The sequence below is a fragment of the Schistocerca serialis genome, chromosome 12 (genome assembly GCF_023864345.2).
Source record: "Schistocerca serialis cubense isolate TAMUIC-IGC-003099 chromosome 12, iqSchSeri2.2, whole genome shotgun sequence".
Classification (NCBI taxonomy): domain Eukaryota; kingdom Metazoa; phylum Arthropoda; class Insecta; order Orthoptera; family Acrididae; genus Schistocerca; species Schistocerca serialis.
Genome location: NC_064649.1, coordinates 120,355,747 through 120,499,925, shown reverse-complemented (window position 1 = coordinate 120,499,925; position 144,179 = coordinate 120,355,747). Strand labels below are relative to the sequence as shown.

General features: G+C 41.3%; 1 protein-coding gene across 1 annotated transcript; it reads right to left on the bottom strand.

The window, feature by feature from the left end:
* Positions 1–73,136: 73,136 nt before the first annotated feature.
* LOC126428244 (probable cytochrome P450 304a1) lies at positions 73,137–107,735 on the bottom strand. The gene is made up of 9 exons (XM_050090159.1): positions 107,567–107,735; positions 94,903–95,151; positions 92,288–92,451; positions 86,870–87,163; positions 84,568–84,679; positions 81,269–81,449; positions 79,646–79,763; positions 75,584–75,725; positions 73,137–73,588 (listed from the first exon to the last, which is right to left on the bottom strand). Exons 1-9 carry the CDS (start codon positions 107,664–107,666, stop codon positions 73,413–73,415), a joined length of 1,536 nt encoding a protein of 511 aa, XP_049946116.1. The 5' UTR covers positions 107,667–107,735; the 3' UTR covers positions 73,137–73,412.
* Between the last annotated feature and the right edge of the window lie 36,444 nt (positions 107,736–144,179).

The following is a 144,179-nucleotide window of genomic DNA, read 5'->3' as shown; positions in this document are numbered from 1 at the left end:
AATTCGTCAATGTGAGGGTGCGAGTGATACAGTAAAGAATAAATAGTTCATCGGATAGCAGATACAGGAACCCAATAGAAAATCCTGTCGTCGCCGTCGAAACGTTCCTAGAATGGGAAAGAGAAGGCATGGAAAACAGAGTATTTCATTGTGACGCAATTTCTGTGTTAATTCTTTAATGTGAGGGTGCGAGTGATACAGTAAAGAAGAAATAGTCCATCGGAAAGGAGATACTCATCCCTAAATTAAAATCCTGTCGTTGCTACGGAAGCGTTCCGAGTTTGGGAAAGAGAAGGCATGGAACCAACACTATTTCGTTGGGACGCAATTTCTGTATTAATTCGTCAATGTGAGGGTGCGAGTGATACAGTAAAGAAGAAATAGTGCATCGGAAAGGAGATACAGAACCCCAATAGAATATCCTGTCGTCGCCGTAGAAACGTTCCTAGATTGGGAAAGAGAAGTCATGGTACCCAGGGTATTTCATTATGAAGCAATTTCTGTGTTAATTCGTCAATGTAAGGGTGCGAGTGATACAGTAAAGAAGAAATAGTGCATCGGAAAGGAGATACTCATCCATAAAAGAATCCTGTCGTTGCCATAGAACTGTCCCTAGATTGGGAAAGAGAAGGCATGGAACCCAGAGTATTTCGTTGCGACGCAATTTCTGTATTAATTCGTCAATATGAGGGTGCGAGTGATACAGTAAAGAAGAAATATTGCATCGGAAAGCAGATACAGGACCCCAATAGAAAATCCTGTCATTGCCGTAGAAACGTGCCTCGATTGTTAAAGAGAAGGCATGGAACCCAGAGTATTTTATTGTGATGCAATATCTGTGATAATTCGTCAATGTGAGGGTGCGAGTGATACAGTAAAGAAGAAATCGTTCAACGGAAAGCAGATACGGGTCCGCAATAGAAAATCCTGTCGTTGCTGTAGAAACGTTCCTAGATTGGGAAAGAGAAGGCATAAAACCCAGAGTATTTCATTGTGACGCAATTTCTGTGTTAATTCGTCTATGTGAGGGTGCGAGTGATACAGTAAAGAAGAAATAGTCCATCGGAAAGGAGATACTCATGCCTAAAAGAAAATCCTGTCATTGCCATAGAAACGCTCCTAGATTGGGAAAGAGAAGGAATGGAACCCAGAGTATTTCATTGCGACGCAATTTCTGTATTAAATCGTCAATGTGAGGGTGCGAGTGATACAGTAAAGATAAAATAGTGCATCGGAAAGGAGATAGTCATCCCTAAAAGAAAATCCTATCGTTGCCATAGAAGCGTTCCTAGATTGGGAAAGAGAAGGCATGGAACACAGAGTATTTCGTTGCGACGCAATTTCTGTATTAATTCGTCAGTGTGAGGGTGCGAGTGATACAGTAAACAAAAATTAGTGCATCGGAAAGGATATACTCATCCCTAAAAGAAAATCCTGTCGTTGCCATAGAAACGTTCCTAGATCGGGAAAGAGAAGGCATGGAACCCAGAATATTTCATTGTAACTCATATTCTGTGTTAATTCGTCAATGGGGGGGGGGGGGTTAGAGTGATACAGTAACGAAGAAATAGTTCATCGGAATGCAGATACAGGACCCCAATAGAAAATCCTGCCGTTGCCATAGAAACGTTAGTAGATTGGGAAAGAGAAGGCATGGAACCCAGGGTATTTCTTTGTGACGCAATTTCTGTGTTAATTCGTCAATGTGAGGGTGCGAGTGATACAGTAAAGAAGAAATATTGCATCGGAAAGCAGATACAGGACCCCAATGGAAAATCCTGTCATTGCCGTAGAAACGTGCCTCGATTGTTAAAGAGAAGGCATGGAACCCAGAGTATTTTATTGTGATGCAATATCTGTGATAATTCGTCAATGTGAGGGTGCGAGTGATACAGTAAAGAAGAAATCGTTCAACGGAAAGCAGATACGGGTCCGCAATAGAAAATCCTGTCGTTGCTGTAGAAACGTTCGTATATTGGGTTAGAGAAGGCATGAAACCCAGAGTATTTCATTGTGACGCAATTTCTGTGTTAATTCGTCTATGTGAGGGTGCGAGTGATACAGTAAAGAAGAAATAGTCCATCGGAAAGGAGATACTCATGCCTAAAAGAAAATCCTGTCATTGCCATAGAAACGTTCCTAGATTGGGAAAGAGAAGGAATGGAACCCAGAGTATTTCATTGCGACGCAATTTCTGTATTAAATCGTCAATGTGAGGGTGCGAGTGATACAGTAAAGATAAAATAGTGCATCGGAAAGGAGATAGTCATCCCTAAAAGAAAATCCTGTCGTTGCCATAGAAGCGTTCCTAGATTGGGAAAGAGAAGGCATGGAACACAGAGTATTTCGTTGCGACGCAATTTCTGTATTAATTCGTCAGTGTGAGGGTGCGAGTGATACAGTAAACAAAAATTAGTGCATCGGAAAGGATATACTCATCCCTAAAAGAAAATCCTGTCGTTGCCATAGAAACGTTCCTAGATCGGGAAAGAGAAGGCATGGAACCCAGAATATTTCATTGTAACTCATATTCTGTGTTAATTCGTCAATGGGGGGGGGGGGGGGGGGTGAGAGTGATACAGTAACGAAGAAATAGTTCATCGGAATGCAGATACAGGACCCCAATAGAAAATCCTGCCGTTGCCATAGAAACGTTAGTAGATTGGGAAAGAGAAGGCATGGAACCCAGGGTATTTCTTTGTGACGCAATTTCTGTGTTAATTCGTCAATGTGAGGGTGCGAGTGATACAGTAAAGAAGAAATAGGTCATCGGAGAGGAGATACTCATCCCTAAAAGAAAATCGTGTCTTTGCCATAGAATCGTTCCTAGATTGTGAAGGAGAAGGCATGGAACCCAGAGTATCTCATTGCGACGCAATTTCTGTGTTAATTATTCAATGTGAGTGTGCGAGTGATACAGTAGAGAAGAAATAGTTCATCGGACAGGAGATACACATCCCAAAAAGAAAATCCTGTTGTTGCCATAGAAACGTTAGTAGATTGGGAAAGAGAAGGCATGGAACCCAGGGTATTTCTTTGTGACGCAATTTCTGTGTTAATTCGTCAATGTGAGGGTGCGAGTGATACGGTAAAGAAGAAATAGTGCATCGGAAAGGAGATAGAGAACCCCAATAGAAAATCCTGTCATTGCCGTAGAAACGCTAGTAGATTGGGAAAGAGAAGGAATGGAACCCAGAGAATTTCGTTGTGTCGCAAATTCTGTGTTAATTCGTCAATGTGAGAGTGCGAGGGATACAGTAAAGAACAAGTAGTGCATCGGAAAGGAGATACTCATCCCTAAAAGAAAATCTTGTCGTTGTCATAGAAACGTTCCTAGATTTGGCAGGAGAAGGCATGGAACCCAGAGTATTTCATTGTGACGCAATTTCTGTGTTAATTCGCCAATGTGAGGGTGCGAGTGATACAGTAACGAAGAAATAGTTCATCGGAGAGGAGATACTCATCCCTAAAACAAAATCGTGTCGTTGCCATAGAAACGATCCTAGATCGGGAAAGAGAAGGCATGGAAAACAGAGTATTACAATGTAACGCAAATTCTGTGTTGATTCGTCAATGTGTGGGTGAGAGTGATACAGTAACGAAGAAATAGTTCATCGGAATGCAGATACACGACCCCAATAGAAAATCCTGTCGTTGCCATAGAATCGTTATTAGATTGGGAAAGAGAAGGCATGGGACCCCGAGTATTTCATTGTGATGCAATTTCTGTGTTAAATCGTCAATGTGAGGGTGCGAGTGATACAGTAAAAATGAAATAGTTCATCGGAGAGGAGATACTCATCCCTAAAAGAAAATCGTGTCGTAGCCATAGAAACGTTCCTAGATTGTGAAAGAGAAGGAATGGAACCCAGAGTATCTCATTGCGACGCAATTTCTGTGTTAATTCGTCAATGTGAGGGTGCGAGTGATACAGTAAAGAATAAATAGTTCATTGGATAGCAGATACAGGAACCCAATAGAAAATCCTGTCGTCGCCGTCGAAACGTTCCTAGAATGGGAAAGAGAAGGCATGGAACACAGAGTATTTCACTGTGACGCAATTTCTGTGTTAATTCTTTAATGTGAGGGTGCGAGTGATACAGTAAAGAAGAAATAGTCCATCGGAAAGGAGATACTCATCCCTAAATTAAAATCCTGTCGTTGCTACGGAAACGTTCCGAGTTTGGGAAAGAGAAGGCATGGAACCAACACTATTTCGTTGGGACGCAATTTCTGTATTAATTCGTCAATGTGAGGGTGCGAGTGATACAATAAAGAAGAAATAGTGCATCGGAAAGGAGATACAGAACCCCAATAGAATATCCTGTCGTCGCCGTAGAAAGGGTCCTAGATTGGGAAAGAGAAGTCATGGAACCCAGGGTATTTCATTGTGAAGCAATTTCTGTGTTAATTCGTCAATGTAAGGGTGCGAGTGATACAGTAAAGAAGAAATAGTGCATCGGAAAGGAGATACTCATCCATAAAAGAATCCTGTCGTTGCCATAGAACTGTCCCTAGATCGGGAAAGAGAAGTCATGGAACACAGAGAATTTCGTTGCGACGCAGTTTCTGTATTAATTCGTCAATGTGAGCATGCTAGTCATACAGTAAGGAAGAAATAATGCATGGGAAAGGAGATACTCATCGCTAAAAGAAAATCCTGTAGTTGTCATAGAAGCGTACCTAGATTGGGAAAGAGAAGGCATGGAACCCAGAGTATTTCGTTGCGACGCAATTTCTGTATTAATTCGTCAATGTGAGGGTGCGAGTGATACAGTAAAGAAGAAATATTGCATCGGAAAGCAGATACAGGACCCCAATAGAAAATCCTGTCATTGCCGTAGAAACGTGCCTCGATTGTTAAAGAGAAGGCATGGAACCCAGAGTATTTCGTTGCGTCGCAATTTCTGTATTAATTCGTCAATGTGTGTGTGCGAGTGATACAGTAAAGAAGAAATAGTGCATCGGAAAGGAGATACAGGGCCCCAAAAGAAAATCCAGTCGTTGCCGTAGATACGTTCCTAGATTGGGAAAGAGAAATCATGGAACCCAGGGTATTTCATTGTGAAGCAATTTCTGTGTTAATTCGTCAATGTATAGGTGCGAGTGATACAGTAAAGAAGAAATAATTTATCGCAAAGGAGATACTCATCCCTAAAAGAATATCCTGTCGTTGCCATAGAACTGTCCCTAGATTGGGAAAGAGAAGGCATGGTACACAGAGAATTTCGTTGCGACGCAGTTTCTGTATTAATTCGTTAATGCGAGGGTGCGAGTCATACAGTAAAGAAGAAATAATGCATCGGAAAGGAGATACTCATCCCTAAAAGAAAATCCTGTCGTTGCCATAGAAGTGTTCCTAGATTGGGAAAGAGAAGGCATGGAACCCAGAGTATTTCGTTGCGACGCAATTTCTGTATTAATTCGTCAATGTGAGGGTGCGAGTGATACAGTAAAGAAGAAATATTGCATCGGAAAGGAGATACAGGACCCCAATAGAAAATCCTGTCATTGCCGTAGAAACGTTCCTCTAGTGTTAAAGAGTAGGCATGGAACCCAGAGTATTTCGTTGCGACGCAATTTCTGTATTAATTCGTCACTGTGTGTGTGCGAGTGATACAGTAAAGAAGAAATAGTGCATCGGAAAGGAGATACAGAACCCCAATAGAATATCCTGTCGTCGCCGTAGTAACGTTCCTAGATTGGGAAAGTGAAGTCATGGAACCCAGGGTATTTCATTGTTACGCAATTTCTGTGTTAATTCGTCAATGTAAGGGTGCGAGTGATACAGTAAAGATGAAATAATACATCGCAATGGAGATACTCATCCCTAAAAGAATATCCAGTCGTTGCCATAGAACTGTCCCTAGATCGGGAAAGAGAATGCATGGAACACAGAGAATTTCGTTGCGACGCAGTTTCTGTATTAATTCGTCAATGTGAAGGTGCGAGTCATACAGTAAAGAAGAAATAACGCATCGGAAAGAAGATACTCATCGCTAAAAGAAAATCCTGTAGTTGTCATAGAAGCGTACCTAGATTCGGAAAGAGAAGTCATGGAACCCAGAGTATTTCGTTGCGACGCAATTTCTGTATTAATTCGTCAATGTGAGGGTGCGAGTGATACAGTAAAGAAGAAATAGTGCATCGCAAAGGAGATACAGGACCCCAATAGAAAATCCTGTCGTTGCCGTAGAAACGTTCCTCGATTGTTAAAGAGAAGGAATGGAATCCAGAGTATTTCGTTGGGACGCAATTGCTGTATTAATTCGTCAATGTGTGTGTGCGAGTGATACAGTAAAGAAGAAATAGTGCATTGGAAAGGAGATACAGGGCCCCAAAAAAAAATCCAGTCGTTGCCGTAGATACGTTCCTAGATTGGGAAAGAGAAGTCATGGAACCCAGGGTATTTCATTGTGAAGCAATTTCTGTGTTAATTCGTCAATGTAAGGGTGCGAGTGATACAGTAAAGATGAAATAATACATCGCAAAGGAGATACTCATCCCTAAAAGAATATCCAGTCGTTGCCATAGAACTGTCCCTAGATCGGGAAAGAGAAGGCATGGAACACAGAGAATTTCGTTGCGACGCAGTTTCTGTATTAATTCGACAATGTGAGGGTGCGAGTCATACAGTAAAGAAGAAATAATGCATCGGAAAGAAGATACTCATCCCTAAAAGAAAATCCTGTCGTTGTCATAGATGCGTTCCTAGATTGGGAAAGAGAAGGCATGGAACCCAGAGTATTTCGTTGCTACGCAATTTCTGTATTAATTCGTCAATGTGAGGGTGCGAGTGATACAGTAAAGAAGAAATATTGCATCGGAAAGGAGATACAGGACCCCAATAGAAAATCCTGTCGTTGCCGTAGAAAGGTTCCTCGATTGTTAAAGAGAAGGCATGGAACCCAGGGTATTTCGTTGCGACGCAATTTCTGTATAAATTCGTCAATGTGTGTGTGCGAGTGATACAGTAAAGAAGAAATAGTGCATCGGAAAGGAGATACAGGGCCCCAAAGGAAAATCCAGTCGTTGCCGTAGATACGTTCCTAGATTGGGAAAGAGAAGTCATGGAACCCAGGGTATTTCATTGTGAAGCAATTTCTGTGTTAATTCGTCAATGTAAGGGTGCGAAGGATACAGTAAAGACGAAATAGTCCATCAGAAAGGAGATACAGGACCCCAAATAAAATCCAGTCGTTGCCGTAGAAACGTTCCTAGATTGGGAAAGAGAAGGCATGCACCTAGAGTACTTAATTGCGACGCCGTTTCTGTGTTAATTCGTCAATGTGAGTGTGCGAGTGATACAGTAAAGAAGAAATAGTGCATCAGAAAGGAAATATAGGACCCCAAAAGAAAATTCTGACGTTGCCGTGGAAACGTTCCAAGATTGGGAAAGAGAAGGCATGGAATACAGAGTATTTCGCTGCGACGCAATTTCTGTATTAATTCGTCAATGTGAGGGTGCGAGTGATACAGTAAAGAAGAAATATTGCATTGGAAAGGAGATACAGGACCCCAATAGAAAATCCTGTCATTGCCGTAGAAACGTTCCTCTAGTGTTAAAGAGTAGGCATGGAACCCAGAGTATTTCGTTGCGACGCAATTTCTGTATTAATTCGTCAATGTGAGGGTGCGAGTGATACAGTAAAGAAGAAATATTGCATCGGAAAGGAGATACAGGAACCCAATAGAAAATCCTGTCGTTGCCGTAGAAACGTTCCTCGATTGTTAAAGAGAAGGCATGGAACCCAGAGTATTTCGTTGGGACGCAATTGCTGTATTAATTCGTCAATGTGTGTGTGCGAGTGATACAGTAAAGAAGAAATAGTGCATCGGAAAGGAAATACAGGGCCCCAAAAGAAAATCCAGTCGTTGCCGTAGATACGTTCCTAGATTGGGAAAGAGAAGTCATGGAACCCAGGGTATTTCATTGTGAAGCAATTTCTGTGTTAATTCGTCAATGTAAGGGTGCGAGTGATACAGTAAAGATGAAATAATTCATCGCAAAGGAGATACTCATCCCTAAAAGAATATCCAGTCGTTGCCATAGAACTGTCCCTAGATCGGGAAAGAGAAGGCATGGAACACAGAGAATTTCGTTGCGACGCAGTTTCTGTATTAATTCCTCAATGTGAGGGTGCGAGTCATACAGTAAAGAAGAAATAATGCATCGGAAAGGAGATACTCATCCCTAAAAGAAAATCCTGTCGTTGTCATAGATGCGTTCCTAGATTGGGAAAGAGAAGGCATGGGACCCAGGGTATTTCGTTGCGACGCAATTTCTGTATAAATTCGTCAATGTGTGTGTGCGAGTGATACAGTAAAGAAGAAATAGTGCATCGGAAAGGAGATACAGGGCCCCAAAGGAAAATCCAGTCGTTGCCGTAGATACGTTCCTAGATTGGGAAAGAGAAATCATGGAACCCAGGGTATTTCATTGTGAAGCAATTTCTGTGTTAATTCGTCACTGTAAGGGTGCGAAGGATACAGTAAAGACGAAATAATCCATCAGAAAGGAGATACAGGACCCCAAATAAAATCCAGTCATTGCCGTAGAAACGTTCCTAGATTGGGAAAGAGAAGGCATGGAACACAGAATAGTCCATTGCGACGCTATTTCTGTGTCATTTCGTCAATGTGAGGGTGCAAGTGAAACAGTAAAGAAGAAATAGTGCATCGGAAATGAGATACAGGGCCCCAAAAGAAAATCCTGTCGTTGCCGTAGATACGTTCCTAGATTGGGAAAGAGAAGTCATGGAACCCAGGGTATTTCATTGCGAAGCAATTTCTGTATTCATTCGTCAATGCAATGGTGCGAGTGATACAGTAAAGAAGAAATAGTGCTTCAGAAAGGAGATACAGGACCCCAAATAAAATCCAGTCTTTGCCGTAGAAACGTTCCTAGATTGGGAAGGAGATAGCATTTAACACAGAGTATTTCATTGCGACGCAATTTCTGTGTTAATACGTCAATGTGAGGGTGCGAGTGATACAGTAAAGAAGAAATAGTGCATCGGAAAGGAAATACAGGTCCCAAATAAAATCCTGTTGTTACCGTGGAAACGTTCCTAGATTGGGAAAGAGAAGGCGTGGAACCCAGAGTACTAAATTGCGTTGCAATTTCTGTATTAATTCGTCAATATGAGGGTGCGAGTGATACAGTAAGGAAGAAATAGAGCATCGGAAAGGAGATACAGGACCCCAATAAAAAATCCTCTCGTTGCCGCGGAAACGTTCCTAGATTGGGAAAGAGAAGGCATGGAACCCAGAGTGTTTCATTGCAACGCAATTTCTGTGTTATTTCCTCAACGCAAAGGTGTGAGTGATACAGTAAAGAAGAAATAGTGCATAGGAATGGAAACACAGGACCTCAAATCAAATCCTGTCGGTGCCGTAGAAGCGTTCCTAGATAGGGAAAGAGTAGGCATGGAACCCAGAGTACTTCGTTGCGCCGCAATTTCTGTCTTAATTCGTCAATGTGAGGGTGCGAGTGATACAGTAATGAAGAAATAGTGCATCGCAAAGGAGATATGGGACCCCAATAGAAAATCCTGTCTTTTCCGTAGGAATGTACCTACATTGGGAGAGAGAAGGCATGGAACCCAGAGTATTTCATTGCGATGCAATTTCTGTGTTTATTCGTCTCCGTGAGTGTGCGGGTGATACTGTAAAGAAGAAATGGTGCTTCAGAAAGGAGATACAGAAAACCAAATAACATCCTGTCGTTGCCGTAGAAACGTTCCTAGGTAGGGGAAGAGAAGACATGGAACCCAGAATATTTCTTTGCGATGCAATTACTGCGTTAATTCGTCAATGTGAGGGTGCGAGTAATCTAGTAAAAGACAGATAGTGCATCGGAAAGGAGATACAGGAACCCAAAAGAAAATGCTGTCATTGCCGTAGAAACGTACCTAGATTGGGAAAGAGAAGGCATGCACCTAGAGTATTTAATTGCGACGCCGTTTCTGTGTTAATTCGTCAATGTGGGGGTGCGAGTGATACAGTAAAGAAGAAATAGTGCATCGGAAAGGAAATACAGGACCCCAAAAGAAAATCCTGACGTTGCCGTGGAAACGTTCCAAGATTGGGAAAGAGAAGGCATGGAACACAGAGTATTTCATTGCGATGCAATTTCTGTGTTAATTCGTCAATGTGAGGGTGCGAGTGATACAGTAGAGAAGAAATAAAGCATCGGAAAGGAGATACAGGACCCCAAATAAAATACTGTTCTTGCCGTAGAAACGTTCATAGATTGGGAAAGAGTAGGCATGGAACCCCGAGTATTTCATTGTGTCGCAACTTCTGTGTTAATTCGTCAATGTGAGTGTACGAGTGATACAGTAATGAAGAAATAGCACATCAGAAAGGAGATACAGGACCCAGAATAAAATCCTGTCGTTGCCGTAGAAACGTTCCTAAATTGGGAAAGAGGGGGAATGCAACACAGAGTATTTCATTGCCACGCAATTTCAGTGTTAATTCGTCAATGTGAGGTCGCGAGTGATTCAGTAAAGAAGAAATGGTGGTCAAAAAGTAAATACAGGACCCAATAGAGATTCCTGTCTTTGCCGTAGAAACGTTCCTAGATTGGGAAAGAGTGGGCATGGAACCCAGTGTACTTCATAGCGACGCAATTTCTGTATTAATTTGTCAATGTGAGGGTGTGAGTGATACAGTAAAGAAGAAAGAGTGAATCGGGAAGGAGATACAGGACCCCAAAAGAAAATCCTGTTGTTGCCGTAGAAACGTTTCTATATAGGGAAAGAGAAGGCATGCAACACAGAGTATTTCGTTGCGACGCAATTTCAGTAATAATTCGTCAATGTGAGTTTGCGAGTGCTACAGTAAAGAAAAATAGTGCATCGGAATGGAGATACAGGACACCAATAGAAAGTCCTGTCGGTGCCGTAGAAACGTTCCTAGGTTGGGAAAGAGAAGGCATGTAACCCAGAGTATTTCATTGCAACGCAATTTCTGTTTTAATTCGTCAATGCGAGCGTGCGAGTGATACAGTAAGAAGAAATGGTGCATCTGAAGGGAGATACAGGAGCCCAAAAGAAAATCCTGTCGTTGCCGCAGAAACGTTCCTAGATCGGGAAAGAGAAGGCATGGAACCCAGAGTACTCCATTGCAACGCAATTTCTGTGATAATTTGTCAATGTGAGGGTGCGAGTGATACAGTAAAGAAGAAATAGTGCATCGGAAAGGAGATACAGGACCCCAAAAGGAAGTCCTAACATTGCCGTAGCAACGTTCCTAGATTGGGAAAGAAAGGCATGGAACCCACAGTATTTCACTGCGACGCAATTTCTGTGTTAATGCGTCAATGTGAGAGTGCGAGGGATACAGTAAAGAAGAAACAGTGCATCGGAGAGGAGATACAGGACCTTAAAGGAAAATCCTGTCGCCACAGAAACGTTCCTAGATTGGGTAAGAGAAGGCATGGAACACAGAGTACTTCATTGAGACGCAATTTCTGTGTTGATTCGTCAAAGTGAGGGTGCGAGGGATACAGTAAAAAATCAATAGTGCATCGGAAAGGAGATACAGGACCCCAAATAAAATCCTGTCGTTGCTGTAGAAACGTTCCTAGATAGGGAAGGAGAAGGCATATAACCAAGAGTATTTCATTGCGCCGCTATTTCTGTGTTAATTCGTCAATGTGAGGGTGCGAGTGATACAGTATAGAAGAAATAGTGCATTGGAAAGGACATACAGGACCCCAAATAAAATCCTGTCGTTTCCGTAGAAACGTTCCTAGATAGGGAAGGAGAAGGCATGGAACCAAGAGTATTTCATTGCGCCGCTATTTCTGTGTTAACTGGTCAATGTGAGGGTGTGAGTGATACAGTAAAGAAGAAATAGCGCATCGGAAAGGATATACTCGAACCCCAAAAGAAAATCAAGTCGTTGCCGGTGAAACGTTCCTCTACTGGGAAAGAGAAGGCCTCGAACCCAAGGTACTTCATTGTGACGCAATTTCTGTAATAATTCGTCAATGTGAGGGCGCGAGTGATACAGTATTCAAGATATAGTGTATCGGAAAGGAGATAAACTACCCTAAAATAAAATCCTTTCGTTGCCGTAGAAACGTTCCTAGATTGGGAAAGAGAAGCCATGGAACACAGAGTACTTCATTGCGACGCAATTTCTGTGTTAATTCGTCAATGTGAGGGTCTGAATGGTACAGAAAAGAAGAAATAGTGCATCGGAAAGGAGTTACTCAACCTCAAAAGAAAATCCTGTCGTTGCCATAGAAACGTTCCTATACTGGAAGAGAGAACGCCTGGAACCCAGAGTACTTCATTGCGATGCAATTTCTGTGTTAATTCGTCAATGCGATGGTGCGAGTGATAGAGTAAAGAAGAAATAGTGCTTCTGAAAGGAGGTACAGGACCCCAAAAGAAAATCTTGTCGTTGCCGTGGAGTCGTTCATAAATTGGGAAAGAGAAGGCATGGACCCCAGAGTATTTCATTGCGACGCAATTTCTATGTTAATTCGTCGTTGTGAGGGTGCGAGGGATACAGTAAAGAAGAAATAGTGCATCAGAAAGGAGATACACGTCCGAAAATAAATTCCTGTCGTTGCCGTAGAAACGTTCCTAGATTGGGAAAGAAAAGGCATGGAACCCAGAGTATTCATTGCGATTCCATTTCTGTGTTAATTCGGCAATGTGACGGTGTTAGAGATACGGTAAAGAAGAAATAGTGCATCGGAAAGGAGATACAGGACCCCAAATAAAATCCTGTCATTGCCGTAGAAACGTTCCTAGATAGGTAAGGAGAAGGCATGGAACCAAAGAATTTCATTGCGCCGCTATTTCTGAGTTAATTCGTCAATGTGAGGGTGCGAGTGATACAGTAAAGAAGAAATAGTGCATCGGAAAGGAGATACAGGACCCCAAATAAAATACTGTTGTTGCCGTAGAAACGTTCCTAGATAGGTAAGGAGAAGGCATGGAACCAGAGTATTTCATTGCGCCGCTATTTCTGTGTTAATTCGTCAATGTGAGGGTGCGAGTGATACAGTAAAGAAGAAACTGTGCATCGGAAAGGAGATACAGGACCTTAAAAGAAAATCCTGTCGCAGTAGAAACGTTCCTAGATTGGGTAAAAGAAGGCATGGAACACAGAGTACTTCATTGAGACGCAATTTCTGTGTTGATTCGTCAATGTGAGGTTGCCAGGGATACAGTAAAGAATCAATAGTGCATGGGAAAGGAGATACAGGACTCCAAAAGAAAATCCTGTCGTCGCCGTAGAAACGTTCCTAGATTGGGAAAGAGAAGGCATGGAACCCAGAGTATTTCATTTCGACGCAATTTCTGTGTTTATTCGTCAACGTCAGTGTGCGAGTGATACAGTAAAGAAGAAATAGTGCATCGGAAAGGAGATACAGGACCCCAAATAAAATACTGTCGTTGCCGTAGAAACGTTCCTAGATAGGGAAAGAGATGGCATGGAACCCAGAGTATTTCATTGCGCCGCAATTTCTGTGTTAATTCGTCAATGTGAGGGTGCGAGTGATACAGTAAAGAAGAAATAGTTCATCGGAAAAGAGATCCAGGACGCCTAAAGAAAGTCCTGTCGTTGCCGTAGAAACTTTCCTAGATTGGGAAAGAAAGGCATGGAACCCAGAGTATTTCATTGCGACGCAATATCTGTGTTAATTCGTCAATGTGAGGATGCGAGTGATTTAGTAAATAAGATATAGTGCATCGGAAAGGAGATACAGGACGCCAAAAGAAAGTACTGTCGTTGCCGTAGAAACGTTCCTAGATTGGGAAAGAGAGGGCATGGAACCCAGAGTATTTCATTGTGACGCAATTTCTATGTTAATTCGTCAATGTGAGGGTGCGAGTGATACAGTAAAGAGGAAATAGTGCATCGGAAAGGAGATAATCAACCCCAAAATACAATCCTGTCGTTGCCGTTGAAACGTTCCTAGCTTGGGAAAGGGAATGCATGGAACCCAGAGTACTTCATTGCGCCGCAATTTCTGTTTTGATTCGTCAATGTGAGGGTGCGAGTGATACAGTATAGAAGAAATAGTGCATTGGAAAGGAGATACTCAACCCCAATTGAAAATGTTGTCGTTGACGTAGAAACGTTCCTAGATTGGGAAAGAGAAGGCACGATCCCAGAGTATTTCATTGCGATGCAATTTCTGTTTTAATTCGTCAATGTGAGGGTGCGTGTGATACAGTAAAGAAGAAATAGTGCATCGGAAAGTAGATACAGGACCCCAAATGAAAATCCTGTCGTTGCTGTAGAAACGTTCCTAGATTGGGAAAGAGAAGGCCTGGAACTAAGAGTATTTCATTCTGACGCAATTTCTGTAATAATTCGTCAATGAGAGGGTGCGAGTGATACAGTAAAGAAGAAATAGTGCATCGGAAAGGAGATACAGGACCCCAAAAGAAAATCCTGTCGTTGCCGTAGAAACGTTCCTCGATTGGGATAGAGAAGGCATTCTAGCGTTAAAAGTTTTTTCGCATTTCTCATTTAACCAAACATAACATTGATGATGATAATTTATGGCAATGTTTGCCGACAAGAATGCACCCTTTAACACTAGATTGCGTACTCTCCCCAGTTCTCCTTGGCCGTTTTTTTTTGTACGTCTTGGAAAGAGAGAAAAATTAATGAATGATCGCCGATGCGTCGGCTCTCAATTGTGTTCGGGAGACGTTCAGATTGATTGCGCGAAAATAGTTTCTCAAATGACTTCCTAACCCGGATTGCTTTCACGCAGTCACACTCTTGAATGAAATTACCTAAGGGACCTATTTGAATAATAAAAAAAAAAAAATGCAAAAGAGTGAAATTTTGTAAAAAAACTTGTCAGTTCGGAAACTGAACACATTAATGGTCTCCCAAATACAATCGAGACACCGCGATAAAGAGCGAACCTGTATCAAAGTTCATATAAATATAAACATTATTTGTGGTTAATTTAAGGAAAAGAATAGGCAAACATTTTCTGTGCAGTGAAGCATCAATATATTCTCAAAGAACAAAGGCGTTAAACGATAAACATTAATAAATTTACAATGAATACAAAACTTACATTTTTATGTTTTTCTCATACATGGAGCAGTCCAACAATCGCTGTTTTTGTGTGTGTGATATTTTGAAAAAATTAAATGTCCTGGCGTGCGCGCAAGTATTTTTTATCGTCACAAGGTCTACAAAAGAGTTTTCTTTCTTGATGATAACGTGGTTTTTCACACTAAATGAAATATAACTTGTAGCAGTGCTACGCAACACGTCTTAACAAGTCGGCGACCAAACATCAAAGGTAATGAAGTACATGTTAACATATCGGCGACCAGAAGTACAACTAACTATAAAGACTCTAGAATTTTCCTAACAAATGATAAATTGTTCTTTCTTCTGTTTCGCAGCTTCTTGCTATCCTGCGCTGCGGCAATGATTTTAAATATCTGCGCCCAGCGGGTCATAGTGTTTAAAAGTACCTTTTAAACGCTGGCCGCGCGTCTTGGTATAGGCGCACGTTATAAACAGATTTCGTTTCTTTACTCTCGCGTTGTCATGCTTAGTATCATTACAAAATACAGCTCGGTGGCTGTCCTTTTCTCATATGCAAAATGTGTGAAATCCAATAATATCACATTGCTTCCCGCGTGAAGAGCGATGACTCTGTCAGGATCATCGCGACTCACGCGTCGTCGTGATATTATTGCTTTCGTGAAGCAAGTTAGTATTACTTGCAAAAATGCTTTACAATAGATTTTACACACTACATCAGGCAATGTGGTTAACATACAGAGTATCAGGTAAGTATATTCGTACGACTGAAATTGATAGTAATTTGTCCATAGGGTAACTACACGACAATTGAACTGTGCTCTTTCTAATGTATTGTACAAGGATAACAAATGTTCATTTCTCGGTAAAAGATAATGAAATTAAGATGAAGATACACATACATAGATACATTATACATGGCATAATAAAATTAAAAAATAACAAAGAAATAAATTACTTGACTTCGCAGGAAGTCTGGGTGCTGTGTGCACTCGTGGTAAAAATATGTTACAAAAAAATTGACATATTACAGGAATATTTTTGTCGTTTTTTCGTCGAAGATATTTGCAGTAAATACGTAGCACTTTACTTATTTCTGGCTTTCATGACCTGCAAAAAAAATGTTTCACTACACTTGGGTAGGTATGAGTTGCACTGGGAGTGGTAGAACTTCGGGTATAAATAATAGCACTACACTTGAGTAGGGAAATTGTTTACACTTTCACAGTGGATGAAAAGTAGGGCATCACTTTCACTGTGAAAGTTGGAGTAGTTGTCGGGGTGTGATGTTACGATGGAAATACGTCGTGAGTCAGGAACTGGAAGATTGGTTCTGCAACATGTTGAGCCGTATGGTGGCGGTCTCTATTTCACTTGACACATGTCCGTGCTTCCATTTATGTTTTCGTACATGAAAAATACGGAAAAAAAATCTCTATTAGAATGTGCTTACTTACTAATAACTTAGTCTATAAGAAAATTGGATTAGGTAAGGATAACAATTGTTTATGTACATAAGGTCTCATTCTCTTAGGAATGCTTAATTCTCACATTTATCTATTTTTCTGGTTTTATTTGGTTCGACACGTTTCCGTCATTACTCGGCCTGGTCAGTAACTTGGGTAGCAATTGTCAAATTTGAGCTTAAGACTCTTCCGATTAGTGTCTTTATAATTTCACAAGGTACATGAGTGCTTAATTCATTGCTATATCATATTTTATTTTGAATGCATTTCAAACACATTTGGCATCCGCGCTCGTTGTGCAAAGAAAAATTGATTGTTGAGTGCTCGGCGTACACAGTGTTACGTGCGTTGGTCACACAACGCTAGCAGCAGTATTCTGCGAGAAGCAGAGCGTTTGGTGTCTACTAGCCGTGGTGTGAGTTTTTACACAGTTTTTCATCGACTCTGGATTACGGAAGCAGCCAGATGCGGCGACTGCCGCAGCTGTTTCGAAGAATGTGTCCGTGGAAAGGCGTACAGTACCGTTTGTGGTAAGTACAACACTTATTCACTTTCACTCTTCGGCTTTCTACATCGCGGTTTCGTGGTACAAGTACTTATAACTTTACTTCACACGCGGTATTTCACACGTGTCCTTGGAGTTATCACCTTTTCAGTTCACACGTTATTGTTAATTCGTGTTCGTGTGTATTTGGTCGTCATGTTAAGGTTCACACGCACCACTTTTATACGTGTCCATTAATTACTTGTCTATAGTCGGTTCACACGCAGCAGCATATACGTGTCCATTTATTACTGACTGCATTATTACTACAAAGTACAGTTAACATTTAGTATATATACCATGTCTAAAAATTATTTACAAAGAAATATTTAGTCTGTGTGACTACAAGGCCTGACGAAAAGCGTGTCTCTTGTTCGTAGTTTGTGCTTCCTAGGCACTTTAGGTTTACACTTTGTTCGAAATCTTGTTATTCTTTTCTTTTTAGAATAGTTACTCTTTTCTCAAGTTCAGCTCTTTTATTTTCTCTCTATTACGTCGTTAGTTTGAAGACATAGTCAATGTGGCTTCGTTTAGGTGATGAACAGTTCGTGTTCAAACTACCGTTAGGGAAATTGGGAAGCTTGGTGTTCCCTGTCGTGCAATTGCACGTAACAAATCTTAATTGAACTAGCAATTTGCGGAGAATAAGCATAGCCCGTCGACAACCAATGTGTCACGACTATCCATTCTTATAGCCTGTATGTACCAATCATGCAACCAGCCCGTAAAATTCACTTCTCTACTGGATAAGGTAGGATGGTAAGGATACTGGTTAGAGGAAAACACAAAAGACTTTTATGGAGTGAAGAGATTTGAAGACACAGTGTTAATGACGTATGATATGATGATCTTAACAGAAATTATTATCACCTTAGTTTTTCATAACAAATAGTATAATTAAATCGATACAGTAGTTTCAGTGTCATCTGATCCAGCTCTCTAAACAATTTTCTATGCATGTCTAAAATTACTTAAACCAAGCATTAGCAGTGAACTGTGTCTGTTAACTATCTTCTGTTCCATGTATCGTAAAATTGGTTTTCTAAAAAAAATAAAAAATCATCGTATCTCGAGGACCTGAAATAGATATTTCTAGTACTAAATTAGTTTATTTATAAATGATCTTTGTAGGTATTTCAGCTGCACAGTGCCGTAGAATTGTTATGAGCGTATACGGTTTTCTCCGTATTATAATAAAATAATTGAGTTGCGCGCTTCTTTCCTGCTACCTGGATCTTTATTGACTTACTTGATTCTTATATGCTAAGCTGCTGCTTTTTGCCTGCTGCGTTTCATAGGTGCTCTCATAAAATTTGTTGTCACACACTCCTTATGCATAACATAGCATTTACCTCATTAGAGTAAGCGACCTTGATAATTTTTTTTTATTTTTATTTTTTTTTACCTACGAGCAATCATTCTGGTCTGAATGATCATTTTAATGTATTTCATTCAAGAGGAGAGAGCTTTGCTATACTTAAAACTAGTGGTAGCAGGTGGCACTTAGCACGTCCCTACTATAATATTTATTTGTCAGCTCTTTCGGCTGTGGCCGTTCATGGCTCAATTAACTTAAAACTAACTTACATCTAAGGCAAATCTTGCTCTCCTACAATAAATGTGTTTTACTTAAGGTGCTCGTATAAATTACTTATCTTGCTGTGGCAGGTCAACAGGGTGTTAGTCCTGTGCATTACTCTTACATACGTTGGTACTTTACACGTAGTATGACAACTTCTAGTGTGTGTATATTTTATTTTAGCAGCTTAACTTAACAGATATTTTCAATGGTTGACTCTGTATTTCTTCAAGTCTGCGTGATGAAACAATCCTTTTATACGTCCAGATACAGGGTCAGCTAATAGATAGCAACCAATGTGCGGCTTTCTTAATATAATATATGGTCCTTCATACAAGTGCTGCCACTTGCGATTCTTATGATGAATCAAAGATGGTTTGAAGTGGGTCTTTAATAGCACTCGTTCATTTATACGATACGATAAGACTTTGCTAATGTGTTTGTCATGCGCCTTTTTTCTTCGGTTGGCATGAGTGGTTAAAGATATGAGAGCTTGTCTTAACTTGTCGTACCGTAAGTCTCTGTCGTCTTCGTATCTAATTACGTTGATATGTCTTTTAATGAAGCTGCCCCCCATTGGTTCCGCAGCTTCCCCGTGGAGGCTTAAAGAAGCTGCTAATGGTTTTCCGACTGGGGTGGAGCTGAAATGTCAGTTATTTTTACTTGACTCGTATTTTGCGACATACCAGGTCGAAAATATGCGTTCCTATCCCATACGACTTGTGCATCTCTTAATTGCGTGTTATTTGACATCGCGTTTGGTGCTTGGTTCGCCTGTGTGTAGAACATGGTCAGATTTCCTTGGCTATTATGACCGGCGGTATCAGGAAAAGCATGCGACGAATTGTCTTGACTATTGTTCCTGAACTGTTGGTTGGGTTGGTGAGAAAATGTCGCATTTTTCGGCTGTGAAAAATTTATTTGCTGAGAGGGAGTGAAGTGACTCGGCTGACTGTACTGTTGTGGTCTGTTATAATTGTTCCATTTCTTTCCCTTGTGACGATTTCCATTATTCGTCTTGTTGTTCTGGTACTGGTAATTACCGTTGTGATTTATCGGTGAATTACCGTATTGTTGCTGTGTGTTTTGATAAATCGGATTGTATCTATTCTGCTGTGGATATTTGTTATATGGTTTTCCATTACAGCGGTTGAAACTGTTATGATTGCGGTAAGGCTGAGCGTTTAGTTGTCCCGTGTTATGTTGGTATGACATTCCATTGACGCAATTTGTTATGTGCTGCTGCGGAGCGGGCGGTCCATTATTATACACTCCTGGAAATTCAAATAATAACACCGTGAATTCATTGTCCCAGGAAGGGGAAACTTTATTGACACATTCCTGGGGTCAGATACATCACATGATCACACTGACAGAACCACAGGCACATAGACACAGGCAACAGAGCATGCACAATGTCGGCACTAGTACAGTGTATATCCACCTGTTGCAGCAATGCAGGCTGCTATTCTCCCATGGAGACGATCGTAGAGATGCTGGATGTAGTCCTGTGGAATGGCTTGCCATGCCATTTCCACCTGGCGCCTCAGTTGGACCAGCATTCGTGCTGGACGTGCAGACCGCGTGAGACGACGCTTCATCCAGTCCCAAACATGCGCAATGGGGGACAGATCCGGAGATCTTGCTGGCCAGGGTAGTTGACTTACACCTTCTAGAGCACGTTGGGTGGCACGGGATACATGCGGACATGCATTGTCCTGTTGGAACAGCAAGTTCCCTTGCCGGTCTAGGAATGGTAGAACGATGGGTTCGATGACGGTTTGGATGTACCGTGGACTATTCAGTGTCCCCTCGACGATCACCAGTGGTGTACGGCCAGTGTAGGAGATCGCTCCCCACACCATGATGCCGGGTGTTGGCCCTGTGTGCCTCGGTCGTATGCAGTCCTGATTGTGGCGCTCACCTGCACGGCGCCAAACACGCATACGACCATCATTGGCACCAAGGCAGAAGCGACTCTCATCGCTGAAGACGACACGTCTCCATTCGTCCCTCCATTCACGCCTGTCACGACACCACTGGAGGCGGGCTGCACGATGTTGGGGCGTGAGCGGAAGACGGCCTAACGGTGTGCGGGACCGTAGCCCAGCTTCATGGAGACGGTTGCGAGTGGTCCTCGCCGAAACACCAGGAGCAACAGTGTCCCTAATTTGCTGGGAAGTGGCGGTTCGGTCCCCTACAGCACTGCGTAGGATCCTACGGTCTTGGCGTGCATCCGTGCGTCGCTGCGGTCCGGTCCCAGGTCGACGGGCACGTGCACCTTCCGCCGACCACTGGCGACAACATCGATGTATTGTGAAGACCTCACGCCCCACGTGTTGAGCAATTCGGCGGTACGTCCACCCGGCCTCCCGCATGCCCACTATACGCCCTCGCTCAAAGTCCGTCAACTGCACATACGGTTCACGTCCACGCTGTCGCGGCATGATACCAGTGTTAAAGACTGCGATGGAGCTCCGTATGCCACGGCAAACTGGCTGACACTGACGGCGGCGGTGCACAAATGCTGCGCAGCTAGCGCCATTCGACGGCCAACACCGTGGTTCCTGGTGTGTCCGCTGTGCCGTGCGTGTGATCATTGCTTGTGCAGCCCTCTCGCAGTGTCCAGAGCAAGTATGGTGGGTCTGACACACCGGTGTCAATGTGTTCTTTTTTCCATTTCCAGGAGTGTAATTATTCCGCGCGCTCGCACGCACATCCTCATAGATCATATCCAAATTGTCAAGAACAGAAAGAAAGACTTCTAGGTCTTTTTCACTCACATTAACTAGTTTTTCTCTTATTGACACAGGAAGTTTTGACTTTAAGATCATGATTACATCTTTGGTTGAAATGGGCGTGTCCCAATACTGAATTTTACGTAGATATTTTTCAAAATAACGTCTCAAACCTCCCCCTTTAGTGTTGAAAGGTTCGGCGTTGTAAACCTCCTTTCGGAGTCTTTGTTGTATACCTGAAATCCAGAATTTATTCAAAAAATGCATTTCAAAATCTGCATAGGTGTGACATTTGTCTATAATTTCTGTACCCCAAATTGATCCTTCACCGTGTACATAGCCTAAGATGAACTGTATCCGCTGCCTGTCGTTCCATGATTCCGGAAAAGCACCTGTGAATGATTTTAGAAATACCGTGGGATGTATATTTCGTTTTTGAGGTACAAAAGGCTGAAAAACTCTGTGTTTTAGCACACTATCGTCTCGCATTAGTTCAACGAGTGTTAGTTGATCGGCATGACTACGTGACGTAGAAGTTTCGTCACGCGTATTATTTACTGTTGGTGAGAATTGTACCTGACACTCGGGATATTGACGATTATCGTGTTCTGGCGGTAGCGAATACTCACTTTGATTGTCACCTTGCAATTCCGTAACTTGTCGTCTCAGTTGATCTATATCATTGCTTAGCTGACGTTTCCATTCCGGAAGATCGTGGCTAAATGCTCGTCTGATTTCGCCTAATTCACTGGTTAAAGTGTCACCAGAAGTACCGGGAGCGGTTAAGATTTCGGCTGTAGCAGATTTAACCGTACCCTTTAGTTCAGCGTGTACCTTGCTGACAATGTACTGTTCTTTGGATTGCATCCACTCTTCAAATTCCCTATTAAGTGTATTGCTTATACCGGTGTTGACATCCGCGATCTTTTTGTCAATATTGACATCGGATATTTGCTGAGCAAGGTCTTCAACTCGCTCGCCAACGTGGTTGACACTTTCTGTCAATTGGCTTCCTCCCTTTGAAACATCACTGTAATGTTTCAAACAGTCAGTCGTAGTTGATTTACACACATCTATTTGGGCCTGCATATCTATGAACTTGCTACCAATATTGGTCTCGGCGGATTCCACCATCGAAAGAACACTATCAATTTTTGAGTGTACGCTTGCGTTTAGCTCGCTTGCGTAAGCAGTGGTAATGGCTTTAATTTTTTTCTCCATGGTGTCATTCGAATTTTTGATTTGTGCTTGGATGTCGGTAATAACAGAATTTATATTGTTCATTGGCACTTGAGTGTCCTCTATCCTTGATTCTAAACTGTTGAACCTGCTGTCACTTTGATTTGCTAACTGACTGATTTGCATTTCAATATTGTCACTTTGGTTTGTTAACTGTGCCATTCGAGTGTCAAGATTACCCATGTGAGCTGCAATGTTATGACTCTTGTTTGTAAGCTGTGCCATGTTTGCTTCAAAGCTGGTTTTCATATCAGCAAACAATTTTAGTATATCTGACAGCGAGCATTCACGTGACTGTGACGCGGTCTGTGGCGCCGACAGCTCACGTGTCGCTTCGTCCTCTGTTGTTCCCCCACTACGAGATTCAGGTTTGTTTACACCCGCGCGCGGTCTAAGTTGCCTTGGTTGCTCATCAGCCATCGTAAATTTAAAGTAGTTACACTGCACGAGCTAGAAAAGATAATTTTTTTTTAAATTATGATTTTCACTTGTCAGGTGCGTCAAGGATTTCGCATCCTGATTTCTCAGATATTACTTGCGCGTTATAAACAATTGAAACTCTGACACACGAAAATGCCAATATGGCAACGGGGGTGATAAAATAAAAGAAAAACACTTACAGAGCACTGAAACTGGCACAGATAGCGGCCATTGTGATTCACTAAAATGCGCAACAATGGAAATTCTTGCTAACTACTTCTAACTATTATAAGCGAAATGATGTGATAAAGGCGGATCTAATAGCAAAAGGAGACAGATATTTTGAAATAAAATTGCTTGAGGAAAAAAAAAAAGCGTAAAGAGTGAATGTCACGAGTCGACTGAATGCTCGGTACGCAAAGCTTCAAGCGTAATGAAAAATCGTACTCACATAAGTTGTCTTACGCGCTGCTATTTATTGCTGTTGTGGATTCTTACTGCGAATCAGTGCGTATGCGTCCTTTTTTTTATCACTGGCTTTGGCTTCCAATTTTCTGCAGATGGTAGCATGAAAATAAAAAAAAAGAATAAATTAGTTTTTTAGTCAAGTCCCTGTTCGGGCGCCACAACTAGCGTTAAAAGGTTTTTCGCTTTTCTCATTTAACCAAACATAACATTGATGATGATAATTTATGGCAATGTTTGCCGACAAGAATGCACCCTTTAACACTATATTACGTACTCACCACAGTTCTCCTTGGCCGTTTTTTTTTTTGTACGACTTGGAAAGAGAGAAAAATTAATGAATGATCGCCGATGCGTCGGCTCTCGATTGTGTTCAGGAGACGTACAGATTGATTGCGCGAAAATAGTTTCTCAAATGACCTTTTAACCCGGATTGCTTTCACGCAATCACACTCTTGAATGAAATTACCTGAGGGACCTATTTGAATAATAAAAAAAAATGCAAAACAGTGAAATTTTGTAAATAAACTTGTCAGATCGGAAATTGAACACATTAATGGTCTCCCAAATACAATCGAGACACCGCGATAAAGAGTGAACCTGTAACAAAGTTCATTTAAACATAAACATTATTTGTGGTTAACTTAAAGAAAAGAATAAGCATAGATTTTCTGTACAGTGAAGCATCAATATATTCTCAAAGAACAAAGGCGTTAAACTATAAACATTAACAAATTTACAATGAATAGAAAACTTACATTTTTGTGTTTTTCTCATACATGAGCAGTCCAACAATCGCTGCTTTTGTGCGTGTGATATTTTGTAAAAATTAAATGTACTGGCGTGCGCGCAAGTATTTTTTATCGTCACAAGGTTTACAAAAGCGTTTTCTTTCTTGATGATAACGTGGTTTTTAACACTAAATGAAATATAACTTGTAGCGGTGCTACACAACACGTCTTAACAAGTCGGCGACCAAACATCAAAGGTAATGAAGTACATGTTAACATATCGGCGACCAGAAGTACAACTAACTATAAAGACTCTAGAATTTTCCTAACAAATGATAAATTGTTCTTTCTTCTGTTTCGCAGCTTCTTGCTACCCAGCGCTGCGGCAATGATTTTAAATATCTGCGCCCAGGGTGTCATAGAATTAAAAGTACCTTTTAAACGCTGATGGCGCGTCTTGGTATAGCCGCACGTTATAAACAGATTTCGTTTCTTTACTCTCGCGTTGTCAAGCTTAGTATCATTACAAACTACAGCTCGTTGGCTGTCCTTTCCTCATATGCAAAATGTCTGAAATTCAATGATATCACAGCATGGAACCCAGAGTATTTAGTTGGACGCAATTTCTGTGTTAATTCATCAATGTGAGGGTGCAAGGGATACAGTGAAGAAGAAATAGTGACACGGAAAGGAGATACAGGACCCCAAAAGAAAATCCTGTCCCCGTAGAAACGTTCCTAGCTTGGGAAAGAGAAGGCCTGGACCCCAGAGTATTTCATTGCGCCGCAATTTCTGTTTTGATTCGTCAATGTCAGGGTGCGAGTGATACAGTAAATAAGAAATAGTGCATCGGAAAGGAATTACAAGACCCAAAAGAAAAGCCTGTGGTTGCCGTAGAAATGTTCCTAGATAGGGAAAGAGAAGGCATGGAACCCAGAGTACTTCATTGCGACGCAATTTCTGTGTTAATTCTCAATGTGAGGGTGCGAGTGATACAGTAAAGAAGAAATGGTGCATCGGAAAGGAGATACAGGACCCCAAAAGAAAATCCTGTCCTTGCTGTAGAAACGTTCCTACATTGGGAAAGAAAAGGCATGGAACCCAGGGTATTTCACTGCGACGCAATTTCTGTGTTAATTCGTCAATGTGAGGGTGCGAGTGATACAGTAAAGACGAAATAGTGCATCGGAAAAGAGATACTCAACCCCAAAAGAAAATCCTATCGTTGCCGTAGAAAGGTTCCTAGATTGGGGAAGGGAGGGCATGGAACCCAGAGTACTTCTATGCGACGCAATTTCTGTGTTAATTCGTCAATGTGAGGGTGCGAGTGATACAGTAAAGAAAATACAGTGCATTGGAAAGGAGATACTCAACCCCAAAAGAAAATCCTGTCGTTGCCGCAGAAACGTTCCTAGATTGGGAAAGAGAAGGCATGGAACCCAGAGTACTTCATAGCGACGCAATTTCTGTGTTAATTCGTCAATGTCAGGGTGCGAAGGATACAGTAAAGAAGAAATATTTCATTGGAAAGCAGATACAGGACCCCAATAGAAAATCCTGTCGTTGCCGTAGAAACGTTCCTAGATTGGGAAAAAGAGGGCATGGAATCCAGAGTATTTCATTGCGACGCAATTTCTGTGTTAATTCGTCAATGTGAGGGTGCGAGGGATACAGAGAAGAAGAAATATTGCATCGGAAAAGAGATACTCAACCCCAAAAGAAAATCCTATCGTTGCCGTAGAAAGGTTCCTAGATTGGGGAAGGGAGGGCATGGAACCCAGAGTACTTCTATGCGACGCAATTTCTGTGTTAATTCGTCAATGTGAGGGTGCGAGGGATACAGAGAAGAAGAAATATTGCATCGGAAAAGAGATACTCGACCACAATAGAAAATCCTGTCTTGCTGTAGAAACGTTCCTAGATTGGGAAAGAGAAGCCGTGGAACACAGAGTACTTCATTGCGACGCAATTTCTGTTTTGATTCGTCAATGTGAGGGTGCGAGTGATACAGTATAGAAGAAATAGTGCATTGGAAACGAATTACAGGAACCCAAAAGAAAGTCCTGTCATTGCCGTAGAAACGTTCCTAGATTGCTAAAGAGAAGGCATGGAACACAGAGTATTTCATTGCGCCGCTCTTTCTGTTTTGATTCGTCAATGTGAGGGTGCGAGTCATACAGTAAATAAGAAATAGTGCATCGGAAAGGAATTACAAGAACCCAAAAGAAAATTCTGTCGTTGCCGTAGAAATGTTCCTGGATGGGGAAAGAGAAGGCATGGAACCCAGAGTACTTCATTGCGACGCAATTTCTGTGTTAATTCTCAATGTGAGGGTGCGAGTGATACAGTAAATAAGAAATAGTGCATCGAAAAGCAATTACAGAACCCCAAAAGAAAATCCTGTCGTTGCCGTAGAAATGTTCCTATTTTGGGAAAGAGAAGGGATGGAATCCAGAGTATTTCATTGCGACGCAATTTCTGTGTTATTCGTCAATGTGAGGGTGCGAGTGATAAAGTAAAGAAGAAATAGTGCATCGGAAAGGAGATACTCAACCCAAAAGGAAAATCCTGTCGTTGCCATAGAAACGTTCCTAGATTGGGTAAGGGAAGGCATGGAACGCAGAGATCTTCATTGCGACGCAATTTCTGTGTTAATTCGACAATGTGAGGGTGCGAGTGATACAGTAAAGAAGATACAGTGCATCGGAAAGGACATACTCAACCCAAAAAGAAAATTCTGCCGTTGCCGTAGAAACATTCCTGGATTGGGAAAGAGATGTCATGGAACACAGAGTATTTCATTGCGATGCAATTTCTGTGTTAATTAGTCAATGTGAGGGTGCAAGTGATACAGTAAAGATAAAATGGTGCATCGGAAAGGAGATACAGGACCCCAAAAGAAAATCCTGTCCTTGCCGTAGAAACGTTCCTAGATTGGGAAAGAAAAGGCATGGAACCCAGAGTATTTCAGTGCGACGCAATTTCTGTCTTTATTCGTCAATGAGAGGGTGCGAGGGATACAGAAAAGAAGAAATACTCAATCGGAAAGGAGAGACAGGACCCCAAAAGAAAATCCTGTCGCCGTAGAAACGTTTCTAGATTGGGAAAGAGAAGGCATATAAACCAGAGTACTTAATTGCGCAGCAATTTCTGTTTTGATTCGTCAATGTGAGGGTGCGAGTGATACAGTATAGAAGAAATAGTCCATTGGAAAGGAGATAGTCAACCCCAATAGAACATCCTGTCGTTGCCGGTGAAACGTTCCTATTTTAGGAAAGGTAAGGCATGGAACGCAGAGTATTTCATTGCGACGCCAATTCTGTGTTAATTCGTCAATGTGCGGGTGCGAGTGATACAGTAAAGAAGAAAATGTGCATCGGAAAAGAGATACTCAACCCCAAAAGAAAGTCCTGTCGTAGCCGTAGAAACGTTCCTAGATTGGGAAAGAGAAGGCCTGGAACCCAGAGTACTTCATTGCGACGCAATTTCTGTGGTAATTCGTCAATGTGAGGGTGCGAGTGATACAGTAAAGAAGATATAATGCATCGGAAAGGAGATACAGGAACCCAAAGAAAACAATGTCGTTGCCGTAGAAACGTTCCTAGATTGGGAATGAGAAGGCATGGAACCCGGAGTATTTCATTGCGACGCAATTTCTGTGTTAATTCGTCAATGTGAGGGTGCGAGTGATAGAGTGCAGAAGAAACAGTGCATCGGAACGGAGATACAGGTACCCAAAAGAAAATCCTGTCATTGCCGTTGAAATGTTCCTACGTTGGGAAAGAGAAGTCACCGAACCCATAGTTTTTCATTGCGACGCAATTTCTGTGTTTAATTCGTAAATGTGAGGGTGCGAGTGATACAGTAAAGAAGATATAGTGCATAAGAAAGGAAATACAGGACCCCAAAAGAAAATCATGTCGTTGGCGTAGATACTTTCCTAGATTGGGAGTGAGAAGGCATGGAAAACAGAGTATTTCGTTGAGACGCAATTTCTGTGTAAATTTGTCAATATGCGGGTGCAAGTGATACAGTAAAGAAGAAACAGTGCATCGGAAAGTAGCTACAGGACCCCAAAAAAAAATCCTGTCGTTGCCGTAGAAACGTTCCTATTTTGGGAAAGAGAAGGCATGTAACAAAGTGTGTTTCATTGTGACGTAAATTCTGTGATAACTCGTCAATTTAAGGGTGTTAGGGGTACAGTAAACAAAAAATATTGCATCGGAAAGGAGATACTCAATCCCAAAAGAAAATCCTATCGTAGCTGTAGAAACGTTCCTAGATTGGGAAAGAGAGGGCATGGAACCCAGAGTATTTCATTGCGACGCAATTTCTGCGTTAAATCGTCAATGTTAGGGTGCGAGGGATACAGCAAAGAAGAAATAGTGCATCGGAAAGGAGATACTCGACCCAAATGGAAAATCCTGTCATTGCTGTAGAAACGTTCCTAGATTGGGAAAGAGAAGGCATGGAACCCAGAGTACTTCTTCATTGCGATGCAATTTCTGTGTTCATTCGTCAATGTGAGGGTGCGAAGGATACGGTAAAGAGGAAATAGTGCATCGGAAAGTAGATCCTCCACCCCAAAAGAAAATCCTGTCGTTGCCATAGAATCGTTCCTATGTTGGAAAAGAGAAGGCATGTAAAACAGTGTATTTCATTGTGACGTAAATTCTGTGATAACTCGTCAATGTGTGGTTGCGTGGGATACACTAAAGAAGAAAAAGTGCATCTGAAAGGAGATACTCGACTCCAAAAGAAAATCCTGTCGATGCCGTAGAAACGTTCCTAGATTGGGAAAGAGAAGGCATGTAACACAGTCTATTTCATTGCGACGTAATATCTGTGCAAACTCGTCAATGTGAGGGTGCGAGGGATACAGTAAACACGAAACAGTGCATCAAAAAGGAGATACTAGACCCCAAAATAATATCCTATCGTTGCCGTAGAAACGTTCCTAGATTGGGAAAGAGAAGGCATGGAACACAGTGTATTTCATTGCGACGCAATTTCTGTGTTAATTCGCTTATGTGCGGGTGTGGGGGATACAGAAAAGAAGAAATAGTGCATCGGAAAGGAGATACTCGACCCCAGAAGAAAATCCTGTCATTGCCCTAGAAATGTTCCGAGATTGGGAAAGAGAAGGCATGGAACCCAGAGTATTTCATTGCGACGCAATTTCTGTGTTTATTCGTCAACTTCATATGCGAGGGACCAAGTGAACATGGAGCAGTGCATCAGAAAAGAGATACGCGACTCCTACGAGACAATCGTGTCGTTGACGTGGAAACGTTACATTATTATGAAGGAGAAGGCATGGAATCCATAGATTTTCATTGCGACGCAATTTCTGTGTTCATTCGCCAATATGAGGGTGCGAGCAATACAGTAAAGACGTAACAGTGCATCGGAAAGGAGATACTCGAACCTCAAAAGATAATACTGTCGTTGCCGTAGAAACGTTCCTAGATTGGGAAAGAGAACGCATGGAACCCATAGCATTTCTTGCGACGTAATTTCTGTGTTAATTCGTCCATGTGAGGTTGCGAGGGATACAGTAAACAAGATATCTTGCATCGGAAAGGAGATACTCGATTCCAAAAGAAAATCCTATTGTTGCGGTAGAAACGTTCCTAGGTTGGTAAAGAGGGGGCATGGAACCCAAAGTACTTCATTGCGACGCAATTTCTGAGTTAATTCGTCAGTTTGAGGGTGCGAGGGATACAGTAAAGAAGAAATAGTCCATCGGAAAGGGGTTACTCGACCCCAAAAGAAAATCCTGTCGATGCTGTAGAAACGTTCCTAGATTGGGAAAGAGAAGGCATCTAACACAGTGTACTTCATTGCGACGATATTTCTGTGTTAATTCGTCAATGTAAGGATGCGAAGGATCAGCAAAGGAGAAATAGTGCATCGTAAAGGAGATACTCGACCCTAATAGAAAATCCTGTCCTTGCCGTAGAAACGTACCTAGATAGGGAGAGAGAGGCATGGAACAAAGACTATTTCTTTGCGACGCAATTTCTGTGTTAATTCGTCAATGTGAGAGTACGGGGGATACAGTTAAGAAGAGATAGTGCATCGGAAAGGAGACACTCGGCCTGAGATATTCGCTATTTTTGACTTCATTAAAACAGCAAATACGAGTAGTTAATACTTTCAGCCAGAAGGCAAATACTTGTTTGTAAATAATGATTAATGTATAATGAGGCGTCGCATAGCGACGGTGGAATTTTCTAGTGATGTAATTTGTCGTCTTTGGGCGGCAATAAAAACAGAAAAATACGGATAGTTATACGATCCTTCACTATTTTGTTCGCTGGAGAACAAATGAAGCCTTGAGCGCTAAAAAAAGACTTGTACTGTTTTTCTCGAGTAAGACGGACGCAGATTTGTGGCGGTCTGATCTAATTTTTACTAAATGTATAAAAACGTGTATGTCTGAGTTGAGTGAAGTGTAAAGAACTGAAGAACTGTTATAACTTACCGTGACGACGCACGAGCGACTCAAAGAAGACAATGGCTATATAAAAGAGCGCTAAATGGACATGATACGGACATAAAAATCTACCGTCATTGTAGTATTAAGCTTAAGGTACGATATATGTTTTAGTTATAATAAATATTTGTTCTGGGAATACTGAATCATTTAGCAGTGCTCATTTCTATTATCTCCTCAGTATTATTTTCATTTTAATTATGCATTTTGCTAATATTACAGACTCCAAGATCAGCAGTCCAATGTGCGTGTTACCTTGATAAAAAGAAAACTGTTTTATCGTCTTCTTGCATCAGCTTTAATATTGAATTTCTCTTTTGTGTGATGTTACAGTTGTTTTTGCGCCCTTAAGAACTTTCTGGTCCCTTAGGAAATTTTTTTGTCATAACAATAACTTCACAACCGGGTATGATCGTATCTACGATCATGAAGTAATTAGAAAGACGATAATGCAACTTCTTAATCAATAGCACGCTAGTTGTGACTGCCTCAAGCCACGTGAAACCGCAAGTAAAAACTATTCACATCTCATAATGCAATATTTTATGACAATGGTCAATCTATGATTCTTACGCCAATTGTGATTGATAAAACAGTTAGTTAAATCTCAATTTCCAACTTTCCATTGAATAGCAACATCACTTCTATTTTGTAACATCACACTTGGCGCCCGAACAGGGACTTGACCAAAAATTAGTTCAAATTCTTGGAAAATTTTCTATGTGCTTGTGTTAATAAATGTTCTGTCGTTTCATGTACACATCGTCTCTCTGTGAGAATAACGGTCAATAATGCAGTTTAATTACCGCGAGAAAAGAAAAGAAAAGAGACGTGAATTTGCTGAGACAACATAGCGGTATTCAAGCCATCAAAAAGTAAGTCAGAACTTTGCATACGCAGTGTAGTGCTTCAGTAGCAACGTTGCTTTTCCAAGTCGATCCACATCCTTTCTATCTCCTTCCCGCTATAGAAAATCTGCTTTATTTTATCTTTCAAAGTAAAATTCTTCGTAGTCTGATAATAGAAATTATTTCTCCCCATTGTTAGTATACCTGTATTACATTTTCAACATGGAGGATAGTGTGTGCAATTTGCAGTGAAGAGCATCTTCATTCATTTGTCTGAAACGTTTAGGTTCCATCTTGTCTTCTCGCCAGATAGAATTTCATTTGTTGCTCACGCGAGAGTGGTGCTCTTAGCGGACTCACCACGTCACTGACAAACGACGAAAGCCTTGCGTAGCACCTGATTTACTGACGAAAATGGCAGATAGTAAACAGAGACAGGTGACAACAGGAGACGGGAGTGAAGACGTTAATAGTATTCCATACCCTTTACGATCGCGAACGGTAGGTTCCCGTGTGGAAACTGAACTAACCATGTCTGTAACAGGGGAAAGTGACCCTGAAGTCCAAACTCGTCCCGCTGCAGCTACAAATGACCTCGGTGCGTTAATGGAAATGCTGAAACAACAGTTTGACGCAGTAAATGAGAATATAAAAACACAAAATGAGACTATAAAAACACAAAATGAGACTATAAAAACACAAAATGAGACTGTTAACGCCCGACTAGATGCTATAAGCGAATCATTAAAAACAGAGCTAGGCACAATCAAAACAGATCTGCATAAAGAAATTACGGCTGAATTAAATACCCATTTGGGTGAGGTGCAAACTAAGATCAGTGATCAAATTCAGAAAATGCAGAAACAGGTGAAAACTGAAATAGCTGAAGTATCTGGAACATTAAACACAAAAATTCAGGCAGCTACCAAAGAAATAAACTCAGTTAGAAATGCAGTATCTGACATTGAAGGTGTAGTAGAGGATCTGTCGAGGCAGATAGACTCAATCAATATCGAAGAACAGGTTAAGAGCACCGTGAAAGCACACGCGGAAGCATTGTCGGAACACTACAGTGAATGGATAAAGGGTAAAGATATTTTTATCGAAAAGAAGGTCAGGGAGGAGCTTAGGGAGACTGTCAAGGATGTAACTTATGAAATCTTAGCTGCTCCTGGTAAGTCTGGAGACACAGTGGTTTCTGAATTGGGACAGATTCGGAGGACACTTACACGGGATCTTCCCGAGTGGAAGCAGCAAGTAGTGGACGAAGTCAGAATGCTGAGAAACTGGGTAGAAAATCCGCACACACATACGCAAACTATAGGGAACAACTCTTTAGACGGTGACGAATGTCAGTCAACTCCTTATCGTTCACCGCCTGATTACATGCAAAACAACAGTCCTGTTGAGTCCCGAGTAGGGAAACTAAATGATCCGCCCACAATTGTGAGTTTAATGCAAGAGGAAAGTGTGATTAAGCATCGCACTTTTCCTGTTTTTCATCCGCAGAAGCGAGAAATACACCCCATCGTGTTCCTAAAGAATTTTTCCGGCATATTTCCCAGGAGCTGGACAGACAGACAGCGTATTCAGTTCGTCACTGGCTTTATTTCTGGTGATGCAGCATTATGGGGAACGGAAATGGTAGACACGTGTAGGAATTATGAAGAGTTTGAGAAAATGTTCTTGGCAAAATTTTGGAGTAATGGGGTACAGCAAAGATTAAGGAAGGAGGTGTATGGTGCGGAAATTTTCAATGAGAAGCATGGAAGTCTCCGGCGATACTTTGAGAAGTATCTAGCAAAAATTAAATTCTGGGATTCTCCGATTTCTTCCAAGGACGTAATTATGATTCTCAAAAGCAAACTCCCTGTGTCTATTAGAGAGAAACTAGTAAATGTGTCCGAAGAAGACACGGATGTATTCCTTTCTGTGCTGGATTCCTTAGATTTAATTAGCGAGGATGTGCGCTCCAAGGTTGGCAGCGGCAAATTCTTCCCTGGCAGCCAGCAGAATGCATCGCACGCGGACAACAATGCGCCCAAGGAGAGAGCGAGCCACTGCGACCGCTGTTACCAACCTGCCAGCGGTTATCAAAACGCAAATGGCAATAACTTTAAATGGAAGCAGAAAACCAATTACAGTAATCAGCAGAGATACCACCCAATTTACAACCACCAGGAACAACATCAGTACGGAAACCCACCCTTTAATTCTGCGCCTGAGCAGTATGGAAATTCTCCACAAACGATTGGTAATTTTTCAAATGGGCCAGTGTACAATCAAAGTTATAGGTCGAAATATAGCAAGTGGCATGGGCAAGGCGGAGGCCACCCAGCACAACATAAGAACAACTATTCACAGGATAGAGGACCACGGAACAATTTTCAAACGGTACCAAATGCGAACTTTCCTTCACAAGGAAATGGTTTTGTCGGCAACCAAAAGATCGGGCGACAGCAGCCGTCTCAAGTATTCTATTCACAAGTGAATGCACCCAGTGGATTTGACCCTTTTACACCGGCATTTGTACCACATAACCAGCACCAATATGAAACGGAACAAACACTTAAGGCCATGAATGACAAACAGGTTAAACATCCTGCGGAAAATTAGAGGCAGCGCCTTTCAGCCTCCAAGAGGTCGCTGCGGATTTTGAGTGGGGGCACTAACGAATACTGTGATTCTGAGTATGTTAATGCGATACGGTACGACCATGAGACCGACTTACGAGATGACCTTGCACCTGACCTAGAAGCTCAAGACATTAATGACATTTATGATGAACAGGTTCAGGCTTCGATTAAGATTTCTATTGCCAACATTCCTTTCACAGCCATTGTTGATACAGGAGCAAACATCAATGTCATGTCACCATGTCTCTTCAGATAGGTGTCTTCTGTTTCAAAAGTTTTATCATTGCCGATTCAGGGTTGCTCCATATCGGGAGCGACTGGTCCATTGAAACAAAGAGTTAGTTTACAGACACAGCCTCAACTGCAGATAGAATCTCTTGCGTACTGGAAATTCCCTTGTGTGAACTGTTAATGATAAGTATTGTGTTGAACAGCGCACTGACTACATGGTAACGGCTACTACATGTCATCTTTAAGTATTAAATGCTATGTATGGAAAAATTGTTTATAGTGATGGACATGAACTGATATTTCTTCAACAAGCTGAAGCAGGAAATAGGGGTTGCACCAAGAATTTCAATTTAATTTTAAGTTAGTATTAAAAAAAAAAAAAAAAAGTGCTTGCGAGGTGATTGCCCGGAGCTAAATAAAATATGTAAAGGTGAGAAATGGAGAAGGATGCGTAAATAAGCACTTCTCTCAAGGTACAAGAAGATTTATAGATTTATTTTTAGTAATGTAAGTACTTGAAGTTCTGTAGTAAAAGCCCAAATTACCTGCTTTAAAAAAAGGGGTACATGTTCAAACAGTCCAGACAGTGGACAGGAGTAGAAGAAATAGCTTAATGTTCAGTTAAAGCGTGCTGTTAAATGGAAAAACAAGTGGTAACCCACATGTGTTCACGCAAGGAGACAATAAGGTGTAGTAAACTAAGTTAGGTGAAATACAGTACAAATAGAGGCAAACCATGAAGCATCAATAATGTAGCGTAAGTACTCCACGAGGCCACTAATTGCTATGAAAGTAAACTATTTCCCTGTGATCTGAGCCCAATGTAAAGAGTATATGAGGAATGTTAGCTGACGAATTGATTTCAGCAGAATAAAAGTACTAAATAACCACACAGCAAGCCCCCTGTATCATAAATAAGTCCAAGTAAAGATCTTCAGAAGATCTGTAGTGTAATCTAGCGACCATTCAATACCCTAATTGAAGGCTAATCTAAAGAACAAGCAATGCAGTGATATTTAAACTTAATATTGACTATAACCTGAGTAAGATGTAGAAGTAGCAAAGCATGCTGTAAGGAAGGAGGTTGAAGTTTATATATGTGCCTATGTTTATTAAGATAATTTTATTTACATGCAGATTTTATTGCAAAAATGTCTCCTAAGACACTCCTCTTATGAAATCCATTTTCCTTGTGCCCGTTCCTTTTGATCCTGGTTCATTAACCCAGACCAAGGGTCGACTTGTAAAAGGCACGTGTGCTTCGAGGCAAAGCAGTGCTTATGAGAAATGAGACACGTTGCGTGATGAACTTCGCTAGCTTTGGTAATGTTTGTTATGGACCGGTTGCGTAAACCCAGTAAACTGTCGGTAATTCCATTCATGCGAAAAATAGTAGACACGCGTTACCCTATTTTTTTTTAACAGAGAACGATTGCTGAGTACATGAAGCGAAGAGGGAGAACTATTGTTATCCAGTCTGCCCTCAAATATAAAAAAAATTTGGCAAGCACAAAGGAAAGCACAAAAAGAAAAAAAAAGATTCAGCGTTAAATGCGTATTCGTTAAGTAGTAGATATGCTGCGTGGCAGTAGAAAATGATCTTGGGTGCACTAAAGAATAAATGCAACGAGTGTTGCGAAACCTGTAGTTTTCATAATGAGGAGATGAGCACTTAAAAGAAAGTTTGAAAGAATATTTTTAGGTTCACTAGTGAAAGCAAATCTTGAGATATAAAGAGTCCATTCATAAAGCAGTTGTTCACTGGACTTAACAAAAGGAGTGACCATAAATTGTAAATATTAGCTCGTAAGTGATATTTTGTAAATAGTAGAATATAAGTCTTTCTATACCAGTGGAGGAAACGTGCAAAATTGATTGTTTTGTAAATGAACTCCATCGGCGAAGGAACTAAGCACGAATGCTGTGTGAAGATGCACACTAAAGTGCGACGTGCATAATAAAAGTAACTGTTCACTGTATATTAGTGGTAGTGTTGTACTGCAAGTGTAAAAAAGGAAGTCAAGGCTACGACAACAGGTGCAACGCAAAGTTCAGTGTTGTTCTAAGTGCAGCGACAGCTAAAACATTCGTCGTCACTTACCTGTGAGCCTCATGGGAGGCAGTTGACAGAAGTATGGAGGCAACTTCAGTGTCCGGCTCCTCCGATGGGAAACGCGCGCGAGGTGTTTGTATCGATGCACTCGTGTGATACGAAGTTCACAAAAAAAAAAAAAAAAGGGAGCAATCGACGACCAGCAGCTCTGTTACAGCCTGAGCGCGAACGGATACTAAGTATTGGAGCTCACGCAACACTGTGCAGCCGCTGTGAGTGGCTGACGTGTGGGTGACGAAACAATCCAAACTTTAAACTGCTAACCGCCATGACTTCAATCGTACATACTGGAGGAAAGACATTTGTACACTTGTGTGACTACATTTTCATATGTAAATTAAGCAATTTTCTTGAGTTGAAGTTAAGATGAGTGAGAAGTAGATTGTTAGATTACTCAGGCCTTAAAGCCATTAATACCGGCACTCCTGAACACTGCTAAAATGAATTATAATCCTGTCTCTTGATGGACAAAGAAAATGAATGTGCACTATAGGAAGACCCTAAACTCCAGACCAGTCCCGATCCTTAACAAATGTATCCAGTAGCTTGTAAGTCATACTAATAATTTTCCACTTCTTCTGTTTCATATTGTAAATAAAAACCCGGGAAGCCACTTGAATTCCTAGCACCACAGTGGAAAGGACAGATGTACTGCATGATGAACGCCGTAGACAGCTAACACAGAAAGTGAAAGCATCACGAAGTGTAGTGCTACGTTATTCAACTGTAATTGAACCACAAGGAGTCAACAGATGCTCGAACATTGTCCACTCTAGTTTAGTGAAAATAAGCACTCACTGTACTCATGTATTAGTTGTTAAGCTCAAGAGAAAGTAATTTCTGAATTCTATCCCCTGAAGAGCGAAATGAACGTTCACTTATTGTTATAAGCAAATATGGACCAAACTTAAATATGCACATAAATGTTAATCTTGGTATTATGGAATGAAGTGACTGATGAACAAAGAATGAAAAACTTTATTTTGAAAAATGATAAATATCTGATATATGTTTATAAATGTGATTTCAATTTATGTACTTTGTACGCCAGTAACGTTATGTAAATGTCACACCAAAAATCACGAATATCTCATGAGGACATGAGGATCGAGGTAATCCTTCGGCATTCCCTCTCTCCTCATGGGAGGCAATGAGATATTCGCTATTTTTGACTTCATTAAAACAGCAAATACGAGTAGTTAATACTTTCAGCCAGAAGGCAAATACTTGTTTGTAAATAATGATTAATGTATAATGAGGCGTCGCATAGCGACGGTGGAATTTTCTAGTGATGTAATTTGTCGTCTTTGGGCGGCAATAAAAACAGAAAAATACGGATAGTTATACGATCCTTCACTATTTTGTTCGCTGGAGAACAAATGAAGCCTTGAGCGCTAAAAAAAGACTTGTACTGTTTTTCTCGAGTAAGACGGACGCAGATTTGTGGCGGTCTGATCTAATTTTTACTAAATGTATAAAAACGTGTATGTCTGAGTTGAGTGAAGTGTAAAGAACTGAAGAACTGTTATAACTTACCGTGACGACGCACGAGCGACTCAAAGAAGACAATGGCTATATAAAAGAGCGCTAAATGGACATGATACGGACATAAAAATCTACCGTCATTGTAGTATTAAGCTTAAGGTACGATATATGTTTTAGTTATAATAAATATTTGTTCTGGGAATACTGAATCATTTAGCAGTGCTCATTTCTATTATCTCCTCAGTATTATTTTCATTTTAATTATGCATTTTGCTAATATTACAGACTCCAAGATCAGCAGTCCAATGTGCGTGTTACCTTGATAAAAAGAAAACTGTTTTATCGTCTTCTTGCATCAGCTTTAATATTGAATTTCTCTTTTGTGTGATGTTACAGTTGTTTTTGCGCCCTTAAGAACTTTCTGGTCCCTTAGGAAATTTTTTTGTCATAACAATAACTTCACAACCGGGTATGATCGTATCTACGATCATGAAGTAATTAGAAAGACGATAATGCAACTTCTTAATCAATAGCACGCTAGTTGTGACTGCCTCAAGCCACGTGAAACCGCAAGTAAAAACTATTCACATCTCATAATGCAATATTTTATGACAATGGTCAATCTATGATTCTTACGCCAATTGTGATTGATAAAACAGTTAGTTAAATCTCAATTTCCAACTTTCCATTGAATAGCAACATCACTTCTATTTTGTAACATCACAGGCCCCAAAAGAAATTCCTGTCGTTGCGTTAGAAACGGTTTTGGTTTGGGAAAGAGAAGTCATGAAACCCAGAGTATTTCTTTGCGAGGCAATGTCTGTGTTAATTCGTCAATGTGAGGGTGCGAGGGATACAGTAAAGAAGAAATAGTGCAGCGGAAAGGAGATACTCGACCCCACAAGAAAATCCTGTCGTTGCCCTAGGAATGTTCCTAGATTGGGAAAGAGAAGGCATAGAACCCAGAGTATTTGATTTCGACGCTATTTCTGTGTTAATTCGTCAATGTGAGGTGCGAGGGATACAGTAAAGAAGAAATAGTGCATCGGAAAGGAGATACTCGACCCCAAAAGAAAATCCTATCGTTGCCGTAGAAACTTTCCGAGATTGGGAAAGAGAGGGCATGGAACCCAGAGTATTTCATTGCGACGCAATTTCTGAGTTAAATCGTCAATGTGAGAATGCGAGGGATACAGCAAAGAAGAAATAGTGCATCGGAAAGGAGATACTCGACTCCAAAAGAAAATCCTGTCGATGCCGTAGAAACGTTCCTAGATTGGGAAAGAGAATGCATTGAACACAGTGTATTTCATTGCGACGCAATTTCTGAGTTAAATCGTCAATGTGAGGGTGCGAGGGATACAGTAAAGAAGAAATAGTGCATCGGAAAGGAGATACTCGAACCCAAAAAGAAAATACTGTCGTTGCTGTAGAACTTTCTTAGACAGGGACCGAGAAGGCATGGAGCACAGAGTATTTCATTGCGACGCAATTTCTGTGTTAATTCGTCAATCTGTGGGTGCGAGGTATACTGTAAACATGAAATAGTGCATCATAAAGGAGATACTGGACCCCATATGAAAATCCTATCATTGCGATAGAAACGCTCCTAGATTGGGAAAGAGACGGCATGGAACCCAGAGTATTGCATTGCGACGCAGTTTCCGTGTTTATTCGTCAACTTCATACACGAGGGACCAAGTGAACATGGAGCAGTGCATCAGAAAAGGGATACGCAACTCCTTCGAGACAATCGTGTCGTTGACGTGGAAACGTTACATTATTATGAAGGAGAATGCATCGAATCCATAGATTTTCATTGCGTCGCTATTTCTGTGTTCATTCGCCAATGTGAGGGTGCGAGGGATACAGTAAAGACGTAACAGTGCATCGGAAAGGAGATACTCGAACCCCAAAAGAAAATACTGTCGTTGCTGTAGAAACGTTCCTAGATTGGGAAAGAGAACGCATGGAAACCATAGTATATCTTGCGACGTAATTTCTGTGTTAATTCGTCCATGTGAGGTTGCGTGGGATACACTAAAGAAGAAAAAGTGCATCGGTAAGAAGATACTCTACCCCAAAAGAAAATCCTGTCATTGCCGTAGAAACGTTCCTAGATTGGGAAAGAGAAGGCATGTATCACAGTGTATTTCATTGTGACATAAATTCTGTGATAACTGGTCAATGTGGGGAAGCGAGGGATACAGTAAACAAGAGATATTGCATTGGAAAGGAGATACTCGATCCCAAAAGAAAATCCTATCATTGCCGTAGAAACGTTCCTAGATTGGGAAAGAGAAGGCATGGAACCCAGAGTACTTCATTGCGACGCAATTTCTGTATTAATTCGTCAATGTGAGGTGCGAGGGATACAGTAAAGAAGAAATAGTGCATCGGAAAGGAGATACTCGACCCCAAAAGAAAATCCTGTCATTGCCCTAGAAACGTTCCGAGATTGGGAAAGAGAATGCATGAAACCCAGAGTATTTCATTGCGACGCAATTTCTTTGTTAATTCGTCAATGTGAGGGTGTGAGGCATACAGTAAAGAAGAAGTAGTGCATCGGAAAGGAGATACTCGACCCGAAAAGAAAATCATGTCGTTGCCTTAGAAACAGTCCTAGATTGGGAAAGATCAGGCATGGAACCCAGAGTATTTCAGTCCGACGCAATTACTGGTTTAATTCGTTAATTTGAAACCGCGAGGGACACAGTAAACATGGAGAAGTGCATAGGAAAAAAGATACTCGACAGCTAGGACATAATCCGGTCATTACTGTGGATACGTTGCTCTATTATGAAAGAGAAGGCATGGAATCCATAGCATTACATTGCGCCGCAGTTTCTGTGTTAATTCATCAATGTGAGGGTGCGAGGGATACAGCAAAGAAAAAATAGTGCGTCGGGAAGGAGATACTCGATCCCAAAAGATAATCCTGTCGTTGCCGTAGAAACGTTCCTAGTTTGGGAAAGAGAAGGCATGGAACCCAGAGTATTTCATTGCGACGCAATCTCTATGTTCATTCCTCAATGTGAGGGTGCAAACGATACAGTAAGGACGTAACAGTGCATCGGAAAGGAGATACTCGAACCCCGAAAGAAAATACTGTCGTTGCCGTAGAAACGTTCCTAGATTGGGAAAGAGAACGCATGGAACCCATAGTATTTCTTGCGACGTAATTTCTGTGTTAATTCGTCCATGTGAGGTTGCGTGGGATACACTAAAGAAGAAAAAGTGTATCGGTAAGAAGATACTCTGCCCCAAAAGAAAATCATGTCATTGCCGTAGAAACGTTCCTAGATTTGGAAAGAGTAGGAATGGAACCCTGACAATTTTATTGCGACGCAATTTCTGTCGTAAATCGTCAATTTGAGGGTATGAGGGATACAAAAAAGAAGAAATAGTGCATCGTAAAGGAGATACTCGACCCCAAAAGATAGTCTTGTCGTTGCCATGGAAACGTCCATAGATTGGGAAAGAGAAGGCATGGAACACAGAGCAATTCATTGCGACGCAATTTCTGTGTTAATTCGTCAATGTGAGAGGGCGAGGGATTCAGTAAAGAAGGAATTCTGCATCGGAAAGGAGATACTTGACCCCAAGAGAAAATCCTGTCGATGCCGTAGGAATGTTCCTATGTTGGGAAGGAGAAGGCATGGAACCCAGAGTAATTCATTGCGACGTAATTTCTGTGTTAATTCGTCAATGTGAGGGTACGAGGGATACAGTAAAGAAGAAACAGCGCATCGGAAAAGAGATACTCGAACCCAGGGGAAAATCCTGTCGTTGCCGTAGAAACGTTCCTAGATTGGGAAAGAGAAGGCGTGGAACCCAGAGTATTTCATTGCGACGCAATGTCTGTGTTAATTCGTCAATGCGAGGGTGCGTGGGATACAGTAAAGAAGAAATAGTGTTTCGTAAAGGAGATACAAGAGCCCAAAGAAAATCCTGTCGTTGCCATAAAAACATTGCTAGATTGGGACAGAGAACGCATGGAACCCAGCGTATTTCATTGCGACGCTCTTTATCTGTTAATTCGTCAATGTGAATGTGCGAAGGATACAGTAAAGAAGATACGGTGCATCGGAAAGGAGATACTGGAACCCAATAGAAAATCCTGTCGTTGCCGTAGTAACGTTCCTAGATTGGGAAAGAGAAGGCTAGGAACCAAGACTATTTGGTTGCGACGAAATTTCTGTGTTAATTCGTGAATGTGTGGTGCGAGGGTTACAGTAAAGAAGAACTAGTGCATTGGAAAGGAGATACTTGACCTCAAAGGAAAATCCTGTCGTTGAAGCAGAAACGTTCCTAGATTGGGAAAGATTACGCGTGGAAAACAGTGTATTTCATTGCGACGCAATTTCCGTGTTAAATCGTCAAAGTGAGGTTGCGAGGGATAGAGTAAATATGAAATAGTGCATCGGAAAGGAGATATTCTACCCCAAAGGAAAATCATTTCGTTGCCATAGAAACGTTTCTAGGTTGTGAAGGAGAAGGCATGGAACCCAGAGTAGTTCTCTGTGACACAATTTCTTTGTTAATTCGTCAATGTGAGGTGCGAGGGATACAGTCAAGAAGAAATAGTGCTTGAGAAAGGAGATACTCACCCTAAAAGAAAATCCTGTCGTTGCCATAGAAACGTTCAGAGATTGGGAAAGAGACAGCATGGAACCCATAGTAATTCATTGTCACCCAATTTCTGTGTTAATTCGTCAATGTGATGGTGCGAGGGATACAGTAAAGAAGAAATAGTACATTAGAAATCTGATAATCGACCCCAAAAGAAAATCCTGTAGTTGCAGTAGAAACGTTCCTAGATTGGGAAAGAGAAGGCGTGGAACCCAGAGTATTTCATTGCGACGCAATTTCTGTGTTAATTCGTCAATGTGAGGGTGCGAGAGATACAGTAAATAAGAAATATTGAATTGGAAAGTCGATACTCGACCCCAAAACATAATTCTGTCGTTGCCGTAGAAACGTTACTCGATTGGGAAGGAGAAGGCATGGAACACAGAGTATTTCATTGCGACGCAATTTCTGTGTTAATTCGTCAATGCGAGGGTGTGTGGGATACAGTAAAGAAGAAATAGTGCATCGTAAAGAAGATACAAGACCCCAAAGAAAATCCTGTCGTTGCCATAAAAACATTGCTAGATTGGGACAGAGAACGCATGGAACCCAGCATATTTCATTGCGACGCTATTTATCTGTTAATTCGTCAATATGAAGGTGCGAAGGATAGAGTAAGGAAGAAACAGTGCATCGGAGGGGAGATACTCGAACCGAAAAGAAAATCCTGTCCTTACCGTAGAAATGTTCCTATATGGGGAAAGAGAAGGTATGATACCCAGAGTATTTCACTGCGACACAATTTCTGTGTTAATTCGTAGATATGATGTGTGAGGGGTACAGTTAAGTAGAAATAGTTCATCCGAAAAGAGGCACTCGACCCCTAAAAGAAAATCCTCTCGTTGCCTTAGAAACGTTCCTAGATGGGGAAAGAGAACGAATGGAACACACTCGTTGCGACGCAATTTCTGTGTTAATTCGCCAATGTGAGAGTGCAAGGGTTGCAGTAAAGAATAAATAGTGCATCGGAAGGAGATAGTCGACCCCAATAGAAAATCCTGTCGTTGTCATAGAAACGTTCCTAGATTGGGAAAGAGACGGCATGGAACCCTGAGTATTTCATTGCGACGCAATTTCTGTGTTAATTCGTTACTGTGAGGGTGCGAGGGATACAGTAAAGAAGAAATAGTGCGTCGGAGAGGAGGTACTGGACCCGAAAAGAAAATCCGGTCGTTGCCGTAGAAACGATCGTAGATTCTGAAGGAGAAGGCATGGAAGCCAGAGTTTTTCATCGCGACGCAATTTCTGTGTTAATTCGTCGATGTGAGGGTGCGAGGGATACAGTAAAGAATAAATAGTGCATCGTAAAGGAGATACACGGCCCCAAAAGAAAAACCTGTCGTTGTCATACAAACGTTCCTAGATTGGGAAAGAGAAAGCATGGAACGCAGAGTATTTCATTGCGACGCAGTTTCTGTGTTAATTCGTCAATGTGAGTGTGCGAGGGATACAGTGAAGAAGAAATAGTACATTGGAAAGGATATACTCGACCCCAAAAGAATATCCTGTCGTTGCCGTCGAAACGTTCCTAGATTGGGAAAGAGAAGGCATGGAAGCCAGACTATTTCATTGCCACGCATTTTAAATGCTAATTCGACAATGTGAGGGTACGAGGGATGCAGTTAAGAGGATATAGTGCTTCAGAAAGGAGTTACTCGACCCCAAAAGAAAATTCTGTCGTTGCCATAGATACGTTCCTAGATTGGGAAAGAGAATGCATGGAACCCAGAGTATTTCCTTGCGACGCAATTTCTGTTTTATTTAGTCAATATGAGAGTATGAGGGATACAGTAAAGAAGAAATAGTGCATCAGAAAGGAGATACTCGACCCCAAAAGAAAAACCTGTCGTTGCCGTAGAAACGTTTCTAGATTGGGAAAGAGCAGGCATGGAACACAGAGTATTCCGTTTCGATGAAATTTCTGTGTTAATTCGTCAATGCGTGGGTGCGAGGGATACAGTAAAGAAGAAATAGTGCATCGGAAAGGAGATACACGACCCCAAAAGGGAATCCGCCCGTTGCCGTAGGAACGTTACGCGATTGGGAAGGAGAAGGCATGGAACACAGAGTATTTCATTGCGACGCAATTTCTGTGTTATTTCGTCAATGTGATAGTGTGAGGGTTACGGTAAAGAAGAAATAGTGCATTGGAAAAGAGGTACTCGACCCCAATAGAAAGTCCTGTCGTTGCTGTAGTAACGTTCCTAGATTGGGAAAGAGAAGGCGTGGACCCAGAGTATTTCATTGCGGCGCAATATCTGTGTTAATTCTCGCCAATGTGAGGGTGCGAGGGATACAGTAAAGAAGAAATAGTGCTTAGGAAAGGAGATGCTCGACATCAAAAGAAAGTCCTGTCGTTGCTGTAGAAACGTTACTCGATTGGGGAGGAGAAAGCATGGAAACCAGAGTATTTCATTGCGACCCAATTTCTGTGTTAATTTGTCAATGTGAGGGTGCGAGGGATACAGTACAGAAGAAATAGTGCATCGGAAAGGTGATACTCGACCCCAAAAGAAAATCCTGTCGTTGCTGTAGAAACGTTTGGGAAGGAGAAAGCATGGAACCCAGGGTATTTGATTGCGATGCAATTTCAGTGTTAATTCGTCAATGTTAGGGTGCGAGCGACACAGTAAAGAACAAATAGTGCATTGGAAAGGAGCTACTCGACCCCAAAAGAAAATTCTGTCGTTGCCGTAGGAATGTTACTCAATTGGGAACGAGTAGGCATTGTAGTGTTTTCTTTTATTATCTTCTCCTCATTAGCTATTGAAACAACATCGCTTTGTTATGTAATTTTAATTTTCATCAAAAGCACATTCAACACATCACGGAAAAATACACGTCTTTCGTATCAAGACAAGAGAGAGAGACATCCATTAGTTCTTAAAAAAAAAAACTACGCAAAAGTAAAAAAAAAGAACAAAATTATTTATAAAATCGGTCGCTGGCGCAGCGCTCTTCTGCGTGCGCGATCGTAAATTATAACTTTGAGGAAGTCAAAGTACCATTACAATGCCTCCTCTACTGACACGCTCCGCAAGCGAGCGTGGCAGTATAGTAAATTTACATAGATACGTACATAAATGAGAAAATAAGAAATTTACATATTACAAAAAAATATTTCTGAGCATAATGCTCTTTGCATATCAGTCTTTGTATACAGTCTTTTTGGTGTGTATCTTCTTTAGGATTCGCAACATTAATGTTTTTGAATTGCAGCGTATTATCGTTGCTTAGCACAGCGTTTGAATTCAGTTCACATGATTCGTGTTTACAATTGAATTAATTCGAACAATAAATGTTTCTATTATATTGCTCCAATGTCTTTAAACGAAGTATCGGATTCTGTGTGTGTGTGTGTACTGCCTGGATCTCTTGCGTGTGACTTGAAGAAAATCCAAAGTTTGTTCAATGTGTCAACACGAATTGTGATCTCCAGCAGTCGAATTTTGGTGGCGTCTACCTGGGTATAAATGGTCAATGAGGGCACAGGAAACACCTCACTGCCTACGACAGGTGATGAGCTTGTCTTTTACACCAACCTGAAGACCTGCCGGCTTCCACAACACCATACACTTCAAAGCATATTGACACTACGTAAATATTGCTTGACCAGTGTTCCATCTTCTTTGCATTTTCAGTTCCATTTATATGAATCATGTGCTACATGCACAAGTCCTTTGCAGCTCGTTAACATCTCCTTAAAATACATTTCTTGATATAGTAAGTACATAAATATACAATTATTTACAATTAATCATTACATGAGATAGTTACATTGTTGTCATTTACTACATATACAGAATTAAATGAAAAATGTAGTAAATTTTTTACGTTACATTCAATATCATTGTGCTGACATGTGAATTACATTACATTCAGATTGAAATATACATTTTATTTATTTTATTTGTTAGCTCTCTCTCTCTCTCTCTCTCTCTCTCTCTCTCTCTCTCTCTCTCTTTTTTCCCCCGTTACACTTGCAACATTTGAAGATAATTGTGGCAACTCGCTAGAATATTCAACTTAAAATTCATCTTGCACCCTGGAATAAAATTTACACATATTTCAAGCCTCAAGACAGCCCTCTGTAGGAGGATAGGTTCATGGGATGGTTGCTAACTACTTCATAAATACTGGTAAAGTCATCCCCTGCAGTGGACTACACAAAATAAAATACATGTTAACTTAATATAACGTAAAAGTTCCTATACCTAATACTGTTTCTAAGTGTGGTGTCCCCACTATTGCTGTTTCTAAGAGTGGTACCCCTCTATTACCGTTTCTAAGAGTGGTGCCCCTCTAAATATCTTAGGATCCTACAAGTATGTACATCAGTGTGGTATGTGTGTAGTTCAAGTCAATCATGTTCCTATAAAGTTTGTATAGTTCATCTCCTTCCTTTCATGAGTATCAAACAATATAAATAAATGTTTTACTTAATAAATAAATAAATAAATCTTCTTAGATAATTGCTGCTGCGTTCCATGCTGTATATCCATTCTGTACTTACCTTGTGGTACCTGTAAAATTCTATTCATAAATAAATATGTGTGTATGTCTCTCCATACTGTCAGATAATCACGAATTATATAATGTCAAATATTTCATCAACATGTATAAATTTTTCTAAGGAAGGGATGAGAGTATGAACCGCAACAGAGGACTGACGTTTTGTTTTCTCCTTATTCTCCTTTCTATTTAATGGCGCATTAGTTCAGTACAGTAGATGATTTTTAATTATGTCATTAGATGACTGCTAAATATGTTCTCTTAAATAATTCCTCCAATATGAAGTGTCAAGCCTACATAACTCCAAAAATTTCATTACAAGTTCCCATTAGATTAGTGTTAAAGTGTTATAGATTTAAATCTTCTGGTATATTTCCAACAGTGGCTGCTGTAACTAATTCTTTCCACATAAATCTATACTTTCACCTTTAGTTATAAGAATATATAAGACACCACATAAGTTATTATCTCAGGCATACCAATCTTTCAATAAATAATATTCTTTCCACTACTTTCATTCTGTATTCCATGAGTACATGTGATATAGCGTTCAAATCTAGTTTCTCTCCTCTCAACATATTCTCAGTTACTCATAACATTCTCACCTATCCATTATTCATTCTTCACAAAATTACATACACTTATTCCTCAGCATTATATATATATTTTCCTCTTATTCATCACCACTTACTTTTTACTTCAACAACAACAACAATAATAATAATAATAATAATACCATTTTCTCAGCTTATATACCATTTACCTCTCTCCGTATTACTATTTGTCCTCTTATTAAACTAAAATTACATTCACTCATCTCATTCAGTCACTCACATCACTCATATCAACATTACTATTATCACATGCCTCCTAAAGAAAATAATTCTGTTTAGTTCTCTACCTCCTCTAATGTGTATATGCCTCCTCTAATGTGTATATGCCTCAATAGCAACTCCTCTTATAACCAAATATCTTATTAGCTATTGGATGGTTCACATTGCTTTCTAGACTTACCTGCATTCATTAGATTGTAAGTATCTGTATAACTTAAATGTAGGCTCATCATAACTGTATTTCATATTAATTATCTTCTTCTCATTAGCTAACATTTTACTGTATGTATTTTTTCAAATGTATGTGTGGATGTAGACCTCTGGGTTTATGTGTTAATGGATATTCTAATGAATAACAGCCAGGGTGTGGAATATTTGCAATTTGGTATGGTCCAGAGTATAAGATCTGCCATTTCCTGTTTAAATGTTTCAGGTTTGTGGGTTTAGGATGTGTTCTTAGTAAAACTAACTCATCAACTTGAAATGTTTGTGCTTTCCTGACACCTCTGTCATATTTCTGCTTTCTCTCCTTAGCTTTGTCACATAATGTTGTGTAAGCTTGTCTTACCTTTTCTTAAAAACTAACGTGATTTGTTGTTGCTGTAAATTTAGGTAGAGGGTCTGTCCATTCATTTCTTTCTGTTTTATCCATAATTAATTCAGTTGGTGTGTATCCAGTAGAAATGTGAGTTAAATTGTTCACTATTTGTTCAAATGGTGCTATGTATTCTACCCATTTTGTGTGCTTCTCTGGTGTGTGTGTTCTCATAAACTGTCCAAATTCTCGAAATGTTCTTTCTACTGGGTTTCCTGGTGCGTGAAATCTTGAAATTAAAATATGTTTAACATTCTGTTCTTCAATAAATGTCTTCCATTTTAAACTGGTAAAATATCCTGCATTATCCGTGATCATAACTTCAGGTTTTCCTATTCTTACAAAATAATCTGTTAATAGACGTCTGGTAATAGCAGTGGTAGAAACTGAACGTAAAGCATATAATTTTAAATACTTTGTGAAAACATCTAACACAGCAAGGATGTATTTCATTCCTCCACGTGCTTGTGGATAGGGTCCTGCAATATCTAAAGAAATTAGCTGTAATGGTCTCTTAGGTATGATTGGGTGCAATTCATTCATGCTTGTGCGATTAGAATATTTGGCTTCCTGACATATGATGCATTTCCTAATATTACTCAATACTCTTCGCCTTAAATTTGGAAAATAGCAATATTGTATAATCTTATCTGTACATTTGGTTACACCATAGTGTCCCCAAGTTCTGTGTGTAAATAAAATAAAATCATCAACATGAGCTTCAGGTAAGCAAACACACCAATGCTGTGATTCAGGGTTTCGTCGGTGAAATAATACATCTTTGTGTAACGTGTAATATTTTTCAAGATGTGGGTCTGTTCCTGCACGTAATTTATTCTTTATCTGGATCCACCTGGGATCATTGTCCTGCAATATGGCTAACTTCCTGCACATGTTTTTGTAGTAAGGTGCAAATGTACCATCATACATGAGTAAAATTTTGAAATCTGATGTTTGTTCTGTCACATCTGAAAATTCTTGTAGGCCTTGTGGCAAACGAGATAGAGCATCAGCTATAATGTTGGATTCTCCTTTTATATATATAATATCAAAATCATATTCTTGTAGTGATGCACACCAGCGTGCAAGACGTGGATGTAATAACTTGCATGATAGCAGGAAAGAAAGAGCTTGAAGATCAGTATAAAGCTTAGTACGTTTTCCCCATAGAAAGTAGCGAAACTTGCGAAATGCCCATACTATGGCAAGTGTTTCGCGCTCGGTCACTGAATATGACTTTTCGCATTCAGTGAGCGTGCGGCTAGCAAAACTTATAGGTTTGATGACTGTTTGTTCATCTTCTACATGAATCTGGAATAAAAATGCTCCGAGCCCATAGGAACTTGCATCTGTTACTAGGCAAAAGTCTGACGTCATGTCAGGATGACATAACAACGGTGCATTAACTAAAGCATTCTTAATCGCTTCAAAATCTGTCTGACAGAACTCTGTCCATTTCCAAATATTATTTCTTTTGAGTAAAGATAGAAGATTTGGACTGTTAAGAAGGTGGTAGGGTACAAATTTCCTGAAGAATGAAAATAGACCAAGAAAGGCTTTGAGTTGTTTACGATTCTGTGGGGATGGAAAATTCTTTATTGCATCAATTTTTCTTGAGTCTGGATAAATGCCTTCAGTTGATATGATGTGACCAAGGAATTTGATTTCTCTTCTCCCTAATTTCGTCTTTGATAAATTGATAGTGACACCTGCGTCACAAAATTTAGTCAGAAGTTGCTTCAAAAGATTTACATGTTCTTCCCAAGTAGTGGTTGCAATGGCAATGTCGTCAACATAAACTGTGATTTGCGATAACAATTGTGGTCCAAGAACAGCATCTAAGGCTTCAATAAATACTCCAGCACTCACTCGTAGACCAAAGGGTAGAACACAAAATTGATAACTACGTCCCTCACATAGAAATGCAGTGTATTTACGACTGTTTTTATGGAGGTTCACCTGCCAAAATGATGAGCGGAGGTCGATATTGGTTAAATACTGTACATTATGAAATTTTAAAAGTTGTTCTTTGGCTTCTCGAAAACCTTTATTAAATAAATTTTCCTCAGAACTCTCGTTTATAGATTGTATAGCTGCTCTTCCACGTAACAAATTTGTAACATATCGAATTTTATCGGCTTCTAACCAATGTCTCGGGAAAATACCATCAAAAGAGCGGATGAAAACAATCGGATGCACTTTGTCTTTCTCATCACATGAAAATGTATGAAAGTATCCATGTCGTACTAATGTTTCATCAGCTACTCCCGATGGTATTATGGGTCCTGTATTTTGTGTCAAACTGTGCATAGTATGTGGTGATGTCTGATAGTAATTTTGATCTTGTGGTAGCATTGAAAATGGTTCATTGGGATTTGTGTCACTCATTGGTAATTCTATTTTCGGCTGTGTGCTGGGTCTAGCATTATTATGATTCTCATTTATGTTTTGGTTGTCTGTTATGGGTTTTGGTATCACTGACGAACTTGGTATTACATTCTCTTTAAGTTTACGTATCTCTTTCTGAATATTATCTTTTTCTCCCTTTACTTGTTCCTTTGTCTTATCTAAAATGATCTGTGTCATTGTCTCAAACTTCTCATCTAAATAATCATCACATAATTTGCATTCATGTACAAGTTTTCCTGCTAGAGTTGTGCCATTCTTTAAAGATGCTACATCTGCTCTGTCTTCAAGCTTTTCTAACTTTTCCTGTAAGGATTTGTGCTCCAATGTTACATCATTTAATCTGTCTGAAAGGTCTGTAATCGGCAGGTCTAAGTGTTCTTGGTTTGTTTTTACGGAATTGTCGTAATTCGTCAACTTGGGTACTGGTTTTCTGTTGTTCAAAAACTACTGTTAACAATTTCTCATTACATCGTTCTAAGTCAGTTTTTGTCTCGTCACTGAATTCCACAAATACCTTTTCTTGTCTCGTAACCTTGTCTGATAAGTCAGTAAATTTCCTTCCAAGACTACTGGTGGTTTCTGTCAAGTCGGCAATTTGTCTCGATTGTTTTTCAAAATTTTGTTTTATGTCCCGTGTCAGTTCATCAAATTTAGTGTCAAATTTCCCAATGTCACGTTTTAAATTTTCATTTTTCTCGTCTAAAGCGTCAAATCTTTTGTCAAATTTTCTGTTTTGGTCACCAAGTAACTTCAGAATCTGGTTGAGCATGTCAGAGTCCTGTGTCTTAGTTTCGTCATTTTTTCGTGTCTGATTGATGTCTGGTTCTGAAGTTGACGTTGTCAATGTCACGTTTTGTCGCGTAGTACTCACTCTCCATTTGCCTGTTTATCTGTTTAAATATAGGGGTTGTTGTCTTAATCGATCCGGTAAAATTATGTCTTGAACATCCTCCCTATTAAGTTCAATACTCATTTGACTGTCGGACATGTTTTGCAATGTGTCACTTTCACTAAGCTCGTCCGCGGAAACAATTTCTACGCGTCTAGCGTCCATCTTGCGATTTTCATAATTAATTGCAAATAAAATTTTCCAATGGTAAAAAATAATTTTTTTTAATGTGATATGTTGAAATCTGAAATTTCTCTTATGGAAATGGATATTTCTATATGATTTCTAATTAGAAATTGAATTATTAAACTGGTACTGAAATTTCCCTCTCACAAATAAATGACTGTGAATATGCTCTTCACTTACCATTTCCAATAATAGTAGTAAATCAATTTTAACTACAGTTTGAAAAAATAATTTCGAAATAAATGGATCGGAATAAAGGAAGTACAGATGGCTGTTTGAAACTGGAAAAAAATGTAAATTTCTGTACTCACCAATTTTTTTCAGTCTTATGTTGCAAATATAGCGTCAAATATACAGTTTTCAATCCAAAATTTTTCTTTCGCGTCCGTGCAAATTATTTTATGGAACGTTATCCTTTTCCCTTTTTTTTACCAAATTAATTTCCTCAGCAGGAAAATGAAAATTAACACAAATTAATAACAGGGAAAACAATATTGTTGTAAATTTCATGCACGTAACATTACAATTGAAATGAATGAGACTTAGTCCAAATTCATTTTCTGATGCTATTAAGTGGTTAAAATTAGATAAAATGTCCAAAATTTATAATAACTGCTCTTGTATCAAATCCAAACTGCACTTGTATCAAATCCAAACTGCACTTGTATCAAATCCAAACTGCACTTGTATCAAATCCGAAATTTGCAAGTCCTGTCACCAGGACGCCAATTGTAGTGTTACCTTTTATTATCTTCTCCTCATTAGCTATTGAAACAACATCGCTTTGTTATGTAATTTTAATTTTCATCAAAAGCACATTCAACACATCACGGAAAAATACACGTCTTTCGTATCAAGACAAGAGAGAGAGACATCCATTAGTTCTTAAAAAAAAAAACTACGCAAAAGTAAAAAAAAAGAACAAAATTATTTATAAAATCGGTCGCTGGCGCAGCGCTCTTCTGCGTGCGCGATCGTAAATTATAACTTTGCGGAAGTCAGAGTACCATTACAGCATGCAACCCATAGTGTTTCATTGCGACGCAATTGCTGTGTTAATTCGTCAATGTGAGGATGCGAGGGATACAGTAAAGAAGAAATAGTGCATCGGAAAGGAGATACTCGACCCCAAAAGAAAATCCTGTCGTTGCCGTATGAACGTTCCTAGATTGGGAAAGAGAGGGCATGGAACACAGAGTATTTCATTGCGACGGAATTTCTGTTTAATTCGTCAATGTGAGGGTGCGAGGGATACAGCAAAGAAGACACAGCGCATCGGAAAGCAGATACTCGACCCCAAAACAAATTCCTGTCATTGTCTAAGAACATTACTCGATTGGGAAGGAGAAGGCTTGGAAAACAGAGTATTACACTGCGACGCAATTTCTGTGTTAATTCGTCAATGTGAGGGTGCGAGGGATACATTAAAGAAGAAATACTGCATCGGAAAGGTCATACTCGACCCCAAAAGAAAATCTTGTCGTTCCCGTAGGAACGTTACTCAATTGGGAACGAGTAGGCATGGAACCCAGAGAATTTCATTGCGACGCAATTTCTGTGTTAATTCGTCAATGTGAGGGTGCGAGGGATACAGTAAAGAAGAAATTGTGCATCGGAAAGGAGATACTCGACCCCAAAGAAAATCCAGTCGTCGCTGTAGAAACGTTACTCGATTGGGAAGGAGAAAGCATGGAACCCTGAGTATTTCATTGCGACGACATTTTTGTGTTAATCCGTCAATTTGAGGGTGCGAGGGATACAGTAAAGAAGAAATAGTGAATCGGAAAGGAGATACTCGATCCCAAAAGATAATCCTGTCGTTGCCGTAGGAACGTTCATAGATTGGGAAAGAGAAGTCATGGAGCACAGAGTATTTCATTGCGATGGAATTTCTGTTTAATTCGTCAATGTGAGGGAGCGAGGGATACAGTCAAGAAGAAATAGTGCATCGAAAAGGAGTTACCCAACCCTAAAGAGAAATCCTGTCGTTGACGTAGAAACCTTCCTAGATTGAGAATGAGAAGGCATGGAACCCAGAGTATTTCATTGCGACCCAATTTCTGCGTTGATTCGTCAATGTGATGGTGCAAGGGATGCAGTAAAGAAGAAATAGTGCATCGGAAAGCAGATATTCGACCCCATAAGAAAATCCTCTCGTTGCTGTAGAAACGTTCCTTGATTGGGAAAGAGAAGGCATGGAACCCAGAGTATTTCATTGCGACCCAATTTCTGTGTTGATTCGTCAATGTGATGGGGTAAGGGATACAGTAAAAAAGAAATACTGCATCGGAAAGGAGATACTCGACACCAAAAGAAAATACTGTCGTTGCCACAGGAACATTCCTAGTTTGGGAAAGAGAAGGCATGGAACCCAGATTATTTCCTTGCGACGCAATTTTTGTGTTAATTCGTCAATGTGACGGTGCTAGGTATACAGTTAAGAAGAAATAGTGCATCGTAAAGGATATACTCGACCCCAAAAAAAATCCTGTAGTTGCTGTAGAAACGTTCCTAGATTAGGAAAGAGAAAGCATGGAACTCAGAGTATTTCATTGCGACGCAATTTCTGTGTTAAATCGTCAATGTGAGGGTGCGAGGGATGCAGTAAAGAAGAAATAGTGCATTGGAAAGGAGATACTTGACACCAAAAAAAATCCTGTCGCTGCTGTAGAAACGATCCTACATTGGGAAAGAGAAGGCATGGAACCCAGAGTATTTCATTGCGACGCTATTTCTGAGTTAATTCATGAATGTGAGGGTGCGAGTAATACAGTAAAGAAGAAATAGTGCATCGGAAAGGAGATACTCGACTACAAAAGAAAATCCTGTCGTTGCCATAGAAAAACGTTCCTAGATTGGGAAAGAGAAGGCATGGGACCCAAAGTGTTTCATTACGACGCAATTTCTGTGTTAATTCGTCAATGTGAAGGTGCGTAGGATACAGTAATGAAGAAATAGTGCATCGGAAATGACAAACTCGACCGAAAAAAAAATCCTGTCGTTGCTGCAGAAACGATCCTAGATTGGGAAAGAGAAGGCATGCAACGCAGAGTATTTCATTGCGATGGAATTTCTGTTTAATTCGTCAATGTGAGGGAGCGAGGGATACAGTCAAGAAGAAATAGTGGATCGGAAAGGATATACTCGACCCCAAAAAAAAATCCTGTAGTTGCTGTAGAAACGTTCCTAGATTAGGAAAGAGAAAGCATGGAACTCAGAGTATTTCATTGCGACGCAATTTCTGTGTTAAATCGTCAATGTGAGGGTGCGAGGGATACAGTAAAGAAGAACTAGAGCATCGGACACGAGATACTTGACATGAAAAAAAATCTTGTCGTTGCCGTACAAGCGGTCCTAGGTTTGGAAAGAGAAGGCATGGAACCCAGAGTATTTCATTGCGACCCAATTTCTGTGGTGATTCGTCAATGTGATGGTGTAAGGGATACGTAAAGAAGAAATAGTGCATCGGAAAGTAGATACTCGACCCCATAAGAAAATCCTCTCGTTGCCGTAAAAACGTTACTCGATTGGGAAAGAGAAGGCATGGAACCCAGAGTATTTCAATGTGACACAATTTCTGTGTTGATTCGTCAACTGGATGGGGTAAGAGATACAGTAAAAAAGAAATACTGCATCGGAAAGGAGAAACTCGACACCAAAAGAAAATACTGTCGTTGTGACAGGAACGTTCCTAGTTTGGGAAAGAGAAGGCATGGAACCTAGATTATTTCCTTGCGACGCAATTTTTGTGTTAATTCGTCAATGTGACGGTGCTAGGCATACAGTACAGAAGTGATAGTGCATCGGACAGGAGATACTCGATCCATAAAAGAAAATCCTGTCGTTGCCGTAGAACCGTTCCTAGATTGGGGAAGAGAAGGCATAGAACACAGAGTATTTAATTGCGACGCTATTTCTGTGTTAATTCGTCAATGTGAGGGTGCGAGGGATAAGTAAAGAAGAAATAGTGCATTTGAAAAGAGATACTCGACCCCAAAGGAAAATCCTGTCATTGCCGTAGAAATGTTACTCGATTGGGCATGAGAAGGCATGGAACCCAGAGTATTTCACTGCGACGCAGTATCTGTGTTAATTCGTCAATATGAGGGTGTGAGGGATGTAGAAAGAAGAAATAGTGCATCGGAAAGGAGATATTCGACCCCAAAAATAACCTGTCGTTGCTGTAGAAACAATACTAGATTGGGAAAGAGAGGGTATGGAACCCAGAGTAGTTCTATGCGACACAATTTCTGAGTTAATTCGTCAATGTGAGGGTGCGAGAGATACAGTACAGAAGAAATAGTGCACCGGAAAGGAGATACTCGACCCGAAAAGGAAATACTGTCCTTGCCGTAGAAACGTTACTCGATTGGGAAAGAGAAGAATGGCACCCAGAGTATTTCATTGCGACGCAATTTCTGTGTTAATTCGTCAATGTGAGGGTGCGACGGATACAGTAAAGAAGAAATAGTGCATCGGAAAGGAGATACTCGACCCCAAAAAAAAATACTGTCGTTCCCTAGATACGTTCCTAGATTTGGAAAGACAAGGCATGGAACCCAGAGTATGTCATTGCGACGCAATTTCTGTGTTAATACAGTAAAGCAGAAATAGTTCATCGGAACGTAGATACCAAACCCCAAAAGAAAATACAGTCGTTGCCGTAGAAACTTTACTAGATTGGGAAAGAGAGAGCATGGAACCCAGAGTATTTCATTGCGACGCAATTTCTGTGTTAATTCGTCAATGTGAGTGTGTCACGGATGCAGTAAAGAAGAAATAGTGCAGCGGAAAGGAGACACTCGACCCCAAAAGAAAATCCGGTCATTGCTGTAGAAACGTTACTAGATTGGGAAACAGAAGGCATGGAACCCAGAGTACTTCATTGCGATGGAATTTCTGTGTTAATTCGTCAATGTGTGGGTGCGAGGGATACAGTAAAGAATAAATAGTGCAACGGAAAGGACGTTCTCAACCCCAAAAGTAAATCCTGACGTTGCCATAGAAACGTTACTCAATTCGGAAGGAGAAGGCATGGAACACAGAGCATTTCATTGCGACGCAAATTCTGTGTTAATTCGTCAATGTGAGGTTGCTAGAGATACAGTAAAAAATAAATAGTGCATCGGAAAGTAGATACTCCACCCCAAAAGAAAATACTGTCTTTACCGTAGAAACGTTCTTAGATTGGGAAAAGGAAGCATGGCACTCAGATTATTTCACTGCGACGCAATTTCTGTGTTAATTCGTCAATTTGAGGGTGCGAGCGATACAGTAAAGAAGAAATAGTGCATCGGAAAGGAGATACTCGACTACAAAAGAAAATCCTGTCGTTGCCATACAAAAACGTTCCTAGATTGGGAAAGAGAAGGCATGGAACCCAAAGTGTTTCATTATGACGCAATTTCTGTGTTAATTCGTCAATGTGAAGGTGCGTAGGATACAGTAATGAAGAAATAGTGCATCGGAAATGACAAACTCGACCGAAAAAAAAATCCTGTCGTTGCTGCAGAAACGATCCTAGATTGGGAAAGAGAAGGCATGCAACGCAGAGTATTTCATTGCGATGGAATTTCTGTTTAATTCGTCAATGTGAGGGAGCGAGGGATACAGTCAAGAAGAAATAGTGGATCGGAAAGGATATACTCGTCCCCAAAAAAAAATCCTGTAGTTGCTGTAGAAACGTTCCTAGATTAGGAAAGAGAAAGCATGGAACTCAGAGTATTTCATTGCGACGCAATTTCTGTGTTAAATCGTCAATGTGAGGGTGCGAGGGATACAGTAAAGAAGAACTAGAGCATCGGACACGAGATACTTGACATGAAAAAAAATCTTGTCGTTGCCGTACAAGCGGTCCTAGGTTTGGAAAGAGAAGGCATGGAACCCAGAGTATTTCATTGCGACCCAATTTCTGTGGTGATTCGTCAATGTGATGGTGTAAGGGATACGTAAAGAAGAAATAGTGCATCGGAAAGTAGATACTCGACCCCAAAAAAAATTTCTATCGTTGCCATAGTAACGTTCCTAGATTGACTAAGAGAAGCCATGGAACTCAGAGTATTTCATTGCGACGCAATTTCTGTGTTAATTCGTCAATGTAAGTGTGCGAGGGATAGAGTAAATAACAGATAGTGCATCGGAAAGGAGATACCCGACCCCCCAAAAAAATTCTATCGTTGCCGTAGAAACGTTCCTAGATTGGGAAAGAGAAGGCATGGTACCCAGCCTATTTCATTGCGACGCAATTTATGTGTTAATTCGTCCATTGTGAGGGTGCGAGGTATTCAGTAAAGAAGAAGTAGTCCATCTGAAAGGAGATACTCGACCTCAAAAGAAAATCCTTTCGTTGCCATAGATACAATGCTAGATTGGGAAAGAGAAGGCACGAAGCACAGAGTAATTCATTGCGACGCAATTCCTGTGTTACTTCGTCAATGTGAAGGTGCGAGGCATACAGTAAGGAAGAAATAGTGCATCGGAAAGGAGATACTCGAACCCAAAAGAAAATCTTGTCGTTGCCGTAGAAATGTTACTAGATTGGGAAAGAAAAGGCATGGAAACCAGAGTATTTCATTGTGATGCAATTTCTGTGTTAATTCGTCAATGTGGGGGTGCGAGGGATACACTAAAGAAGAGACAGTGCATCGGAAAGGAGATACTCGACCACCAAATTAATATCCTTTCGTTGCCGTAGAAATGTTCCTAGAATCGGAAAAAGAAGGCATGGAACGCAGACTATTTCATCGCGATGCTATTTCTGTGTTAATTCGTCAATGTGAGGGTGCGAGGGATACAGTAAAGAAGAAATAGGGAATCGGAAAGGAGATACTCGACCCCAAATAAAAATCCTGTCGTTGCCGTAGAAACGTTCCTAGATTGAGAAAGAGAGGGAATGCAGCAAAGAGTATTTTACTGCGGCGCAATTTCTGTGTTAATTCGTCATTGTGAGGGTGCAGGGGATACATTAAAATACAAATACTGCATCGGAATGTAGATACTCGACCTCAAAATAAAATCCTGTTATTGCCCTAGAAACGCTCCAAGATTGGGAAAGAGAACTCATGGAACCAAGATTATTTCTTTACGACGCAATTTCTGTGTTAATTCGTCAATTTGAGGGTGCGAGGAATACAGTAAACAACAAATACTGCATCGGAAGGGAGATACTCGACCCCAAAAGAAAATCCTCTCGTTTCCGTAGAAACGTTCCTATACTATGGAAGTCAGCGCATGGTAACCAGTGTATTTCATTACGACGCAATTTCTGTGTTAATTCGGCAATGTGAGATTGCGAGGTATACAGTAAAGAAGAAATAGTGCATCGGAAAGGAGATACCCGACCCCAAAAGAAAATCCTGTCGTTGACTTAGAGACGTTCCTCAATTTGCAAAGAGGAGGCATTGAACCAAGACTATTTCATTGCGACGCAATTTCTGTGTTAATTCTTCAAAGTGAGGGAGCGCGGGATACAGTAAAGAAAAAATTGTGAACTGGAAAGGATATACTCGACCTCAAAACAAAATCATGTCGTTGCCGTAGAAACGTTCCTAGATTGGGAAAGAGATGGGATGGATCCCAGAGTATTTCATTGCGACGCAATTTCTGTGTTAATTCGTCAATGTGAGGGTGCGAGTGATACAGTAAAGAAGAACTACTGCATCCAAAAGGAGATACTCGAACCCAAAGGAAAATTCTGTCGTAGTCGTAGAAACGATCCTAGATTGGGAAGGAGAAGGCATGGAACCAAGAGTATTTATTGCGACGCAATTTCTGTGTTAATTCGTCAATATGAGTGTGCGAGGGATACAGTAAAGAAGAAATAGTGCATTGGAAAGGAGATACTCGACCCCAAAAGAAAAACCTGTCGTTGCCATAGAAACGTTACTAGATTGGGAAAGAGAAGGCATGGAACCAAGAGTATTTCATTGCGACGCAATTTCTGTGTTAATTCGTCAATATGATTGTGCGAGGGATACAGTAAAGAAGAAATAGTGCATTGGAAAGGAGATACTATACCCCAAAGGAAAATCCTGTCGTTGACGTAGAAACGTTCCTAGATTGGGAAAGAGTAGTTATAGAACACAGAGTATTTCATTGCGACGCAATTTCTGTGTTAATTAGTCAGTATGAGTGTGCGAGGGATACAGTAAAGAAGAAGTAGTGCATCGGAAAGGAGATACTCTACCCCAGAGGACAATTATGTCGTTGCCGTAGAAACGTTCCTAGATTGGGAAAGAGTGGACATGGAACCATGAGTATTTCATTGCGACACAATTTGTTTGTCAATTCGTCAATATGAATGTGCGAGGGATACAGTTAAGAAGAAATAGTGCATCGGAATGGAGATACTCGACCCCAAAAGAAAAACCTGTCGAAGACGTAGAAACGTGCCTGGATTGGGGAAGAGTAGGCATAGAACACAGAGTAATTCATTGCGACGCAATTTCTGTGTTAATTAGTCAATGTGAGGTAGCGGGGGATACAGTAATGAGGAAATAGTGCATCGGAAAGGAGATACTCGACCCCAAAAGAAAATCCTGTCGTTGCCATAGAAACGTTCCTAGATTGGGAAAGAGTAGGCATGGAACCAAGAGTATTTATTGCGACGCAATTTCTGTGTTAATTCGTCAATATGAGTGTGTGAGGGATACAGTAAAGAAGAAATAGTGCATCGGAAAGGAGTTACTCTACCCCAATGGAAAATCCTGTCGTTGACGTAGAAACGTTCCTAGATTGGGAAAGAGAAGGCGTGGAACCAAGAGTATTTCATTGCGACGCAATTTCTGTGTTAATTCGTCAATATGAGTGTGTGTGGGATACAGTAAAGAAGAAATAGTGCATCGGAAAGGAGATACTCTGCCCCAAAAGAAAAACCTGTCGTTGCCATAGAAACGTTCCTAGATTGGGAAAGAGAAGGCATAGAACACAGAGTATTTCATTGCGACGCAATTTCTGTGTTAATTCGTCAATATGAGGGTGCGGGGGATACAGTAAGGAAGAAATAGTGCATTGGAAAGGAGATACTCGACCCCAAAAGAAAATCCTGTCGTTGACGTAGAAACTTGCCTAGATTGAGAAAGAGAGGGCATGGAGCAGAGAGTATTTCGCTGCGACGCTATTTCATTGTTAATTCATCAATGTGAGGGTGCGAGGGATACGGTAAAGAAGAAATTGTGCATCAGAAAGGAGATACTCGTCCCCAAAAGAAAGTCCTGTCGTTGCCATAGAAACGTTTCCTAGATTGGGAAAGAGAAGGCATGGAACCAAGAGTATTTCATTGCAACGCAATTTCTGTGTTAAATCGTCAATGTGATGGTGCAAGGGATACAGTAAGGAAGAAATAGTGCATCGGAAAGGAGATACTCGACCCCAAAAGAAAAACCTGTCGTTGACGTAGAAACGTGCCTAGATTGAGAAAGAGAGGGCATGGAGCAGAGAGTATTTCACTGCGACGCTATTTCATTGTTAATTCGTCAATGTGAGTGTGCGAGGGACACAGTAATGAAGAAATAGTGCATCAGAAAGAATATACTCTACCCCAAAGTAAAATCCTTTCGTTTACTTAGAAACGTTCCTAGATTGGGAAAGAGTAGGCATGGAACACAGAGTATTTCTTTGTGACGCAATTTCAATGTTAATTCGTCAATGTGAGGGTGCGAGGGATACAGTAAGGAAGAAATAGTGCATCGGAAAGGAGATGCTTGACCCCAAAAGAAGAACCAGTGGTTGACGTAGAAACGTGCCTAGAAAGAGAGGGCATGGAGCAGGGAGTATTTCACTGCGACGCAATTTCTGTGTTAATTCGTCAATGTGAGGGTGCGAGGGATATGATAAAAAAGAAATTGTGCATCAGAAAGGAGATACTCTACCCCAAAATAAAATCCTGTCGTTGCCATAGATACGTTTCCTAGATTGGGAAAGAGAAGGCATGGAACCAAGAGTATTTCATTGCGACGCAATTTCTGTGTAAATTCGTCAATATGAGTGTGCGAGGGATACAGTAAAGAAGTAATAGTGCATCGGAAAGGAGATACTCTACCCCAAAGGAAAATCCTGTCGTTGCCGTAGAAACGTTCCTAGTTGGGAAAGAGTAGGCATGGAACACAGTGTATTTCATTGCGACGCAATTTCTGTGTTAATTCGTCAATGTGAGGTTGTGGGGGATACAGTAATGATGAAATAGTGCATTGGAAAAGAGATTCTCGACCCCAAAAGAAAATGCAGTCGTTGACATAGAAACGTGCCTAGATTGAGATAGAGAGGGCATGGAACAGGGAGTATTTCACTGCGACGCAATTTCTGTGTTAATTCGTCAATGTGAGGATGCGAGGGACACGGTAAGGAACAAATAGTGCGTCAGAAAGAAGGTACTGTCCCCCAACGGAAAATCCTGTCGTTGCCGTAGAAACGTTCCTAGATTGGAAAGAGAAGCCATAGAACACAGAGTATTTCATTGTGACGCAATTTCTGTGTTAATTCGTCAATGTGAGGGTGCGGGGGATACAGTAAGGAAGAATTAGTGCATCAGAAAGGAGATACTTGACCCCAAAAGAAAAACCAGTCGTTGCCATAGAAACGTTTGCTAGATTGGGAAAGAGAAGGCATGAAACCCACAGTATTTCATTGCAACGCAATTTCTGTGTTACTTCGTCAATGTGATGGTGCAAGGGATACAGTAAGGAAGAAATAGTGCATCGGAAAGGAGATACGCTACCCCAAAGGAAAATCCTGTCGTTGCTGTAGAAACGTTCCTAGATTGGGAAAGAGCAGGCATGGAACACAGTGTATTTCATTGCGACGCAATTTCTGTGTTAATTCGTCAATGTGAGGGTGCGAGGGATATAGTAATGAAGAAATAGTTTATCAGATAGCAGATACTCTATCCCAAAGGAAAATCCTGTCGTTGCCATAGAAACGTTCCTAGATTGGGAAAGAGTAGGCATGGAACACGGAGTATTTCATTGCGACGCAATTTCTGTGTTAATTCGTCAATCTGAGGGTGTGGGGGATACAGTTATGAAGAAATAGTGCTTCGGAAAGGAGATACTAGACCCCAAAAGAAAATCATGTCCTTGCCGTAGAAACGTTCCTAGATTGGGAATGAGAACGCATAGAACACAGAGTAATTCATTGCGACGCAATTTCTGTGTTAATTCGTCAATGTGAGAGTGCAAGGGATAGAGTAAAGAAGAAATAGTGTATGGGAAAGGAGATACTCTACCCCAAAGGAAACTCCTGTCGTTGCCGTAGAAACGTTCCTAGATTGGGAAAGAGTAGGCATGGGACACAGAGTATTTCATTGCGACGGAATTTCTGTGTCAATTCGTCAATGTGAGGGTGTGATGGATACAGTAAAGAAGAAATAGTGCATCAGAAAGGAGATACTCTACCCCAAAAAAAATCCTTTCGTTGCCGTAGAAACGTTCCTAGATTGGGAAAGAGTAGGCATGGAACACAGAGTACATCATTGCGAAGAAATTTCTGTATCAATTCGTCGATGGTAGGGTGTGAAGGATACAGTAAAGAAGAAATAGTGCATGGGAAAGGAGATACTCTACCCCAAAGGAAAATCCTGTCGTTGCCATAGAAACGTTCCTAGATTGGGAAAGAGTAGACATGGTGCAAAGAGTATTTCATTGCGACGCAATTTCGGTGTTAATTCGTCAATGTGAGGGTGCGAAGGATACAGTTAAGAAGAAATAGTGCATCGGAAAGGAGGTACTCTAACTCAAAGGAAAATCCTGTCGTTGCCTCAGAAACGTTCCTACTTTGGGAAGGAGAAGGCATGGAACCAAGAGTATTTCATTGCGACGCAATTTCTGTGTTAATTCGTCAATGTGAGGGTGCAAGGGATTGAATAAAGAAGAAAAGGGCATCGGAAAGGAGATACTCGACCAAAAAAAGATAAATCTGTCACTGTCGTAGAAACGTTTATAGATTGGGAAAGAGAAGGCATAGAACACAGAGTATTTCATTGCGACGCAATTTCTGTGTTAATTCGTCAATATGAGTGTGCGAGGGATACAGTAAAGTAGAAATAGTGCATCGAAAAGGAGATACTCTACCCCAAAGGAAAATCCTGTCGTTGCCATAGAAACATTCCTAGAGTGGGAAAGAGTAGGCATGGAACTCAGAGTATTTCATTGCGACGCTATTTCTGTCTTAATTCGTCAATGTGAGGGTGTGGGGGATACAGTAATGAAGAAATAGTGCATCGGAAAGGAGATACTCGACACCAAAAGAAAATCCTGTCGTTGCCGTAGAAACATTCCTAGATTGGGAAAGAGAAGTTATGGAACAGAGTATATCATTGCGAGGCAGTTTCTGTGTTAATACGTCAATGTGAGGGTGCGGGGGCTACAGTCATGAAGAAATAGTGCATCGGAAAGGAGATACTCGACCCCAAAGGAAAATATTGAGGGTTGCCGTAGAAACGTTCCTAGATTGGGAAAGAGAAGGCAAGGAACCAAGAGTATTTCATTGCGACGCAATTTCTGTGTTAATTCGTCAATGTGAGTGTGCAAGGGATTGAATAAAGAAGAAATAGGGCGTCGGAAAGGAGATACTCGACGAAAAAAGATAAACCTGTCATTGTCGTAGTAACGTTTATAGATTGGGAAAGAGAAGGCATGGAACCCAGAGTATTTCACTGCGACGTAATTTCTGTGTTGATTCGTCAATGAAAGGGTGCGAGGGATACAGAAACGAAGAAATAGTGCTTTAGAAAGTAGATACTCGACCCCAAAAGAAGATCTATTCCATGCCGTAGAGACATTGGGAGATAGAAGGCATGAAACCCAGACTATTTCATTGCGACGCAATTTCTGTGCTAATTCGTCAATGTGAGGTAGCGTGGGATGCAATATAGAAGAAATAGTGCATCGGAAAGGAGACACTCGACCCCAAAAGGAAATCCTGTAGTTGCTGTGGAAACGTTCCCCGATTTGGAAAGAGGAGGCATGGAACCAAGACTACTTCATTGCGACGCAATTTCTGTGTTAATTCATCAATGTGAGGGTGCGAGGGATACAGTAAAGAAGAAAAAGGCTCATTTTATCCGCCTTTCTGGACCTTTACTGTAGCTTAAACAACGCCCTCACAGCTGAAAGAAGCTTTAGGAACTTTGGAGCGGTTGTTACCTCTCGCGGAATTCCGACGGCTCGGCACTGTCAGCAGTGTGTGGGCTACACACACAACAAAAATGGCTCTGAGCACTATGGGACTTAACTTCTCAGGTCATCAGTCCCCTAGACTTAGAACTACTTAAACCTAACTAACCTAAGGACATCACACACATTCATGCCCGAGGCATGATTCGAACCTGCGACCGTAGCAGCAGCGCGGTTCTGGACTGTACCGCCTAGAACCGCTCGGCCACTCCGGCCGGCACACCCACACTAACAAAACAGCCTTAAGCAAACGCCATCCTCCCTGGCGCCGATGTCACCTTTTATGACCTGCGCTAAGTTAATGCTGCCCATCCTCCTGCTGTGAAACTGCCAGCCCAGACAAATGTAATTCTCAAGAAGCAGAACGCCCACGAGCACTTCATATATTGGAAATCGCTTCCGGATAATCTTTCATAAAAATGAAGGAATATGAAATTTTCAAATCCAATTAACTCGACCTACATATCACTCTATATAACCTGCATCTCAAAATTGATAATGTGAAAGTCGACAAACATCTACATCAACATCTACATGGATACTCTGCAGTTCTCACTTAAAGTGCCTCGCAGAGGGTTCATCGAACCATTTTCATACTATTTCTCTACCATTCCACTCTCGAATGGCGCAAGCGAAAAAGCAACACCTAAACCTTTCCTTTCGAGCTCTGATTTCTCATATTTTATTATGATGATTTCGACCTACGTAGGTGGGTGTCAACAAAATACACTCCTGGAAATTGAAATAAGAACACCGTGAATTCCTTGTCCCAGGAAGGGGAAACTTTATTGACACATTCCTGGGGTCAGATACATCACATGATCACACTGACAGAACCACAGGCACATAGATACAGGCAACAGAGCATGCACAATGTCGGCACTAGTACAGTGTATATCCACCTTTCGCAGCAATGCAGGCTGCTATTCTCCCATGGAGACGATCGTAGAGATGCTGTGGAACGGCTTGCCATGCCATTTCCACCTGGCGCCTCAGTTGGGCCAGCGTTCGTGCTGGACGTGCAGACCACGTGAGACGACGCTTCATCCAGTCCCAAACATGCTCAATGGGGGACAGATCCGGAGATCTTGCTGGCCAGGGTAGTTGAGTTACACCTTCTAGAGCACGTTGGGTGGCACGGGATACATGCGGACGTGCATTGTCCTGTTGGAACAGCAAGTTCCCTTGCCGGTCTAGGAATGGTAGAACGATGGGTTCGATGACGGTTTGGATGTACCGTGCACTATTCAGTGTCCCCTCGACGATCACCAGTGGTGTACGGCCAGTGTAGGAAATCGCTCCCCACACCATGATGCCGGGTGTTGGCCCTGTGTGCCTCGGTCGTATGCAGTCCTGATTGTGGCGCTCACCTGCACGGCGCCAAACACGCATACGACCATCATTGGCACCAAGGCAGAAGCGACTCTCATCGCTGAAGACGACACGTCTCCATTCGTCCCTCCATTCACGCCTGTCGCGACACCACTGGAGGCGGGCTGCACGATGTTGGGGCGTGAGCGGAAGACGGCCTAACGGTGTGCGGGACCGTAGCCCAGCTTCATGGAGATGGTTGCGAATGGTCCTCGCCGATACCCCAGGAGCAACAGTGTCCCTAATTTGCTGGGAAGTGGCGGTGCGGTCCCCTACGGCACTGCGTAGGATCCTACGGTCTTGGCGTGCATCCGTGCGTCGCTGCGGTCCGGTCCCAGGTCGACGGGCACGTGCACCTTCCGCCGACCACTGGCGACAACATCGATGTACTGTGGAGACCTCACGCCCCACGTGTTGAGCAATTCGGCGGTACGTCCACCCGGCCTCCCGCATGCCCACTATACGCCCTCGCTCAAAGTCCGTCAACTGCACATACGGTTCACGTCCACGCTGTCGCGGCATGCTACCAGTGTTAAAGACTGCGATGGAGCTCCGTATGCCACGGCAAACTGGCTGACACTGACGGCGGCGGTGCACAAATGCTGCGCAGCTAGCGCCATTCGACGGCCAACACCGCGGTTCCTGGTGTGTCCGCTGTGCCGTGCGTGCGATCATTGCTTGTGCAGCCCTCTCGCAGTGTCCGGAGCAAGTATGGTGGATCTGACACACCGGTGTCAATGTGTTCTTTTTTCCATTTCCAGGAGTGTATTTTCGCGTTCGTAAGATAAAGTTCCTATTGAAATTTCGTAAATAGATCTCGCCGCAAAGAAAACTGCCTTTGTTTCAGTGACTGCCACCCCAACTAGGGTATCGTATCAATGATCACCCCTATTGCGCGATAACAAGGAACGAGCTGCCTTTCTTTGCACTTTTTCGATGTCCTCCGTCAATCCTACCTGCTAAGGATCCCACACCGCGCAGCAGTATTCCAGCAGAGGAGGGACAAGTGTAATGTAGGCTGTCTCTTTAGTGGGTTTGTCGCATCTTCTAAATGTTCTGCCAACATACCTTCAGTTTGGCTATTTTTCATAGCTTCCTCGCTAAATTCTGATTAAGATAGTGCACTCACATTCACAAGGAATGGCTTTCAAATCACCATTCATGGAACCTGGATTGTGTTTTCAACAGTGAGAAATATCGATCAAATACTAGTAGGAAACGTAGCGTTACTGGATGCTAAATGTAAGTTCTGGGTGTGTGGGTGCGTAAAACTCCCCTTTGGAAACGGCAGTGTATTTATTTTCCCTATTCTTTACCTAAATATGTATTGAGAGGTGCATGTTATCTTTATTGGCTCTCGCTTTCTTTCTGAAATTACATTATTTTCTGACAGTGATCGTTTGCTTGTACGTCGCTGTGGAGTTTTTGGTTTCTACATAGAAAGACACTGAATAGCTGCCGACCTCTTTCCGTGAATAACATTACCTTTTCAGATGCAAGAAAACATGACTGATTTTGTACTACCGATACATAAAGTGCTAAAAAAAAAAAAACTTTACCACCAGAAATGTCTTACTGCATTCCAAGAGACTGCCTACATGTCTTTTCATTTATCTTTTACAACAATAGAATGTTAGAATACTTTACTTATCTCATGGAGACTCACTCACTCTCTCGTCAATCTTTACGTTGGGTGGAAGCTTATGGTAAGTTCTCTGGTGTAAATGGTTTATTGAATAATTAGTGGCTTAATTTATGAAACATTGTCTTATATGGTAGAAATACACTGAGGCAAGAAAATCCATGATCTCGTGTCAGACTTCCTTTTGCCTGCCACAGTGCGATAGCTCGATGTGGTATGGCCTCAACAAGTCGTTGGAGTTCCCCTACAGAAATATTCAGCTATGCTGCCTCTGTATAGGTCCATAATTGCGAAACTGTTGCCGGTGCAGTATTTTGTGCACCAGTCGACCTCTCGATTACGTCCCATAAATATTCAGTGGGATTCATGTCGGGCGATCTGGGTGGCCAAATCATTCGCTCGAATTGTCCAGAATTGTGGTTCAGTGACATGGCGCATGGTCATCCGTAAAAAAAACCATCGTTGTTTAGGAACATCAATTGCTCCAAATGGTATGCAAGCAGCCAAACATAACCATTTCCAGTCAGTGATCGGTTCAATTGGACCGGACGACCCAATCGTCTCCATGTAAACACAGCCTACACCGCTATGGAGACACCACCAGTTTGCACAGTGCCTTGCTGACAACTTCAGCCCTTAGCTTCGTAGGATCTGTGACATGCTGGAACTCTGCCATCAGCTCTTACCAACTGAAATCGGGACTGCTCTCACCAGCCCACGGTTTTCCAGTCGTCCAGGGTCCAACATATGTGGTCCCGATCCCAGGAGATGCGCTGCAGGGGATTTCGTGCTGTTGGCAGAGGCACTCGCGTCGGTCGTCTGCCGCCACAGCCCATTAACGCCAAACTTCGCCGCTGTGCCCTGACGGATACTTTCGCCGCATGCCCCACATGGATTTCTATGGTTATTTCACGCAGCGTTGCTTGTCTACTAGCACTGACTACGCAAACGCCGCTGCGGTCGGTCGTTAAGTGAAGGTCGCCAGCGACTGTGTTGTTCGTGGTGAGAGGTAACGTGTTTTGACTCTGTGGGGCTCGGAATCTAGAATTTCCGAAATTGTACCTCCCATGCATCTAGCTCTAACAAGGGAACCTCCCCATCGCACCCCCCTCAGATTTAGTTATAACTTGGCACAGTGGATAGGCCTTGATAAACCGAACACAGATCAATTGAGAAAACAGGAAGAAGTTGTGTGAAACTGTGAAAAAATAAGCAAAATATACAAACTGAGTGGTCCATGGGCCACATAGGCAACATCAAGGAGCACGTGAGCTAAGGAACGCCGTGGTCTCGTGGTAGCGTGAGCAGCTGCAGAAGGACAGGTCCTTGGTTCAAGTCTTCGCACAAGTAAAAATTTTACTTTCTTTATTTTTGCATAGTTGTTATCTGTCCGTTCGTTCATTGACGTCTCTGTTCACTGTAATAAGTTTAGTGTCCGTGTTTTGCGACCGCATCGCAAAACCGTGCGATTAGTAGACGAAAGGACGTGCCTCTCCAATCGGAACCGAAAACATTTGATCGCAAGGTCATAGGTCAACCGATTCCTCCACAGGAAAACACATCTGATATATTCTAAACGACACTGGTGACGGCATGTGCGTCACATGACAGGAATATGTTGTCGACCCACCTAACTTGTACACTTGCCGAATGGGTTAAAAGATTCTTCTACCTTGCCCGATTTAGGTTTTCTTGTGGATGTGATAATCACTCCCAAAAAAGTGATGAAAACATAAGAGTTTGTCACATAAACTGAAAATAAAAAATTAAAGCTTTCACTCGATGGAAGATTTGAACCAAGGACCTTTCATTCCGCAGCTGCTCACGTTACCACGAGACCACGGCGCTCGTGCAATCCCACTGTCCTTGATGTTGCCTATCTTCCCATGGACTACTCAATTTGTATATTTTGCTTATTTTTTTCACAGTTCCACGCAACTTCTTCCTGTTGTCTCAATTGATTTGTGTTCAGTTTTTCAAGGCCTATCCAATGTGCCAACTTATAACTAAATCTGAGGGGGGTGCGATGGGGAGGTTCCCTTGTAAGTAGCGTTCTGCGTTCAAAATCTGTTAATTCCCTTCGTGCATCCATAATCACGTCGCAAACCTTTTCGCATGAATCGCCTGAGTTGCAACGACAGTTCAAACAATGCACTCCCTTTTTTATACCTTATGCATGCCATACTACCGCCGTATATGTGCATCTCACTATCCCATGACTTCTGCCACCTTGCCTTTTGTAATTAGGTGTGTTGAAAATACTCCTACAGCAGATTGTGTACAGCTTATTTTCCAAAACGATATTTCAAAACTAGCCTTATTATACATAGATGTACGTGCTGTGAAAGTTTCTTTAATTTATGTTCTAACAAAATTTTTCGTTTCTCAAAATTAATTAATGGTGGTGGGGTACTTTGCATAATTTCAAATTGTTATAAAAATTGATTACGCAGTTCTCAAGGAAGTTAATTACGTATAAACTTTTATATGAAAAATATTTTTTATATGTCTTGATTTCGAAGATATTGACTTTAAACCTAATATGCCTAATTACGTTTTCGAATGTGTTTTTCGCCTAGGAAGTGAGAATGATGAAAAAAAAAAGGCATCGCGTAATTTTGCCCCCTCTTCACACCTACCAAGTTTGTTCCAGACTGTTTGTTTACACTTTTGAATGGTCCCTTGTTTGTCACATGATTTGCCCAGTTGTATAATTGACCGAGATGCTTTCTCTCTCTCTCTCTCCCTCTCTCTCTCTTTGTCACACACACACACACACACACACACACACAAACACTGCTTCTCAAAGGCAGCAGGTACCTCTCTTCGTTCGTTTAATTTAAATTAGTGGCATCTTCTAGACATGAATTTTCAGCTGAGTTATATGAGGGATGGTTAGCTCGTCACAGGTTATCCAAACTGAGCTTTACTGCAATGCTAGCAAGGGTGCAGAAAAATATAACGAGTAGAGTGCAAATAATGCTCTCATATTGTTATATATATTTCTGGTTGCAGTCCACTAATAGAAACAAATTTTTCTAACAATCTAACTGACAATAAAAGTGTTTTCACTGTTTTCACCTTTTCGTGACCGACGCTTGGATATGAAAGTATGTATATAGATAGTTCGTAGAAAGTATTCTCCAAGTCGCTGCAAAGAAGACGACAAACAGCAGTGAAAATAACGCAGGTATACAGGCAGCATTAACAACACGGTTCACTATCTTAACAACCACGAGACGCGCTTTTTAAGTAGGTAACGCTTTTAAAATATGACCACTGCAGTCGGCGACCTGCTCATAGAACTGAGTACCGGCATCTCATGATTTACCACAGACGCCACAACGTGTTAACATTGGTCTGCTCTTATTTAAAATGCTTCAGATAACTGAAGCCGAAACAAGGCCCCGGGAGTAGACGACATTCCTTTAGAACTGCTGATAGCCTTGGGAGACCCAACCCTGACAGCATTCTTTCATCCTGTAAGCGAGATGAATGAGACAGGCGAAATACCCTCAGACTTCATGAATATAATAATCAAATGGCTCTGAACACTATGCGACTCAACTGCTGAGGTCATCAGTCGCCTAGAACTTAGAACTAATTAAACCTAACTAACCTAAGGACAGCACACAACACCCAGCCATCACGAGGCAGAGAAAATCCCTGACCCCGCCGGGAATCGAACCCGGGAACCCGGGAGTGGGAAGCGAGAACGCTACCGCACGACCACGAGATGCGGGCAATATAATAATCCTAATCCCAAAGACGCTACAGAAGAATCTTGAAAATTAGATGTGTAGATCACATAACTAATGAGGAGGTATTGAACAGAATTGGCGAGAAGAGAAATTTTGTGGCACTACTTGACTAGAAGAAGGGATCGTTTGTTAGGACACGTTCTGAGGCATCAAGGGATGACCAATCTAATGTTGGAGGCAATCGTGGAGGGAGACCAAGAGATGAATACACTAACGACATTCAGAAGGATGTAGGTTGCAGTAGGTACTGGGAGATGAAGAGGCTTGCACAGGATAGGGTAGCATGGAGAGCTGCATCAAACCAGTCTCTGGACTGAAGACCACAACAACAATTGAAAATCCTCCTGAGTACGAAATACGTACAGTGATTCGTCTTCTCTCTGCGAAAGACGTTACAGTGCAGATTATCACCGGCAGACAAAAGAAGTTCATGCAGAAAACTGTGTGACCGGTGCAGTTGTAAGAAGGGCGTTTAGAGACGGCAATGCTGATGTTTGACGTATTGTGAAGTGGGCAACCATCTGTTCAAATCTTCGTATAATTGAAACGGATGACTTGGGATGTCAGCTAGTATAATATATGTTAAAAATGACAAGATTCCTCCAGCTGTATTAAGGTGTTGCTTTCATTGGCAACTAGTTTCGATGTTGTTACAACATCATCTTCAGGCGCATACTTGTTGACAGCAACCATATGTGTCTAACACTAGTAGTCAGTGGTCACATAGGATGTTGCATGCGGAAGGCAGGTAGTAACCGTAGCGGTCGCGCGGTTCCAGACTGAAGCGCCTAGAACCGCTCGGCCACAGCGGCCGGCGCAAACATATGTCATTACCAATATTTTGTGCAGGAACTTGACGGAGAAGCTCAACGGTGCATTTCGTCCACGTCTAGTGAGTTTTCTGCAGCTTCAAGGTGTGTCAAGAAAATGACGATGACCTCACCAATGGTCATTCAGTGCTGCTCGACAAATACGGTCGCAGCTTTCTATAAGGAAGAACTTCAGGTGCCTTTGTTTGTAGTCATAAGTTCCTTAATATAAGTGAAAATTTTATTGAAAATTAAATTACAGTACAAGCTTTGGTGCAAGGATAAAATGTTTTACAATTCACATGTGTGTGTGTTTTTTTTTTTGTTAAACAAAGGATACATACTTGAAAAAGTCATGCCTCCTATATATAAGAAAGCAATACAGAAACAGAATCTGTTTGCTAGCAATAAGGCTAATATTTCCATATTTGATGTCATGGAAAACTGTTTTTGTTCTCTGTAAAGTGACAGTATTTTTTAACACGTATGCGCCTTCTGCCTGGGTTGTGAGACAGGCGGTGCTGTTTGTTAGCCTGGAGTGGAGTGCAGGGTGCACCTATCGGGCCTGGAATTCGACCCACAGAGCGGGCGGCGTCTCGACCACCCCCGGGATGTTGCTGATGCAGGGCGGCGGCACCCCGTCCGACCGGATGAAGAAGTTCTGCAGGATCGTCGCCAGCATCAGGAACATGTTCTGCCGCGCGAACGTCTCCCCGGGGCACACGCGCTTGCCTGCCAACACCAAAGCACGTCAGTGCAGTGACTTTCTCTAGACGTCCCAAAACAGTGGCTGACAGATGTAATCACACGTCTGACAAAGAGAGAAGATAACACATCAAAATGGAAAAACTTGGCATAAATATCTCGTTCCTAGCAGGTGTTTGCTTGCTGAATTTCATGCAAAGAGATGTCACTTTAAAGTGTGATTAATCCACTAATACCGTTACTGAAGACTGCTTAATGCCAGCTACTGTGGAAAACACCCAGGGTTAATGATACAGAATATGTTGTGAAGTGCTGTGACGACAAGAAACTGGAGGAAGACGGGGAGATTCATTATCCTGCCTTGTGTTTAATATAAACCTTGGAAAACGTCATAAGATGTGCAGACATCAATAAGAGGGAAACTGGCCTGGGCACATCACTCAGGGGTTACCATAGCAACTGATGTTGATATAATTGCAAGAAAAACAAGTACACTTTAGAAGTCTTGACAGAGCTGCTACAAACATAAACCTGCATGTAAAGAAAGGGAAAACTTAGTACGAGGGATATTCAACAATTAGAGGCAAATTGATGGGGAAAAAGGGTGTGTATTTTTACGAAACATAATCCCCACCAATATTAATACGTTTGTCCCAAAGATGAACTATTTTTTTCGTACTATCTGACGCAAACAAGTCCCTGTCTTGCTGTCTGAACAACTTTCCCACAAATTCTTTTGCCTTCTCGTCGTTGCCGAACTTTTTTTCAACGTAATGTTCCTTGAGTGGACCAAACAAATGAAAGTTTTGTTTACAGAAGAAACCCCTTCGCTTTCATAGCGTTTTTCCAAGACTGTACACACTCTGAATCTTGTTTCCTTCCGTTGTTGCGTTAACTCTTTCGGCACCCACTTTGCACTTGTTCTGTTGTACTTGAGCTTGTTACAGATTGCGTTATGAACTGTGCCAACACTTCCTGCAACTGTCTTTGCTATACGTTAAACTGTTATACATCGGTCTTTAGCAATAATGTCGTCACTGCAGGTTTCTAGCGAGGCAATTGACATTTCAACTGGCTGTCTGTCACTGAGGATCGATCGTTTTTTAACTGTTCTACTTGGTTATAAAAATATCCGCGGCGCATACAACTTTCACCATTTTGTAAAATCATTCGAGAAAAGACTTTAGGCGGTTTTTCTTCTTCAGTAAACAAAATACGGATCACCGAACATTGTTCAACTAATGTGGAGACTTCAAGGATGAGTGGGTTTACCTCATAATCCTATTTTCTATGTTCCACAGGACCTGGAACTTAGTATAATTCAGCAGATGACATATTTACAAAGACTGTCGGGAATCGCTGCTGTGTGACATTAATTTTTGTCTATCTTTAACTATAGGTTTGTTTCAGATGCACTACCGTTATCAAATGAACTACAGTAAAGTGTGGGTGACGTTATATTCGTTACACAGATTGCCGGCCGGTGTGGCCCTGCGGTTCTAAGCGCTTCAGTTTGGAACCACGTGACCGCTACGGTCGCAGGTTCGAATCCTGCCTCGGGCATGGATGTGAGTGATGTCCTTAGGTTAGTTAGGTTTAAGTAGTTCTGAGTTCTAGGGGACTGATGACCTCAGAAGTTAAGTCCCATAGTGCTCAGAGCCATTTCGTTACACATATTTATGTTATGGTACGACATTGAGCATGGATTGCTACTTATATATTGTCTAGATGGATTGACGTATATATATAACCTCGTTTGTAACTGTATTTTGACTGTCGTCCTATATTCGTTGAAGTAACGTAGTAATTAATTTTATTATGACAGTAATGTGACAGTTTTGGAGCTGTGATGTCATATGTTTACAAAGATAAACACATATATATATATATATATATATATATATATATATATATATATATATATGGTTTTAGATGTATCTATGGTTGCTGCATGTTCGAAGTAGTCTGTTTATATGATATCATACCTCCAAAACTGGAAATACTGGAAGACGGAGTACGTACCAGTGCTGAACGGCAGAGTGTAGTCCTTGGTGGTGATCTTCCCGTCTGGGCCGATGAACCTGTCTGGCCTGAACCTATCTGGGTCTCCCCACACGTCCTTGTCCATGTGCATGCTCCACAGGTTGGTCACCACTACGGTTCCCTGTAACACAAAACTACTCTGTCATTTATTGCATTACCCTAGGTTAACACCAACATCGACAGACTTGGCAATTTGAAGAAAAAATGTTTTGTTATGAAATAAAAGTTGTTAACGTCGTCTTGCCATCCTTTTCGTGACACCATTTTTTTGTTAAACTAGTAACATACGACGATTACATGACGCATTTAGTTTCCTCGGAATTGATGTTAATGTTCTGGTTTCCGTCCTAAGATTGGTTTAATGCTGCTCTACTTCCTAATCAATTCTGTGCAAGGCTCTTCATCTCTGCATACCTATCGCGACCTACATCCATTTGAATTTCCATACAGTCTTGATGCCTCCCTCTTCAAACGTAAGCCCTCTCTACCACTCCCCCACCTCCTCCACACACACACACACACACTCACATTGCACTGCATTATCATACTGACGAATCTCCGAAGCCTGACGATGTGTTCTGTCAACCGATTCCGTCTTTTAGTCAGGATGCCCATAAATTTCTTTTTTCCCCAATTCTGTCCAGTAGCTCCTCATTATTTACTCGATCTACCCACCTAATCTTCAGCATTCTTCTATGGCACCACACTACAAAAACTTCTCGTCTTATCTGAACTGCTTATTTACCACAGTTCACTTCTGTGCATGGCTACCTTGCAGCAAATACTATCAGAAAAGACTTCTTGACATATAAACTCATATCAGATGTTAATAAATTCCTCTTTTACAGATATGATTTTCTTGGTATTACCAGCCTGCCTTTTATATACTCTCTACTTCAGCCCTCATCAGTAATTTTGCTGCCTAAATAGCAAAACCCATCAACTACTTTGAAAGTCTCGTTTACTAATCTAATTACCTCCACATCATCCGATTTATTTCGAGTACCTTTGTTTCACTTTTTGTTGTTCATCTTATAATGTCTTTTCAAGATATTACCCATTCCATTCAACTACTCTCTCACATCGTTTGCTTGGCAAACCTCAATTTTTTTTATTTCTTCTCTCTGAACCATATTTTCTTCTCCAAATTTCTCGACGGTTTCCTTAACTGTTTATTTGATTGTACAAACTGAATAACACTGGGGATAGCCCACAACCCTATCCCACTTACTTCTCACTAACTAATTCCTTTTCGTGCCCTTAGAGTCTTACAGCTATAGTTTGGTTTGTGTACAAGTTGCAAATAAATTTTCATCCCTCATTCCGTCAGAATTTTCGGAACTGATTTGATAACTAGTAATGTTTTAATTAATGTTTTCATGTAGCAGAGGCTTTGAAAAACTACTATGAGCTTAAGGTGTTGATGTGAGACATAAGGAATTTGTGTCAATGAATTATTTCAATATTCATTTCCAACTGGCAGTCTCTCATCTAAAACTACATGGCTCAGATTCGCGATTCATCTGCATAATTTTGAAACTCACATGTTTGGGTCAGTCAACACACTTTTACAAGAAATTAATGTATATTAACGATCTTACTACTTTTCACAGTAAAAACTAACTCGATGGGTATACTTAGTTCAGGAGTTTTTTAAGATGCGATAACGGTAATTAACTACACTGTAACTTTGGATGTCTCACATTTACATTTTACTGGCATACTGGGAAAGGTACAGAGCTTTGGACTTTTTGTTATGTACTCACATTTTTTTGTCAGAGATGGGGGGAGTGTGTTTTGCATGTCTCCACAGTTTCCGTCTAGCTTTAGGCACACCATCTTGGATTCCTTTGGTGTTCCCCCATCTTTCTCACATATCAACTGGATGATCTCGTTCCTTAAAAGCGGCTTGATCCAGACCGAAAATATGACAATAGAAATAACGTATCTGAACGTAATGAAGGGTGTGCTGTTTTAAATCTCCCCAGCAGGCTGCTCTGTGCCGCACACGGGCTCCGACTCAGGACCATCCATTGGCTACTGAGCTATCGGAGCATGACTCACTAACCACACTTACAGGTTCACTTCCAGCAGTACCTCTTCTCCTACCCTTCAAATCTCACAGAGGTTCTCCTGCATACCGAGTCAGAATATCTTTCCTGAAAGAAAGAATATTGAGGGGATTGCTTTTGCTGCAAGCTAGGGGTTTCAATAGGTAAGGAAGTTTAAAAAACAGCGAACATTTCACTGTAGTGTGTACGATTCGTCCTGGAAACATTTCCATATACTGTGGATAAGTAATTGTCTCTAGAATGCTAATCCCACAAGGTATGCAGGAGACCGTCTCTGGAGTTCAGAAAGTAGGAGGCAGTTACTGGTGGAAGTGAATATGAGAGTGGGTTCTGAGTCGCAGACTGACTGCTCAATTGGTAGGATCATTGTCCATCAAAAGCAAGGTCCAGGTTCGAGTCTCGATTTGGCTCTAGGTTCCTCTACTCTCCGAATGTCACTTTGAATTAAATAAACTTCCCTCTCGACTTGAAATCCATTGTGGTCTAGTAATACAGCACTGGGCTGCTCTTGGCCATAACGAAACTGTCAAAACATAAAATTTCCTGCACATGTTTGAAAGAATGTTAGGAAAATGCCTATTATGATTCTTGACGTATTTAACATCGTGTTCTGTTTGTCAGGCATTGCTATTTTTGTCGAGCAGTCTGCAAGGCTGCACCATTGAGCGTGGAGGGTGATGTAGGCAACCCGCAAGACGGCCAGTTTGCACGTTTCATGCACACACTCAACCTGCTTGGCCATCCCTGCTTAGCTCAGCCAGTGGACTACACTACAGCCCAGCTGCCAGATCGCCCCGCACTTCATCCTTTTTCCCATTCCTGCCTGCCTTCTGTCTGTGCCCAGTCAGCTGGCCTTGAAAGGGCATGCGAACTTGAACAGCCTGTTGTGGAGATTCAAATCCATCCACACATCTTTCATTGCTGTTGTTCTTTGCCATTTTGTCTATCACTTCGAATTTATTCTATGTCCACTTCACATAAATGCAGACAATTATTGAACTATATAAAATGAAATAGTCGTATAACTTCTGAACGGTTTGCGTTAGGACGTTCAACTGCAGAGTTGGCCAAGGGGTATAATGGGAATTGGTATGCACATGCACAAACACCTTGTCATTGTCGTCCATTTGCACATGAAAAGTGACGGTACAGCATGTCTGAGCGTATTTGAGGTATTGAGAATCCGCATTTCGCGATCGAGGTGTCTCTTCACCGTCAATGACTGACTGAGTGACATGCATTGTCCAGTCATGAAATAATTGGTGCGATATTCCTTGATGGCACGGTGACTACCTAATGGTACATGAAAGGTTTGGAAGGTGATTTCTTCACTATTATGCAACGTGATCGTGATTTCGACAAGATGTGGTTCGTGCAAGATGGAGCTCGACTCCATCTGAAAGAGGAGAGTGTTTGATGTCTTGGAGGAGCACTTTGAGGACCCAGAGGCCACTGGCATGGGCCTCGATTGGCCACCATATTCTCCAGATCTGAACACATGCGACTTCTTTTTGTGGGGCTATATCTTAGACAAAGTGTACAGCAGTAACCCCAAAACCATTGCTCAGCTGAAAACAGCCATTCAGGAGGTCATCGACAGCATCAATGTTCTTACACTTCAGCAGGTCATGCACAATTTCGCTATTCGTCTGCATCACATCATCGCCTATGATGGCAGGCACATCGAAGGTGCCATAATCTAAATCCAAATATTTGCAGTGACGTTTACATTTTGAATAAAGTATGTGCACACTGTAGTCTGTAATAATTTACGCTTGTTTTTTGTATAGCTCAATAATTGTCACCCTGTACCTGTTGCACCACTGCATGGTATCAGCAAGTTTTGACTCCACTTGGTGGCTTTTCTTGAAGTAACGCACTGATCTCAATTTATAAGCTCTCCCCCACCTACATCCTTTCTGCAGTCATATACCCCACCATTGATCTGCGAGTAGTGACCAGGACTGACCTTGGGAATGTTGTAGCCCTTGACCTGGGCGTCGTCCAGCGCCATGTGGGGAATTCCGATCGGCAGCAGCGTCTGGAACCTCATCGTCTCACGTAGCGTCGCCTCCGTGTAGGGCAAGCTGTGGAAGAGCAGAGCATCGTGAAAGCCCACCTCTCCAACCAATCACCAAAAGCTTTCTCGCATAGCAGAAATGTTTCATTCCTGATATTTCCTTGAGTTGTGAGGACAGGAATGAAAGTGTTTAGAACATTTGAGTTCCTTACAAAACAAAGGTGCAGGAAATGAGAGAAACTGGAAATATGAAGAATATCACAAATCTGTATCTTTAAAAAACGAATATACATGTCTATGTCTTTTCCAACATAGCTGTTGAACACCTTCAGCAACTTCAGCTAGGTCTGGTACATGTGTGACTCTGACACATTTGTGATTTTCCACCAGATGACACTTACCATGATGATGAAACACCCCTAGCATCGCTGTTTGTGGGAAGAATGAGGGGTGGGCTGTAAGGGTGGGAAAGTGCTGCCCTGAAGGCTTAACAATGGAATGCCTACAGTGGAGGAGGAGTAGATTAGGGTTTAACGTTCTGTCGACAACGAGGTCATTAGAGACGGAGCCCAAGCTAGGATTAAGGAAAAACGAAGAAGGAACCATCCCAGCATCTGCCTTAGGCGATTTAGGGAAATCACTGAAAACCTAAACTAGAACGTTCAGACATGGGTTTGAACAGACGGCCTCCCGAATATGAGTCCATTGTACTAACCACTGCTCTAGCCAGCTTGATAATATTTACAGTAAGTTCATAGAAATATGATACATATGTATGACTTACAGTTCAGCTTTGAGTGGAGGAGGGGGTAAATGCACCAGAGGAGCAGTTCTGACATTGCTCGTATTTATGGGAGCAAGAATAAACAGAAATCAAGGCTCATTCCTAGGATTTGTTGATACAGAGAAAATCATTCCACAATGTAAAATGGTGCAAGACGTTTGAATTCAGAAAAATGTATATTAGCTGAAGGGAAGGGCAAATATTACAAGAAATAAGGGGTAACAATAAGAATGCAAGACTGTGAATGAAGTGATTCGATTAAAAAGGGTCATATGAAGGAATGCAGGATTTTGCCTCTGCTCTTCAGTCTGTACATTGAACAAAGGAAGATGGAACTAGAACTTGAGACTACAAGAGGTCAGGCACAAGATTGACTGATGACGTTACAGCCCTCATTAAAATGGAACAAGAATACAAGACCTGGTGAATAAATCAACAGTTTAATGAACACATAGTATCGAGTGAGAGTAAACTGAATAAAAGCGAAAGTAATGGTGAACCCCAATCAGATTCGTGATAAACTAGAGAACACGAAGTAGTTAAAGTGAAGGGATTCTGTTTCCTTCCATGCAATATATGTACGATGGAAGAAGGATTTAGGAAACGGATCAGCACAGAGAAAAATAAACTGGGAAAATTGATGAAGAGTGCAAAAACAAATGTGTTAAGGCATCATCAGGTGAGTTGGTTACAAGAACACTCCACTAATTTGGACAACAGGAATGGTTTGACCCACTTTGAGCCATACTCAGTGGGTTGTCCAGAGAAGAGTTCAGCGAGGGACTCACTTTGGGCGGTCGTTGAGGTTGGGCAGCCTGGAAGGCCCGATGACGGAGTCAAGCTCCTGCTGCACCCGCTTCTGCACCTCGGGGAAGTAGGCGACGTACATGAGGGCCCAGGTGAGCACCGTGGACTGCACCATGGACGAGGGCAGGAACGTGTCGAACATCATGACGGCCAGCTGGTCGGCTGCAAACAAAACGTGGGTAGCTGGTTAACCACACACCAGCACCATCACAGCAGTCATAACTACTTGTAGATTTGTGTCCTCACCGAACGGTGATGTCGATCTGGACTCCGCAAGCTAGCGTAGATACTGTAAGTCTTGTAACACAAAGAAAAAAGTAGTCTGTGTGCTGGGCTACTGCGCTGTCTAGTGCTGTTACACACTGAAGAGCCAAAGAAATTGATACAGCTGCCTAAAATCGTCTAGGGTCCCTGCGAGCACGAAGAAGCGACGCAACACGACGTGGCATGGGCTCGACGAATGCCTGAAGTAGTGCTCGAGGGAATTTGCACCATGAATCCTGCAGGGCTGTCCATGAATCAGTAAGAGTATGAGGGAGAGGAGATCTCTTCTGAACAGCACTTTGCAAGGCATCCCAGGATATGCTCAATAATGTTCGTGACTGGGGAGTCTGGTGGCCAGCGGAAGTGTTTAAACTCAGAAGAGTGTTCGTGGAGCCACTCTCTAGCAATTCTGGATGTGTGGGGTGTCGCATTATCCTGCCCAAATTTCCCAAGTCCATCTCAATAGACAACGTGGATGGATACAGGTGATCAGACAGGATGCTTACGTACGTGTCACCAGTCAGAGTCTGATCCAGAGGTATCAGGAGTCCCATATCACACCAAGTGCACATGTCCCACACTATTACAGAGCCTCCACCAGCTTCAACAGTCCCCTGCGACATGCAGGATCCACGGATTCATGAGGTTGTCTCCGTATCCATACACGTCCATCCGCTCGATACAATTTGAAATGAGACTCGTCCTACCAGGCAACATGCTTGAAGTCATCAACAGTCGGTGTTGACGGACCCAGATGAGGTGCAAAATGGTTCAAATGGCTCTGAGCACTATGGGACTCAACTGCTGAGGTCATCAGTCCCCTATAACTTAGAACTACTTAAACCTAACTAACCTAAGGACATCACAAACATCCATGCCCGTGGCAGGATTCGAACCTGCGACCGTAGCGGTCTTGCGGTTCCAGACTGCAGCGCCTTTAGCCGCACGGCCACTTCGGCCGGCCAGATGAGGTGTAAGTCTTTGTGTCGGGCGGTCATCAGGGGTACACGAGTGGACCGTCACCTTCGAAAGCTCATATCGATGATGTTTCTTTGAATGGTTCGTACGTTGACACTTTTTGATGGTCCAGTATAGAAATGTGCCGCAATTTACGGAAGGCTTGCACTCCTGTCACGTTGAACGATTCTCTTCACTTCTCATTGGTTCCATTCTTGTAGCATCTTTTTCCGGCTGCTGCGATGTTGGAGATTTGATGTTTTACCGGATTCCTGATATTCACGGTACACTCGTGAAATGGTCGTACAGCAAAATCCCCACTTCATCGCTACCTCAGAGATGCTGTGTCCCATCACTCGTGCGCCGACTGTAACACCACGTTCAAACTCGCATAACACTTGATAACCTGCCATTGTAGCAGCACTAATCGATCTAACAACTGCGCCAGAGAGTTAGTCTTATTTAGGCGTGGCCAACCACAGTGCCGTATTCTGCCTGTTTACACATCTCTGTATTTGAGTCCGCACGCCTATACCAGTTTCTTTGGCGCTTCAGTGTATATGTCTAAAGCTCACACAGGGAATAATGGAGGTGGAGCAGTGCCATTGTGAATAGAGCGTCGCAGATATTGCGACTGCTTTGCAGTTTTTCTCACACGATTTTTAAGTACAAAAACCTGAAAATTTTAAATGTTGTAGCATCATTCGTCAGCTTCATGGTGAAGTGTATCATTTCGTTAGTGGTCTTAGTGTGTAGTTAGAATTGATTACAATAAAAAAAAGGATTCACCATGAGTTTACGATTGGTGCATGTTAGGTCTTACATTGCTGCATATGAAATTTAGCTAAAATGTTGAAGTTTTCTTTAAATTTGTGGGGAGATCTATATGTAAGTCCAGTCTTGAAAAAAGAATTGTATGTAGTGGGTTCACTTCCGCTCTCAAGCACGCTAACGATAAGTGAAAATGAAAATATTACTGACATCCATTGTATCTCCTAAATGGTTCAAGAATTTGAAACGAGTTTTTCGCGAAGTGTTGGATGTAAGATGGAGATAATTTTTCCATTAAGTTAACACGTGTAACTTTCTTATCTAATATGGTGCTGTTTCAGGTTTCTGTCACAGGTGCAACTGAATTGACATGTTTGTAAGATGACATTGTGCGAACTCCGCTGCGTTCCGGCAAAAGAAGCTAACTTTAAAATGTCTGTAAAATATATTTGTGTAAAATATATTTGTGTGTTGAAACTTCCTGGCAGATTAAAACTGTGTGCCCGACCGAGACTCGAACTCGGGACCTTTGCCTTTCGCGGGCAAGTGCTCTACCAACTGAGCTACCGAAGCACGACTCACGGCCGGTACTCACAGCTTTACTTCTGCCAGTACCTCGTCTCCTACCTTCCAAACTTTACAGAAGCTCTCCTGCGAACCTTGTGTGTTACTCAACATTCGTCACAGATCACGCTTCGCTGAAAGTAAAAATTTGTTAACAAGGCAGGCGAAAATAAGTAGCTACCTTTGTAGCAATTTCGGCTGAATTCTGTTGCCCAGTGTGTTTTTAATAATGAACAGCTAGTACTGAAAATTACGTAAGTATTTTCTTTCTACTCCTCAGTGATGTGAGAAATATGAAAAAATTCGCACTAAATTGGACACCATCTTTCCGATCCTGTGACTGAGTGACTCGACTTATTCACGTCAGCCGTCTTAACACTTTCTCAAAGACGCTGCTAACCAGTATCCCTCTCGATGGGTAAATGACAAGATTCTACTGGCTGTCAGCGTGATGTCAGCTCCAAAGCTAGGAAACGCATTGTCTCAACAAGAACTACAATTTCAGTGTTTTCCTGCCACTAGAATAGTAAATGGACTTATTTTTCGAAAACTACTGGTAAAAATTTTCTTGTGTACTGTATAGCCGAAACTTGCCTCCATACTGGATTAATAAAGTATACATATACTTACCATTTCTTCCTTAGGATGTTTTAGGTTGCTGTTCCTCTGACCATAATGGCTACAAATACAATACACTTCCTAGCTGTAGTTTGGGTGTACTTACTGGAGTAAGTGCTGGGTTCGCCAGTTCTCTCCTTTATCTCCTTGAGGTACCTGTCGATGAAGTCCCTCATGTGGTCATCAGAGTATGTCTTCTCGTGTTCTTGGATGACTTTCTGTAAAACGTAAACCAACAATAATTTGGACTAGCACGAACTGATAAACGGAAGATGAAGGGAAGATATTTCAAGCATAACTTTTAAAATGATCAGACATCGAATATCAATGATACATTATGACTGTCACAGCACAATGACCATCGACGGGGAAGTAAACACTCATTCAGGAACAAGGCGGTAATTCTCTCAGTGACCGTGAAACAGACCAAGAGAGAAGACAAATTTGTCACACAAACTTTGCGACACCACCACTTTTATTTTCAATTCATTTGATACCATTTTAGTTTGAGAACTCTTGATGTATATTTGTAAAGGAATATACGATAGAATTGATTTCCTGCGACAATATTTTCGTATATGATTATAAATGATGCAAATAAATTTTAGCTGTCACAACACATCATCATAATAGTTTTAAGAGGTTGTCATACTATTAATTCTATTTCAAAACAAAAAAATATGATTGCGAATATAATTCTGAAGGTAAATGTTTCTTGAGAAACATTGTAACTTTCTATCATTTAATTAGTTCACATCATACAAAATGTCAAGTAAATTATGACATTTTATTTCCGCTGTTCCATTATCTAAATTGCATCACATTATTGCTTCACTACACTGGACATATTAACCAAAGTGTGGGATGAATTGGATTTTAGACTGGATGTGTGCCACCTATAATGGAGTGTGCACATGCTGAACATTCGTAAGAGAAACTAGTTTAGTTCACCTTCAGTTTGACGTATTATTTGTTTTAAACAGTCTAAACTAGTTTGGCACCCATTGTTTCACTTACATAGGCTCTATGGTCTGCAGAGATTTTTTTGTTTTTGTTTTCCTTTAACGTAATTTTGTGTTAATCACAAATTGCAACAGCTTTTAAACTTTTCATGTTAATTAAGGTCATAGAAGCATTATCTTTTCCGAATGTATTTCTGAAAAAAAGGCGATTCCGGTAACTGGAGTCCAAAGTTTTGTTACACATGTTGTTTGCTTTCTTGTGGTGATATTTCTGCAGAAACTTTAACCCCATAACAAATATTTCATTACATATAAGCAAGAAATGAAAAACCAGTTCTTAATAGAATCAGATTTTTAAAAAATTTTAATGTAACGAAACATCTCCTTAAAAAATTTCACCTCCTGTTTTACCCTCTTAGGTGTTGAATTTCCGAAAACAGTGAAATGCCTATTTTTTTTATTTCTGAGAGAGAAGCCAAACACAAATTTTCTTAGTTTCGAAAATGCTTGTATAATAAAATATTTCCATAAAAATTTTCATTTCCTCTTTCACCCCCACAAGGGTTGAATTTCCAACAAACAGTGAAACATGTGTTTATATTTCTAACTGAGAAGTCAAATACCAGTTTTCACCTATGGAACTTTAAAAATACTTTAGTAGTTATATATAAATGTAGGTTTCTGTGGCCATTGTCACATTCAATAAAATTTTTCTGTGTTTGTAACTGGATTGTCAATACGTAAAACTACTTGTTGCAAGTGAACTTCTTCAGGGTGTTTTTGTTTACTGTTGCAAGTGACCTTCTTCAGGGTGTTTTTGTTAACTATAAACAAAAAAACACGAAGAAGGTCACTTGCAACAGCACTGAAACGTCAGTAGTTTTACATATTGATATGCAGTCACACACGCATAAAAAATTTTTTGACTTTAGTAGGTCTTAAATAATGACTTTCTTTCAAAAAGACATTCACCAACTATTTCACCCCCATAGGGGCTAAATTTCAGAAATGGTCGAACATGTATTTCTTTATTTCTTACTGAGAAACCAAATACCAATTTTCTTAGGACCAATCTTAACTGCGACAGATTTTTCACAAATACTTTCATCCCCTGTTTCACCTTCTAAGGAGCGGAATTTGGAGCTATCCCTTGTTAAACCATGCCTACAGTTAAAGATCACATCCTCTCCAAATTTGAACTTTCTATCCTTAGTGGTGTGGGCTGGGTGACGATAATTCAGTGAGTGAGTAAGTGAGGACATTGCCTTTTTTGAAGAGAGATTAAACTGTTTTAACATACCTAGAAAGTGGGACATTCTTTTTCTTTTATTTCGCCATTGTGGATTGGAGATCTCTCATACATACTCTTGATATGGTTCTGTTACATTCACTTTACAAACATAGGGCTTTGTGAGAGATCAGAGTAACAGGTACGCCGGTACTCACGCGGAAGTAGCCCAGGATCTTCTCGGCTGACTCGACCGTGTCCCAGTAGCCGGACATCTTGGGGGCGATGCTGCTGAGTGTGGGGTGCAGCGTGAGGAAACCACCCGTGGCGTCCCCAGCCCTGGCTGCCTGCAGGCCTGCCAGTCCAAGATGGCGGCACGTCCCGTCAGCGGATCGTGGCAGCCGGCTGCCAGCCACCACTGGCATGAAGCCATTGATGAAGCCGGGGAACAGCGCGTCGGGCAGCAGCACACGCCGGCAGCCTTCTCCGTATGATGATGGTTGCATCACAGCCTGTCGAAACGTCGCCAGTTACTTTCTGCCCTTCCGCTGTACAGTGCTACATGCTTAATCCTCCATGTTTCATTGTACACAGCAGTGCTAGGTGAGAGATTGACCCTTCCATGATCTAAAGGAAATCTACAAGTGTGAACTGCAAATATATAGCGAATAAATCAACCTGATCTGAATGTTGCTCTAGAAAGGCAAGTGTGTCCAAAAAAATCACTACCTCATAGCTAATGGTCTCCCAGTTCCATTATTCAAGGGTTTCTGGAGGAAAACATATTGAGAAGGGCTAGTAATTTGTTGGAGGTTTGAGTCGTTTCATGAGGCACGCTAACATGTCCCAAATGGCACCAACTAAATGCAGGTAACTACAAAAAAATGGTTCAAATGGCTCTGAGCACTATGGGACTCAACTGCTGAGGTCATTAGTCCCCTAGAACTTAGAACTAGTTAAACCTAACTAACCTAAGGACATCACAAACATCCATGCCCGAGGAAGGATTCGAGCCTGCGACCGTAGCGGTCTTGCGGTTCCAGACTGCAGCGCCTTTAACCGCACGGCCACTTCGGCCGGCACAGGTAACTACATTCTAACCATCCTCCAGCATATTGCTTCAGCTTGTCACAGCTGCTCACTTGTGTATGTACCTCATTAAGGTATGACAGCAAGTAATCTCACTAAATTATTATGGTTTCATTCCTTTGAAATCCACCCTTATCAAAGAATAGCTTTAAACTGAACAGCAGTTACTCTGTCTGCAACTTTTAATTACCCTATGCTACGCAATAGCTCTTCACTGCTTGACATATTGCCCTGTCATTAGCTGCCAGACAGTCTCCTCAAGAAATCTGAGTGTCTGGCTGTGGAGGTAGCTATTATATTACACTGTAGAACATCTATAAATGAATCAAGAACAATATGTTCAATTACTCATCTCTAGTTAACAATTATATTAAGGGCAAATGTAGCTGAATTTAAAGGTTTTAGGATATACACTATACAGACTTCCAGTTGCCAGTTTTCATTCACACCCCAGTAAAGAGCTCATACCTACTCTCCCTGTCCAAGCTCGGCATTATTTTATTTTCTAAGCTTACAGAGTGTTCATTTACGCAAAATAGGTTGGTAATTTTTGTGAATTTCCTGACAGTTTTTGTTGGATCTATCTTTTTGATAACGCTGATATCAACTGTGAAAAGAATTAGTATCACCTCTAGATCTGACATAAAATAGGGTCTCATACCTACAGAGATAAGAAGCACTGGCAACAACATTGAACCCTGTGGAACAATCATTGTAGCTTCTCACAGTGTTGATAGTGTGGTGACCCTCTGAAAATTTCCTGAATTTTTTTATCCCACTTCTATATAGCAAAATCCTGTATGAAGGTAATGATGGCTTTATTTCCAACTCTGCCTTCACTGGTGTGTAGTCTGTCTGTACTATGAAGCCACCACTAAGTTCTCTCAACTGACATGGCAGACGCAGGGGGGGAACATTTCCAACCACTGAAGTTTCGAAAAAGACCAGACCATAGCTTTCTCACACCAGCTGACCCAGGTAACGACGGTTCAAAAGAGGTGCTAACCAAAACAAAAAGATTTGTATCTCAACAGGACCGAAAATGTACAATATTAGAGAAACTAAACAATACACAAAAGTGAATACTCTTAGAATGGAACATTTTCCACGTATGTGTGTTTCTTCTGCATTGGGAAATGTGATTGTTACACAATAGCAATTAAGGATGCTAACAAATTATTTGAGCGGCAAGAGAGACAATCAGAGCTGGATAGTCAGATATAAGGACAATCTCAGACAAAATTTTGCAGACCTCTGAGAGAGAGAGAGAGAGAGAGAGCATCCTAGATGCAGATAAATTTGTAAATGTACATGAAGATGTAAATGTACATGTAGGTGTGTGTGACACTTTGGTTCTAAGCCTGATATGACACACTTCCAGTTCTGCTAGGAGGTTGCTCAAGACTTTGTTCTGTGTACAAGCAGTGACTGCCACCCACAGCTATTGCTAGTTGTTGGCCAAGTCCAATGCAGCTACTGAGTGCATACTTGACAAACGTTGCAGATGCTGCACCCCAGTAAAGGTCTGTCTGCCAATAGTCTGCATGCTTTGAAGTGACACCTAGGAGGGTGGTCCTGAGATTTCCAGTAATATAGTGGTCTTACCGCTCTTTTCATTTTAATTTTAGTTTGTGAAATTGGTGTGTAAATGCTGTGTTTTGTGAAGAGAGGCTGCTGTGATTTTTAACCACAGTCCAAAAGTAAGTAAATTCGATGCTACTAAGATAGTCTTAACATAAAAATTGCTGGCGGATTAAAACTGGGTGCCACACTAAGAGTCTAACTCAGAACTTTTGCCTTCTGCAGGGAAGTGCTCTATTAACTGAGCCACCCAATGATGACTCACAGCGAGTCTTGAAGGTACAGACAAGATACAGTCGGAAATAAAGCCCTGAGGGCGACAGGAGGTGTCATGGTTTGTTAACCAGTCATGCTTTTGTAACTCAGTTGGTGTAGCACTTCCCACTTGAGGCAAAGGTCCTGAGCTAGAGTCTCGATCTGGCACATAGCTTTAAATTCACAAGAAGTTTCCTATCAGTACACACTCCACTGCAGAGTTAAAAATTCATTCTGCAGGTGTAACATATTTTAAGAACATTTATTAGTCGCCCATAGCATTCTTATCTGTTTTTGATTGATAAATGAAAAACTTATATGCTTCAGTAATGGTGTTCTATAATTACTAAAGTTTTTTTCATTTGACATTAATCTTGAATACTCGCATTTTTACTTGATTAGTTATTTAAAAAACGTTATTTCTTTCAAGAAATTGTGTTCTTACTACTGAACATTGTGTATCATGACAGCAATAAAATTCAAATGGATCTGTATGGAGAAGTATATAACCAGCAACCCTGAGACTTATACAGTGGACTGTCCCATCTCACACGCCCACAGGCATGCAGCCCATGGGAAAATGGGCACATGGAATCAGCTGACCTGTAGGCTGTGGGCTCAGCCAGGTGGGCAGTACTGCACTGACTGAAAGCACGTTGCCTTGCAAGTACAGAAAGAGTGCAATTTCGGTTACCTGGAGGGTGTCCTATACTAGTTGCACTTGTCAGCAGGTAAGATGGGGTGAGGGGAAAACGTTCAGGAGATCCTCTGCACTATGCGGCAGTGTTGGACCAACCAATTATCTGCAATGTACTTGCAATAAGCAGCTCTGTTACAAACGTTTTATACTTTTACACTAAAGAGCACATGCAAACTGTTTTCGAGAAGTGTGACACACAGCATTATAAAACTGATGTCCAGGCACTTACTTTCAAGTCACCTCAGAATGAACAAAATCGAAGACTACAGAGCACTCTGTGAGACATTCTCACAATGCCTGGACTTTTTGTAAACACTGCAACTAATCATCATCATCTGTTACCAGCCCGAGGCTGGGTCTGTTTGGGGTATAAGCCTCACCATCTAGTCCTGTTTTTCCACCCTCTTAATGTACTCACTCTGTTTCTGACTTCACCACTTTTTTTCAAAACATTCCTTCACATCTTTCAGCTGTACACCCCTTTGTCATTTCGTGTATCTTCTTGGGAATCCGCTTGTTTTCCATTTTCTTTAGGTCACCATACCACATTACTCTTGATATTTCTATCCTGCTCTGCAAATGGTGCCTCCTTCATTATTTCCCTTACCACTTCTTTCCTCACCCTATCTCTCCTTTTTAATGCCATATGACTTCTGAGGAACTTCATTTCACATGCCTGTAATCTATTTACTTCTCTTGTCTTCATTATCCTTGTTTCAGATGCACAGATCAGTATTGCAATGTAGTAACTTCTATATATCGCTTCTTTGTTTTTTTCCTGGGACATCTTTCTTCCAAACCAGACTCCTAAAATTTTGCAGCAGTGCTTCTGCCTGTCTGCCACTTTCACGCATCTCTGATTTCTTCCATTTTCCTCTGTCACGTTTCCCAAGTAACTGACACTTTCCATCTTCATTAATTGTTCACCCTCAAGCCTTTTTATCTTTTTTTCTAGTTGTAATTTAAGATCTGTTTGCATTAAATTTCATTCCATAGTGTCTCAAGTTTCCTCCCCAGCATGCAGCAGTTCCTGAATGTCTTCCTCCTTGTTTCCGCAAATCATCCCTTCGTTTCAAAACATTATTGCTTTCATCTTTTCTTCTACAGTTTTTTCTGCCACCTTATCATTATCTCATTCAAGATCACAATGGAGAGGAGAGGTGACAATCCATTGCCCTATTTCACACAACTCCTTTGCTGGAACCAACCCATCCTTTCATTTGCCACTTTCACACAATTCAGACCTACACAATACACCTCCTCCGCTCTCTTTCTTGTCTCTTTTTTTCACTCTCTTCTTTTCCAATGCTTCCTAGACCTTCCTTCTACAGACACTATCAAATGCCTTTTCTATACCAAGGAAGGCCATGATGAAGTCTTCCCCAAATTCATAGTGGTGCTCCTGGAAATCCCTCATTGGAAATATGAGGTCAACAGTTTGCCTCCTTGATCTGAAACCACGCTGTTCCTCTCTCAATTTGTTCTTGACCCTCGTTCAGTCTGCTCTCCAGGATCTTTTCATATACCTAGGTACAGTGTGCTATCAATGTGACTCCCCTGTAGTTTTTACAATCCCTCCTTCTTTCTCTCTTGAATCCACAGCTGATTAGTGCCCTCTTACAATCCCGCAAAGTCTTCACCTCATTTCATCACACCACCCTCATCATACAATACAGCCAATGCTTCCCAACCTCCCATGCCAATTTCACCATTTCGGCATTTATTTCTTCCACACCCAGTGACTTCCTCCTTTCGTCTTGTACAAAGCCATTTCTATTTCTATCCTCGTGAGGTCTTTGACCCATCGTTAGTCTACTTCAACCTCCTTTAGTCCATTATCCTCATCTCCCAGGCCATTTGGACTAGTAATCAATATAACTGTTGTATAGTCACCCCTGGGCTATTATAACAGTTGATGTGCGTTTTCCTTGTACTTTCTTCCCTAGGGCCAGATCGTTTTTAGCCCTACAATGTGTGCAGTGCAGTGAGGCAGGACAAGTAGGACAGCCACCTTGTCTCCGGTCCCACAGCGGATGAGCTCCACCAGCTCCCTCATCTCCGACTCGATCTCCGCTTCCAGTCGGTCGGATCGCCGCCCGAAGCCGAAGTCTCGCAGGTACCTCAGCATGAAGCGGCGCTGCTCCATCGCCTCCTCGCCCTCCAGGAAGTTGATGCCTGCACAGTGGAGAGCCCGACAGTCAGAATCCACACCAGATTTTTTAGTATCCGATGCAAAAAATTTAACTATTAGTTTAGTTTATTTACGATTAAAATATTTAATTCAAGAGTTTTGAATATATTAGGACTGTGTTGCAGAGCTGCCTCGAATAAAATGTCGCTGACATGGAAAGACAACAGTGCAAGATACCTCTCTAGCACCCCTTCACAGCAGCATAGAACGTCAATACTGTGCAACGCCACATAAATATTATTTTGGTCATCGTTCTAAATACCTGAATAATATCCTAAATATCTTAATAGAAAACATGACCTAGTGATTATCAACAACAATGAGTGATGTATGGTTCACTACAAATAAGTAACAACATATTTTACCTCTAATTTTTTCCATACGATGCATAGTTGTTCAACATCTCTAAGACTAGCTGCTCAGTTTAATAGTGCAACAGCACATAAATATACTTTTCCGCCTCTGTAGATGAGCACTCATCACAGCTGACTGGCAAGCAGTGGACTGGGTTCGATTCCGGGTACCGCCATGGGTCGTTCCTTGGTGGGTGGACAGGTGCAGTGTGCACTCAGCCTCGTGAGGTCGACTGTAGAGGTGCTCGACCGATTACTGTCGGTTCCAATGTCAAGAAACCACACGCCCCTCCATACTACATCCGATGACGCGTCTAGTCACTTTCTAGAACTCTCAAACCTTTCCTTCCTTCGTGCTGATTACTCACTCGATCCCCATAGTCTCTTCCGACACACTGCACTCATCATCCACCCCATATGCCCTTTTTGCTTTTTATTCTTTTGATTTGTTATCTCAGAAGTAGCCATAAAACCATGCTCCTCTTGGACGTTTGTGTACCTTCTACTCCTCTGCGGTGATAGGTCTTCTGATATAGCTGACATAGCTATCTTCCAGATTGAATATCAAGTGAGTAGGCTCTCAATCTGCAGTGGCAGTAATATCTGTTGCTGCTATGATAGGAATCCATAGAGACTTTCCGTGTGACTTTCGAATCTATGTACTCTTTTTTTTTTTTTTTTGCTCACGCCATTACGAAAATTTTAAAATGAACATCCACATCTAATAACATGTCCATTTTGCTGTGCTCTCTGAGAGAGCTGGAAAGAACACATGTACGTATTGGCACCCACATACATTATATTGTGATCCGTAAGCTAGATGGTGAACTAGTAAAAAATAAGTGACTTATTTTTTTTCATTTATCTTACATGCTTCAGTTAACTATTATTACTTTTTATCTTTTTGACTTTATGGTTGGGAATTGGACGTGTTCTTGTAATGTATGATATTTGTGTGTCTACCTGATGCTGCAACAAATCAAGACGTGGAACACTCGTTCCTTTTTAGCATATTTATGCAGCTACAACTTCCTGACTCTTTCTGAGGATTAATTTTATTGTAACTTATCTAATTAATATTTGAGACGTTTGTATCTATCTGACACAGCAACGAATTTAAACGTTGATTGCTCATTATTTCTTTGTATATTTTGGAATCTTCTACTTTGTGTTTATTATAACTTTCAACATATTTATTTATATTATATTGTATAAAATATGTGTGACTTCCTAAGGGACCAAACTGCTGAGATACCTACACTTACACACTACTTAAACTAACTTATGCTAAGAACAATACACACACCCATGCTCGAGGAAGGATTCGAACGTCTGGTGAGATCATTGTATAACTCGTCAGGTAGTACACATAATTTTTTTCTCATGTCACACACAAAGCCTACAAAGCTTAATTTTGAACATGAAAAATAACACCTTTCAGCTAGCAACGCACGTCCATTTGGCATTAACAAATTGTTCCCAGAACTCCTACAGTTCCATAACTATTCCAGATATTGAATAGGGATCGCAGTAAACATCACCGTTGGCGAGTTTAGTTTGCTGTGTCCAGTGTTTGCTAGCCTCTTGTACTTCAGTGCATCAGCAAGCCTGCCCTCCACCTCCATCATGCTACTGTATAATACACATCTCTTTAACTGTGGCTATTCCTAATGGAGAAATATTTTTCACTGATAGATGAATAACATAAATGAACCCTTTCAACTAAGTCATTTACATTATATTTCAACTATTAACAATGTTGCTTGCATCATTTACAAATAAGAGGTATTTTAGAGCCATCTTAATGTAATGAACAGATTTTTTAGAAGTTTTATCAATGAAAGCTGTGGTCTGCAGAGAGAACACTGTGGTAGCCGCACTTCAAAAGAGCCCAACAGTTTCATACTTCATAATGATAAATTTTAGTAGGAAACTCTAAAAGCTTTTATTGTTGTGTGTGGATAATTCACACAACAACATATGATAATAGATACTGGTGTGTAAACAGTATTCTATTAGATGAATTCCTTAAGAATATTATTACAGACCAGAGAAGGTATTGTGAGTTAAATCTGCACTTACCAAGTTCCTTATGTGGCATTCTGTGCTTGATGGCGATATTGGATATCCGGCCCTGCAGAGCGGGGTTGTTCAAGGCCTCCTTGGCGGCCTCGTAGTCACTGATGACCACCACGGGAAGAGGTCCAAAGTAGAAGCCCACTAGTTTGGACTTGTAGCGGCGCGTGAAGGCGTGCATCACTTTATACGGGAACTTGTAGTTCTCCAGAAGCAGCTGGATGTAGCTGCCCCATATTGGTATTCTAGGGGGACCTGCAAGATTGAGTATGTATTACATATGTGTAGCAAAATATTGCGACAGTCAGATGGACTGCACTACAATAACATTTTTGTCTTCACCATAGTTCTTATAGGTTTCTTTACAGATCGAGCATTTCGGTATTATGCCATTTTCAAAGGATCCAATATGTGAATCATTGTATTGTGGCTCAACAAATCGAATTTCTCAACAAAAACTGCAGTCAAGCAAACAGTTATTACAGCCCAACACCTCATAAAGCATTTAAACAACGTATCTCTAATATGGACTGCCCTGAAGAATTCCTGTCTGACAGATGGGACTTGCGTGAGCGATGGATGGATGGGTGTGTGTACCAGTGAATGGTCTCTGTAGGAATTCTTGATAATTATTATATATTGAGACACTTCATTAGTAAAACATCGTTTATTTATTTATTTACGTGATCGATGAGCTTTGGAAGACGTATTCATGGAGGCAGTTATAATGAGCCCATATAACATTGTGGTATGCTTCGAATATCTGAGATATACAACATGGCCAAAACAGCGAACATTATCGTCCAGGTATTGTGATAAATTTTAGACAGAATTTCTAAGAAAGTGTACTTGCCTATTTGATGTCTACAGTCTACCTCTTACAGACTTTCGTATCAGGCTTCCTTTTGTAAGGTATTATTGGCTACTGCATAGAGCCCTCTTAATTATTCGTGAATTATTGACATGTGAAGTTGCAAAATCATTTATGAGTGAAGGGAATATGCAGACACAACATTAGTAATTCATGGTAGTGTATCAGTGACTCAGAAAAAGTCACAGATGTAGAACATTTTGGCGAAAATAAGAACTGTGGATGCTCCAAAGTTAAATGAAACGAAACAAATTTGACTATCATTTACATCTTTCAGTTAGCGGATAGTAAGGACAATAGATATACTAAAATCACAAATGTTACACAAATTTTTGAAGAATAGTTAGCACACTCATTATATACAGTAGGAAGTTGTTATTACATTAAAAGATTGTCCTTCCCATTTCATTCCTGAAAGCTGTCTTTGTTAAGAAATGCAGTGGTCCAAGAATAGAATCTCAAGGCACACTTATTTTAAGTAATATTGTAACAAGGGATTAAGGTGACTTTTAAATATACTCGAAACACTTACGCTAACTTCCTTCAACTTATCAATTAGTGTGGAAGGGGCTCATGTTTGTAGATTAACTTTTCCATTTATAAAGACTATACTGAACAAAATTAAAATTATGAAGTTATGAAAACCACAGAGAAAGACAAACTGGAGACTTCATTTAGTATTATTCAACAAATTCACTATACGTTTGGAAAACAGAGCTATTAATCTAATAGTTTCTTTAAAAGCGTTATAAATTGGGGTAGTAGTCTGTGTATTAACCATTACTGAGCACCAGTTAAATGCAGCAGTAGCAATATTAAATGTTGATGATTGTCATTTAGCAGCTCCCACTGCAAAAGGAATACTATGTAAGGAGGATCTGCCATACATGGGAGAAACATTCCTAAATTCAAAACAACACAACAAATTTTGGAAAAAAAAATACTGAAGGGTAGGCATGTAAAAACATACTGCTGAAAAGCACATGTATAATTGCTACACCTGGTGGATCCCCAATATGAAAACTTAGCTTTCTGATAAATACAAATCCTGGGGTAGCACGAGTCAGACAATAAGACAGGAAATTATGTTTTGTGGTTATATCGTTGTCCATTTCTCTTGATGGCTCAGAGATAAAAAAGCTTAACTCTTACATTCTCACTTTTAATATTCTCCACTAGAATTGTGTTGGAGGAGATTGTCATATTTAATATTCTCGTAGATGAACTTAGCTGAACTACTTCCATTTTTAAGCAGACACTGCTCTTGTACTCAGCCACACATGGGAATCGTCACTTTCTCAAGGTAACTTCCCTAACAGATTAAAACATATGAGAATGCAGGCTTTCTCCGCGAATGTCGATGATAAAATCTTCTCGGGTTGACAGCCGAGTCAATGTGTTGTTCTCCAGCAACGTTTCAGCAAGTTTCTTATTTGCCATCTTCAGGCGAAGTGTCGGGTTCACGTCCCCTCCGCGCCGATTCCGCTTGCTCCTGATTGGCTCGATTGGCGCCGAGGATGCAGAGAAGCCCGTGGCTATAAAGATCCGGACGAGACGTGAACCTGACACTTCGCCTGAAGATGGAAAGTGAGAAACATGCTGAAACGTTGCTAGAGAACAACACATTGACTCGGCTGTCAACCCGAGAAGATTTTATCATAGAGTAAAACATGCTCTCATTCAATTAATAATTTATGACAGATATTAATTATAAATGATCTGATTCACTTACTTCATTCTCAAAACCTTCCAAAAAATAATTTTTATATAACTGTTGGACTGTAACTGAAAATACAAAAGTCAAAACGAAGAATTTTGTTAGATCTCCCATCGAGATTTCGCGAATTTCTACTGGCGTTATACGGGGTTCAATGTTCTGTTGTATACACAAGTGACCTTCCAGGTTACAGCAATAAACCAAAATCAATGCTATTTACTGATGACTCATGCACCATAACATATCCAATAAGGATGTAGCCACAGAAGAAAGAAAAATTGAAGCACGTGTTATGAATAAAAGTCGGTCTGCTCACTATATGTTGGTTTGTATTCACCAGCATGTGCATCAGAACTGACAGACTTTAATCCATAAAGTAAATATTTTTCACTGGCACTGTGTTACAAGTGAAACCGCTCGAGATTGGTTAAAACGTTAATGACGTACATAGAAAAGCACTGCATTATTCGTCATGATGCTACATCACTTAACTTGAAAGCCGGCCGGAGTGGCCGTGCGATTCTAGGCGCTACAGTCTGGAACCGCGTGACCACTACGGTCGCAGGTTTGAATCGTGCCTCGGATATGGATGTGTGTGTTGTCCTTAGGTTAGTTAGGTTTAAGTAGTTCTAAGTTCTAGGGGGCTTATGACCTCAGCAGTTGAGTCCCATAGTGCTCAGAGCCATTTTTGAACTTAACTTGAAAGATTCTCAGTTCATCCAGTTCTCTGCTAGGCAGGATGTATGAGCAACATTAACAACAGACAATGTAGGAAAGAAAGTACGCTAAATTGACTGTTCAGGATTCCTGCATTGAGCAGAACTTGAGTTGGAAATCACATTTTATTATAGCTGTGTAAGTGATGATTTTGGTGTTGAAACCAACAGGTAATTGGATTACTTTGTGTACTTCCAGTCATTAGCATTACTTTGGATAATTGTATGCAGCAGTATGCAATTAGTCAAGCAGTATTCATTGTACAAACATATGCTATAGGGAATCTGTCTGCTGTTGTCCTCAGCCTTCATGTAAATTGCTGTTAAAAAAATTAAGGCAAAAGCCATTTACCCTTGTATGATGTCTGTTGTGGGGAATCAGGCATTCTTTGAAAACAAAGGCAGAGTACATAAATGTAAGACTAGAAGTATAAGCCGATTTCTCAGCCCACATCTTAATCTTGCAAAGAATAGAGCAAACGCATGTAGACATAAAAATTAGTTGACCACCTCCCTCGTGAATTTCAGGTGATGACAGACAATGGAAACGGTTTTAAAAACATATAGAATTCATACTAGTGGATATATCCTTCTACTGTATAGGTGAATTTGTGAATACGTAGTGTTCGTACGCGATTGGTTTACATTTTAGTAAAGTGTTACTATAGATTAAAGTGGAACACACATAGTCATAATAGCACTGAGAAGATGTAAGTTAATTGTCACCTACCAAAGAAGTGTTACCGAACTGAATGTTCCCTGATGTTTGTGGTTTGGACGAACCAAAGTAGCTCTTCTTAACATCAAGTTGTGATGTAAAGGGCACTTTAATGTAGCACCACATTTCAAATGCCGTCTTTTCTACTTTTCCCGTATTGTTTATAGTCCATATTTTATTCACAAACGTGGTTACAACCTACGCGAATACCATCAGAAAATACTTTCTGGCAGTTGAATTGTATTTCCGACGGTAACACACTTCTTTTTGTCAGAAGTAAGCTTCTTTTGCTATTTTCTTTGAACATTTTGTATTCTCCTGATTCATGTAACTGTCGGTTTATTTGCTGGTCAGATACCAAATCTCGTGTACTGTTTTTAGCGTCTCATTTCCTAATCTAAGTTTCCGAACATTATCTGGCCGAATTTGCCTACATTCCATTGCCTTTGTTTCACTTATATTGGTGTTCATCTTCCAGCCTGTTTCTGAGATGCTTCTTCCGGACAAGACACTACAACCGAATACATAAAGGACGTGTTAGTACCGGTTACTGGCCAGCTATGAATACTAAGTGATGAAAACAGACGCACCTGGACCATTACCGCTGCTGCATTACTACAGGATGTAGCAAAACAGAGAAACATCGAAAATACAACGAAAACTTCATAAGATATTTTGTACTAAGTATGCCGTATTATTTTATCAAATTTTAAAACAATTGCGGCATAAGAAAGTAGAAAGTATAATCAGAGCCAAAAGCGGTCGACATTATCGACTTTCATATGTTGTACATGAACGGTGGTAACAGCCTCCCTTCTCAGAGTTGGTAAACAAGTTGTAGCTGGACAATTTAGATATTAAAAACTGAAGTGTCTACATATTAACAATGTATGTAATCATCATGAAACTGAGTTTTTTCCATTATTTTTAATCCAGTTGCGCTAAATTTTTGTTTTTCTGAAATAGACTGTTGTTCACAAAAGAGACATGATCTATACCGCTTAACTAATATTCAACGTCATTTGCTGTCATTGAGAATTGCGCCTCACATGATTTATGAAACATGCAAATGGATACCAAGTGACAATAAACCCACCTTTATTAGATAATGATAAACAAGATTTTTTAAATTTTTAAATAAAATATAAATGTCGTGTGACTAGGGCCTTCCGTTGGGTAGACCGTTCGCCGGCTGCAAGTCTTTCGATTTGATGCCACTTCGGCGACTTGCGCGTCGATGGGGATGAGATGATGATGATTAGGACAACACAACACCCAGTCCCTGAGCGGAGAAAATCTCCGACACAGCCGGGAATCGAACCGGGGCCCTAAGGATTTATATTCTGTCGCGGACCACTCAGCTACCCGGGGCGGACATTTTTAAAAAATAGTGTTTAGAGACATAAAGTGTGACTAATCAACGCAGAAGAAATTCATAATTTTTATATTTATTAATTTATTTCGATTTCCTTAACGGGTAGCAGAATTTGCGAACAAGCAATTTCTTATTGGCTTAAAATATGCTTCGAACCTTCTAAAATATGAGGCAAAAATTCTAATCCTTGAAAAATAAGTGTTCTATGGAATTCCAAGCCGCTCCTCTAGCTCCTCAGATGACCCAAAACTACCTACCTGTGCCAACTCGAGACCCCCTGTAGTGTCTGGGTATAGTTACAAGCATTTCAGAGCAATGATACGTAGCTTGGTGCAATCAGGGATCAATGCGTGTAAGAAAAAACAACTCATTCGCTTCGAATTTTGATATTTATGTGCAGTATTTTCGAATGATAGTTTATTTGTGATCTGATAGTGTACTTTTTTGTCTTTCAAGTAAGAATGAGTGATGAGTAAGTGTACTCGGACAGAAAAGGTGCGGAAATATCGTATCCGACGCGGCGTCGAAGAAGTATGTCATCAAAGCGTCCGAAGAGTACATATGAGGCTGAGAGAAGTTCAGAGAATGACTCAGCGCCTCTGCTACGAAATTGAAAGACAGTGACAAGGATATTGATGTGCATTACGGATTGAGCTATAGGATTATAAATGTTCTTGCTGTTTTCTTTGTTGTTTCTCAACACGTGACCTGCAAAAACTGCAATGCAGAAATCACGTTGCAAGAACGAAGTCTTCGAGGCTTGGGCTCAACGATAATTATTGCTTATCCAAACTTCACAGAAGCCGTTATACCAAGTAGTAAGTTTATACGGACGCATATGAAATCAAGCGTCGAATCGTCCAAGCAATGCCTGGACTAGGGCTAACGGAATTATAACGTTTTGTTCGCTCATTTAACTGCATCGACCGATATTTCAACCGTTCTGTGATAAACTACTGGATATGTTTTCAGTCGGAACGGCAACAGTGCGAAAGTCGGTCCTGGGATAGCGTATCAACACTAAGAGTTTTCTAAAAGTAGAATTTCTTCATGTGTTCGTGTCTGTAACACATTTCAAAACTTCAGACACGTTTCTCTCGCAATACGAGTTTTCGAAACGACACATAGTATAACTCCAACAATTTTTAATCTTTTCAATTGAAAATTTAACCACAGTTTTGAAATAGCATAACCACGTAGGGAATTTTCGATTACGTAAATTTAAACAACATTTATTACCAAATGACTGTCCGTGTTTTGGTGGGAATAGAATGACTTTATTCAAACACCCGCCAACTACGCAAAGATAAATATTTCTAAAATCCCCTGTGTGGTTCACTAGCTATACTCATGTAGATTACTTAGATATTTCTTTCCTTTTTCCAGATTCAAAGTGGCACCAGCTACAGTGTGTGGCGCAGATCACCTCAAGCTCACTAGGATAATCTGTAATATTTTCCGACAAACTATTTTGTGATAAAAAAAGAAGTGCTTTTCTTAGGCCGTCACAGTGATGTTACCTCTTAAATATGTTACCCCTTAAATATGTTACCCCTAAAGCATACGTTAAATGGGATACACTCTTTGAGAATCTGTAGGTAGCAAGGATAAAATACAAGGAGCGAATGTGTACCTACTACTTGACTACTTGTACAGGATTTGGACTGTAGTTATAACAACGATGGACATGCAGCGGAAGCAGTAGCTCAGAAAAAAGTGAGATAGGGTTGTAGCTTAGGCCTGATGTTATTAATGAGGAAGCTGTGAAGGAAACCAACGTTAAAAGTGGAAAGGGGATTAAAGGCCAGGCAGAAGAAATAAAAAGAACTTCAAGTCCTGCCTATGACGTTCTAATTCTGAGACGGTAATAGACTTGGATGAGCAGTAGAAGCGAATAGGCAGTATCTTGAAATGATGTTATTAAGATGAACGTTGCCAGAGGACGACAAAGATAACGGAATGCAGTCGAATTTAGTCAGATGGTTGTGTGGAAACGAGATTAGGAAATGAGGCATTGAAGTTCTGCTATTTGGACAGCAAAATGGCTGCCGATGTTCGAAGTAGGGACGATGTTAAGTGCAGGCTTCCAGTAGCAAGAAAATCATTTTTGAAAGGGACGAAATTGTTAGCATCGAGTATAAATTTAAGTATCAGCAGGTTTTTTTCTGAAAGTATTCGTCTGCAGTTTAGTTTTGTATGGAACTGAAACGTGAACGATAAACAGTTCATGCAAGAAGGCAGTAGCAGCTTTCGAAATGTGGTGCCATCAAAGAATGATAATGGTTAGATAGGTACTTCGAATAACTGATGAGCGAGTACTGAATCGGTTGGGGAAGAAAGATATTTAAGGCGTGGCTTGAGTAAAAGAAGGCGTGGTTGATGGTGTAACACATTTTGTGTGCTATCTATCTTTTCACTGTATAATCAGATCGGTGGCCATGGTCCAAAAGTAAACAGGCTAGGTATCGAGAAATGCAGTCGATACTTTTACGCTATGCGTTAGAGATTAAGACTCGTAATTGGAATGACAACCTTCTCTATGCTATCCGGGATACTGACATAGAATTAACCTCGTCCATCTGGCAATGTTTGATTACAAGCTAAAATTTTCTAATATGGTTAAAACTACATAATAATTCAATACTGATAGACAGTGAAGCAATTAGATGTGCAGTGATTCATAATCTAATCTCTTATTGGCCATGCCTCGCAAATAACCTGCACTGATCCACAATCTAATCTCTTATAGACTGCAGTTCGTAAATATTCTCCAGTGTTACCAGAACATGGAAACAACACTGAAATTCAAGAAACACATAATTTACGAAAATTCGAATTACAAGAATTATTTATCCTTTATGATATTGGTATGTCACTACAAAGCACAGGTAACGGAGATGCAGCAAAACTTCCTTTCCAGAACACTTGCTGGATTGGGGATTAATTGAAGTAAGTAAGAATTACATTGCATCGTAGACAACATTTTCGAAACACAACTGATTCGCCTTGATTTTAATACCAACATTCCACCTATATTTTTGTACTATTAAAATAACTGAAGATCTCCGAAGGTCACGGCTTTAAGAAAAGTAGCTTGAAATCGTAATTTTGTCAAAATGATCCAAAATTTTTATCTCTAGTCAGACTACGTGTACTGTTCAGAAAGGAAATCGTGTAAGGGACGTCCATTGAGGCAATAATCCCACCGATACACCAGATTGAAGATTCCCGTTTGGTAAAAACCGTGTCGTGCTGTGTGAAGAATTCGGTAACTGCTTGCTGCACGTCCTCGTCCACTAGGAATCGTCGACCCTTCGAGACCTTTTTTAAGGGATCGAAGTCGTGATACTTACGTAGGGAGAGATCAGGGCTACAGGGCAGATAATCGAGTGTCTCCCAGTTGATTTGTCGTAACTCATACGTAACATTTGCGATATTGGGAAGTGCGTATTCACGAAGCAGCAGCAACCCTTGTCGAATTTTTGCACAACTGTGGTTTTCGACAGAAATGCTGCCCCAGACACATTCTTCATTCTTCGGTGGATATCTGCCGGTGTTTGTCCTTCGGCAGCCAAGAAAAGAATAACAGCACGTCGGTTCTGTGCGTATGCATTTGGTAATAACGTCGTCACAGTAAACGTTTCCTCATTTGCGGCACACACGTCGAAATGACGCGAATATTACACCAATCCCTTGCTACGTGTCGATGCTTACATATCCGCATTGGAGCTGTACTACACTCCTGGAAATTGAAATAAGAACACCGTGAATTCATTGTCCCAGGAAGGGGAAACTTTATTGACACATTCCTGGGGTCAGATACATCACATGATCACACTGACAGAACCACAGGCACATAGACACAGGCAACAGAGCATGCACAATGTCGGCACTAGTACAGTGTATATCCACCTTTCGCAGCAATGCAGGCTGCTATTCTCCCATGGAGACGATCGTAGAGATGCTGGATGTAGCCCTGTGGAACGGCTTGCCATGCCATTTCCACCTAACGCCTCAGTTGGACCAGCGTTCGTGCAGGACGTGCAGACCGCGTGAGACGACGCTTCATCCAGTCCCAAACATGCTCAATGAGGGACAGATCCGGAGATCTTGCTGGCCAGGGTAGTTGACTTACACCTTCTAGAGCACGTTGGGTGGCACGGGATACATGCGGACGTGCATTGTCCTGTTGGAACAGCAAGTTCCCTTGCCGGTCTAGGAATGGTAGAACGATGGGTTCGATGACGGTTTGGATGTACCGTGCACTATTCAGTGTCCCCTCGACGATCACCAGTGGTGTACGGCCAGTGTAGGAGATCGCTCCCTACACCATGATGCCGGGTGTTGGCCCTGTGTGCCTCGGTCATATGCAGTCCTGATTGTGGCGCTCACCTGCACGGCGCCAAACACGCATACGACCATCATTGGCACCAAGGCAGAAGCGACTCTCATCGCTGAAGACGACACGTCTCCATTCGTCCCTCCATTCACGCCTGACGCGACACCACTGGAGGCGGGCTGCACGATGTTGGGGCGTGAGCGGAAGACGGCCTAACGGTGTGCGGGACCGTAGCCCAGCATCATGGAGACGGTTGCGAATGGTCCTCGCCGATACCCCAGGAGCAACAGTGTCCCTAATTTGCTGGGAAGTGGCGGTGCGGTCCCCTACGGCACTGCGTAGGATCCTACGGTCTTGGCGTGCATCCGTGCGTCGCTGCGGTCCGGTCCCAGGTCGACGGGCACGTGCACCTTCCGCCGATCACTGGCGACAACATCGATGTACTGTGGAGACCTCACGCCCCACGTGTTGAGCAATTCGGCGGTACGTCCACCCGGCCTCCCGCATGCCCACTATACGCCCTCGCTCAAAGTCCGTCAACTGCACATACGGTTCACGTCCACGCTGTCGCGACATGCTACCAGTGTTAAAGACTGCGATGGAGCTCCGCATGCCACGGCAAACTGGCTGACACTGATGGCGGCGGTGCACAAATGCTGCGCAGCTAGCGCCATTCGACGGCCAACACCGCGGTTCCTGGTGCGTCCGCTGTGCCGTGCGTGTGATCATTGCTTGCACAGCCCTCTCGCTGTGTCCGGAGCAAGTATGGTGGGTCTGACACACCGGTGTCAATGTGTTCTTTTTTCCATTTCCAGGAGTGTACTGAGCATGTATACTGGGGCAACGCCCCCAAATGCAAAGTTTTGGATCTCCCGCCCCTTATAGAGACATATTTTCATAACTGAGATTCTACAAGGTGTACAACTTTGCTTCCGCCGTTTGCCGATAGGTGGCGACAACGGTAAGTAGCGGTCGAAAGAAACAGATCGCAGACGTCAGGCAGTTAGCTTGGACCTCGGTCAACATAACCTCATTCAAACATCAGTCGATTTGTGTCTGCATCATAAAGTTGTTCTTGATTGTAAATATCAGTTTACGAGCCTAATTCTCGTCATTTGCGTGAGGTGTTACTGTTTCGTTTCAATATCAAGAAAACAGCTGCTGAGTCTCATCGAATGCTCTCAAGTATGTATGGTAAGAATGCTATTAGTGAAAGAATGTGAGTGGTTTCAGCGCTTCAAGAACGGTGATTTTAACGTCGTAGACCGGCATAATGGTGGAAGAGAGAATGTTTTCGAAGATGCAGAATTGGAGACATTGCTGAGTGGAGACTCGCGTCAAACTCAAGAGGAATTGGCACGATTGGTGGCAGTGACACAGCAAGCCATTTCAAAACGTCTCAATACTATGGGCATGATTCAGAAAGAAGGAACTTGGCTCCCGTGTGAGCTGAAACCAAGAGACGTTGTGTGTTTGTGAACAGCTGCTTCAGAGGCAAAAACGGAAGGGATTTCTGCATCGCATTGTGACTGGGGACGAAAAATGGGTTCATTACGATAACCCTAAACGCAAATCAATGGGGTATCCCGGCAATGCTTCCACGTCGACGGCCAAACCGAATATTCACGGCTTCAAGATCATGTTCTGCATTTGGTGGCACCAGCTCGGCGTTGTGTACTATGAGGTGTGAAAACCAAGTGAAACAATCACAGACGCTCGTTATCGAACGCAATTAATGCGTTTGAGCAGAGCATTTAAACACAAACGGACGCAATACAACGAGAAGCACGATATAGTGATTTTGCAGCACGACAACGCTCGACCCCATTGCAAAAGAGGTCAAAACGTACTTGGAAACGTTAAAATGGGAAGTCCTATCCCATCCGCCGTATTCTCCAGACATTGCTCCCCCTGGCTATAACCTGTTTAGATCAATGACGCATGGTCTGGCTGACCAACAAAATGTGGTTCAAATGGTTCTGAGCACTATGGGACTGAACTTCTGAGGTCAACAGTCCCCTAGAACTTAGAACTACTTAAACCTAGCGGTCGCGCGGTTCCAGACTGTAGCGCCTACAACCGCTCGGCCACTCCGGCCGGCTGACCAACACTTCCGATCTCATGAAGAAGTCACAAATTGCATCGATTCGTGGATCGCTTCAAAAGATGAAGAATTTTCTCGAGGCGGAATTCGTACACTACCCGAAAGATGGGAGATAGTAGTGGACAGCGATGGAAAATACTTTGAATAATACCAGTGTAACCAATTTGTTTCATTAAAGCCTCAAATGCTGGGGGGGAAAAGGCGGAAGCCAAGTTGTACACCTTGTGTATAAAAATATTTAATTTATTTAAAAGACCCACTAATATCTGTTCTATTTTTATGAGCAATATTGTTCTTTGATAAATACGTGAGTGTAAAAAAGTAAGTTTGTGACAACATCATTTGGTATCGGAAGTTTTGCAGAGACATAAACTTTTCTTAGGAATAACTGATTTGCAATGTGTACACTCTTGAGCACAGATGTGTCTATATAGAGTTCGTCAATTTAATACTGGAGGGTAAAGATTGCAGAAGGAAAAACGAGGATCGAATGCAGTGAATCAAATGGACCTAGGCTGGAGTAGCTATTTAGAGGCAAAGATGCCTGCACAGTGTAAGGTGGCGCGAAGAGCTGAATCAAACAAGTGTTTGGACTGGAGACCACAGCAACAACAACAGCAACAACAAACCTCAAAGCTAGCTATTGGTTCTACATACCGAAGCGAAATCATAATAAGTTGGATAGGAAGGTTGACTGTCATACTCTGCAGCAGCTGTACATTTCCCATCTTATTTCTGTCGTGTTTCGCAACAGATAACGACGTTTCCGAATTGTGAAGCTTACGACCACCTAGTCAGAATAATTGACCGCCGTGAGACTGCGTACGTACCTGGCGGGAAGTTGGGGGGCTTGTCATAGGCCGCCTTGATGACGTAGTAAGCGAGCAGCCCCACAGCTAAGACAGCGAGCAGGATTCCGGCAATCGCCATGGCCGACAAGCACAGTGTCTCTACTGTACACTCCTGCGAGATACTCCGACGCAACACAACTTAACACACCAGCAGCTGTGCGGGTGGTTTTAAAGGCGGAGCCGACCGAAATGTCCATCCATCGCCCTTCCCCCTAACCGTATCATACCCCCACCACCAGCCACTCCACCTCCTCCCTCCCCCCCCTCCCCCACAAGACCTATCTCGCTACCTATGATGAGTAAACACGCTCCTGTAGTGCCAGCATCTCTACAAGATGCTGACGTCATCACACGCGGCAGTTCGGGAGGAAGCGAGGCTGTCATTCTGCAGAAGCGAAACCAACACACGCCTGCAGTGCGGCAGTAAAAATCGCTATCCTTTCTCATCCTTGTTTTGCATGGCTCGCGACTTATCTCGCTACCTGCGATGAGTAAGCACCTATCTGGAGCACTAGACGTTTCCCAGCGACCTTCGAGTCATCGCGTGCCGCATATTGCGGCACCGCTGGCGTATCGTTCGGAGGAAAGGTAAACACGGGACGCCAGTCACGTGGTGTATCAAAATCGGCTCATATCACAAGCGAAAGCTATTTGCGTCGTCAGGAAGTTGAAACAGCTTCGCAAAACCTCTTACACTCGCGTGGTTTTTGAATCTCCCTTCAATGCGGAGTTCTGCATCTAAAGTCTTCACTCCTGCACCTACATCTACGGCATCTACAAGCTAGCTTACGGTGTGTGGCGTAGGGTAGTTAAGGTACCACTATAACTCCCGATATTCTGAGTTCCGCTGGTGCCTGGTCAGTTAGTTAGTTACCTACCCAAGTGTTATTCGCCGATTCCGATTGTAGTATTAGTGGATTTCAGCTAATTTTCATGTGAGATATTTGTCATTAAAGAAAAGAACAGCCAACGAGCTGTAGTTCGTAAAGATGCTAAGCATCACAGCGCGAGAGTACAGAGATGAAATATTTTTTTAATGTGCGCCTATACCAAAACGCGCGTCCAGCGTTTAAATAGTCTAAATAAACACTTTGACCCGCTCGGCGCAGATATTTAAAATCATTGCAGCAGCGCTTGATAGCAAGAAGCTGCGAAACAGAAGAAAGAACAATCTATCTTTTGCTAAGAAATATTCTAGAGATTTCATTATCCCTTGTACTTTTGGTCGCCGACGTTTTAAAATGGCTCTGAGCACTATGGGACGTAACTTCTAAGGATATCAGTCCCCTAGAACTTAGAACTACTTAAACCTAACTAACCTAAGGACAGCACACACATCCATGCCCGAGGCAGGATTCGCACCTGCGACCGTTGTGGTCGCGCGGTTCCAGACTGCAGCGCCTAGAACCGCTCGCGACATGTTAAGACGTACTACATAGCATTGCTACAAGTTGCATTTTTATTTTGTGTAAAAACTATGTGAAACGACTAACAAACATTTCAGTAACTCGGGTGTGGATACAATGTACTTACGCACACGCAAGGACATTTAATTTTAAGGAGGAACGGACTGACAAAGCAGCGATTATTGGATTGCGCCATTTACAAAAGAAATTTGAGATGTAAAGGTGCGTTTACACTGCGATTTGTATCGGCACATGTATGAGATACATGTATATGCGACTTTGCGACATGTATCGCGACTTGTATGAGTTGACAAGTATCAACCTCATACATATTTGAGCGTGCGTTTACACTGGTTGATATGTATCACTGTGCGATAGCTTTCGACGACGATTTGGAAGATTTCACATTTTTATGTGCTGGTACACTTGCTTTTTTGGAAGATGATAGGAAGAAAAGGCGGAGGAAGCGTAGATGGTGGCAGAGAGAGTTTCTCGCGAATTAACGCTAAAGGATGGCGCATATTTTAGAAATTATGTTAGGATGAGTATGTAGGATTTCCGCGGTTTGTTATCACTTGTCGCTCCTCTTGTGTCCAAAACCAACACAAACTTTCGGGAAGCGATTCCACCAGAGGATCAGTTGGCAGTAACACTCCGTTTTTTGGCCACTGGGGATTCCTCTTGAAACGAAGATTTCATTACAAAACATTTGCATTGTCGCGCGATTGCTAATGCCAACGTCTCACACACGATTGTTGGCATCCGTTGTCAACATTATCACGCGAGGCCGCCGGAATAATAGCAAAAAATTGATATACGTGCCAGATGCATCAAAAAATTGTAGAATGTATTACATACCGTTATATATATAAAACTTTTACCTTCACGTCTTGGAATAAAACTTGCACAATGGCCTCGCAAACACGAAGAATAATGTTGCATACGGCACTTTTTGATGTTCTATACAGATACATTAACGTCGAAACGATAGTCGGCACCTCGAAAACTCAAACAGCCGCCAAAGAGCCTGGTACTACGCATGCGCTAATCGTCAAAATAACCGGCAGGCGACAAGACGACAGGAAATGATAGTACTGGGCATGCGCGAGTTCTTCAAATGTCGCTCATACATGTCGCGTATATGGTCAAAAAGCGATATACAAAATGTATACGCGACATGTATGAGCTGGAGGGTCCGCATACAAGTTCCGTGAATTTTTGTATGAGGTGATGTATCGCGACATGTCAAATTGACATGTCGCTCATACATGTCGCGATACATGTATCCCAGTGTAAACGTACCTTAACTCATGCATTTATTGTGCATTTGTCAATGTCTAGAAGCTTAAAGCCAATTTGTTCAAAATATATTAATATCTTATGGTGCAGTAATTTTCTTCTTATTCTTTTCTTTCATTACCCAAAAATGATGTTCAAATTGTATTTGAGTTTTGATACAGGTTCGCTCTTTATCGCGGTGTCTCGATTGTATTTGGGAGACCACTAATGTGTTCAACTTCCGATCTGTTAATCTTTGTCTTACAAAATTCCACTAATTTGCTTTCATTTCCATTTTTATATTCAAATAGGTTCCTTACGCATTTTCATCAAGGATTCTGATTGCGTGAAGGCAATCCGGGTCAAAAGGTCAATTATTCGCGTAATCAATCCGTACGTCTCCTGAACACAATCGAGAACCGACGCATCGGTGATCAGTTAATAATCTCTCCCTCTTTTCAAGTCGTACTGAAAAACGGCCACACAGGATAGCCGTAAGTACGCAATCTGGTGTTAGGTTGCATTTTGCCAGTAAAAATTACCAACCAACAGGTACAGCATCACAATTATTAATAAGCATGTTCCTAATGCCAGACAATATACTCCGAATATGTTGTAGTGTAGGTCAAAATGTGAGACACATATCTTTTCATAAGTGCATAGATCCTGAGAAATCAGTACCCAGAACAACCACCTCTGGCCGTAAGTAGTGACTGGCGTATTCTGACGACCCAGTTGCTCGGCCACCATTGACCAGACGTTTTCAATTGGTGAGAGATCTGGGGAATGTGCTGTATCCAGAAAGGCCCGTACAGGACCTGCAACATGCGGTCGTGCATTATCCTGCTGAAATGTAGGGTTTCTCAGGGAACGAATGAAGGGTAGAGCCACGGGTCGTAACACATCTGAAATGTAAAGTCCACTGTTCAAAGTGCCGTCAATGCGAACAAGAGGTGACCGAGACGTGCAACCAATGGCACCCCATACCATCACGCCGGGTGATACGCCAGTACGGCGATGACGAATACAGGCTTCCAATGTTCGTTCACCGCGATGTCGCCAAACACGGATGCTACCATCGTGATGATGTAAACAGAAGCTGGGTTCATCCGAAAACATGACGTTTTGTCATTCGTGCACCCAGGTTCGTCGTTGACTACATCATCGTAGGCGCTCGTGTCTGTGATGCAGCGTCAAGGGTAACCACAGCCATGGTCTCCGAGCTGATAGTCCATGCTGCTGCAAACGTCGTCGAACTGTTCGTGCAGATGGTTGTTGTCTTGCAAACGTCCCCATCTGTCGACTCAGGGATCGAGACGTGGCTGCACGATCCGTTACAGCCGTGCGGATAAGATGCCTGTCATCTCGACTGCTAGTGATACGAGGCCGTTGGGATCCAGCACGGCGTTCCGTATTACCCTCCTGAACCCACCGATTGCATATTCTGCTAACAGTCATTGGATGTCGACTAACGCGAGCAGCAATGTCGCGACACGATAAACCGCAATCGCGAGAGGCTACAATCCGACCTTTATCAAAGTCGGAAACGTGATGGTACGCATTTCTCCTCCTTACACGAGGCATCACAACAACGTTTCACCAGGCAACGCCGGTCAACTGCTGTTCGTGTATGAGAGATCGGTTGGAAACTTTCCTCATGTCAGCACGTTGTAGGTGTCGCCAGCGGTGCCAACCTTGTGTGAATGCTCTGAAAAGCAAATCATTTGCATATCACAGCATCTTCTTCCTGTCGGTTAAATTTCGCGTCTGTAGCACGTCATCTTCGTGGTTTGCAATTTTAATGGCCAGTAGTGTAGCTATCCTAAGATGAAGAGATCGACGCAGGAGAGGAATTCGTCGTGGCGCACATAAAACCAGTCAGAAGATAGATGATTCAAAAAGAACTACATTTTGAACAAATTTTTATCGAAATTATGATGATTATTAACATTAGTGATTACATTTTTTTTTAGCTGTACGCATTTACATTGAAAACCAATTTTTGACATACTATCAGTTTTTCAAAAATGGTTCAAATGGCTCTGAGCACTATGGGACTTAACATCTGTGGTCATTAGTCCCCTAGAACTTAGAACTATGTAAACCTAACTAACCTAAGGACAGCACACACATCCATGCCCGAGGCAGGATTCGAACCTGCGACTGTAGCAGTCGCGCGGTTCCGGACTGAGCGCCTATAACCGCGAGACCACCGCGGCCGGCTATCAGTTTTTAAATAAACGTTCGTCTCTGGAATGGAAAGAGTTGTCCAGAAGAAATGATTTTAGCTTATTTTAAACATAGCTGCGTAATAGCAACGGTTCCACGTATTTAGATCTAAAAACAGCCGACCCGTTGCAAAGGATAAAGTAATCTTTACCTAGGTTTCGATAAGTTTAAACCTATCTTCTTCAGAAGTCAGCCTGAGGGAATGAACATCGTGATTTATATGAAAGGTATACACATAAGTCAAGTTTTTTTTTTTTCCTTTATTGTAATTTTCAGCACCTCATACAAGGCGGGCTGGCAGCAGCTTAAAACGCCGCTCTTCAGCCGTATGGGGTACAATAATATGAGATAGGTGACACAGAAAATACAAAAAATGGCGGGCAAAGAAAGTAGTTACAAAAAACAAAAAAAAAAGAAGCCGTTCACGTTGGACGAAAAAACACTAACACTTGGTGACACGGCGCACAAAACACGGAGAGCTGCGACGGCACATGTGAACAGTGGAGTTGTAACTGCACGAAACACAAAACGGAGCACACACACTAGACACTGATGGCGATGATCTCCGGCGCGCGAATGTTCACCATGCGTGTGCGAGTCCGGGGACCTGCCAAGAGAGGAGGAGGAGGAAGGGGAGTGGGAGAGGGAGAGGAGAGCGCGGAGATGCCACGGGCAGGGGAGAAAGGGGGGAGGGAAGAAGGGGGAGGGGAAGCCCGGGGGGAAGAGTGGTGGAGGGGGGGATGGGGGAAAAGGAAAGAGAAGGGGAGGGAAGGGAAGAGAAGGGAGGGAGGGAGGGTGCCTAAAGGAAAGGACACCGGAAGTGGGTGGTGGGGCAGGGTCAAAGTTGATAGGAGGGGTAAATGGAGGGGAGGAGGACATCATCAGGGAGGGGGAGCTGGCGGAAGCCACCTTGGGAGAGAGTAAGGAGGGTGGAGAGATGGAGACCGGGCGGGACGTGGGAATACAGGCGCGGCAGCGGGCGGGGATGGGAGAGGATTGGGGAGACGAGCGGGTGAGGAGGATCGAGTTTACGGGAGGTGTACAGGATCTGTATCCTTTCAAGGAAAAGGAGGAGGTGGGGGAAGGGGATGAGATCATACAGGATCCACGTGGGGGAGGGGAGACGGATGCGATAGGCGAGGCGGAGAGCATGGCGTTCAAGGATTTGGAGGGATTTATAAAAGGAAGGGGGGGCGGAGATCCAGGCTGGATGGGCATAACAAAGGATAGGGCGGATGAGGGATTTATAGGTGTGGAGGATGGTGGAGGGGTCCAGACCCCACGTACGGCCGGAAAGGAGCTTGAGGAGATGGAGTCGGGAACGTGCCTTGGCTTGGATTGTACGGAGATGGGGAGTCCAGGAGAGGCGACGGTCGAGGGTGACGCCAAGGTACTTAAGGGTGGGAGTGAGGGCGATGGGACGGCCATAGACGGTGAGATAGAAATCAAGGAGGCGGAAGGAAGGGGTGGTTTTGCCTACAATGATCGCCTGGGTTTTCGAAGGATTGACCTTGAGCAACCACTGGTTACACCAAGCAGTGAATCGGTCAAGATGGGATTGGAGAAGGCGTTGGGAGCGTTGCAGGGTGGGGGCAAGGGCGAGGAAGGCGGTGTCATCGGCAAACTGGAGGAGGTGGACGGGGGGCGACGGCGGCGGCATGTCCGCCGTGTACAAAAGGTACAGAAGGGGGGAGAGGACGGAGCCTTGGGGCACACCGGCGTAGGAATCTGTGTTATGGATGGTGACATAGGAAGGACGGCGGGAGAGAAAGGAACCGATCAGACGGACATAGTTAATGGGAAGGGCAAAGGTTTGGAGCTTGAAGAGGAGACCGGAATGCCAGACGCGGTCATAAGCGCGTTCGAGGTCAAGGGAGAGGAAGATTGCGGAGCGACGGGAATTAAGCTGTTCGGAAAGGAGATGAGTGAGGTGAAGGAGAAGATCGTCGGAAGAGAAGGATGGCCGAAAGCCACACTGGGTGACGGGAAGGAGGCGGTGCTGGCGGAGATGCTGGTGGATGCGGCGGGTGAGGATAGATTCCAGGACCTTGCTGAAGACCGAGGTAAGGCTGATGGGACGGTAGGAGGAGACGGCGGACGGCGGTTTGCCAGGTTTAAGGAACATGAGGATACGGGAGGTTTTCCACAGGTCGGGGTAGTAACCGGTGGACAGGACTACATTGTAGAGCCTGGCCAGGGTGGAGAGGAAAGAGACAGGAGCTTCACGAAGGTGACGGTAGGTGGCACGATCGTGACCAGGAGCGGTGTTGCGTTTTGTGCGGAGTGTATCAATGAGATCCTGTGTAGTGATAGGGGCATTGAGTTCCGTGTGTGTAATGTTGTCCAAGTACTGGAAACATAAGTCAAGATTAGAGTTTAACATATATTAAGAGAAACTTGTGTTACAGAATATGAGAAGAATTTATTGTACTTACACTATTATATTAACATGGAGTAATACGTCGTTGCCATTTTTACAAACGTCTCCGTAGCTCCATTAGTCAAAATCAGATATTGCCCTAAAAGTAGGGTTTGTCAGATAAATAAAATTAAGTACATGGAAGCTGGAGAGCGCATAAGCAACTGAATAAAATCGGCCTGCGTGGTAGCACAGCGACCAGGGCAGGTGGCGCTCAGGTCGCGTACTAAGTGCCGATTGGGGTACTGAAGCTACATGTAAAATATAAATGTTAATTGCGTCCTTAGATAGAGTGACAGTAAATAAGAGGAAAGCATTTAACATTACCGTTATGACAATGTGGGAGCCTTAGAAACAATAACGTAGGAACATATTTAAAAAAGTAGGTGGCGCATACGCCATGAGTTACATGCAGTGGCATATACAGCCAAAATAAAATTATATTACCATATTAGTGAAGCACATAAAACGTATATAAGTCAAAACTTTAAAATAAACAGTAATGGCGTCTTAAGACATAAATTATGAAAGCTGGTCCACAATCTAGTTAATATATATTCACTGGGATCCGAGGTTTTAGGATAAGCGAGAATTACATGAGGGCCAGTGTAGTGGCAGCCATACATCATAAGTAAATCACATTGCATAAAAGGTAGTGAGCTTAGAGATACAAAAATGCATTATAGTTTCCTGAGGAAATAGACAACTGAGGTTATCAACATTAATGTTATGAAGTAAATAGTACGGGTTTAAAGCCTTCAAAAAATTGTCTACAGGCAAGGTTCAACTGATCATTGAGTATATTACCGTCTTTGAGCGCTAGATGTTTAAAAATAAATAACTCTTCCCACAGATCTAGTCTCCGTCCTTTAACTTGTCTGTGTAGGATAACCGTGTCTTCTAACTGTTTAGGCGTATGGCCGGCTATCAAGAAGTGTTCAGCAAAAGTAGAGTTGTGAACATTAGCTCCTTTTTTTACCTAATAGATGTTCTTTATATCGTGTTTTAACAGCCCTGCCTCTTTGACCAATATAATATGAGGGGCAGTTATTACAGGTTAGTTTGTATACACCTGAATTAGAAAACCAATCGTTAGCAATTTCTACTGAATGTATAAGATTTCTTTTTAAGCTGTTGTCTGTAGAAAAGGAGACGTTACAGTTATATTTTTTATTTAGAAGACGTTTAATCCTATACGAAATGTTACCCAAGAAAGGGATGGAAATAATTTTTTTAGTTTTTGTGGTATCTGTGGGGAGGTTATTACCCAAAGTCGAACAATTTTGGGAAATTTTCTTATTAAGCAATTGATCGATCATATTCTGGTTATATCCATTATTAACAGCAATCGTTTTGATGACATTCAATTCCTTTTGCTGATCCGCAGGTGATAAAGGCGTGGTTACCATTCGGTGAATGGTGGAATGAAAAAACGCCAGTTTGTGCGCTTTAGGATGAGTTGAGTCAGCAGGAATGACATTATCTGAATATGTTTCCTTACGGAAGATATTGAAATGAAAGGTATTATTTTGTATAGAAATTGTTAAATCTAGAAAATTAAGCTCACGTTTATCATTTTGAAGTTCTTTTGTGAAGGAAATTTTTTCATGTAAACCATTGAAAGTGTTGAAAAGCTGCTCTAACTCATGGTCAGTGCCATCAAAAGCAATGAAAATGTCGTCCACATAACGTGCATAATAGCGGATTTTTTGGTGTAATTCTGAACTAGAATTGAAAAATGCTGTTTCCAGGGCGTTAATGAAAACCTCTGCTAGAATACCGGCGAGGGGGCTACCCATTGCTAGACCATCTGGCTGTACATACATTTTCCCATTAAATGTAAAATAATTGTATTTTAATATGACCTTAAGCAAACCAATAAGTTAAGCAATCTGAGTTTCACTTAGTTTTTTATGCTTAAAAAGATTTTCTTTTACAAGGTCTATGGTTTCATCAACCGGGACATTTGTATAGAGGCTGACGATGTCGAAGGACACCAGTCTAGTGTCAGGTGTACATTTTACAGATTGAATATTGTTAATTAATTCCTTACTATTTTTTATAGAAAAGTTATTTTCAAATATGAAAGCATCTTTAATTTTAAAATGGAGGCGCCTAGCAAGAGTGTGATGTGGACTCCCTATACCATTCACTACAGGGCGGATCGGATGATTTTGTTTATGCAGTTTAAACTGGCTTCTGAGCACGGGTGGTTTCGGGTTCATATTTATAAGCCCTTTCTTTTGAAACTTATTAAACAGGCTGACGGAATTAGTTAGAGTACGTCGGATTTCATTTTGCAGTTCAGCAGTAGGATCTACGGTAACCTCAGTGATGTCGTTTTCCTCAAAAAACTTTACAGTTTTCTCTATATATTCATTTTTATAAGCCACGACAACGGTGTTACCTTTGTCACTCTTAGTGACTAAGGCGTCGTGTTCTCTAAGTTTATGATTAATGCTATTTACTATACTACATTCGCCCGACTGACTATTAGGAGATAATTTAATTTCTTTTTCTATTATGTTATTACATTCGTAGGCACATTTAACTTGCTCCGTTTTATCTAATTTCAGAGATTCTAAACCGGTTTTCAGATCTACAATGAGATTACAAATAACTGGATATTTATCGAGTTTTGAAGGCAAGTTATATTTAAAGCCTTTACACAATAAGTCATTCTCAGCCTGCGTAAAAGTGATATTAGTTTTATTTAGTACTCTTTCATAAAATAGGTGCTTGCCACTATTGTCTGCTGTATTAACACTTTTTCTTGTGGTCCTATTACTAAACTTCAAAAGCTTTCTTTCATGTCTAGCCTTGATTTCTTCTTTACGATTAAAGAGCCATTCATTGATACTATTTAACAGATGGTCAATTTGAAAATTACAAAGATCTTTAAAAGCTTTAGTTAAAAATAGGTGTATACAGTAGGCTTCACTATTAAGAACATCTTTTTTCTTGTACAAATTCACTATGCTATCCGAAATGACTAAACCCACTAACTTCTTTTTAATAGAAGGCACTCTGTTACACTGTTTAAAGTTTACGTACGCCTTCACGTAATCAGGGATAATGTCTTTATCTAGGCACTGTTGATTAAAGTCAATAGCCATACCTGCTTTCACAATTTTTAATTGGATGTCCATATACCTGGAAGCAGCTTTTGATACCTCGGCAGGCAAGAATTTCATTATTTTAAACATAGCTGCGTAACAGCAACGGTTCCATGTATTTAGATTTAAAAAATGATAAACGTGAGCTTAATTTTCTAGATTTAACAATTTCTATACAAAATAATACCTTTCATTTCAATATCTTCCGTAAGGAAACATATTCAGATAATGTCATTCCTGCTGACTCAACTCATCCTAAAGCGCACAAACTGGCGTTTTTTCATTCCGCCATTCACCGAATGGTAACCACGCCTTTATCACCTGCGGATCAGCAAAAGGAATTGAATGTCATCAAAACGATTGCTGTTAATAATGGATATAACCAGAATATGATCGATCAATTGCTTAATAAGAAAATTTCCCAAAATTGTTCGACTTTGGGTAATAACCTCCCCACAGATACCACAAAAACTAAAAAATTTATTTCCATCCCTTTCTTGGGTAACATTTCGTATAGGATTAAACGTCTTCTAAATAAAAAATATAACTGTAACGTCTCCTTTTCTACAGACAACAGCTTAAAAAGAAATCTTATACATTCAGTAGAAATTGCTAACGATTGGTTTTCTAATTCAGGTGTATACAAACTAACCTGTAATAACTGCCCCTCATATTATATTGGTCAAACAGGCAGGGCTGTTAAAACACGATATAAAGAACATCTATTAGGTAAAAAAAGGAGCTAATGTTCACAACTCTACTTTTGCTGAACACCTCTTGATAGCCGGCCATACGCCTAAACAGTTAGAAGACACGGTTATCCTACACAGACAAGTTAAAGGACGGAGACTAGATCTGTGGGAAGAGTTATTTATTTTTAAACATCTAGCGCTCAAAGACGGTAATATACTCAATGATCAGTTGAACCTTGCCTGTAGACAATTTTTTGAAGGCTTTAAACCCGTACTATTTACTTCATAACATTAATGTTGATAACCTCAGTTGTCTATTTCCTCAGGAAACTATAATGCATTTTTGTATCTCTAAGCTCACTACCTTTTATGCAATGTGATTTACTTATGATGTATGGCTGCCACTACACTGGCCCTCATGTAATTCTCGCTTATCCTAAAACCTCGGATCCCAGTGAATATATATTAACTAGATTGTGGACCAGCTTTCATAATTTATGTCTTAAGACGCCATTACTGTTTATTTTAAAGTTTTGACTTATATACGTTTTATGTGCTTCACTAATATGGTAATATAATTTTATTTTGGCTGTATATGCCACTGCATGTAACTCATGGCGTATGCGCCACCTACTTTTTTGAAATATGTTCCTACGTTATTGTTTCTAAGGCTCCCACATTGTCATAACGGTAATGTTAAATGCTTTCCTCTTATTTACTGTCACTCTATCTAAGGACGCAATTAACATTTATATTTTACATGTAGCTTCAGTACCCCAATCGGCACTTAGTACGCGACCTGAGCGCCACCTGCCCTGGTCGCTGTGCTACCACGCAGGCCGATTTTATTCAGTTGCTTATGCGCTCTCCAGCTTCCATGTACTTAATTTTATTTATCTGACAAACCCTACTTTTAGGGCAATATCTGATTTTGACTAATGGAGCTACGGAGACGTTTGTAAAAATGGCAACGACGTATTACTCCATGTTAATATAATAGTGTAAGTACAATAAATTCTTCTCATATTCTGTAACACAAGTTTCTCTTAATATATGTTAAACTCTAATCTTGACTTATTCCTTGAATCCATCCTCTCCCACCGTATCCATCGGCACCTTGCTCAACACCACCTCCTCCCCCTTACCCAGTGTGGCTTCCGACCCTCCTTCTCTGCTGACGACCAACTCCTCAACCTTGTTCACCTTCTGTCCCTGCAGCTCAACTCCCGTCGCTCGGCCATTTTTGTTTCCCTTGACCTCCAAAATGCCTATGACCGTGTATGGCATCCCGGTCTCCTCTTTAAACTCCAAACCTACGCCCTGCCTATCAATTTTGTCCGTCTGGTCGCTTCCTTCCTCTCGCACCGTCCTTCCTATGTCACCCTCCACAAGACCAACTCCCGTATCTTTTATCCCATGGCTGGCGTCCCCCAGAGTTCTGTCCTCTCCCCTCTCCTTTATCTCTTGTATACAGCTGATATGCCCAAGCCACCCCCACCAGTTCACCTTCTCCAATATGCTGATGACACCGCCTTCCTGGCTCTCTATCCTACCCTTCAACGGTCTCAACGTACCCTCCAAACCCACCTTAACCAGTTCACCACTTGGTGTAACCAGTGGCTCCTCCGTCTCAACCCCTCCAAAACCCAGGCAATCATCATAGGCCGTACCACTCGCTCCTTTCGCCTCCAAGATTTCTACCTCACCCTTTATGGTCGTCCTATCCAACTCACCCCCACCCTGAAATACCTTGGCCTCACCCTTGACCGACACGTCACCTGGACCCCTCATCTCCTGACCATCCAGCAGAAAGCCCATTCCTGCCTCCGCCTGCTGAAACTCCTGTCCGGCCAGACATGGGGATTGCATCCTTCTACCATCCTCCACACCTACAAATCCCTCATCCGTCCTATCCTCTGTTATGCCAGCGTCGCCTGGATCTCCGCCCCCACCCACTTTTACAAGGCTCTCCAAATCCTTGAACGCCATGCGCTCCGCTTTGCCTTCCGTATCCGCCTTCCTTCCCCCACACGGCTCCTGTATGAACTGATCCCCTTCCCCCACCTCCTCTTGTTCCTCCAACATCTCCGCATCCTTTACATTGTTCGCAAGGTTCATCCCCCCCACCCTCTGGTTTCCTCCTTCCTCTCCACCCCCCGCCCGTTGCCGCGCCTCTATCGCTGTATCCCTCCCTCTCTCCACCTCCACACCCTCCATCTCCTTCATCAGGGCAATTTCCAACGCCTCCCCCTCCCAGATGACGAACTTCGCCGTGACATATACCCTTCCTTCCAACTATAACCCGGCCTTGTTCCCCCCCCCCCCTCCCCAGGGCCCCCTTCTCCTCTTTCCTCCTTCTCCCAGAGCGGATTTTCCTCCATGCCCCCCTCCCCTGAGACCCTGCACCCCCCACTTGCCTCTCTCCTTCCCACATCCCTCCCTACCTGGCCCTCTTCTGAGCGCCCCCCATTCCCCTCCCCCATCTCTTCCCCTCCCTCCCTTCTTCAGGTCTCCCTCATCTCCTTGAACCTGGCAGATCCTCTGTATTGATCATCATCAGTGTGCCACGTCAGTGTTGTGTTTCGTGCTGTTTCCCGTGTGTGTCAAGAGGTGTGATTTTAATTGTGTACTGCCTTGAGGTTCGCCGTCAGTGTTACGTTGTGTGCTCTGCCATCCGTCAACACCTTTATGCTCCAGTCATACTGTGCCTTGTGCTCTTTTAATCGTCGCAGTGTGTGGCTTTTTGTGTGTGCTACTTTTAAACAGTTTTTCATCTCCATTTTACAGTCACCCCGTTTTTTTTGTATATTGCCTTCCATGATGTTCTCCCTTTTTTATATCTATGTTCGCCTTCTTCTCTCCTTTGCTGTTTTTAAATGTCTTCTATTGGTTTGTTCTATGTCTTTCGGCTGAAGAGCAGCGCATATGCTGCTGCCAGCCCGCCCCGATGGGGAATTGAAATACAATAAAGAAAAAAAAAAAAAAATCTTGACTTATGTGTATACCTTTCATATAAATCACGATGTTCATTTCCTCAGGCTGACTTCTGAAGAAGATAGGTTTAAACTTATCGAAACCTAGGTAAAGATTACTTATCCTTTGCAACGGGTCGGCTGTTTTTAAATCTAAAAAGATTTTAGCTTAGATTTAAAATCTGCCTTGCTGCATGTCTGACGCGTAAGTTATTGATCAAATTTCCAAACATTTTTGTTGCTGCATGTTGAACTTCTTTCTGAGCCACTGACAGCTTTAGTACTGGATAACAAAGGCCATGTTTTCATCTACTGTTGTACTTGTGGCCGTCATTACTCTTCTCAAATTTTGACGGATTATTTATGACTAATTTCATTAGCGAATTGTTACATACTGTGAAGGTGCAGTTAACGTGCACCACTCCTTGAAGATGTAGGGCGCAATGCTGACCCTACGGTTTGGCGATCTCTTGGCTAAGTTGCAATTGATGTAGGAGCGCCAGAATGACAGGGTGTACAGTAACAGTATCCTCCTACGTACCTGATCTTTTTTTTTTTTTTTCGTTCTCGTTGGACAAAAGGAAAGCTTCTAAATAATCAATAATCTGAATAATCTGTGTATCCGTGTGGACATTGTGTCTGACGGGTAGAGCATAGTGACCAAACAGCTTAAAAGAGTTAAATAAATTCAGTTTTACGAGGGTCGTTCAATAAGTAATGCCCCACATTTTTTTTTTTTTTAAAGCAATTTATATACACAGACAAACGTCCTTGCTGGTGCTTCATATGTGATGTTTGTTCTGTGCACCGCGAAGTTTCGAACCGTTCTGCCAGATGGCAGAGCCGTAGTACAGCGTCAAAATGGCGTCTACATACGACTCACGTTACAAGCAGTGTGCTGTTATTGAATTGTTGTGGTGAACATCCGTAAACGTTTGTGTGCAGTGTATGGCGATGCGGCAGTTGATAGGGGTACAGCTGGGGGATGAGTAGAGAGAGTCACAGCCTCAGGAGATGCAGAAACAGAGCTCCACGATCAGCCACGCTCGGGACGTCCTGTCACAGCCACTGCTCCAGACGTGCTGAAGCGTGCGGATAGCATTATTCGCTTTGGACCACTTAAAGATTCTCTACGAGGAACACACTTTGAAGATGACGAGAGTGTCAGTCATGCAGTGGAAACATGGCTACGCCTACAGGACAAGAGCTTTTACCAGCAGGGAATACACACTCTTCCACAACATTGGCGTACAATTACAGAAATTATAGAACGTGATGGAGACTATGTAGCAAAATAGGACATGGACAAGACATGTTGATGTATATTGTCACCATATTCTGACTCTTCACAATAAACATGTTCTGAGAAAAAAAAATGTGGAGCATTACTTACTGAACGACCCTTGTAATTTTAAAAAAGTGTACAGAGAAAAAAAGCACATACTTGAAATTACATGTCGATAGTGAGAAATTAATTACATAAGGTGAATCACAATTTCAAAAGAACTTTATTATTACTACAGTAATTGCTATTATTACTAATTATTACTACTATTACTAATTATTACTATTATTACTAAAGTAAAGCGGCTCAAAAAAATTTAAGCAAAGTATTTGCACAAATAGTCACATTCGATCTTTGTTGGCCGATCATGGACAGTGGACATCGGCTGGTAAAGTAGTTGTCAATGTCAATGAAATTCACGAACAGCCGTGGAACTAAAGATGTTGTTTTATTTTATTTTGATGGCTACCAGTTTCAGCATTTCACTATGCCAACTTTAGGTCCCATACACACCTCTCCAAATAAACGAAAACGTCATGTACATCTACATCTACATTTATACTCCGCAAGCCATGGTGTGTGGCGGAGGGCACTACACGTGCTACTGTAATTACCTCCCTTTCCTGTTCCAGTCGCGTATGGTTCGCGGGAAGAACCACTGCCGGAAAGCCTCCGTGCGCGCTCGAATCTCTCTAATTTTACATTCGTGATCTCCTCCGGAGGTATAAGTAGGGGGAAGCAATATATTCGATACCTCATCCAGAAACGCACCCTCTCGAAACCTGGCGAGCAAGCTACACCGCGATGCAGAGCGCCTCTCTTGCAGAGTCTGCCACTTGAGTTTGCTAAACATCTCCGTAACGCTATCACGGTTACCGAATAACCCTGTGACGAAACGCGCCGCACTTCTTTGGATCTTCTCTATCTCCTCTGTCAACCCGACCTGGTACGGATCCCACATTGATGAGCAATACTCAAGTATGGGTCGAGCGAGTGTTTTGTAAGGCAGGTGTAAGGCCATTCTCCACAAATGGAAACTCACTGATGACCCGCGATGTGACTGTGGTGCAGAAGAGCAAACAATCCCTCAGCTGATCTTGGAACGTCCTGCGAGGGGGTTTGAAGGAGAATGGAGGGATATCATGAATGCTACTCCACGTGCTGTTCAGTGGGTGACCTGCTTAGATGTAATAGCTGCAGTGGCTGTCTCCCTAATCTTTCGCATGTTGTTGTTTGCAATCAATCATTTAATAATATATTTGTAATTCGTTTATTACAGGGTGATTCAAAAAGAATACCACAACTTTAGGAATTTAAAACTCTGCAACGACAAAAGGCAGAGCTAAGCACTATCTGTCGGCGAATTAAGGGAGCTATAAAGTTTCATTTAGTTGTACATTTGTTCGCTTGAGGCGCTGTTGACTAGGCGTCAGCGTCAGTTGATGCTAAGATGGCGACCGCTCAACAGAAAGCTTTTTGTGTTATTGAGTACGGCTGAAGTGAATCGACGACAGTTGTTCAGCGTGCATTCCGAACGAAGTATGGTGTTAAACCTCCTGATAGGTGATGTATTAAACGTTGCTATAAACAGTTTACAGAGAATGGGTGTTTGTGCAAAGGGAAAAGTTCTGGACGGCCGAGAACGAGTGATGAAAATGTAGCACGCATCCAGCAAGCATTTGTTCGCAGCCCAGGAAAATCGACTCGCAGAGCTAGCAGAGAGCTGCAAATTCCACAATCAACTGTATGGAGAGTCCTACGAAAAAGGTTAGTTATGAAACCTGAACGTAAACTACCCTAGGCGATGGATCGACCACCAGGCAGCCCGTGACAGAGCACTTCATCACCGGCCTCCAAGAAGCCCTGATCTTACCCCCTGCGATTTTTTCTTATGGGGGTATGTTAAGGATATGGTGTTTCGGCCACCTCTCCCAGCCACCATTGATGATTTGAAACGAGAAATAACAGCAGCTATCCAAACTGTTACGCCTGGTATGCTACAGAGAGTGTGAAACGAGTTGGAGTATCGGGTTGATATTGCTCGTGTGTCTGGAGGGGGCCATATTGAACATCTCTGAACTTGTTTTTGAGTGAAAAAGAACCTTTTTAAATACTCTTTGTAATGATGTATAACAGAAGGTTATATTATGTTTCTTTCATTAAATACACATTTTTAAAGTTGTGGTATTCTTTTTGAATCACCCTGTGTTATCAAGATCTGACTGAATATTTATGCAGCTTCTTTCAGATAGTACTTCATTATAGATAGCTACATCACCGGCAAATAGTCTGATTTTACTATTAATATTGTCTGCAGTATCATTAATATACAACCTTCCTACGAAGAATCCAGTAACAAATTTCGCTTGATACTCCATACTATCGCACTTTTGACAGCAAACGTAGGTGAGGTATTGAGTCAAGTGCTTTTCGGAAACCAAAAAAGACCTTATTGCCTCGCTCTAAGCTTTCAGTATGTTATGTGAAAGAAATGCGATTTGGGTTTCACGTGATCGATGTTTTTAAGGCCGGCAGTGGTGGCGGAGCAGTTCTAGGCGCTTCAGTCCGGAACCGCGCTGCTGCTGCGGTCGCCGGTTCGAATCCTGCTTCGGGCATGGATGTGCGTGATGTCCTTAGGTTAGTTAGGTTTAAGTAGTTCTAAGTCTAGGGTACTGATGACCTCAGATGTTAAGTCCCATAGTGCTTAGAGCCATTTGAACCATTTTTGATGTTTTCGAAATGTATGCTGGTTGGCTTTGAGGAGGTCATGCTATTCAAGATACTTTATGTTCTAAGATGCTGTATTACGTTGACATAGGTCTCGAGCCATAAGAAACGGGACTGTGAGAAAACGGGATACCCTGGCTCGTTCAAATGGCTAAGCATAACTGACGGAGTTTTTTCAGGGACACTTTTATGCTGAACCTTCCTGACAGATTAAAACTGTGTGCCGGACCGAGACTCGAACTCGGGACCTTTGCCTTTCGCGGGCAAGTGCTCTACCACTGAGCTACCCAACCGCGACTCACGGCCCGCCCACACAGCTTCAGTTCTACAAGTACCCTTTGTGCTGTTTCCGCATGGTTGCGGTGCTGTATGGTCTCACAATTCATACAGCCGCTATCAATTCACTGGCCATTATGTCCGTCCTTCAAAGTGACTCCAAGTGAACACCACATACGAAGTATGGTCAAAAAATTCCGCAACGTTCGTGATTTCGCGCCAATGGTATGTTGGAACGAAATGCTGTATTCATCCCTACACACGCCTGTGTTTATTGAGTAACTTCCAGAACTTTCGTTGTCGTACGTCTGTTAGTTATTGTTCAGTGCTGTATTGAGTAGAACGTTTCGTCGCGCAGTTTGCGAAATTCGAGATGGCAGAGTTATAATAGCAACGCGTCTGCATTAAATTTTTCGTGAAACTCAAGGAAATCTTTACAGAGACACCCCAAATGATGCAGGAAGCCTACAGTGTTGAGTTTTTAAGCCATACTCGGTGTTGGGAATGGTTCACCCAGTTTAAAAATAGCCAGACAGAAGTTAAAAATGACCTTTGTTCAGGACGCCCTTCGATGTCTACCGACGACACTCAAGCCAGGAACGCCCGCCAATCAAAAACTGACTGTCCGAGAAACTGAAGAATGTAACATTTCAGTAGGATCGTCTCAGAAATCCCGTCCCATGGCTCATGAGTCACCACTAGAAAAATCTTCGCCTCGCAATCTGTCAAGAGTTTTTGGATCGCGCAAATGAGGACGAGATGTTTCTAGAGAATTAAAGAGATCGCTAGGTCAGGTCAAATGTTTTCTTTGACGTTGAAGGATTAGTTCATCACGAAGTCGTGACAGAGCGACAAACTGTTAAGCGGTGGTACTATCGGGACGTGTTGCGACACCTGCGAGATAATGCGAGAAGGAAACGGCCTGAAATGCGGTGAGACAATTCATAGCTTTTGCATAACGATAACGCAGCCGCACATTCATGCCTGTTGGTGTGTGACTGTTACACAAAAAACGAAATCACTGTGCTGCCTCACCCTACGTACTCTCCACATCTGGCCATTGAGGACTTTTCTTTATTTCCAATGTTGAAAACCCCGTTCAATGGACGAAATTTGCAACGATAGACGAGATTCGCGGGTCTAGCAACAGGCGAACCAAGACTGCTTCCGAAATTGGAAAAGGCGGAGCGGTGTATAAATTGTGGAGGAGAATATTTCGAAAGAGACCATGCACGATAAGTAAAAGATAAGCGTAAAAAAGGTTGTGGACAAAGTACCGAAATTTTTTTAATAGACGTCATATTATTCTCAGTGCTTGGTTTTGTGCAATCAGTAATTTCTTTCTAAGTGATGAGCTACTGCAACAAATTATTCTGTAACATATCACTGAGTGTAAATATGCTTAATACTGTATGTTAGAAGGTCTATTCGTTTCTTTGCAATACTACCAATTACATTCTGCACCTGCACTCCGTCTTCAGGCCACGAGTGGCCTACCGGGACCATCCGACCGCCGTGTCATCCTCAGTTGAGGATGCGGATAGGAGAGGCGTGGGGTCAGCACACTGCTCTCCCGGTCGTTATGATGGTATTCTCGACTGAAGCCGCTACTATTCGGTCGAGTAGCTCCTCAATTGGCATCACGAGACTGAGTGCACCCCGAAAAATGGCAACAGCGCGTGGCGGCCTGGATGGTCACCCATCCAAGTGCCGACCACGCCCGACAGCGCTCAACTTCGGTGATCTCACGGGAACTGGTGTATACACTGCGGCAAGGCCGGTGCCACTACCAATTACATGCAGAGCAAAACTAACTGGGTAGTGGAAAGAGGAAGTGTCGATACATCTCCATATGAACTTTAATTTTGCGGGTTTTCTCGTCGTTGCCTGAAGCGTGTGTGTGAGGAAACAGCACTTGTCCGACTCCTCGTGAATTTTATTGAAACTTCTTTGTGTTTACTAATTTTATCATTTCAAACACTGACCTACAGAATCTTCCCTGACTTAGACAATTCAAACTTAACCTATTCATATATTACCTGCATTATACAACCCAACGCAACATGACTGCTATACAATGACAACATGGCTTCAAATAATTAATGCAATAGAATGGCCCTGAATTGGAAGAAATCCTAACAATAGCCCATACTTTTCATAAGTCACTTACCTCACAGAAAATACTCATAACGCGAACTACAGCAATTATAGCAAGCAGCAACTACAGCCAGCTAAACAAAAGGATTCTAACTCCTATAGGCTCTAACTACTAGGAGGCATATGGTTAGTTAATGGAAGAGTTTTTTGAAGAGCAAACAATGTATTCATCAGATTTTACCTTACTCATGTGACATCCAGTTGCAAAAATTACGTAGTTGTCAAGAATTCCATTACCCAAACATTACCAACAACTTCAACTTTTGTGGTCCTGTCCTCCTCAGTTGCGCGTAATACTACGGTATATTGATAAGTTTCACTTATGGACCGTCTGACAGCAACTGAATAAAACACAATTTTAGTGCCATACGCGTTTCGCCTTTATTTTCTGCAAGGCATCATCAGTGGCCTGGAATATGTACATATGTTAGCTATTTTATTTACATTTTTTGTCAATGTGCCTATAGGTTATAAACAGTTCTGGTGGTTGGTATTTCCTATTAAGTAGTAATGTTTTGAACTGTACTTACACGTTGCGTAGACAGTTTCTTACATATTACGCTCCTGTTGCATTTTTGGTGTTGTTCTTCTTCCTATGAGCGCCAATTTGCTGTTTTTTCCACATTCCACAGCACTATGCACTGAACGCTTGTTTTAATGCAATGTTTTGGTTTCTGTTGCCGACTGTCAAATGTTTTTGCCAAAGATCGAATATTACTGCCAAACTTATGAGTGTAACTATTGAAGCATCTGTGGTCCGTTCGTGTATGCATTTGTGTGTGCGTTTGTGTATGTGTGTGTGTGTGTGTGTGTGTGTGTGAGTGAGTGTTTTTTGGTGTGGTATTAATTTAATTTAATTTTATTGTGTTTATTTATTTATTTTTGTTTTTGTCCTGTGTGTGTTTTGGTGTGATATGTAATTTTTTGTGCTGTGTGTGTGTGTGTGTGTGTGTGTGTGTCTGTCTGTACTTTGGTGTTATGTAATTTTTTTTTTTTTTTTTGGGTGGCTGTGTGTGTGTGTGTGTGTGTGTGTGTGTGTCTGTCTGTATTTTGGTGATTATATATATATATTATGTTATCATTTCCTTTATTAAGTGTAGTAGGGAGCCTGTGCTGATGTGTGTTTGTTCATTTATCACATGTTTGTTTTCTGCTATGGCTTTCTGGATGTGGAAGTTTTCTTGCATTTGTATAAGATGTTTGTCATGGTTGCTTATTCTCATTATTTTCATTTCTTGTTCCATGTTTGTAGGATGATGGTTGTAGTGTTTTAAATGCTCTGCAAATGTGGAATGGTTTGTTTCATACTTCCAACATCTGATATGTTCTTTGTATCTTGTTTCTAAATCCCTGCATGTCATGCCTATGTATACTGCATCACAACTTTGGCATTCAAGTTTATATATTCCTGATTGTTGGAATTTGTCCCTCTTGGTAGCTGGCTGGCTTAGGTGTGATTGAAGGGTTTGTCCAGGCTTATGTGCTATTTTGAAGCCCTGTCTCTTTAGGATGTTTGCAACTCTGTGTGTTAGTTTATGTGTGTAGGTCATGGTGTACCATCTGGTTCTTTTCTGTGTGGTGTTGTCATTGTGTGTGTTTGTTGAGTGTGTTTGTAAGTTTTCAGCTTCTGAGTTCTTTTGTATTGTGGAAATGTTGTGTTTGTTTTTTATTTGTGTTTTTATTTTTTGATTGAGCCTGTGTACCACATGTGTGTCATACCCGTTGTTCCTAGCTATTTGTATGATCGTGTTCATTTCTTGTTCATAGTTTCTCTTGCTGAGTGGGATTCTGTTTAATCTATGTAACATGTGTCTTAGTGATGCAAGTTTCTGGCTTTGGGGGTGGTTGGATGTGGAATGTATTATTGTGTCCGTGGCTGTTGGTTTTCTAAAGATGATAAATGTATGTTTTCCATTTTCTTTTTTAATTGTAATGTCAAGAAAATTTATTTGATTTTCTTTTTCTTTTTCAAGTGTGAACTTTATGTTCCTATGAGCTTTGTTTATTTCTGAATGGAGTTCATCTATTTTTTCACTTGGCTCGTCTACCAGACAAATAATGTCATCCACGTATCTGTACCAATATATGATTTTGAAACTTTCATTTGTGGTTATCTTATCAAATATCTGATTTTCAAGGTGACTGATGAAAATGTTTGCTAGTGTTCCTGATATTGGGGATCCCATTGGCAGTCCATCAGTTTGTAGATAATATTCTTCCTCAAACTGAAAGTAGTTTTGCTCCGTTGTCAGTCTGAGCATATCTGTTATTTCTTTTATTGCGTCTGTGGTGAGGTTGCTGTGGGATGAGAGATTTTGTTCTATGATTTCTATTGTTTCTGTGATATGGATGGAGGTATACATATTTTCTATATCGAATTAAATCAGTGATGCTGTGTGTGGTACCTGTATGTTCTGTTTTCTATTAGGTTTCCTGTGTTTCACTGTTCTGTTGTTTTCTACTTTATAGTGTTTTGTAACTAACTTTTGGAGGTGTTTGGCTATGCGGTATGTTGGGCCTTTCTTGAAGTTGATAACAGGTCTCATTGGCATTCCGTCTTTATGTACTTTCAGTTGGCTGCGGGGTGTTGGTGCTTGTGGGTTTTTCTGTGTTAAGTAGTATTTCTGTTTGTCTGTGAGTGTGTGTTCAATGTTTTTCAGTGTTCGTTTCACATTTGCCTGGAATCGTGTAGTTGGATCTGACTTCAGTTTCTGTATTGCGTTGGTGTTTATGTATTCCTTGGTTTTTGTGATGTATTGCTCTTTATCCATGAGTACTGTTACATTTCCCTTGTCTGCTCTTGTTATTAATACGTTGTTGTTTGTTAACTTTTGTTTTAACCTTTTTATAGTAGCTGCTTCTGTTTGGTTGTTCTTATTGTGTGTCTGCTGTGTTTGTTTTATTATGCCTTTTATTGCTTCTTTTACTAGTTGTCTTGTCAGTCTTATGTTTATTTCACAATTATTTTGTTGTTCTTCACGTGTAAGGTTGTGTTCGGTTTCTACATTGCAAATGTAGGAAACGCCGCAGTTTTCATGGCACTAGTAGAAAAAACTGAGCACAACACATACATAGCAATGAAACATTTACAAAACAAACATAAACACAAGATAATCAAACTAACACTAAAAAAGACGCAAAAATACATTTACATTTTAAATGTGAAACCACATGAACACCAACACACATGCCATCCACGCTTAGTTAACCTAAAAGAGACAGAACTACACGAAAACGAAAAACTGCTTTTGGAAAAAGATTTGAAACACTGCACCAATAGCAAAGTCAACAATCAATACATAGAAAATCTCATAGTAGACGGACTGCCCATGGGATCCCCAGTATCAGGAACACTAACAAACATTTTCATCAGTCACCTTGAAAATCAGATATTTGATAAGATAACCACAAATGAAAGTTTCAAAATCATATATTGGTACAGATACGTGGATGACATTATTTGTCTGGTAGACGAGCCAAGTGAAAAAATAGATGAACTCCATTCAGAAATAAACAAAGCTCATAGGAACATAAAGTTCACACTTGAAAAAGAAAAAGAAAATCAAATAAATTTTCTTGACATTACAATTAAAAAAGAAAATGGAAAACATACATTTATCATCTTTAGAAAACCAACAGCCACGGACACAATAATACATTCCGCATCCAACCACCCCCAAAGCCAGAAACTTGCAGCACTAAGACACATGTTACATAGATTAAACAGAATCCCACTCAGCAAGAGAAACTATGAACAAGAAATGAACACGATCATACAAATAGCTAGGAACAACGGGTATGACACACATGTGGTACACAGGCTCAATCAAAAAATAAAAACACAAATAAAAAACAAACACAACATTTCCACAATACAAAAGAACTCAGAAGCTGAAAACTTACAAACACACTCAACAAACACACACAATGACAACACCACACAGAAAAGAACCAGATGGTACACCATGACCTACACACATAAACTAACACACAGAGTTGCAAACATCCTAAAGAGACAGGGCTTCAAAATAGCACATAAGCCTGGACAAACCCTTCAATCACACCTAAGCCAGCCAGCTACCAAGAGGGACAAATTCCAACAATCAGGAATATATAAACTTGAATGCCAAAGTTGTGATGCAGTATACATAGGCATGACATGCAGGGATTTAGAAACAAGATACAAAGAACATATCAGATGTTGGAAGTATGAAACAAACCATTCCACATTTGCAGAGCATTTAAAACACTACAACCATCATCCTACAAACATGGAACAAGAAATGAAAATAATGAGAATAAGCAACCATGACAAACATCTTATACAAATGCAAGAAAACTTCCACATCCAGAAAGCCATAGCAGAAAACAAACATGTGATAAATGAACAAACACACATCAGCACAGGCTCCCTACTACACTTAATAAAGGAAATGATAACATAATATATATATATAATCACCAAAATACAGACAGACACACACACACACACACACACACACAGCCACCCAAAAAAAAAAAAAAAAAATTACATAACACCAAAGTACAGACAGACACACACACACACACACACACACACACACAGCACAAAAAATTACATATCACACCAAAACACACACAGGACAAAAACAAAAATAAATAAATAAACACAATAAAATTAAATTAAATTAATACCACACCAAAAAACACTCACTCACACACACACACACACACACACACACACATACACATACGCACACACAAATGCATACACGAACAGACCACAGATACTTCAATAGTTACACTCATAAGTTTGGCAGTAATATTCGATCTTTGGCAAAAACATTTGACAGTCGGCAACAGAAACCAAAACATTGCATTAAAACAAGCGTTCAGTGCATAGTGCTGTGGAATGTGGAAAAAACAGCAAATTGGCGCTCATAGGAAGAAGAACAACACCAAAAATGCAACAGGAGCGTAATATGTAAGAAACTGTCTACGCAACATGTAAGTACAGTTCAAAACATTACTACTTAATAGGAAATACCAACCACCAGAACTGTTTATAACCTATAGGCACATTGACAAAAAATGTAAATAAAATAGCTAACATATGTACATATTCCAGGCCACTGATGATGCCTTGCAGAAAATAAAGGCGAAACGCGTATGGCACTAAAATTGTGTTTTATTCAGTTGCTGTCAGACGGTCCATAAGTGAAACTTATCAATATACCGTAGTATTACCAACAACATCCGTCCTCTTTTTACAATGCACTGAGTCTCCACAAAGAACACATGTTCAAACCATCCACTCACTAACTGCTAACTGCTAGTCCGTCCAACCACAGAGTCTCTTACCGAGGGCGCAGAGGGCTGTCAGCGACATTAATATAGTCTACAGCACTGCCAACATACCAACAAATAAACAAGCTACTTACATAGCCCCCCTGCTCCACTCAAAAAATTTTACAAAGTGTTTTGGGCAGTGGCCACGACTAAGTTATTAAAAAAAAATTTATATTAGCAATATCAAATACATCAGATGCATACAAAGTTTAAGTATTAAGCTGTTGGTCAATAAAGTCCCTAAAGACAGTTCTAATAACACGCGGTTTTCAAAAAGTCTCTCCGCAGTGCCGTATGATTATTAGTCGCACGTGCCGTATGCCGCAGTGAATATACCGAAATGAAACTCAGTGAAATACAAGTTATTAATTCATTGTTACTTACAAATTTTCACATTATATGTTGAAAGTGTCCCCCCTCCCCCCCTCCTCCCCCTCCTGTTGTTGAAGACACAGTTCAATTCGTCTAATCACGATTCCAAACAGAAGCTACGACTTTTCTTCTGTAACAGAAGCAGTGAAAGTCTATATTGCAGTTTTCAATTCGTTGATGGATTTTGGACCTTTTTTATAGACAGTTGCTTTCTCCGCACCCCAGAAGAAAAAGGCAGGTGGATTTAGGTCAGGCGATTGGGGGGGGGGGGGCAAAGTCCCTATGAAGTTATGCGATCACTAAAAACATCAGCAAGCAGTGACATTGAAACGCGAGCTGTATGCGCGGTTGCACCACCTTGTTGAAAATAACCGTTCAGTATTGCACTAACACAAGTTGCCCTACGAATGGGTGCAGAATATCACTGCAGTATCGTTGTGCGTTTATTTTTTCGTTGTAAAATATGGGACCCACAATTCGACGTCTAGAAATTGCAAGCCAAACCTCTATTTTCACAGAATGAAGTGGTTCCTGATGAATACACAATGGATTTGCAATACTCCACATACGAGAATTTTGCGAGTCCATGTACCCGGATAAATGAAACCACGCCTCATCAGTAAAAAACGTTTCATTAAGAATATGCCTTCCATTTTGTTGAACGAAATTTTTGAACCGTTTACAATAATGCAGTCTCTTGCCATGATCAGTTCAGTTCTTACACGACTGTCACTTTGTATGGGTAAAGTTCTAATTTTTTCCTGTGTGGGCCGTTCCGACATTAACATCGATTTCCTGGGCGAGTTTTCTTACTGACTTGTTCGGACTCGTGGACATTTTATCGGAAATATCGACTAGTTTATCCTCAGACAAAATGCTAGGACGACCACTTCTCGGTGCATCTGTCATTGAACCCGTACTTCGAAATTTTGTTAATCAAATCTCGCACAGTATCTCGATGTGGGAGTGTTGTCTCCGGGAAAACCGAATTAAATGTTTGACTAACTGAAACTGTGTATTTACCGCCAGCTTCGAACACTTGTTCGACTAAAAACACTAAAAACACACGTTCTTCATTGGTTAGCATTTTAACACTAACAAAAAACGAAACAAACGAACTATAACGTTCACATCATCATGTAACGACACACACCAACGATACTACTGAGCCGGTCGGGGTGGCCGAGCGGTTCTAGGCGCTAAAGTCTGAAACCGCGCGACCGCTATGGTCGCAGGTTCGAATCCTGCCTGGGGCATGGATGTGTGTGATGTCCTTAGGTTAGTTAGGTTTAAGTAGTTCTAAGTTCTGGGGGACTGATGACCTCAGCAGTTAAGTCCCATAGTGCTCAGAGCCATTTGAATCATTTGTCACTACTGACGCAGGCTGAGATAAACGAAACAGTGGAATGTTGGGGAGAGTCCATTTGAAGGTAAGTAGGCCAGGCAGGCGAACAATCATACGGCACGCGCGGTTAACAATCATACGCCACTACAGAGAGACTTTTTTAACACCCCATAGAATAGAAGTCTACCCCAGTTTTACGCACAAAGGCTGAGCAGCATATGAAAATGCACAAATAAGTAGTGGACAACCGTACAGTCTTGATGTAGTGTTGTCCTCCCCACGGGAACACAATGCTGACTCGTGACATGAAGATTTCAGTTGATATCGTAAGACGTAAATGGTCACAACAGGGCAGACCCACAGCAGTATCAGTCGACGTTTTGAAGAATATTGATAGAATTGGTGGGTTACCACAGAGTAGACCCACAGTAGTCCTTGTAGAGATTATGATAGTAGTGGACCACTAAAGGTGCTGAGCCGCTGTAATCCTTGTAGAGATGGCCAGCAGTCATCCGTTATGACCGTGTGGGTGCACAATTGATGAGTCTTGAAGATAATATAGCAAGTCCATGAACCACCATTGTGTAGTCAATACTGATCCACATTACAAGTCCGTAAACCATCATTTGTGCACTCACTAATTTTTTTGCAATATCCTAAGAGCCAGAAATGCTGTTAACCAGTCCCTTGCTAAATTATTAACACATGTGCAAGCACTAACACAGTCATATAATCTCTGAGATTTGATACACGTAGGATGACCATGACAAATGTGTGCAGTAAAATTAATCCCTACTATTTACCTAACTTGAAGAACTGGTGTCTAAACAATTACAATCTTACAGCATACGAATACAATTACAAATGTAAAGAAAACATCATTATAGTAATGGACACGATAATACAAATAACATTTGTAGTAATACAGGCTTTATAAAAAGAAACATATATACCAGTATTACAGAAATTATAAGTATATAAATGAATAATGAGAAGATCGGTAGAAGCATAACAATATAAAGAATGTCTAAACATCTTCCAAACATGGTACAAAAACAGAGATTAGATTTGAGGATAAAAGTATTCCTCATCATAGTGAATGCAGTCTAGTATTAGAAGGGAAAGAAATTCTACAAAATTTATCTTATCAGGTAAACACAAAGAGATAGGAAGAACACAGACACACAAGGGTACACATAAACATAGCAGAATAACACAAACGGAAAGGACAGGATCTGTTTTCAAGTGTAAATGTGTGAAAGTGTAAGTATAACATTTGGTACTGCAGTACTTGTGGTGAGCATTTTATACCTCTGTTTCAACCAAAACTACTTCATTTCCAATCAAAACTTCATTTAATTCTCACAGACCTCTCTTATTTCAACATTTGTTAAAACAAAAAAAATCCTATCTGTATTTATACTTTCAACCAGTGCTTATACTTCCGTATTTTTCTTACCTCGTCATTCGTTTCCAAGAAAATCCTACCTAAACCTGTTGTCACCACACCCTACTTATATCTGTTCATTTCCTCTTTCAGAATAATTGTTCCTCATTATACAATACTTTTTGGCCAGACCTTAGAAGCTATAAGCTTCTCAATGCATTTCTTACCACATCATCATAACTCATTTTCATATACAGGGTGTTACAAAAAGGTACGGCCAAACTTTCAGTAAACATTCCTCACACACCAAGAAAGAAAATATGTTATGTGGACATGTGTCCGGAAACTCTTACTTTCCATGTTAGAGCTCATTTTATAACTTCTCTTCAAATCACATTATTCATGGAATGGAAACACACAGCAACAGAACGTACCAGCGTGACTTCAAACACGTTGTTACAGGAAATGTTCAAAATGTTCTCCGCTAGCGAGGATACGTGCATCCACCCTCCGTCGCATGGAATCCCTGATGCGCTGATGCAGCCCTGGAGAATGGCGTATTGTATCACAGCCGTTCACAATACGAGCACGAAGAGTCTCTACATTTGGTACCGGGGTTGCGTAGACAAGAGCTTTCAAATGCCCCCATAAATGAAAGTCAAGAGGGTTGAGGTCAGGAGAGCGTGGAGGCCACGGAATTGGCCCGCCTCTATCAATCCATCGATCACCGAATCTGTTGTTGAGAAGTGTACGAACACTTCGACTGAAATGTGCAGGAGCTCCATCGTGCATGAACCACATGTTGTGTCGTACTTGTAAAGGCACATGTTCTAGCAGCACAGGTAGAGTATACCGTATGAAATCATGATAACGTGCTCCATTGAGCGTAGGTGGAAGAACATGGGGCCCAATCGAGACATCACCAACAATGCCTGCCCAAACGTTCACAGAAAATCTGGGTTGATGACGTGATTGCACAATTGCGTGCGGATTCTCGTCAGCCCACACATGTTGATTGTGAAAATTTACAATTTGATCACGTTGGAATGAAGCCTCATCCGTAAAGAGAACATTTGCACTGAAAGAAGGATTGACACATTGTTGGATGAACCATTCGCAGAAGTGTACCCGTGGAGGCCAATCAGCTGCTGATAGTGCCTGCACACGCTGAACATGGTACGGAAACAACTGGTTCTCCCGTAGCATTCTCCATACAGTGACGTGGTCAACGTTACCTTGTACAGCAGCAAAATCTCTGACGCTGACATTAGGGTTATCGTCAACTGCACGAAGAATTGCCTCGTCCATTGCAGGTGTCCTCGTCGTTCTAGGTCTTCCCCAGTCGCGAGTCATATGCCGGAATGTTCCGCGCGCCCTAAGACGCCGATCAATTGCTTCGAACGTCTTCCTGTCGGGACACCTTCGTTCTGGAAATCTGTCTCGATACAAACGTACCGCGCCACGGCTATTGCCCCGTGCTAATCCATACATCAAATGGGCATCTGCCAACTCCGCATTTGTAAACATTGCACTGACTGCAAAACCACGTTCGTGACGAACACTAACCTGTTGATGCTACGTACTGATGTGCTTGATGTTAGTACTGTAGAGCAATGAGTCGCATGTCAACACAAGCACCGAAGTCAACATTACCTTCCTTCAACTGGGCCAACTGGCGGTGAATCAAGGAAGTACAGTACATACTGACGAAACTAAAATGAGCTCTAACATGGAAATTAAGCGTTTCCGGACACATTTCCACATAACATCTTTTCCTTATTTGTGTGTGAGGAATGTTTCCTGAAAGTTTGGCCGTACCTTTTTGTAACACCCTGTATAGCATACCCCCTCTTAAGCTAACTTAAAATCTACTGAGCTCAAATACCGAAACTAGAGAATGGGGCAATGCAGCAGCACAAAAAATTAACGCAAACAACAATGACAAAAATGCAAATTGCAAAGCAAGCAGCAGCATTTCTAAATTAGCAAAGCAAATGCAACATTACAACTAATATAAGGCAATATTCAGCAAACAAGAAAAATAAATCGGTGGTAAAACTGGCTTATCACAGTAATACAAAGTAAAATTCAGTAGTAAATTGCATGACAAATAGCTCCAGCAAATGCAATAACTTAGACCTAGCACGAGCAGAAAAAATGTTAAAGCAAAGACAGTAATGTAGATAAGGGAAATATCCATGTAAGCTTACAATAGCAAATGCAATAACTTATACCTAAACATGAGAAAGCAGAACAAATATTACAGTAAATACAGCAATGCAGATAAGGGAAACAACCATGTAAGCTTACAGTAGCATGTGTGCATCTGTGATCATCAAAACTATGCAAAGCGGCAGCATTAGGAACAAGATCTATCTCCCATTTGAAATGCAATAATTCTATGTCACATCTTAACACTAAAGTGGTACACCACAACAACTTATTCTACCAAAAAAATTACCAAGTCCTTGAAAAGAAAATTATGTATGCAGTTCCTGTTGCTAGTCCCTTCTCCCTCTTACTGTTCTTTCCTTTCCAAGTGCTCTTTTTTTCAGAATGTAGATCATAAAAGTACTATTTAATAGATCTGTTGACAGGAAGTGTTCACATTAGCGTATGTATTGGATTTTATTTTATAAAACCAACGCTGCAGCGCAGCTAGAAACCAGATATCAAACGAAATAAGCAAATGTGTACAAAACAAAACATAAAAACATCATTCAACTGCCGCATGGCATTTCATAAGTCAGTAGAAATTATCTCAACTCTCTTAGAGAGACATAATAAGTGTAAGTATCTGTTCCAATACTGATGCTTCCTGTGACAATGAAGTCTGCAAAGCTTATTACTTTCTTTCATAAGGCGTTCAAATGGATTAAAATGTGGAAAGTACAATGAAGAAAAAACAGGTTTGATTTTACGATTCCGAAGCATACGTGACCAAACAGCAGATATGAATTGTTCCGTTAACTGAAATGACCTTAGTAACGTGTCCAGCTTCACGTAAGAAATTTTTAACAAAGTCATTGCATACAAAACGTCCAGTGGCTTTGCGTAATAGTGTGAAAGATTTTGAAGTAAGTTCAACAGCGACGTGAACGCACGAAAATCCATTCAATGTTTTAACAAGGGGTCCCAGAAGATCAACAGCAGCTAATTCTTTTAATCTAGTAGGAATAATGGGAAATAATGAAGCACGATGTGAGATTGTAGACGGTTTAGCTTTTTGAGAAAGTTTAAAAATAGACAAGACTCTCCTAATTCTCTTTTCCATGTTGTTAAAATAACAAATTGTCCGAGGAACATGATAACATTTTCGTGGACTAACATGTGCGTTGCTGAAGTGAATGTACCAGATGAGGTTACTAACAAAATCGTCAGGAATACAAAGTTCCCATCGCTTGTCATCAACAGTGTAACATTTGAACAGTATGTTGTTTCTAACTAGATAATAATGACGAATCTGGGAATGTGTCTTTTCATGCCATTTACTTTTAATATTTTTCCAAATGGCATCCTTGTCTTGGTCGTGAACAATGTTCTTTAAGGATGCAGTGACAAAGTTTTCAAAGGCTAATTTTTGAATGTAAATAATACTGAAATTTTTCTCAAGGTTAGCTTTTGTGTTGCTTTTCTCCAGGCCAGCCGGTGCACGTGACAGTGCGTTCAAAACAATGTTTTCCTTGCCGGAAATGTTGACTATTGTGAAGCGGGATTCTTCCAGAAACAATGCCCAACGTTTCACCTGTCATGATATAATTTTGAAGACATAAGAAATGGTAATGCTCGGTGATCACTATAAACTTTTACATGAAAGAAACGACATTTTTCAACTGCCCAAACGATAGCTAAGGCTTCCAATTCAGTGACGGAATAATTTTCCTCAGATTTAGTTAGCACGCAATGGTTTTGTGAACAGTAATGTCATTTTCTATATCTTCCTAAAATAAAATGTGCATCAAGACCAACTTTAGGAGAATCCTTGCTGAGACAGAAATCTTGTGACAGATCTGGGTGAGCTAAGATCGGCGCGTTAAGTAGCGCTTCTTTCAAAGAATCAAATTTCAACTGTGCCTATTCCAAATAGTGTTTCGAAAGAAATTCACGAGACATAGAAAACTGCAAACTGGTCTTTTTGTGAATGGAAAGGAATGGCTCTGATTGCTTCCAACTTTTCAGGATCCGGCTGAATGCCCTCAGAAGAAATAATGTGACCCAAAAACTTCACTTTTCTCCTACCGAATTCAGATTTTACCAAGTTAACTGTAATTTCAGATTCGGCAAAAATACGTAACAAACTCTTGAGGATACGACTATGTTGTTCCCAAGAGGCTTCTGCTATTAAAATATCGTTTTCGTATGAGGTGATGTGTCGTTTCAAGAATTCAGGTAACATGGAATTTAGTCCACGAATGAATGTTGGCGAAGAAATGTTCAAACCAACAGGAAGTTTCCGAAATTGATAACAAACGCCGAAACAAAGAAAAGCCGTATATTTTCTACATTCTGGATGAAGTTCAGTTTGATAAAAGCTGCATCTGAGATCAATAGAACACAACACTTTTACGCCATTGATATTTCGAAGAAGTACTTCCAACGTTTGCGGCCTGCCTGTTTCAGGAATTATTATCGTATTTATTTGCCTGGAATCTATGACAAGCCTGATCGATCCGTTTTTCTTGTCAGCAACATGTAATGGATTGTTGTGTGAGCTTACCGCTCGTTCAATAATGCCCTCTTCAAGCACAGAATGTATTTCCGTTCTAACACGCTCCCTATAACGTGCAAGAATTACGTATGGTCTGACGCAAAATTTAGTATGCTCAAGAACACGAAATTTGTATTGAAATCCTATAATAGTTCCTGTTTTATGAGTAAAAACTGTGGAATGTGCTTGTCACTATCAGTGTCACTAAAGTTCTCAATTGTTTGATTTTTTCTGAATTAAAACATTAGTATTATAATACGTCATAAATATCATCCCCGTCAGTACTTGCAAAGTGATTATTGGTGTCAAACTCCGTCGAAAGTTCCAAACTGTGAACTGACAAAAGGTAAAGCCGATTGATTTTCTCGTCATGGTCTGAAAGCCAATCTTCAAATTTCAAAGCTATTGACTTACCTTCTTTCTTTAAAATTCTGCGACGTGAAAGTTAAAACTGGTTTATACTCATTCAAAAAAGTTTACACCAAATATAATCTCCATCTACAATAATGGAACAATAAGAAAATTCGTAATAAACGTGTGGCTTTGACAGAAGAATTCAAAGAAAGTTTGTTGGCGTACATCTACACTTTTTCAAAAAAATTGCATCTTGTAATTTAATTTTACGTAAAGGAAGTGTGGGGCAATCGTTCGATTTGCTGCATTTACTGAATGCTATTTCACTAATTACCAAAATAGGACTGACCAAGTACTGCCGTAAATGTGTCATTTGTTGTGATGTGAATTACAGGATACTCAGTATTGTTCTGTTTCATGTCACGTTCCTGGAGTAAAATGTCCCTAATGTCTTCCATTTTAACGTAATTGATAGCCACGGCAGCTACGTCGTCAGCTTCATAATAACGTTTTGTGGCTGCCTGCGGTGCAAGACATTGGCTATTTGTCGCGCGTCGTTACTGTGATTTGGAGGTCTAATTTCTACAAATTCAGCTTGTCGAGAGAGCCCTGCACTATTTGAATCACCCCAGTTCAGATTAAATTCAGGTCTTGTCGGTAATTTCTGTAATTTCTGTCTTGTCGATTAAGAGGTGGAGAATTTCTCCCGGAATCGTAATTACGAAGTGGACTGTTGCGTCTGAAGTCATTTTGTCTCCCTTGATAATAATTATTTTGGTTCCCATATTGTCTATTTCTACGGTTGTCTGTGTCATAGTCATTACACGGAAATAAGATCTTTCTCTGTAATTATTGTTATTCTGCCAAGGGTGGTCATACGGGTGGCGTCTGTTTTGTTCATGATTTGCGTTATAACAGTGTAATGTTGATGCATTAATTTGTTCTGAAAGCGGTGCTGATATTCAAGACAATAAAAGCGGGTTAAAAGCTGTGAGCTATCTGGGGAAGTTAACCTTGCATTACTGAGCAACTGTTTCACCAGGTATCCAGTCTAGCTTACCAAATTCCCAAGCAGGCTAACATTAGTTATAATCTTGTAGTAGTCATCTTACGATAACCGGTGATGTATATATAAAAGGGCAATTTAAATAAAAAGAAATAAATCAGTTTATATTTCGACATTTATTTTAACACTGATCAATGTTCCGTTAAAATTTCAGCATATTAAACTTGATTCATAACTAAACTGGTGCCTTATTTAGGATTGTGAAAATGTGAGTTTGTAATCTTACGGAACACATCAAATATGGAGCCAAGATTGGGAGACTTCATACAACACTGCTTTCATAAAATAACACACGAAGAACGTTGAAACATATGCAAGAGGAAATTAACCACAACCAACCGATTCAATTTTCACCCAAAGAAGTTACGTTCGTAGCGCAATCCTGTCCGTCATGAAATTACCACACACTGGTATATCTAAATTCATACTAACTCTCTGTGAAATCTTCCCGAAAAGAATAGCTGAGGGCTACTTTCATGATTACACCACATGCTTCATGTGGTCAACTTGGTTTACACAAAGAGTGTAACTCCACAATAATTTTGATAATTAAAATAAATTACATCGAAACACAAATTACAAAAGAAAAACCTCGAACTGGTTACTATCGTCTTACTATTAACCTGATGGGTCAAAAAATTGTATAAGCACGTGGTATTGGTCTCACAAAGTACACCCCACGTGGGTTGAACATAAAGAAAAGTTGCTATATTGAAAAATATTGTCAAGACGAGACGTTATAATCTCACGCACATTCGCATTTAAGATTGATGATCTTAGTTAGTTACGGATCATCCACACGTGCTTCCACTTTACTCACAAAGTAGTGACAAAGCAACTACTGGAAGATATTCTGAACTTCACGCTCGAATTACACTGCGTTGCAATTTAAGATAACATTAGATACTTTAGATCTAAACATGAAATAAAGGTGATTAAATTTTCAGTTAGGCTGAACTTAAGAAATCCATTGGCCTACGGACTTAACAGAGATGCGCTTAGCCGGAGATCTTACCACTTCAGACGCTCGCCACAGACAGACTGCCCTGGGCCCCTACCGAGGGTGTTTAACAGATACCAACTGAAGTGACCAGAGAGGCAGCTTCCTATACCAACATGACAAGGGACGGACAGGACCATACTAAGAATAAAACCTCTCTGCTATTAGAAAGCGTAGCTACCTGTTCCGACGTTGGTCCTACTGTTCTCTAGCAGACAGGCTTGTCTGCTACCCTCAAGCATGCAACTAGAAATACATTTGCTCATTCATCCTCTCACACAGAAGGGAAGGGGGATGACAGTATCTTATCATATACGGTATATAAAAGAAAGTGGATGTAGGTTCCGTATGAGACTGTGTGACATGAATTACATATAAACTGTGTTTTAAAGTGTAATAGTGTGACAGATCGTTCTTGTTTATGTGTAAAAGTAACACGTTCCACTGCTCAGTCTCCTCCCAGATAGTCAGAAAC

Excerpts from the sequence above, each read along its gene's own strand:
- LOC126428244 (XM_050090159.1), bottom strand. The coding sequence starts at position 107,666 with ATGGCGATTGCCGGAATCCTGCTCGCTGTCTTAGCTGTGGGGCTGCTC. Across the intron at positions 81,450-84,567 it reads CGAACCCAGCACTTACTCCA|CCGACCAGCTGGCCGTCATG; the intron begins GTAAGTACACCC and ends TTTTGTTTGCAG. Across the intron at positions 73,589-75,583 it reads CACTCTGCCGTTCAGCACTG|GCAAGCGCGTGTGCCCCGGG; the intron begins GTACGTACTCCG and ends TGGTGTTGGCAG.